The sequence below is a fragment of the Callospermophilus lateralis genome, chromosome 14, assembly GCF_048772815.1.
Source record: "Callospermophilus lateralis isolate mCalLat2 chromosome 14, mCalLat2.hap1, whole genome shotgun sequence".
NCBI lineage: Eukaryota > Metazoa > Chordata > Mammalia > Rodentia > Sciuridae > Callospermophilus > Callospermophilus lateralis.
The window spans coordinates 61769666-61891561 of NC_135318.1; the positions used below are offsets into that span (position 1 = coordinate 61769666).

Consider the following 121896-nt stretch of genomic DNA (forward strand, 5'->3'; position numbering starts at 1 on the left):
ACACCTACCCAGCCCAGCCAACAAAACCATTTATTCTGATTCCCAGTTCACCTAAATGACATTAGAAACCTTGGTGCTGTCTTTGCCCCTCCTACTCTTTTCTAATACCCATTCTCACCAAATTCTGACCATTCATCTCTGAAATCTTCTCTGCACATCAATTTCTTTCTCTCTTTGAAGGTGTACTGGACACGGTAATTGACCTCCCAACATTCATTCATTCCGCCTCTCTTTTTTTAGCAGTCATGTGAATTTTGCAGCTGTGACCATGCCTTGGAGCGGCTAGAAGCCCACTGTCCCCCTGCCTCCACATTCACTACTACCCCAAGCTAAACAGCATGCAAACTAAACAGCATGCAAAAAGAACTGTGGTTGCTATGCAGAAGCACAGGTTCAAGACTGTTCTTCTGCCCTTCAGCTCCACCTGTGTGGAAATGCTAGAGTCACCATGTATTTAGAACTTTATCTCCCACACAAACCCCACAAGAGGCCAAGAGCAGTGGTGCATACATATAATTTTAGCAACTTGGGAAGTTGAGGTAAGAGGCCAGCCTCAGCAACTTAGCAAGACCCTATCTCAAAAAATAAAAAGGTTGGGGGATGTAGCTCAGTGGTAAAGCACCTCTGGGCTCAATGCTCATGAAGAAGAAGAAGAGGAAGAAGAAGAGGAGGAGACACACTATTAAAATTCTGTCAAATCTATTGATTTGTTTGGAGCATCTCTTTGATGTCCTTGGCTTTGACCTTCTCAACATAGTTCATGTCTTGGTCATTTGGCACATTTATTTTTTTGATATTTAGTAAATGCCTTCTGTGTGCTAAGAACTGTAAGGATATGCAAAAAAAAAAATGTTCAACATCTTTAGCAATTAGAGAAATGCAAATCCAAGCTACTTTCATCTCACCCCAGTCAGAATAGCAATTATCAAGAATAGCAATTATCAACAACAATAAATGTTGGCGAGGATGTGGGGGAAAAGGTACACTCATACATTGCTGGTGGGGTTGAAAATTGGTGCAACCACTATGGAAAGCAGTATGGAGATTCCTTAAGAAACTTGGAATAGAATCACCATTTGACTCAGCTATCCCACTTCTTGGTTTTTGCCCAAAGGACTTAAAATCAGCATATTACAGTGATGCAGTCACATCAATGTTTATAACAGCTCAATTTACAATAGTTAAACTATGGATCCAATCTAGGTGCCCTTCAATAGATGAATGGATTTTAAAAATGTGATACACACACACACATACATACATACATATACATATAAATAAACAATGAAATATTATTTAGCCTTAAAGAAGAATGACATGGCATTTGTCAGTAAATGGATAGACCTGGAGAATAGCATGCTAAGTGAAATAAACCAATCCCAAAAAAACAAAAAACAAAGACTGAATGTTTTCTCTGATATGCAGATGCTAATTTACAATGGGGGGTGGGCTAGGGAAGAATAGAGTTACTTTAAATTAGGTAGAGGGGAATGAAGGGAGAGGAGGGGGTATGAGGGTAGGAAGGATAGTAGAATGAATCAGACATTATTACCCTATGTACAGATATAACTATATGACCAGTGGGATTCTACATCATATATAACCAGAAGAATAAGAAATTATACTCCATTATATATGATGTATCAAAGTGCATTCTACTGTCATGTAGAACTAATTTTTAAAACTTTAAAAAAATTAGTTGGGGATGTGGCTCAGTGGTTAAGTGTTCCAAAGTTCAATCCCTGGTGCCACCAAAGGGAAAAAAAAAAAAAAGGTTTGTATCCACATGCAAAGTGGCCTATTGGATTGAATTCCTGAACAGAAAAAGGACATTGTGGAAAAACTAGTGAATTCCAAATCAGGTCTGGAATTTAGTTAATAGTAACATATCAGGGTGGGCGTCTTAGTGTTTGGGTCTTGTCTTTTTTTTTTTTTTTTTTTTTTTGGTATCTGGGTTGAGCCCAGAGACACTTTACCACGGAGCCACATCCCCAGCCCTTTTTATTTTTTTTTATTTTGAGACAGGGTCTCCCTAAGTTGCTTAGAGTCTCACTAAGTTGCTGAGGCTGGCTTTGAACTCGCAGTCCTCTTGACTCAGCCTCCCAAGCTGCTGAGATTATAGACACACACCATTACACCCAAGTCTTGACATGTGTACCTTGTAACTTAAGATGTGAGCATTAAGAGAAACTGGGTGAGGGTATATAGATACTGTGCCATCTGTGCAACTTTCTATAAATCCAAAATTATTTCAAAATAAAAGTCCATTTAAAAATGGTATCCCAAAGCTGGGGATATAGCTCAGTGGTAGAGTGCTTGCTAACATGTTCAAGAATCTGGATTCAATCTCCAGTACTGAAGGAGGAGGAGGAGGAGGAGGAGGAGGAGGAGGAGCCTCTCAAGATGACTAGCTCCATTACCTGGGCTTTTGGAATCTCCAGTCCTATCTTCCTCTCTCTATGAAAGAAGCATCTGTTCTAGCTAAATGATTTTACTTGTCCTTTGAACAAAGTCCTCTGTCACCAAAGAATCAGTCATGGTCCTTTCTTGCAAATTGCAAATAGATGCAAGTTACTCTGACCCTAATAAGCTTAATTTTCAGAGCCTGTCACTTGCAAGGCCCCAGGAGGGCCCACCATGGCTGTTATGAGAATGTGATCTCTCTGCAACTATTGCTGCTGTCACAGGAAGTTCCTGATGGACCAAAACTCTAGTACATATATCTGGTTTGCAAAGCCTAGTCTTCGTGCCCTTGACATATCAAGGGAGTCCAGGAAAGACTATCTAACTCTCCATATTTCCTGTGGGAGGTGGGCTCCGCCTCCAACCAAGGTGAGTCAGTCCCCAAATATAGGAAGGAGATTTATTCACTGTTTCTCCCCAAAGAATGGCAGGTGTTGACTATGGATGAGTTTTCCAGAGCCAGGGTTTCCACTAGGCTCCATCAGGCTCAGGTGACATTTATGTACTCCAGTTGATTTCAACTGTGTTCCTTGATTCTCTAGACTAGGGTCAAGGGGACTTCATCTCCAGAGGGCATGTTACTTAAAACCCTTAACATGAAAAGAGCCCATGGCATCCTTTAGGACCAATCATGCAAAATTGAAGCAGAAGGAGGTTATATTCTGTGAAGCTGGGGGTATTTCCAAGGCAAGAAAGTACTGGGTGGTTGGGAGAAGACCCTGTATTCTCTATGTCAGTGGTCATCCCATCCAACCCCTCCAATCACCCCACCTAAAAAACAGAGCCTCTCACTTCTCTCTCTCATCCCCACATCCAGGTCATTTTCTGGTGCTACCAATTTCCCTTAGGATTTCTCAGACCTGCCAGCTCTCCCGCTCCTCTCCTGAGTCAGGTTCCCATGCATCGCTGTCTGACTTCTCCTAGATCCCTGCTCCACACAACAGCCACACCACTCTCAAGAACACCAACTTTGTGGGGCCATTGGCTGTCTCCAGAACGTGCCTTTGGGTCCCCTGAGTTGGTGAGTAGGCATATGTCCAACCCAACCCTCCTCTGCTCCAGTTTACATCAAATGGTTATTGTTCCCCTGTGCTCCATTCTACTCAAATTGTATTTGTCACTCATTCTGGAATGGCTTCATCCTCTAACCCTGCCTTCAGTGGCCATCTTCAGGCAGCCTCCATTGACTCCCTCCCCAGCTGGCTCAGGTACTCCATCTTTGAGCTCCAGTTGAGTGCATTTACCTCACTGTTGCACTGACCAAATAGCATTAAAATGATCTCTTTCTAGACTGGGAATGGGTTCAGTGGTAGAGCACTGGCTAGCATGTGTGAGGCCCTGGGTTCGAGCCCCGGGGTGGGGAAGATCTCTTGTCTCTCTCTTAGAGCATGGAATAATCTTATCTCTGTTTATATAGAACTGCAACATGGCCCTTAACTTCTTAAGACTCCCACCTCCCCCAGTATTGGGAACTGAACCCAGGGCTCTTTACCATTGAGGGACATCCCCAGATTTTTTTTTTCTTTCTTTTTTTTTTTTTGTACTGGGGATTGAAATCAGGGGCACTCGATCACTGAGCCATATCCCCAGCCCTATTTTGTATTTTAGTTAGAGATAGGGTCTCACTGGGTTGCTTATTGCCTCACTTTTGCTAAGGCTGGCTTTGAACGTGGGATCCTCCTGTCTCAGCCTCCAGAGCAGCTGGTTCCTTTTTTTTGTTTGTTTGTTTTGTTTTTTTGGTACTGGGGATTTAACTCAGGGGCACTTGACCACTGAGTCACACCCCCAGCCCTATTTTATATTTTATTTAGAGACAAAGTCCCAACGAGCTGCTTAGTGCCTCGCCTTGCTGTTGCTGAGGCTGGTTTTGAACTTGTGATTCTCCTGTCTCAACCTCCTGAGTCTCTAGGATTACAGGTGTGTGCCACCGTGCCTGGCCACTGGTTCTTTTTATTTTATTTATTTATTTATTTATTTATTTATTTAGAGAGAGAGAGAGAGAGAGAGAGAGTGTTAGAGTTTTTTTTTTAATATTTATTTTTTGGTTTTCGGTGGACACAACATCAGTATTTTATTTTTATGTGGTGTTGAAGATCGAACCCAGCTCCCCATGCATGCCAGGTGAGCACGTTACCACTTGAGCCACATCCCCAGCCCTCTTTTTATTTTTTATTTTGAGACAAGGTCTCCCTAAGTTGTTGAGACTGGCTTTGAAATTGCCATCCTCCTGCCTCAGCCTCTGGTGTGACTGAGATTACAAGCATGCACCATTGCACTCAGCTCCTCAGACTTCTTGGACAGGAGAAAGCTGTAACCGTTGTTTAGGGTTTCTTCACTGTCTACAGCTGAGCTAATATATCCTGTGGCTTTGAGCTGTGGCAATATTCTCTCTTGCCTAATTTGAGGCCCTACTTGAAATGTGCCAGATGGCTTACAACTAGAACCCAAGGCAAATGTCCCTGGTACTGGGAGTCTCTGCAAATGATAGGTGTGGCTGGGCCACTAGGGCTGGCATGTGGGAGAAACCAGGTAAAGGGACTGGGAGAAATTATATCACCTTGGGCAAATCAGTAGGCCTCCACTGTCCTTGCTTTGAAAACAAGAAAGTCAATCTTCAAAGTCCTCACTGTCTCATGCTCAAAATGTTTGCTTTATAAATGAGTAAGTAGCATGAATGGATGGAGAACTTGAGTTTGGGCATCAGAACAACCTAGATACAAATCCTGGCTGGGCCCCTAGCCAGTGGTGTAACTTGGACAAGTTCCTTCACTTCTTAGAGCTTTGGGTTTTGGTTTTTTGTTTGTTTGTTGTGGTACTGGTGATTGAACCCAGGGGCACTTTATCACTGAGCTATATCCCCAGCCCTTTTTATTTTTATTTTAAGATGGTCTCACTAAGTTGTTTAGGGTCTCGTTAATTTGCTGAGGCTGGCCTCAAACCTGTGATCCTCCTGCCTTAGCCTCCCAAGTTGATGAAAATACAGGCATTCCCCACTATGCCCAGCTAGCTTCTGTTTTCTTTAAGCTGAAACTAAAACTAGTTTTGTACTAATTTTCAGCATTGTTCCAAGGATTAGAAACACTGTAGACCAGAGATATGCTTCAGTGGTTGAGTGTGTTCTCTGCCAGCTTAGAGGCCTGAGTTCAGTCTCCAACACCAAAAGAGAAAACAAATGATATTGAAAATAAACTTTTGGACACAGAGTAGCACAGTAGTTCCATTCAGTAAATGGAATTGATAGGTATGGGTGAGTGGAAAGATGAGAGAGTTGGACAGTTCTTCACTGAGTCTCTTTGAGCTGAGCTTTGGAAGCTGAGGTGAGGAATGTTCTGGCAGTCAGTAGGAAGGACATTCCAGGTAGGTATGGAGCTTGGACAAAGGAGGGGCTACACATGATGTGATGGGGTCGTGGAGGGGCACCATGGTCACACTTGGGGAGACGGCACACCCCTGGGTTGAATGCACAGTCGACTGGAACACGTGCTGCTTCCAACTAAGGCATCTTCATGGATCACACAGCATTTGAACTGGGCATCAAGTGACGACAGCAGGATTTTTGGAGCAAGAGTTGAGGTGCAGATGGTTTGGAGTAAACACCATGAGAAAGGCAGGGAGCTAAGAAAGGGGTCTAGGTGTCTGGGGTCCGGGAGACAGAGAGGCTGGAGTGGGCAGCAGACATGAATGAGAAATATGCGAATATTTTAAATAAACTGACTTGGTCTTCATTGCTGTTCTATTACCTGTCTCTTTCAGTGACTCTGGGCAGGCTGTCTTTGAGACCAGTCAGAATGCCTGGGTCTAGAAAGAGCCTGTGAGGTCTCTTGGGTGACCCGGCAAAGGAGCGGGTGTGGGACTTCTTCTGCTCAGAAGGTGGAGGCCTGAGCAAGCAGGCAGGCATTCACTGCGGCTTCCTTCCCGCCTGGTGGCTGGCTGCAAGCCCTGAACTCGACCTTAGATGACCTGTGTGTTGGAAACCGTTCCATGGCCAGAAGCAGTTGGGCTTCATCTTCGACTTTTTTTGTCCTTCAAATAGGGACTCTGTCTCAGCTCCAACTAGCTTCTGCTGCTCTGAAAGTCTCCCTGTTCCCTGGCAGGACCTTGCTTTCTTTAGCACTTGCCAGTGGGGTGTCTACTGTTAGCAACCTGCTGTCTTTGACTCTTTTCAGTTTAGAATGTCTGACTATTCACGTGCTAAATCATTGCATAGATAAGGAAATCAAGACCCTAGGGGCTGTGTTCTGTTTTCTCCAAGGTCGCACAGCTAGTTAACAGCAGTGCCAAACAACCCAGGTGTTGCTGGGGTTGGTGACTCTCGCTCTCCTGCTGTGAGCTGCTTAACCTGTACACCTCAAATGCATCAAGGCCCATATACCTCAGCTCCTTTTGCATGTCTGGATTAATGTCAGTGTCTTGAAATCCTCATGTGAAAAAATGAGTTCTGCCAGGTGCTGTGGCGCACACCTGTAATCCCAGCAGCTCCAGAGGCTGAGGCAGCAGGATCGCATGTTCAAAGCCAGCCTCAGCATCTTAGCAAGGCCCTAAGCAACTCAGTAAGACTGTGCCTCAAAATTAAAAATAAATAAATAAATAAAAAAGGGCTGGGGGATGTTGCTCAGTGGTTAAGCATGGCTGGGTTCAATCCTGGTTACCACCTCCCTCCCAAAATGAGTTATGATCTGGTGTTGTTGTTATTAACAATACCATGTTCAGATGTTCTGTGGACTGAGTTGACCTAAAAAAAAATGTCAGCTAGGCAATCCCTAAATGCCTAGATTTGTCCAGTGTCACTGACTAGTGGTTACCTTAGGAAAGAAAATCCAGCTGTAGCTTCAGTAAGGTAGCGGGAACTATATTTTCTCCTGGGTCAAATGCTTAAGACAGAGATGTAGCATATTTTTTTAAAATTTTTTAGTTGTAGATAGACACAATATCTTTTTTTTAATTTTTATTGTTGGTTGTTCAAAACATTACATAGTTCTTGACATATCATATTTCACACTTTGATTCAAATGGGTTATGTACTCCCATTTTTACCCCGTATACAGATTGCAGAATCACATCGGTTACACATCCACTGATTTATATATTGCCATACTAGTGTCTGTTGTATTCTGCTGCCTTTCCTATCCTCTACTATCCCCCCTCCCCTCTCCTCCCCTCCCATCTTCTCTCTCTACCCCATCTACTGTAATTCATTTCTCCCCCTTGTTTTTTTTCCCTTTCCCCTCACTTCCTCTTGTATGTAATTTTGTATACCCCTGAGGGTCTCCTTCCATTTCCATGCAATTTCCCTTCTCTCTCCCTTTCCCTCCCACCTCTCATCCCTGATTAATGTTAATCTTTTCTTCATGCTCTTCCTCCCTACTCTGTTCTTAGTTACTCTCCTTATATCAAAGAAGACATTTGGCATTTGTTTTTTAGGGATTGGCTAGCTTCACTTAGCATAATCTGCTCTAATGCCATCCATTTCCCTGCAAATTCTATGATTTTGTCATTTTTTAATGCAGAGTAATACACCATTGTGTATAAATGCCACATTTTTTTTTATCCATTCGTCTATTGAAGGGCATCTAGGTTGGTTGGTTCCACAGTCTTGCTATTGTGAATTGTGCTGCTATGAACATCGATGTAGCAGTGTCCCTGTAGCATGCTCTTTTTAGGTCTTTAGGGAATAGACCGAGAAGGGGAATAGCTGGGTCAAATGGTGGTTCCATTCCCAGCTTTCCAAGAAATCTCCATACTGCTTTCCAAATTGGCCGCACCAATTTGCAGTCCCACCAGCAATGTACAAGTGTACCCTTTTCCCCACATCCTCGCCAGTACTTGTTGTTGTTTGACTTCCTAATGGCTGCCAATCTTACTGGAGTGAGATGGTATCTTAGGGTGGTTTTGATTTGCATTTCTCTGACTGCTAGAGATGGTGAGCATTTTTTCATGTACTTGTTTTTTTTTTTTTTTTTCTTAAAGAGAGAGTGAGAGAGGGAGGGAGAGAGAGAGAAAGAGAGAGAGAGAAGTTTAATATTTTTTTTTTTTTAGTTATTGGTGGACACAACATCTTTGTTTGTATGTGGTGCTGAGGATCGAACCCGGGCTGTAGGCATGCCAGGCGAGCGCGCTACCGCTTGAGCCACATCCCCAGCCCTCATGTACTTGTTGATTGATTGTATGTCCTCCTCTGAGAAGTGTCTGTTCAGGTCCTTGGCCCATTTGTTGATTGGGTTATTTGTTTTCTTATTGTTTAATACAATATCTTTATTTTATTTATTTTTATGTGGTGCCAAGGATCAAACCTGGTGCCTCATACTTGCGAGTTAAGCACTCTACTACTGAGCTACAACCCCAGCCCCAAGATGTAGCACATTAATCAAGGAAAGGGATTGACTAGAATTTATTAGTCCCAAACTGTTGCTCAGAGACCTTGTCAGGGTTACCTTTGGAGCCAGTTTGTGGGTCACAATAGAATGAGGTTCTGTTCACCGTTCAACAAGGACATGTTGAACATCTGTCTGCCCAGTGCCAGGAGTATGGGTAGCAAGACACACACATGTGTGCTTCCAAGTGACCTCTTCACTTTAGAAAATAAAATGTCTTACCTAATCGAACACTACCTTAATCATCAGGTTTGGTTCTGAAAGATATTTTTGGCTGCTTTCTAAAATTAAGCTCCTCTTTGAAAGATGGAGAATGAATTCACTGGTTGAAAATATTCAGAAAAAAAATTATGTAGCTTAGACAAAGGCAATCTCAAAAGAGGTATTCCCAAGACATTTTAAGCTATAGAAAGACAATCTCCCAAGGAAGCGATTTACATAAGAATTTTTATTTGGAAATAGACATTGTGAAGTGTTTGTTTCAAATGCAGAGGCAGATTTTCATGAGAACGAGGTTTTGGCTCCTGGACGAGAGCCACTTAAAAGCAGGAATGACCAACTGGTCTGAATCAACCCATATCTATTGGCTCTTGTCCACTATATGAGCCCTCTGGCTAGGGCTGCCCCAAGCACCCACATTTGACAGCACCTGCCTACTATAGGCATTCCAAATCAAATGAAATCACAAGGTGGATACAGTTTTCAAACAGACCTGCTTATTTGCATGTTACCAAGGATATTCCAATGAGCAAAGATAATTGTCATGTGAGTGGCAGACTCTAACAAGAATACTTTTTTTTTGGCAGGGGGGGTACCAGTGATTGAATTCAGAAGCACTCAACCACTGAGCCACATCCCTAGCCCTATTTTGTATTTTTATTTAGAGACAGGATCTCACTGAGTTATTTAGCACCTCACTATTGCTGAGGCTGGCTTTGAACTCATGATCCTCTTGCCTCAGCTTCCTGAGCTGCTGGAATTTCAGGCATGTGCCACTGTGCCTGGCTACCAGAATATATTTCTGTTTCACATAGTGCTTCCTCCTATCCTCACCTTGAGGCCACAACACAAGCAATAGGCATTAAATATTCCCATTCTATGGATAGACAAACTGAGGTTCAGTTAAGCAAGTTATCTAAATCACATAGCTATAGAGAACCACCTGTGTAGCCAGAAAACAGGTCTTGCAGTTGCTCCTCCAAGGCCCTCTCCATCAGACCACAGGGACCTAAATGCTGAACTCAACTTCTGGTCACTCCTGCAGGCAGTGGTTCCCAGCCTGGTTGCACTTTAGAGCATGTGTCACAAACCTAGAATATGACTGGATGTTGTCAAAGACACCCTGAGGTGGGACATCCCAGTCCTTTCAACCAGAGTCTCTGGGAGTGGGGTCAGGGCATCAGTATTCCTCAAGTTCTCCAGGTAATTTCCATGTGCAAAGTGTTCATCACTCCATTAGAGAGTAATCAGAGTTTGCTTTTTTCTCTCTCAAGGACCTATTTAAAGTTATTCATGGCCAGGCATGGGGGGGTCACACCTGTAATACCAGCTACTCTGGAGGCTGAGGCAGGAGGATTACAAGTTCAATGCCAGCTTCTACAGTTTAGTGAAAACTTGTCTTAAAATAAAACAAAAAGTCTGGGAATGTAGCTAAATGGTACAGCATTTGCCTAGCTTTTGTGAGGCTCTGGGTTGGATCTCTACTACCACAAAAATAAATAAGTAAAGAGCAGCTGGGTGTGGTGGTGCATGCCTGTAATCCCCGCCCCCCAGTGGCTTGGGAGACTGAAGCAGGAAGGTTTTTTTTTTTTTTTTTTTTTTTGGTGGTGGTGCTGGGGAACCCTAACCCTTTTGCATGGTAAGCAAGCACTCTACCAACTGAGCTATATCCCCAGCCCCAGGAAGATTGCAAGTTTGAGGCCAGCCTCAGCAATTTAGTGAGATCCTGTCTCAAAAAAAAAAAAAAAAACTACAGAAGATATGGCTCAGTACCAAAATAAAAAAGTGTTGATGCTTCATCTCTCTCTCTCTCTCTCTCTCTCTCTCTCTCTCTCTGTGTGTGTGTGTGTGTGTGTGTGTGTGTGTGTATGTTCTTTTTTATCTTTTAAATTTTGAGACAGGGTTTCCCTAAATTGCCATTTGGCCTTGAACTTGGAATCCTCCTGCCTTAGACTTCCAAATTGCGGAATTACAGGTGTATACCACCAAGCCTAGCTTCATTTCACAAATTTTTGTTAATACTTCAGTAATTTTTTTCATTTGATTTCATATGTTCAATATTTTCCAATGTTAGCAAATGTTTTAAACATTTTAAAATTAAAGCATTTAAAATGTTTTTAATAATGGTCTACTACAAACAGTGATTGTCATTGGACTACAGATTCTTTTTAGATTTTTCTTTTTGCTTATTTCTATAATTATCCAGTATTTGCTTAATTTTATTTTTTGTGGTTCTGGGGATCAAACCCAGGACCTTTGCACATGCTAGGCAAGGGTTCCTTCACTGAGCTACATCACCAGCCTTAATTTTTTAAAATATATTTTTAGTTGTCAAAGGGCCTTTATTTTACTTATTTACATGTGGTGCTGAGAATTGAACCTACTGCCTCATACATGCTAGGCAAGTGCTCTACCACTGAGTTATAATCCCAGCTTCTCCCATCCTTAATTTTTAAATTAATAAAATTATTATAATGATTATATCATATTTCAATGTGCTTATATTCTATGAAATTATTTAATTGTTCTTTAATGTTGAACATTGAGGTATTTTCTTTTTTTTATTATAAATAAGTCTTTCATGAGGATACTTGTACCAAGTTTTTTTTTATTTTTTATTTTTGGTACTGGGGATTAAACCCAAGGGTGCTCTACCACTGAGGGACATCCCCAGAATTTTTTTATTCTTTATTTTAAGTCAAGGTCTCCTTAAGTTTTTAAGGCTAGCCTTGAACTTGTGATCCTCCTGTTTCGTCTTTCCTGTGCCATTTATACCCAGATTTTTATGTACTACTTTTCTAGAAGGGCAATTATTTAATCAGAAGATATAAAATATTTTTAAGGTTATTGATAAGCATTGCTAATTTTCTTCCCAGAAAGAAATACAAATTTATGGTTCTATCAGTGGCATATCTTGGAAAAGAAAAATGGTCCAGTCTTTGTTAAACTTTGTATTTTCATTTTGTAATCTGTCAATTTACTATAATTAATGAGGCTGACCTTTATATATCTTTATTAGTCATTTGTGTTTTTTCTTTGGTGAATGTTCACCTATTGGGCCTTTTTTCTCTCCTGGTGGGTGTTAATTTTCTTTCTTATGTATTAAGTAGATAACATTTTTATGTTCATTTATTTTGTAAATATTTTACAATTTGGTTTGTTGACATACAGAAGAATTTTATTTTATGCTTGGAAATATTCTTGATCAGGTAAATAGTTACATCATTTTCTTTTGCAGGTCCCAATGAATAAATGCCTGCTTACCAAGCAGCAATTTATCTAATTAAGCAGGATCATGTTGTTTTGGACAGAGAAATAGTTCATCTCCGACTGGAACCCAACTTGGAATGATCAAAATTACATTACTGTATAGTGTACATTCCTTAAACTACCCCACCTGATGCAGAATAATATGAAAAACACGTTGGTAGTTCCCACCTTTGCAGGGCAAAACATTTTACAAAGCAAACAATATAGCATGGCCTCTCACAAAAGATTGTCCCACCCCTAAACTAACATTGCCCAACCGCATTTCCGTCCTAAGTTCAAAAATAGGGTGGGTGTTAGGTTAATACTGCTGGTTCTCTCCAGCCCATGTGGAGACTTGCATTCAACCCAAATTTCTCCTGGTCCACTGCCTTGGGGTCAGACTGATCCTGAGCAGAGGGACTCTGGCATGTAATATTTGGTGCATATGTATACTAATAAATTATTCGCGGTGTATCTCTCATTCAAATTCAACTGGAAGTCTTATATTTTTATTTGCTAAATATGGCAACCCTAATTCTGAGGTTTTTCTCTGTGTTGATGTTGGTGACCAAGTCCCAGGAGTGCCCACGTCCCAGAAGTACTCACAGGAGAGCAGACTTCTGGCATCCCACATCAAGGATTTTACCTGCCTGCTTCCAAAGAGGTCCCTGGGGCCAAGGAACAGCCTTGTCCTTGAATCCAAGAAACATTTCAAAAACCCCCACTGCATTACCTATTGCACAGATGAGCATGTACTTAAAGACTAAATTCTTCAGCCAGGCCTCATGGTTTTTTCCCAGATTCCTGCACCTCTTTCTTCCTTTTTCTAACAGACGAAACTCCTCCCAGGCCTGTGGGCTTGGGCAGGCCCTGTTGAGTGCCCACCAATGCCTGGCTCAATGCCCTGAGTCCACCACACATTCCTATTTGAATGGCTAATTTGTTTCCTCTTTCTGTCTTTGACACCAGTTTTCTGTCATACAAATTTTTGATTAGTTAATAATTAGATTAATTTTCTTGAAACTAATGTTCAAATTCAAGTCTGTGCTTTGAGATGACCAAATGTCACCTGGATGTGGGTCATAGCCTAGTTGTGTCACCATTAGGACAATCCTGTGGAATGACAAGAAGACAGAGATATTCCCTCCCTTGCTTAAGCTGATAGAGAATACAATGCTGGGAATACAATGTATCTCCCCAGGAACAATGTTAGAATGACCTCGTATGACTCTATGACTCTGAATCCAGGTATTCCCTGCCAGCTCCACGAGGGATGTCTATGTGCTTTTTATCTCTACCCTAACTAGCCCTGTTCCCAAAAGGCTTCTAAAGCAGAGCTTCTTCTTCACTAGGGGGCCAATGAATCACCTGGAGGTCTTGTTAAACCAGCTTCTGATCAGTAGTTCTGGGACCTGCTGAGATACTGCCGTTCTTCAGACTCTCAGTGTTCCCGCTGCTGGAAGCCCATGGCCAACACTCTGAGTAGCAAGAGTCTGAAACTGTAATTCCTGATTGGTTGCAGGAAGGCCTAGGTGTCCCATCAATTTGCTTCCAAGACATTGGTGGGACTGCTCATTCCCAGGAAGTCAGAATCAAAGGCAGTCTAATTCTTGTCAGTGAGAAAGGAGACCAGAGAAGAAGGGAGGTAGGCTGGAGTGGTGAGTGCTGGAACCCTAAGAGAGGAGTTGAGCAAGACAGATTAAAATGGAGCTCACAGAATGTAGCATTGATTGAATGTAAGGGAGGAAGGTGGTTAGTGAACTAGGGTCTACAACTGGGAAGGCTGAATGAGGCTCTTACTCAGTGCCACACCTCATGCTGGGCATGACACCATTATATCCCATTACCTTATGTAACCTATAGTGTCCTCATTGATTATTGTGTATATTTTAACTCTGGTTGTCATGGTTACATATGGTTAAAGTATTATAAGATCATTTCTTCTGTGAAGTGGGAAGAGGAATCAAAGGATTGGGTGGGAATGGAAGGATGGGACAGTTGGAGCACCTACTGTAAACCCAGGACTGAGAAAGGACTTTACCATAAAGTGACTCATTTGATCCTTCTGCAAAGGAAGTAGCATTAGTCCCATCTTTACGAAGGATGCAGAGTGGATGGGCCTTATGTCACCCACAGTCACAAACTAGTACACGGATGGGCTGAAATTGGAACTTAGGCATCCAGAGGAAGTATTTCGGTGTACAGGAGAAGGGGAGATGTCATGGGTGGGGGACATAATGTCCAAGTGGGAATCATATGGTTTGTTGTGAAGGCTCAGAGGATGGATACCTTTGCATTGGGAGGTTTCTACAAATGAGGCTCAAAAGGATATGGGGAGGCCTTTCGCGGTGGCACATGCCTGTTATCCCAGCAGTTTGGGAGGCTGCAGCAGGAGGATCATGAGTGCAAAGCCAGCCTCAGCAACTTAGCAAGGCCCTAAGCAACTCAGTGAGACCCTGTCTCTAAATAAAATACAAAAAAAAAAAAAAAAAAAGTGTGAGGGACAGAACTGGGGATATGACTCAGTGGTTGAGTGTCCCTGGGTTCAATCCCCAAAATTTAAAAAAAAGGATACGGGGAGGGGGAGCCTCAAAATATAAAAGAGGTTGATACATTCAAGTCTCAAATGGGGCAAGCAGATTTTTCTGCTCAGCAGGATATGGGACAGAAGCAATGTGGAAAGCAGATCATGGAATAAACCAGTGAAGCTGAACAATTTTTAGGGATGTGCATTCAGTTCATTCTATAAAGTCCATTCAATGTACTGAATGAATGGATTCTTGTGGGAGACCATCCTTGCACGTGACTGAGTTTCCTCCCTGGCTGGGTGTGAGGCGCTCAGTCACTTTTAATGTGGCAGAGCTTTCCCCACCCTTCTTGGGTTTGAGAGCTTGTCCGTGTGGAGGCTTGTCTCACCACTGCCCCAAAGATCCAATCATTGCACCTAACCTTGCCACATTGTCCCCCTTGACCTTCATTGGATGGGATTTTCCCCAGAATTCTTTGTTCCCCGATAAATGCCCTCTCCCTAGCATGCTCGCTCTCTCGCTTGCCTCTTCAGTAAAACCTCACTGTCCCCCTGGGGAGCTTGAGGCTGAGGGTTCGAGGAGCCTTCCAGGAGCTGGTTTAAAGGTATAATGGTGTCTGTGTCTTTAATTTAAACTCCCTGAGGATTTTCCCATGTGACTGAACTGTTCACACCGTCTGCGCTGGCCACGGACTAAAGATTCTTAGGAATTTATAGTTCAGAAATGTCACCATTTTTTTTTTTGTTACATATATTTTTCTCTGCCCTCCCACCCCCATCCTAAACCCCCCCCTTTTTTGGGGCAAGTCTCTTTGAAAATGGAGGATTCAATGTTGAAGTTTAACCAAGAGGCAAATCATAGGATCTGGTCCCAGTTCATTTCTCCCACCTGAACCTCAGGCCCCTCGGATGCTGCTTCCTGTCTCTTTGTGAGCATGTCCCATAGGCATCTTAAGGGGAATTGTGTCTTAGCTGACCTCATCAAATTGTCTCTGGGCCCCTGGGTGCCACTATTCACCCTGTTGCTCTTCCAGAAAACTCCTTCCCTTTTCCCTTGTCCAATCAGCTCTCATCCTGTTGATATTGACTCCCTAAATATTTACTCGTACTTCTCTCCATTCTCATCTCCACCACCCCAGTGGAGACTATGTCCTCCCCATCTTGTTTTCTGCAACAGCTTTCTGGTTGGTCTCTGCTTCTATTCCAACACTCTACTTTAGTATGGCCCCATGCAGAAGCCAGCACAAGGAGTCATCCCTGTCCACAGCCCAGTGGATGGGACAGAGCCAGGCACCACTACGATGAAAGTGGTGGGTCCCTTACCCAGTCTTGAGAATCATCAAAGGCTTCCTGAAATGTCATGAGTTAACCAGGGAGGATGAGTGGGAGTTAATGGCAGGAAATGCCTCTGCCAAGGCTTGCTGTTTTAGGAGATTTAGCAGGTAAGCCTCGGTATCACATATACCTTTCCTAGATATCTTTCTCTGTTTATAAATTACTTTCCACTGAGCTTGTCCCACATCCACTCACCTCCTCTTCCATGCTTCCCTCAACTTAGATTTCTTTCACCATCATTAAATCTCTGAGTCTGCCCTAGTGCAAAGAATGATAGTCCATTAGAGTGGGAATCTCTATTATGTGTCCCCAGGAGGGAGAAACACCCTGGAAATGGACAGAATCATTTGCACTTACACATAACTCAAATGTACATACACATGTTTCCTGTGTATTAGTTAATACTGTTAGCCAAGTAGTTTCACTTCTCTCTCTTCCAGGCACATGGCAAGATTGTACTTATTGTACTTTCCTGTCCCCTTGTGACTTTTTTTGGCCAGTGGGATGAGAGCAAAAGTGATGTGTGTCATTTCCAGGTAAAAGCTGTAATAATCAGCGCTTGATTTGCTCCATCCTGCCTTCCTGGCTTCCAGGTCGAGGAGATACATGTCCACCTGTAGCAGCCTGGGTCCTGAGCTGGTTGCCAGAACTCCTCTTATCCCCAGGCCCGGTGGTACGTTCCTGTAATACCAGTGGCTTGGAAGGCTGAGGCAGGAGGATTGAGAGTTCAAAGCCAGCCTCAGCAAAAGTGAGGTGCTAAGCAGCTCAATGAGACTCTGTCTCTAAATAAAATACAAAATAGGGCTGGGATGTTGCTCAGTGGTCCAGTAGCCCTGAATTCAATACCCAGTACCTGCCCCCTACAAAAAAAAAAAAAAAAAAAAAATCAAACAAATCTCTCTACAATGGCCATGTTTTGTAATTGAGAAACACAATTTTGTTATGTTAACCCATTGAGGACTGGGGATTGTTTACTATGGTGGCATGACATCACTGATCCTGATTGATTCATCCTGCCAACCAAAGTTTAGGGACACTCAGGTCTTTATCCCTGTTGGGCATTCAGCAATTTGGGTCTCTGAATCAAGCAAATCTTTTAACTTCCTGCCCAGTCTCACTACATTGGAAGATTTCCAATATTTTACCTCTTTGCTATTATGATGGGTTCCCTTGCATATCCTTTGCTAGTAATAGAGACTATTTGGTTCAATCTAAATCCAAAATGCATTTTCCATAAAAATAATTATAAAGCAGAAAGGCATTTGGGCTAGGGTTGTGGCTTAGCGGTAGAGCGCTTGTCTAGCATGTGCGAGGCCCTGGGTTTGATCCTCAGCACCATATAAAAATAAATAACATAAAGGTATATTTTTTAAAAAACTGTTTTAAAAACCCACAAAGGCATTTGCTGAGCTACTCAGAAACATACACATACCCCACACACTCATGCATTGTCCAAAAGCAAGTCACTAATGAATCTCCTTGTCCCGAAGAGCAAAATGCCAGCGTCTGCTCTGTATCAGTCCTAGCAAAATTAGTAGGCCAATTTCAGGGTCTTAGATTGTAGGTCTCATTCTGCCACTCAGTAGTGAGTGACCTGGGCATATTACCTCTCTGAGCCCCAATTCCTTTCTCTGCAAAATGGTGATGATGATAATAAGAACTATGTCACAGAAAAGGAAAGTAACATTTGCACAATTGCCATCTCTGTGTAGATAGAACTATGTGTATAGAAGTGCTTTGAAATGGGAAAGCTCCATGCAAATGTTTACTGAGTGTATTTTTAATATATATGTGACAAAAGAAATAATATATCCAAAAAAATCAAATAAATCTCCCAATGTCTTCAGTCTTTAAAATCAAACTCGGGTGCATGTTTACATTTCTGCAAAAAGACACTTACTACAAATCTCATTCTTCACACAGGGACACAGCGCTTATTAGCTGAAGTCAAGGAGTGGGGTCAAGTACCTCAGAGGAGGTTAGTCACATTCAATCATTTGCAGGTTCAGCAAACACCCAGCAGTGTTGGTTCCAGGCATCAATTCCCCAAGAAGAACATGTGACACACATCCAATAATGCTGCTTGTCCTTTTCCTTTGCCCACTGCTGAATCAACTTTAGTTCATCAATGGAGTTGTAAAACCTCCTTGTTGCTTAGCCCCATTTCTATCCTTAACCCTATCCAGGGAAATGCCCCCTCTTTCACCCCTGTCATAGGCGTAGTGCTTCGTCCTTCCTTCCCTCAAGAGGGCAGTTTCTTTTCTAATGTCCTTGGGGTAGCAGCGCAGCCAGGTTTGACCTCCCTGATGCGTAGTTGCCTGCCCAAGGCTCAGCCCCCAGCCGCTGGGGGTAGGCCCGCCAAGTCCGCTTACAAAAGGCACAGATGTAGCTGTCTGCACTAAGCGCCTCGGGGCCTGACCCTGGCCTCAGCGGAGGCGCTGAACTTGCTTCCTGCCGCTTCCTCTAGTCCAGTGCTTCTCAAACTTGACTTCGGCTAAAGGGCTTGTTAAAACAGACTGCTGGGCCCCACCCCCTAAGTTTCTGATTCAATAGGTTTAGGATGGACCGGGAGCGTGACATCTCACTAGTTCCCAGGTGACAGTGATGCTGTTGATCCGGGGACGCACTTAACGGGAACCGCTGCGGCTTTCTTCTAAAGCTGCTCGGAGATAAAGGATCATTCTCCCTCTGCACGTCCTTCCCAGCCGCTCTCCTGTCCTGAGCACCGTGTGACTACGGAATAACCCCTCAGCACTGGAAGCCGGAGACTAGAAGGCAGGAGGGTTTGTGCTGGTCGGACTGTCGGCAGAAAGAAACTTGGAAGCCTACGGGTCTTGGGTGTTACTGGGGTATTTAACTGATCAGACTCTGATGACCTGTTTTTTTTTTCATTCAACACACCATGATCCGGTGTTAGGTCTAGGGTTTCAATGATAAAAAGACCGAAACGTCCTAGCTGCCCAGGAGTTCGATACTGGGAGGGAACTATGCAAACGATTTCAAGGCCCTTAACTGTTCTCTGGAGGGAGCATCTAACTTTGGTGCAGGGTGGGTGGGACTCTGGAATTTGTGAGAGAAGCTGGAGGTATCATGAAAGAATTGGCATTTATGCACAGACCTGCAGTACTTGTGGGAATTTGGCAGGTGGATGTAGGAAGGATTTTCCCCAAGCAGAAAGAATAAGCAATAGGACTGCCCAAGGGTGAGGTTCCAGGGGCAGTGACTAGGAAGCTTGCATAATCAAGCTCTCCAGCGCAGCCTGGTTTCTCCCACCTCTCTAGTGGCTAGTCTGTGTCTCCTCTGCTGTTCCTTGTGACCTGATGCTCTCCAGGCCTGGTCCTGGAGACCTTTCCTTCTGTTCTCCATGTTCACTTCCCTATGAGCTCCTTCATACCTGAGGCCTCACTTACTCCTTGCTCATGAATAGAGTCCATGTCTGTCTCCAGTCGGGGCCTCATCTCACACAGATGTCCCCAGGCATATTTCCTCCTATACTGTCCCAGTGAATGGAACCAGCATCCACTTACCTAACTTATTCTGAGGGCTTTATGAAATGACCTTCTCATAAGTTACTGGTGGAGAGTAAACTGGTCCAATATTTTGCTGGTGCTATTTATAAGGCAGAAAATAGGAGGAAAGATGCTTGGCTCACATTTTTGAGTACACAAAATCCTGGCTGAGTGAGCTTGGACAAGTTACTTCTATTTTTAATCTGTAAAATGGGTCTGAGAATACCTACCTCACATCGTTGTTCTATGGATTAAACAATAATAATTGTCATTTATTGGGCCCTATGTTAAGTACTTCTCTCAGGTTGTGAGTACCTAGGTCAAGGAAACACTGTTAAAAAGTACTGAGCCCAGTCTAGAACCTAGAGTTCTCTGGTTCTTAAACCATCCTCACCTCATTGTCACACTATCTTTCCAGAGATTTTATACCAAATAGGAAAATATATATGATATAATGTTAAGTGAAAAGGGGACCATAAATTGCATAATCAGTATGAGTACAACTATGTTAGGGGAAAAAAAGACAGAGAAACTAAGCCACAACTAGAAAAGGCTAGCAGGAAATATAGCAGATCATTAAATACTGTTGTACTGGGGTGATTTAAAAAAAAAAACTTGTAACTTCCTATACTTTCCACATTTTCTTTAATATTTAAAACACTAACAATTTATTACATTGAAAGCTACAAGCCTACAACTTTCCATGTTTGAAAATAACACTCTAGTGGCATTTCCTCTCAATTCTAGTCTTACTTCCCTGAACAGAAACTCTTTGGTCTTTCCAAAGGCCATGCATGGTAGGAAATAGGTATTTCAACCATGTTCATAAACCACCTGACAGCTGACAACCTAGCCACTGGAGCCAGCTGTCAAAATCAGGCCTGTGAGAGGGAAGTTCCAGACAGAATGGGGGCCGCTTCTACCGCCTAGGGCTTTCTGGATAGCGCTACTTAAGATCTGTTACTTTTTTTTCCCTTCTAAATAGCCAGCCGAATGCTCTTTTTCCAGTTCTGACTGAGTAGTTCGCTTCAGCGGGCGGGGACCGCTGCAAGGTACCTGGCTTGGTGAGCACCGCCCAAACTGGTCAGGCTAGTCCGCTCCGTGGCTGTTTCTGCCAGGACTTGCCCGTGTGTGTGTGTGTGTGTGTGTGTGTGTGTGTGTGTGTGTGTGTTAGAGACCCACCCTTCTCCACAGCAACCCAGGTAGGTGGAAGGCAGCTGCGGGCACCAGTCTGGCAGTCAGGCCAGATGGGTGGAGCTGAATTAATCTAACCTGGAATTTCAACTTGGCCTGCACAACAGGTGAGGGGAAGAAAGCAGCAGACAGAATGGTTAGTTTGGCAACTTGGAAGTATTCTTGCCGCTTTGCCCCTTACCCCCTACGTGGAACATAGCCCAGGGTGACTTTTTAAAGTGTTTGCTCCAGGTTTTAGGGCTTGGTCGCTCCAAGGTCTCTCGGAGGCTAACCAAGCCCCTCCTGAACCCTGTCCTCCTCTGTTACCCTCCGCGACGCGCCCGTTCCCCCTCCTCTGGGAGGCAGGGCGGGGGTATCGGATTAGTCTTTGTTTTCGACGCGAAAGAGCCGAGCGCCGCTTGGGGGAGGCTTGCGATGGCAGGGCCCTGGGTCCGCCTCGGTTGTGACCCCCGCGAGGGTGCTCCGCAGCCGGTCCACGGCCTCTGCCTTCGGGCACCCTCTTCTTGCCGCCCGGGCTGACTCGGTACGCAAACGCGCGATGTCCCCTATTGTCCTGCCTCGGAATGAGAGAGGCAGCCGGGGAAAAGGGGGTCAGTCTGGTCCACAGCTCAGGGTTCACAGGGGCGCTGAGTCTGTCCCGGACCTCTCGAGCCAATAGGGAGTGGCAGGAAGTGGGGACACCAAGGCCCGTTCGGTTGAGGGCCTAGGTTGGGAGGTCCGCGTGCCCCACCCCGCCTCATCAGCCTCGGCAGTAGTACCGCCGGAGGGCAGGAGCGGTCAGTCCGAGGGGGACGGCCGAGTACCGGGAGGGCCGGCCAAGGCGCTGGGGAGGTGCTGCAGGTGCAAAGAAGCGGCGGCCGGGCCCGGCCCTGCCCCCACCCGCTCGCCGCCTGCCCTCTCCCATTCCTCTCCTCCGCGGGAACTCCCCTCTCGCGCGGCCCCGGGCCCGGCGGCGGGGGCGGCGGCGGGCCCGGCGGGGCTCGGCGGGGCCGCACGTGCGCGCCCTCCCGGGCGGGGGAGTCCCCGGGCGAGCACGTGCCGCGGCGCGCGGGGGGCGGGGAGTCCCGCGGACGCCTTCATTGCTGCTGCTGCTGCCGCCGCGGCCGCCGCTGCCTCTTCCTTCCTCCTGCGCCGTCTCCTCCTCGGCCCGGGCGGGGGGCTCCGCGCGTCGAGCGCTGCCGGGCCGGGCGCTTCGGGAGGCGGACGCCCCAGGCGGCGGCGGCGGCCGCGACGGTGGTGGCGGTGGCGCGGCCCGAGAAACTTTGCCCCTTTGTGCGCTCCGCCCCGGAGGCGGCGGGCAGGTCGGTGCAGTCGGTGCCTTTCCGGCTCCGGGGTGGGGGAGGGGAGGCGTGGGGGACCGACCCGGGGGGGAGGGGACGGCCCGGGACCAGCGGGAGGGCCGCTACTTTGTTGCGGGGGTGCTGCGGGTCACAGTGTAGCTGAGCCGGGTGGGGGCGGCGGGGCGGGGGCTGCGGAGCCGCCGGAGCCCAGCGGTCGAGGCCCCAGAACAAAGGAGCCCGAGCGGCGGCGCGCGCGCAGCCCGGCCCGCGCCCCGAGCGCGCCCCCCTCCCCGCGCCCCCTCGGCTGCGCGGGCCACCCTCCCCCTTGGGGCCAGGCTTTGGCCGCAGGCGCGGCGGCCGGCGCGGGCTACCCGCGGGCGCGCCCCCACCTCCAGGCCGCTTCCGTGCAGGGGGCGCTGGGCAGCTTGGAGGAACCAGGCTCTCAGCAAACTTTATTTTGAAAGCTTTGCTCCCTTGGGGAGGGCCCTGTGGCCTCCGGTGAGGGGGTGTGGGGGAATTTTGGTGAAACTCTCACAAGCCCGCGGGGGGAGGGGTTCAGAGGACAACTTTCTCAGAAATCCCACCTTGACCACCCCCTTTAAATTCGTCGTCCAGGCACCCCCAGTCCCCGGTCTGGCCAAAGGCCACATCCCTGGTGCGTCCTGCCTAAGGTTCTGGGCAGGACTTCATTTGAGCAAGCCCCTCTCTTCCCCCATTTTCTCTCTTCCCAGAAGCAGGAAGAGGTAACACGTGAAAGTTGTCCATGAGCCCTGAGTGATGCGCTTCCCCTTTCTGTCTCTTTCAGGCAGCGCAGCAATCTCCATCATCCTGATCCCGGAGGAGAAATACCCGAAGGAGACACCTCACACTGCTGTCCCACCACACACCCATCTGCTCACCTCATGCCCGGGTCCTGGGTGGGTGAGGGTGAAGGACCCACCCAGCCAAGATGATCCCTTCCCTGGGGACTGCTGCTGCTGTCCTCCCCCAGATCCTGGGCCCCAGCAGGTGGGAGAGTGGCCCCAGAAGGAACCCTGTCAGACTGCTGCAGAGGAGGTGAAGAGGGCTTGAGAAGAGGCACCCATCCCAGAGACGGAAGCTCCTTGTCTTCACTCTTGTAGACTTCTTCACTGTTTTAGGAGAGAAGAACCAGTTGGTGGCCTTTGCAGGAAGCAGAAAACTGGACTGTAGTTCTGCTCCGCACCTATGCCCCCACCTCTGGCAGCATCAGCACCAGCGTCATGAGCCAATTTCAGGTGCCCCTGGCGGTTCAGCCGGACCTGCCAGGCCTTTATGACTTTCCTCAGGGCCAGGTGATGGTAGGGGGTTTCCAGGGGCCTGGGCTGCCCTTGGCCGGGAGTGAGGCCCAGCTGCGATCTGGTGGAGATGGGCGAAAGAAAAGGAAACGGTGTGGTACTTGCGAGCCCTGCCGGAGACTGGAAAACTGTGGGGCTTGCACCAGCTGCACCAACCGCCGCACCCACCAGATCTGCAAACTCCGCAAGTGTGAGGTGCTAAAGAAAAAAGTGGGGCTTCTCAAGGAGGTAAGCTGGACCGTGCTAGGCTCCTCATCCCTTCTTTGGGAGTGTTATAATCATGAGGATCTTGTTAATGATTTGCCCAGTTAAGCCCATTCTCCCAGTTCCCGTCTCTTGGTCCAATTTTGAGTGGGGCCATGAATAGGAGCTTAACTGAGGTTGGAAGCCAGAGTGGCCTCCTTTGCAGGGCTGGGAGTTTGATATGGGAGTAACTGAATCGAAGAGGGTGCGTTGGAACCCTCATCTATGTTTGCATTTAATATAGGTCGGTGATGTCTAGCTTTATCTCCAGAAGTTTCTTGTCCTGCTTGAAGCTTCATGTGTTGTATTTCTAGGTCCCATTAAGTTCTGGGTGATGTGGGCAGTGATGGGTGCCAAGTGAGGGATAAAGACTTATGGATTTGGAAAGAAAGCTGTAGAGTGACAGAGTGGTTTTATGCTACCCTGATGGAGTGGAATGTTTCTTTCCCTAAATCTTTTCTTGGGTGCCATCATTTTTCTCAGACAGCAAGAGAGCCATTTGAAACTGTTTGGGAATTTAATGGAAAGCGCATGATTTGGGTTCCCCTGTGGTACTGAGTACTTTTTGAGATCAAAAACTATTTTTTAATCTGTGTTTTCAGGACCTGCCACAGTAGTACCTTGACAGGTAGTAGGCACCCAGATACTAATTCATGAATGAATGAAGTACTTTTGAACCACTCTCAACCCCAAGAAGTAGTACTCCCTTTTTGGGGGGTAGGGGGATAGAGGAGTGAGGTTGATATTGGGATGAGAGCAACCAGGGTGAGGGTTGGGGGAGAAATGGAGGGGCAGTGACCCTGCATTGCTGTCTTTCCCTTCCATTCTGGCAGTGGCCTGCCGGTTCAAGGTTGGTGGCAGTCTCAACAGCAGAGAGTTGGCAGAAGTAGAGAGTAGCGAAGTTGAGCAGCTTAGGCGGAGCGATGTAGCGGCTGAGGTCGCTCCAGGCAGCGGAACTGGCGCTGGACAGAGACACAGGCCTGCGCTGTCTGTGGGGCTCCCCCAGCTCTGCCACTGATCTGTCCAAGGGTCCAGACAACTTAGGTCTCTCAGGACATTTCTTCTCCTTGTGGAGGAGTTGTACCTCATGGCTTTTGAAGCTCCCCAGCTGTGTGCTCCTGAGGGTTGGGCACCTGTGGCTGTGATGGGCTGGCAGTTCACATAGGGATTTCCCTGACCGCTGAGAGCAGAGCTGAACTGCAAACTGGTAGGGCTGTGGTCCCGTGGATAGGAAGAAGGATCCAAGTGTTGGGGGCAGAAAAGTGGATGTTGCTGGGATGTTTCTATCACTTCTTACCTTCCCTCGTCCGTTCGCTGTGGATCCTGTATGTCAAGACCAGGGACCACAGACTCAGTGCCCTATTTACTCTGTCTCTAGTTAAAACAGACATCTGGATCACATCTGCAGTTCCCCCACCCTAGCCTGGGAGCCAATGTCCAGCCCCTTTATATTGCTGGGTTTTGGGGGATTAACATCCTGCTGGTCTGTTTCCTTGCAGGTAATTTTTGAAAGTGGGCAGGATCAGGTATAGGCTTCATTTCTGGGAATGAGATTTGGTGTTTTGGTGTGAGAAGAACTTGCCCACTGTACTTTGTAAAACTTGATTCCTTCACTTCCTTCTGATGTTCATTTCCTTCCCCACACCCCTGTATCTCATTCTGTTCCTCCTAGTAGCAAACCCAATGGTTTAGCTTAGCTTTGTGGGCTTGATGTTCTTGGAACCAGTGGCCCTTGTGAATGATGTTAAGTGCTGCTTTTGGCAACATGGGGGCATACCTGAGTGAAAGGGTCTGGGAATGAGGCCAGGGCCGTGTCTTCCTTATGTGTAAGCTGCTGGCCGAGGCTGCAGGGTGGTCATGGTAAAGATACTGTGGCTCTGGGTCAGTTGAGGCTCAGAGACGACCGTGTTGAGAGACATCTAGGCCCTGTGGACATTGCTGGTTGAGCCCCCAGGGTCTGGTAAACTGTGGCTTGATGGCCTGTGGAATTCCAGAACAGAGGGTCCACATGCTTGTTTGTGGATCAGTGCTGTCCCACAATGGCGTTCTCCTAGGTTCTGGAGAAACAGTGGGCACAATGGAGTGACTTTTTTTGTTAAAGCTAACTTTCTTTGACTTAAAGAGCAGTACTTTGTTCCAAGGATAGGTCCTTTCTGCTTTTGATATTCAAAAACATGCTTGCTTTTATGGAGGTTTAGATTTTTTTTTTTAAGCTGTCTTTGCTTAGTAAAACAAAGTGGTGTAACCAGGGTCTTTTTTTTTTTTTATATTTATATAGTTTTTATTGGTCTGTGAAGGCTGAAGGCCTGAGAACTACTATCCAGGCAACACTGTATTTAATGGGCATATCTCTGGCACAGACACAGAGCTGAGATGTGCCAGAGAGACTCTGCCTGAGCAAAGTGTTTAGCAGCCCCAAGGGACTGCTGGGACGTTAACCATTAGATTTTAGCAGGACAAAGCAGAAGGAACATGTTCCAGGACTGGGGTGGTTGTTTTGCCCGTGACTCTTCAGATGGGGCAGGACCCAGGAACCTCAGAAATTAGACCATCTACTCATATCTCTGCTTGCTGGTATTTCCTCCTGTTAGAGTTGTGTCACTCCCTTGGGCACCCTTTCCTTACTTCATCCTGATTCCATTTCTCCCAGCTGCTTTTCGGGCTTCCTTTGAGCTGTCTGCTGACAGCTGCTTTGTATCATCCTGTAAGGGAAGAAGATTATCTTGGGTTTTCTGTCTGTCTGCCCTACTCCTCATCCTTTGTCCTAGTTGGATTTGAGGAGGAAGCTAGGAATCCCTCAACTCAGAAAAGTAGTTCCTCATTTAAGACTAGAGGATGCAGGGCTGGGATTGTAGCTCAGTTGTAGAGCTCTTGCCTAGCATGTATGAGGCACTGGGTTTGATTCTCAGCACTGCATATAAATAAACAAATTAAATAAAGGTCCATCAAGACTACAGGATACTTCCCAGGGGCAGGTGGTTACTTCTCTGGGTCCTAACATGAGGTTGGGGCAGGTTGGCAGCAGCTGTAGGGTATCATACCTGAAGGGGTTCATTTTTGTACCTCTTGTTGCCTGGAGGATGACCCAACACATTTTTTCACTCTGTAAGCCAAAATCCTTCCTAGTTCTGGGAAGGATTAAGATCCTTGACAGAAGCTGTTTGACTCACGTTCTTCTTGACTGAGAGGTGACTTGGCACAACAAAAACGGCTGATTAAAAAAGTAGGATTTGGTGGGAGTAGAGGCACAGTAGGGCTCATAGTAGGGCAACAGGGTTAATCTCTTGAGCATCAGTTTTCTTAACTGTAAAATTGGGTTAACCCGTCTTTTCAGGGTTGTTGTGAGAATTAAATGAGATGCATAAACATGCATAGTGTCTGGCACATAGTAGGTAATCAGTGCCCCATGACAAAACATTCCTAGAATGTGTAGAAAAGACTCTTTTTGCGTAAACAACTGTGCATTAGTCTGACTTGTAAACATGCAATACAAATTAAATGTTTATTTCAAGACATTCTCTAGCTTGCCCAAAGAACTATGATGCAGAACCTTGGGGCCAGGCATCAGGGTGGGAGGCAGCATACCAGGAGCAAGAAGCCACCATGGTCCTGGGCCTGACTGAAAAATTGCCCATGGGTGAGGAAAGTAAAGACCTGATCGTGTAGGAGAATGACCCTTTATGGGGGAAAAAATCGGCATAGAATATATGCATCAGGTTGGAGACATGACTGAGTATTATGGTTGAAAATTAGATAAATGAAAAGGTGGATGGTTTGAAAACCCTTTCTAGCCCTCTGCCAAGTTGATTTCATGGCTGAAACACATCTTTCTGCTAGGGTCTTTCAATATCAGAACACCTGATGAATTCTTGCCCAGGTAACTCTTTCTTCCTGAAGATAGAGGATGTGAGGAAGGGGGCTCTCAGCAGTAAAGGGGGAATTGATCTATAAGGAGGAAGTGATGAGACCCTTTAGAAAAAGGGACCACATCTTGGCATTTGTGAGGCCTGAGAAAAGTTGACCTAAGACTTTGTCTTTCAACTGCAAGCAGAGGTGAGTGAAAGAAGACCAAAAGACTGGTGAAAAGCCCAGTTTTTCAGAGATTTTGGAAATTAAATGTGTTTAATGTTAATTTTTTATAGTTCTAGAAGAGGTTATTTGAAAGGTGGTTTGTGAGACTTCAGAAAGTGAAGTGGTGAACTATGGGAGTCCCCATGGTTCTTTAGGAAGCAGCCCAGACAAGCTAAGTTCTGGATTTTGACAAAGAAGACATGGTGTCTCTGGCCAGCTTTTTGACAAATCAAAGGTCCATTGTTTGACATGTCATGCTGAAGGGAGGTCACTGATATAATTGCCCTGCTCCACTATGTATATCAGGGTTTCCACACTGGGATCATGGGGAGGACAAAACAGTGCCTGGGACCCACCCCACAGGGATTCTGACTTAACTAGTCTGAGGTGGACTGATAGGTCTGGGGCTCTTTGGGTGTATCTGATGTGTGGTTAGCATGTAGACTCTGATGCAGATGAAAGACTGAGGTGACGGGCTGCTGCCTGGACTCTGCTAACTGCAGATTGAGTTCTAGGCCCTCCTGAGTGGTTGACACCTTCACTCTCATCTCGCTGCTCAATAGACCCATCAGCATCACCTGGGAGTTTGTTAGAAATGCAAAATCTCTGGCCCTGTCCCAGACTTTCTGAATCAGAATATGTACTTCGACCAGATTCCCAGGTAAGAATTTGAGGGGCTAGTCTGCAGTGCTTCTGTGATTAGAAGGAATGGGACATAGAGAAGGGGGCACAAATAAGTCATGAACAGGCAAAGAATTCCAGTGGCTAACCAGGATACGAAGGATGACCCAACACATTTCTTCACTCTGTAAGCCAAAAAATGTAAGAAGTCATGAGATTTACTCCTTGTTTATTCTTGTTCTTTTGGAGTTCTAGTGTTTCTGGTCTAGTAGATTATCGGTGCCTTTAAGAATGTGTGTTCTGAGAACATGTTTGCCACTCGGCAACCTGATTCAGGACATTGGTGCCCCCACAAGAGTAAAGATAGTGGTGCTTATGCAAAGGAGGAATGTGTCCATGGAATCTTGGACCTCTTAGAAGGATATGCAGGCTTATGAAGCAGAAGGGGGTGAGTGTGTGTCTGTTTCACAAGAAGTAGGTAATACGTGTGTTAGAGCCACAAGTGGGCCCTGGTAGTGAGGGTGCAGCTATTAAATTGATAGAACAAGAGGTTAGGGTGATTGGGGCAGCCTGAACAATGACATTTAATTAAGATAATGCAAAGTCCTGCATTCCTTTTTTAAAATGAAAAGAAACCTTGCTATCTAGCATGTAGAAAGAGCTGAAGTTTTGTAAGGAATGTTGAGCGGTCACATGCAGAACAATTGAAGGAAACAGAGCTGTGCAGCTTGCAGATGAGAAACGCCGACCAGGGCTCGTCTTGTGTGGAAGAGGGAATTGGTGTCTTCACATGGGAGAGTACGGACAACTTTGGTCAGTGGGCAAAAATTATAAGCAGGCCAACTGAACCCATGTTAGAAAAAAGAATGTCTAACATTTACAGCTATTCCTACACTGAAGAGCTGGCCCTGAGAGGCACTGTTTCATGTGTCTGGATAGGGGCTAGGTGCTGATTGGTGGGGATGTTATGAGGACATCCTCTGTCAGGTGGGGGCTTCCTGGTGGGTTCTTGATAGGACTATGTAAAGTATATTCCTTAGACATCTGTGTTGTAGCACTTTTGGTCAAGTTCTAGACTTACTTATTTTTGTAGTGCCAAAGATCAGATTCCAGTTTTAGACTTAATCTTAGAGCTAGAGCTAGCCTCAGACCTGGGTTGGGGTATCAGCCAACTGTTATGTGAATGTATAGGGGTATGTTTTCTTAGGGGAGAAGGTCCATGGTTTTTAGAAGATTCTCAAGAATATTCATGAGCTCTCCAGATTTAAAAAGCATGCTATACCTGAGCTGTCCAGTTTGATAGCCATAAGCTACAAGTGGCCATTTTAATTTAATTTAATTTAATTTAATAGCTCTATCACTTTGTCTTTAAAATACCTGATAGCCACATGTGGCTAGTGGTTCACTATTGGATAGTGCAGATAAAGAATGTTCCTATTGGGCTGAGGCTGTAGCTCAGTGGCAGAGCACTTGCCTAGCATGTGTGAGGCACTGGGTTTGATCCTCAGCACCAAAAAAATAAATAAATAAAAATAAATAAATAAATAAATAAAATAAAGGCATGCTGTACATCTACAATTGTAAAAAAAATTAAAAAAAAAGAATATTCCTATCATTGCAGGAAAGGTCTGTTGGACATATGATATCCTTTGTGGTCCCAAAGCATCTTTCTAGGTTGGGGGACTAGCTCTCTGGGTTGGCTGCTCTTTGATGGATTTTTTTTTTTTTTTTCCTGGTTTAGGATCATGGCCTCCATTCCAGGTAAGTGGTGAGGTCTGTGGTAACCCATGGGTAACCCACCACAAAGCTCATACTTCTTGAAGGTGTGGCCATGTTTTACTTACCTGTTATGGGGAGGGAAATAATAGTGGGAGTGTGGTGTGGCTCCCACACAACTCCCTAGTGGGGAAAATGAGTTCTTTCTACCCATAATTCTGATCAGCAGCTCCAGTGAACCTTGTTCTTATGGACTTCTAGTACCAAATGTATTTCTTCATGGGTCCTACCCAGAATTGTCCCTATGTCTTGTTTTTTCTCATTTAAGAGAAGGCAGTGTGGTGACTTGGTGGGCCAGAACATCATGTGCATGGTCTTAGGATTTGTTACCAATTCCACCCATTCCCCACAGCACTTCTTGACATCTGCCTTGTGGAATGCTGGTAGGAAGCTCAGAGATGAGGTTGGCAAAGAAAAGACACCCCATTCATCTTGCTCTTAAGCTCACTGTAGCCTAGTTGGCTGTTCTGGAAAAGTCCTTAGGGTTGCTGTGGTCCTCTGCCCATGTGCATCTATGCAGAACCAAGGCTGTTGCCGTGCCTGGAGTACAAAGATCCCTTGGTGGCCTTGTCTCTTGTCATTTGAATAAGAAATTTGATGACCTAAGTTTTTAGTAATCACTGAGGGAGGGGTAAAAAGACAGCCAGCAACCCAGTGTGGGATAACTGGCTCATCTTCAGGTGACCACAGGTCTTAGGGTTGCTTGATTGTTTCATGTTACCTTAGTTACCTCTGGGCCTCTGTAGTCCAGCAGGCTGGACACTCTTGATGACTGTTCCTGCAAGGTTGTCTCTGACTTGTACAATTTCTAACTCTATCTTCTCCCATCTGCCCTAAACCCATCTGGGAATTGGTGGACAAATAATAATTCTTTCCCTGCTATTAGAGTAGGAACTCTAAATTCTCAGAATAGGATGGGAATTTTCTTGGGATAGCATTGTTTTGGGGGACATTGGCCAGACTGCAGATGACTCTATAGCCTCCTGCTCCTCTTAATTACTGCTAGGGGCAGCCTCAGGAAGGGAGCATGTGGAAACTGGGTCAGAACTGGTGAGAGTTGGGTGTAGTGGTACATACCTGTACTTGGGAGGCTGAGGCAAGAGAGTCCCAAGTTTGAGGTCAGCCTGGGCAACTGCATGAGATTCCGTCTCAAATGAGAGTGGGGCTGGGGATGTAGATCAGTGGTAGAATACCCCTGGGTTCAACCTAGGTTTAATACGGGGGGAAAAAAGAGTGACAAAGTACTGGACTAGATAAAGTCTGTTCCACTTCTGAGCCATCCTTATGAGGAGGATATTTGAATTGTTCTTTCCTGTCTTTGTCTTATTTTTCATTCATCTGACCTTTCAGGGTAAGCTCTGGGTGTCCCAGTTCCCCCAGTGTTGCTGTGGATGATTCTGGATTCTGAAGCTGTAGAAGAGAGAGGGATGGCAGACTCTTACTGTGAAGGCCAGGGCCACTCTGTATTGTGTTCAGGCTGCAGGATTGGGTGGAAGGCGGTAAGGGTCTTGCGGGGCAAGGGGAAGAGAGCTGGTGCTAGGAGGAGATACACCTCCTTCAAATGTTTTTTGGATCCCCGGACCTTCAGTGTCCCTTGTACTGAAAGAGGGCATAATCTCCTTCTGATGTCTCTTCTGTTTCCAGAAGCAGGGTGTTATCTGCTTTGACCCGTAGACATTCAAGCTGCGTTCCCAGCCCCATTCAGCTAATGTTGCTGGGGACTTGGTGTGGGCAGGGTTGTGCGCTGAACCTGAGCTCTGAGTGAAACGGAGGCAGCGTTAACTATGTCCTTAATGAGCCTGTGGTCTGGGGAGGGAGAGGAGCATGAAAACAAATAATTATAGCACATTCTGGTAGGCCTATGAGGGAGAGATGCCTTGAAAGCAGAAACCAGCCTTAGTTACCTCTGGGCCTCTGTAGTCCAGCTGGCAAGGGAAGGAACATAGCCTGAGAGTTTCACTGTAGCCATGTGTGACATGTGAGGAGGGCAGAGTCTCCTCTCCCCAACCTTGCACATGTAGAAGTGCTGTTAAGAGTGCTCGTGGCTGGTGGCAGGGGTGTGGAAGATGCAGGCAGGCCACTGAGCACACCCAAGGGTGTTCATGGATCTTTGATGTGAGAGGTTAATGCTTTGTGTTAATTCCTCTTGGAAATCTTCCTCCGGGGCTGCCCCAGGTTTCTAAACTATTCAGCATTTGTGTCCTGTCTTCTCTATAGTGACATATATTCCCTTGTTACTTGATTGGGTTCTGGAACATTTGGTGGCCCAAAATTGTTAAATTTGGGGTGAGGAGACCCTGTTGAGATTCATAGGATATAAAACCTTCTCACAAGCACCCAGGAGGGCATGTGGGGTGCAGGCAGAGTGGTGAGTGCTGCCTGTCAGAGGCTCTGTGTGTGTTCTACTTGTTGGTGGAGAAGTGAGAGAGTGAGTTGTTGACTGCCTCTTGCTGGCTTCTGCTGGTCATCACTGGGTACCTTAGTTCAGTCTGGTTCTGCTGCATCTCCAGGAGGGGCATCTTTTTTCTTCTGTTGTTGCTCCTGCTCCTCAGCTTCCTCCTCTTTGCAATTGCCGTTGACACAGACTTCCGCTGCCAAAGCTAATTGTGAGGCCTGATCAGTGAATGAAGGCAAAGGCAGTTCCCATGACAACCACAAAGAGTTTCAAATATAGGGGATGATGTGTGTGTGATGGGCTGCAATTACTTGGGTGGAAATTGATGCGTGGACACCGGGGACTTCAAACATAGGCTCTGAAGGTGGAGGGGGTGTTAGGTTTCTTTGGCAGGATCCTTTGTGTGATGGAGAGGGAAGGAGGTCACAGACTTCCCTCACAGTCAATTCTAAGTGCCTTTAGCGTGTACAATGGTGGGCAAAGCCCCACAGGGGCTTTGGAGAGGCATGACTCCAGTCATTCTGTTTGGGGACACAGGACACATATACAGAAAGGCAAATTCCAAGTGCCAGATGAGAAATGTTAGAAGTGCTGTCAGCTGGCAGAGGCTGGGGTAATTAGAGAAAGCTTCCTGGAGGAAGTGGGGCTTGAACTGAGTTCTGAAGTGAAGCCCAAAGGAGAGTGACCTCATTTAGGATAGCCATGGCACAAGAGAAGCCTGTCATCCTGTATCCTCTAGTGGCTCTAGAAGAGGTAGGTGGACTTGAAAAGCTTAGAGCTACTTGTAGTAGCTTTGACTGTGCTTTTGCAAATGAAGAAATAGCAAAATCCCTGCTTAGATGTTTTCTAGCTGTGACCTTGGCAAGGTGCTTAGCCTTTCTGTATCCCAGTTTCTCCTTCTGTAAAATGGGCATGAATAATTACTGTTTCATTGATTTGTTTTGACGCTTAAATAAGATGCTGTCTGTTGTGCCCCAGGTGTGGGGCATTGCATGGGTTGGTGCTTGTTTGCTGTTCTTGCATATTCCCCAAGAATGTGTGTCTGGATCTTTCCACTTTCCTTGGTCTTAATCTGTGTGGGGTCTGCCTTGGGGTATCCATGTTTCAGAGGTTTTCATTGTGTGTCCTGAAAATTGTTGAACTATTACACTTCTCCCCAGTGGGGAGGATCGTGGCCCACTTCTCTTGCTGAGAGCCCAGTGGGTTGTGATGGAAGGTGGGGAAGGGACCCTCTGCCCTAGGCACAGGGGTTCCAAGTACCGCTAAGTTGGTCACTGTGAAGATCCAGATGTATTAAGAGGAGAACATAGAGATGGGAGGAGGATTATGTGGGGAGTGTCTCAGCTAGAGGCAGAGCTGCCCCAGCCTGTGCCTCTGTGACTCCCTCCACTGCTGGCATTCCAGATACCTCGGAAGGAGGAAGGAAACCAGGGTGGGATGAGGATGGAAGCAGGTAGACTGCCTTGGGGCTCCTTTGGGGTAATTGAGGGCAGGATAGAGAATTGCACTTGGTAGGGCTGACTTAGCAGGGGGAGAGGGGTTTGAACAGGAAGTGTGGAAACTTGGCTCCTGCAGGCTGGTGAGGAAGATGTATGCTGGCTGAACAAGTCAAACTCTGCTCTGGTTCAGTTATGGCAGGTCCTGCCCTCCCAGGAGAGCAAATGTGCCCCCCAGATCTTTGGAGACCTCAGAGAGAAGGCTGACCAGGAGAGGGGCCTCCCCATCTCAATGCCCAGCCCCTGCCTCTCTAACCTCCCATGCAGAAACTCGGCTCAGCACATTCCAGCTCTGTGCAGAGCCTAGTAAAGTGGGGAAGACAGGGCCCCCGCCCACGTGAGGAGGACTGCCATGTAAATAAATAACTGTACTTGGTTGTGGTTGGTGCCTACAAGAGGCAGTACACTGCTCTGTGAGGACCCGGCAGGAGCCAGTGATGCTCATAGAGGCTTGCTGATTGAGAAACTGGCAGAGGGGAGGCACTGTTTGGATTAAGCCCTGTATCACATTAGCTTTCCCGGATCCAGACGGGAGGGCAATCCAGGCAGAAGGAGAGTCATCAGGAAGTCTATGAAGCATGAAAAAATTACTATTCTCAGATCTGCAGCGTAAGGGGAAGTGGTCAGTTCAAGAGTTCTATTCCTCTTCCTCTCTGTAGGGTTGGTGGGGCTTTTGTTTTTGCATGTGTGTGTATGTGTGTATGTGTGTGTGTGTGAGAGAGAGAGAGAGCGAGAGCGAGCGAGCACGCGCGAGCGAGCATGCATGAGCGAATTGGAATAAGAAAGGGCTGAGTTTGAATTCCAACCTACCATTCACCAGCTGTTTTGACAGGCAAGTAACTAAGTATCTCTAAGTCCTTCCATTCCTGGGAAGAGACAAGGTTGTGTGTGGAGTAAGTCAAATGAGATGATCCTACAGTGTGGTTGGCACAGGTCCTGGTATGTAGCAAGGCCTTGATAAACTGTGGCAGCAACAATATTAATTGATACTGACCAAGCAGTGTTAGTTTCTCTCATCCAGTAGCAGACTGTATGTGTGGTAGGAGCATGGGCCAAGGGCTTTGGGGAGGGTAGAAGAGGGACTCCATTTAACCAGGTTAAAGTAAGAGTTGACAGGTATGCCTGTCAACAGGTAAAGCCCAGTTTTCCATTCAGTATCATAGCTTGGGACATGGTTTCTTACCTTGCTTTGTCACTGGCCTCCCTTCTTGCCCTGGGAGAAGCCCAATAGGACTGCCCTTTGTCCCCTAGGGAAAGCAATATGGGTCTTGGTGTTTCCTGGAGTCTCCTTACCAGGGGTCAGCTTTGCTCTTTCTCTTAAGATAGCTTTTCCTGTTCTGGGTATCCCCTTGGGGCCCCAGGGAGGGGCAGCAATTAGGCATCTGTGATGGAGTGGGTAATAGAACGAATCACTGATCAGGGGCCCTCACACATCCTAACTAGTCCTATGAGTCATATCTCTTCTCTGGCCTTGGCTTATTCATCTGTGAGAATAAGAAGTAGCATCCAGTGAGCTCTTCCAGAAATGAAGAGTGCTGGTAGCTAGCAGCCTCCACAGCCTGACAGGCAGTGTGCTGCGTGCGTTTCTCCACGGGAGCCCCTGCAACTGTGTGAAGGTAGCTGCTAATTCCATTTTACAGATGAGCAAAGTGAGGCCAAGAGAGGTAAGTTACCACCAGCTAGGTAGTGATGGAACAGGGTACCGGAATGTGTGAGAGTTGGAAGATCTGGAGTGTTCAGCTACAGGGAGGGGATGGGGTAGAGAAGGATATGCTCCGGGATGCAGGTAATTGAATCCAGGAGGGACTGCAGGGTCTTTCTCTCTCTTTTCTTTTCTTACCTTTCCTCCCTGCCCTTCAGTTTCCTGGCTGTCACCTTCTCTCGTCTGCCTCCTCCCGGAGCTGGGAGAACCTGACGTCAGGATGTTTGGGGGGCATCTCCTGCAGCTTTTTCAAAAGAAGAGAAACCATGGTGGGGTCGGGTATGTTCAGGCATCAGCAGGAGTGATCCCAGAATAAGGTGTTTGAATGTTCCTGGAGGGCACAGCTGACTTGGTAAGGCTTGAGGCACAGGCAATGGGGGCTCCCCAAAACAGCCTGTTTTCCGATGTAGGCGCTGGAGGGGGAAAGACTGGAACTGCAGAATGATTAAGGATATGGTCTTTAGAGTGCAACAGACCTGGCCTGGTGTCCCAGCTCTGCTGTGTCCTAGCTGTGTCATCTTGGCTAAGTTACTTCTCTGGTCTTGCCTTGTTTCCTCATTTGCAAAACGGGGTAAAGGTTCGTGCAGCCCCTGGCTTTTCCTTCTGGGCTATTTATTGTGCCTCATGCTCTAGTGTCCTGCTACCACCAGGATGAGGCCGCTAGAGGGGTGAGGATCGGAATCCCACTGGCGTCTGCTCTATCCCAGATGCAGTCTGTCATCTTTGACCCTGGAGGAGCAGAAATTCGCCTTCTGCGAATTACCTTAGGGGTGCCCTCAGGAATAAGCAGGGGGTGCCCCGGGATCCCCAGCCTGCCGAGGGAGCCGCGACAGGCCTGGGAAGCAGCCCTGGCGGCGCAGCAGCACCCTCGGTGGCGGCCCCCGCCTCCTGGCTGGGCAGGTCCACCGGCGGGGGCAGGGCCGACTGAGGGATTGGCTGGCGCGCGCGCCGCCCCCTCGCACACCAACCTCGCGGCGGGGAGGGGAGCGCAGCCGGCAGCTGGCCGCCGCCTCCTCTGCAGTGCCTCCCTCCGTGCGCTCCCTCCGGCGGGGATAATGGGAGGCCCGGCGGCGGCCAATGCACCAGAGGAGGCCCGCCGAGGTAGAGCGCGCAGGGCCAGGAGGGACAGGCAGGCCGAACACTGGCAGGGGGGGCAGTGTCCTCTTGGGTCTCAGGAAGGTTCAAAAAGGAGAAATGAAAACAAAAACACACTGGAAAGGCGAATGAGCCCATCCGCACGGGTCTGGGCGGCAGCTGGAGGCAGGAAGATGGTCCCTGTTAGCCTTTCTTCCCAGGCCCCTTCCTCTTCCCCTCCCTCCTTCCCCTTCAGTGTGGAGCGGGGGTTCTGTAAGAAGGACTTTGCTTCTTTTTCTGATACCCGCCTGGCTCATCAGTCTCTCTGGCTTCTTTTGCAGGTGGAAATAAAGGCTGGTGAAGGAGCCGGGCAGTGGGCACAAGGGACAGCTGTCAAGGTACCTTGTGTGTCTGTGTGTGTGTCTGTGTGTGTGTGTGGTGGGGGTGATGTGTTTGGATTGGATAAAAATAAAGGGTCTCCTCTGGTGATCCCTTAATCTCCCACTGTGTGTGTAGCAGCAGCTGAGGGGGAGGGGCGGCAGGAGTGTGGGCGGCCAATGAATTCTCAGGCCTGTGTGGGTTTTGTTTGGATTCTTTTGCTTTCTCAGCTGGATGGTTTGGGTGCAGTTGGGGTTTGGTTTGTTGAACTGTTTTTTTTTTTTTTTTTTTTTTTCTTTTTTTCTTTCTTTTTAAGACATGCAACCCACTCCCCACCCCTGTCTCTGAAAATCTCTCGAGAATGTCCCTGGCACTGTTGGTTAGCATCCAATCTGCAGAAATCCCTGGGGGTGGGGGGGTGAGGGTAAGGGGGAGGGGGAATTGCACTCCTGAATCTGAAGCTGATAGGGTGTCATTAGTCATGCTGCTGTCACCATGGAGATGGCTGTAGAGGAGAGGAGGTGGTGGGGGTGAGGATATTTTGGGTAGGGTGGGGGCTGATGCAACATTATGACTGGGAAGCCAGCAGGCATTGCTGCTACTCTGTGCAGCTTGGTGTCTGGGAGATTGGGAAGGGAACTGTTTTCAGGTGTGTGGGAAGCAGAGAAAGGGGACTGAGTTGCTCCAGGAGGTTGTCTGAGGGTGGGGGCTGGGGTATTTGGGACAAGCAAGTGGAGATTCTCATAAAGTATCTGTTATTACTAGGAAACCATGGATAAGCCTCCCAGGTTGGCAAGGACCAGATGAGTTAGGTTTCCTTGGGCTTTGCCCCTGTTTTCAGGGCTGGGGACCCTCCATGAGTTTGGGATTACTCAGCAGTATCCTCTGCTGGCTAAGGACAGAGAAAACGGGAGGAGGCAGCTTGAAGTGGCTGCCTTTCAAGACCTGAGAGACTGGGAAGGTGTGTGGGGACAGGTGGGCAGGGGCAGGCCAGTGGGACTTTTCCTAGCAGGGAGGAATCTGGGGGAGCCTGGCTGCTTAGATAGTAGGTGGGTGAGCTGCTAGTGTCCCTGTATGCTCTTAGTCTCTCCTCTCTGGAAATCCTCCTCCTGCTTCCTGTGAAAACTGTGGGAAGCTCTGCGGAGGTGCTGGAAGTGGCACCCTGCCACCTTGCTGCCTGGGTGGGGACATTGGCAGGGAGGGGCTCTGCTTCTCCACGTGGGATGGGGGCTTTGGAGCAAGGTTACAGGGTGGATCAGGAGGCCAGGGTGGTTCCTTGGCTTTGTCCCAAGGAACTTGATTCAAGGAAGTGCTTGTGGGAGGGCATGGATTTTTGCTTTTGGAGCAGCTTCTAGGAGAAGAAGAGCCAGGTGGCATTTGCTTCTCTGGGGAGCTGGCATGTCTTGGTGAGACTGGGAGTAGTGGGCGATTACCTGGATTGAGACTGTGGGAGGCCCCTAGGAAAGCAGAGGGTAGTGTGTACTGGAGATAGTGTGGGTGCAGAGGAGAGAGCTGTGAGCTCACCTCAGCTCACACTGGCTCTTACTCTGCCTCTTCTCTGGAGCAGAATCCCCAGGTTCCTCCTCTGCTTCCTTACTGGCTGCCCGCTGCTGACTAGAGGAGTTGTAGTCACGCATGTGCTATTGCAGGGCTGCGGGCACTGAGATCATGGAGTAGACCTGTTCTGCCCACCCCCAGCCTGGGGAAAACAGGGCAAGGAGATGGGGACAGATGGAATCAGAGGGAGAAGCTCCCTCCTCCCTCTGTATCTCCAGCTTTGTCAGCAGAGCTTCTCTTTCTACTGGGAGAAAGGACGGCTGACAGGTCTGTTTACTCCCCAAAGCATCCCTCCTGCCTGCTGTACTGATGGCTCTCTCTGGCAGACCTACTTCCCTTCCACTGTTTCCCAGTGTGCTCTCCAGTTCTCCTGCCCGCATTCTGCTGACCTGTGATGAGGTCAGTTTTCTGCAAACCTGCTGGAAGCTCTCAGCCTAATACTCCAACCCTTCATGTTGTGGTCATGTGGCAGGGGCAATTTGAAAATGCAGAGGAAACCCTCCAAACAAGTCTTCCCCCTTCCCTCCTCTCAGTAGAGGCTGAGCTGACTGTGTTCTGACAGCTTGGAGGTTATGTTTGTTCTTGTTTTTGTTGTTGAACTGTCTGTCTGAGAATCATAACTTCCTCTTAGGATGACACTGCCAAAGGCCCTCAGGTTTGAGCCCCCTGTTCTTGGTTCCATCTTAACTCCATATAGGGTTTTCTCAGGTGGCCAGTCGTGGTGTGGCTGGATGAGACAGTTTTGCCAAATCTTCTTTTATCATCAGGTCATGGCAGAAGAACTGGTGTGTGAACTTGTCTGAGAACAGGTCAAGATGCTGAGACATAGGATAGAGGGAGTGCCATAGTCTGCATTTCCATGGGATGGGTGCAGGAGGGTAAGCCCCATTGGTGAATGGTGTCCAACAGCCAGAGGAAATCTGAACATCTGTGTGTTGTCTTGTCAGGGTTTTAGAGAATATTGTGATGTATAAGTGTACATAGAGGCACAGAGCTGAGCTTCATGAACACAGTTGTCATTTTTCTGTTTAGTTTATTCCATGTCTCCCCACGATATCCCAAGAAACATACCATAGCGCACACTGTTGTTACCTCCTCCCGCTTGGCAGCTTGGACAGGAGCAAGTGCCCAGTGCTGAGAGCACTAGGCAGCCCTGCTTTTGGGCTCCCACGCGGCTCCCACGCTCTGCCCCATGGGAACACTCCACTGGCTAGGGATGTCTGGAAACTATTTTGGGACTGTGCCCAGGATCTCTGCCTTCTGTCTTTCCTTTTGACCACTGCAGAAATGCCCTCGTCAAGAATCTGATCCTTGGCTTTTTATGCACTGAGAGTCACTCTTGCTAGTTCTTTCTTGCTTGTTCTTCCAGCCTTTTGTGAGGGACCAGGAGCAGCCCCTCCTCTCCAAGCTGAACTTGGAGATATGGAAGCAGGTGAGCCTGACAGGCTAAAGCAGGAAAGGAACCAAGAGTTGAGTTAGAGGATGGAGGGAGAGAGGAGTTCCCTGTGTATGATAAGAACTGGAGTTAAACCCTAGAGTTGAGCTCCATCTTCTTGGTGACCCCAACTTTTGTTGAATGTCATCAAGGAAATGGGAGAGTGCTTGTCAAGATAGACAGGAGAGTGAGCTGAAGGGAGAGCCTTCCTGTCCACAGTGGTGCAGGGGTCCTGGGGCTGTATGCAGAGACCACCATAATGGCTACACAGCCCTCTTACTACATGAGGAGGGACCTGGGTGCTGGGCTCCCTCCAGCTGTAGTTGGACATTTCTGCTAGAAATGGGCTTTGTGGTCTTGCCAAGTCCCCTCCCATACCCTGGAGGCTGTAGCAAATGGTTTGGCTGGCTGGGGCTGGGGGCAGGGAGTGTGGGGAGGGGCTTTGGTTTGGCTCAGCTTTTGGGTCTCCCAATCCTCTTAAGTCCTCTTTTTCCCACTCCTGACCTCTTGGGCTTTTGGCCTCATTTCCTCTCACACCCAGACATCTGGCAGTCAGCTGAGGACTCCCCCTGTTCCCAGCATCTCTGCAGCTTCTAAGGAGGAGGTGGCTTCCTTGTCGATAAGTTTAGGGAGTCTTTAGGCAAATGGGGGATAGGGATGGCTTGGATGCTTAAAATGTATAGATTATTGTGCTAACTAGGGCTGTGACACCATCCCTTTCCACTTCATCACTTTCTGTCCTTTTATTTTTCAACATTTACTGAGCTTTTATCATGTTCTGGGTATAATTCTCAGTACGGAAAACTAGGAGAAATCATTATTTCAACCTCATAAAACAGTTGGAAGGTAAGCGATGTTGACTAAATTACCTAAAATCATAAGTGGAAAACCAGCCTTGCCAGTTTTTGTTTTCATGCAGTGAAAGCTTTTAATGGTAAATTTGTGTTTGAGGTGGTGAACTTTACACATGATGGACAAAACTTCTCATCCCATACATACCTAGCTCATTACCTTTCTCTCCAACTCAGTGAACTTCAAGGGACTTTGAAAGGATCAACATGCCAACCTCATTTTTAGTAAGTTAGCGTTCCAAGATCTAGTAGGTTAGGGGATCATGACCCCAAATGGACTAGCTAGATTTTGAAAGGAAGGTGTTGGCCTTAGGTGTGTTGGGCTTGAGATCCTGAGATCCTGAGATCTGTTTAGTTTGTCCCAAGTCTCCCCATGATATTCCAAGAAACATATCATAGTGCACACTATTCCCCCACCCAACTGCCCTTGGCAGCTTAGACAGGAGAAAGTGCCCAATGCTGAGAGCACCAGGCAGCCCTACTTTTAAGCTCCTACAGCCCTACTTTTGAACTTGCTTTGGGGAAGGCATAATGATCTCCATTTCGATGCTTTCCTACCTTTTCTGGACAGAGATCTTTCCATCCCAGACTTTCTCTTGGAGTGCCCCAGAAGATTTCCTTTCACCTCTGTTTCTGTAAAGATGACTTCTGCTTTCCCTTCAGCTCTCTAAGTCTGGAAGTCTGATGGCAGAGCATCAGAACCTGAGGAGGTCCCTGAGGAGCAGGACTGTGTGTGTGTGTGTGTGTGTGTGTGTGTGTGTGTGTGTACTACGTGACTTGGAGGAAGAATGCAGTTCAGGATAAAGCAGGTCTCCTGTAGGTGCTGCTGTAGAACTGGGCCCTGAAAGAAACTAAAACTGCGTTGCTACAGGCAAGACGCCTTGACTTATGAGCTTTCTCTGGTGACTCTTGATAATCTAGAGGTGTAGTCTTTTCCTCTTGGGAGCTAATCACAAACTGCTTTGATTTCTGTAAGGATGGATATCCTTATCGTTTTGACTGCTTGCCCCTACTTCTTCCCTCTGAGATCTTTGGCTCTATTGTTGTTTGTTTGAGATGCTAAAGATAAGACCCCAAAGTGAAAATACCAATTTCCTTCTATTCTAGCTGCCCTACCCTACAGGGAAGGAGGGGGCTGAAAGGTAGGTAACATCATCTTGCCAGGAAATATTCCTTAAGAGGCAAACATGCCAAGGAGCCAAGGATAGGAGGATTAGGGTCTAAGTAAATCCTGGTCATTCTGTGGCCTGGAACTCTGGTGCCCTTGGTGCTTAAGTAATTGGATTTCTCAACCCCGCCTCCAGGCATTTTCACATGTAATCCTAGCCTCCTGGGCTTTTTTTTTTTTTGCATGGAAACAAAAAGGTTTGAAAGGGTTTGCAACTTGTCCGTGACATTGAGCTCCTGAGCTCCATGCCCAGTTGACTGACTTTACGGCTTTGCCTCTACAGCATCTTCCTCCTCCCCGCAGATGCCCCATCCCCTGTCTTTCTAGCCTGCAGCCTTTGATTCCCAGCCCTGCTAAGCAGATGGAGTTTACAGAAGGAGCCATTTCCTGTAGGTCCACCTTCCTGTACCTCAGGGAGGTTCTGCCTCTGATGCTGCAGGCTACTCTACTGAAGGGGAAGAACCAGGGAGGCCAGTAATATCTGTCAGAGGCAGAGAGAGAGAGAGACCCTGGGAAGGGTTCTGGCCTGAGAACTCTGTTTGGATCCCCAGACCAATTTCATCTGCTACACAGAGGAGTCATTTCTCTGCTGGCTTGAACAAGGTCAGACGGAGGTGCAGAAGGCTCTCTGACCACAAGAGGACCCAGAGAGGGGAGAATAGGCCTTCACAGCATGGATCATTGTTGTCCCGCACCAAGAGTCCTAGGGAGATAGATTTTCAGTGGAGCTGGAGGTCATGCCCAAGAGATGCCCACCCTGTTTTTCCTGGGATCCTTCTCTCTCCTTCCTCTATCCTCTCTATTCTAGACACTCATCAGGGCCTCAATCCATTCCCACTCTCACCCCTTATGCTTTGAGCACAGCTCTGCATGCTAGACAGCAGAGAGGGCCTCTGAGGGCATGCTTTTTGTAAAGTATGGGCCAAGGATTTCTGGGTCAGAATCATCTAATGCCCCGGGGCTTGCCTAGCCAAGGTAGTCACACATTGGGTCAAACCCATAAGCTCCTGTTGCACCGTTAGGTCGAGTGGACATAGGATGGGGGTGGCATAGGTCCCAGATATTATTAGTACTGGCAGCTCTGGGCAGGTAGGCCATATGGCATCTCCTTCCTCTCTGGCCTTGCTGCTTGTCCCTGAGCTGGTCCTATCTGATGGTTGAGCTCTATGCTGACCTTTGCCCTGTGGCCTTTTTTCCTACTATTATTTCTCCTTGGTTTCCTGTTTTCCAGATGTGGGTTCCCAGAGGCATCATTTGGACCCTGAGTAGTAGTTAGGGCTTAGCTCTGGGCTTGTGTGGTTGGTGTGGCGTGTGTCTTGGGGCTGTCCTGGCAAGTGGTCTAGAGCAGCCTGAATACCCGGCGAGGAGCCAGGAGCCAGGATTCTGTGTCTAGCCCTGGTGAACTCCTCCTTCCCACTTTGTAGGTGCTGTACCCTTCATGTGGGGGGCATCCATCGTTCCTCACTGGGACTCTGCCTGGGGTCTGGGGGAAGGGCATTGTGGAGAGGATCTGGATGGGTGCCAGGACACTTCATCCCTAAACACTCCCACCTCATAGCTTCCACCGGGGCAGGCAGGGGCCATGCTTCAACTTGCCTAGAGAGTTAAGAGAGTTTCCAGTGACCAGTTCCTCTGGTTCAACTAGTCTAGTGGTTCACAGCCCCCATTGCATATTAGATCCATCCAAGGAGTTTTGTTTTTTTGTTGTTGTTGTTTAAAAAAAGAAATACCAGTGTGTAGGCCAGCCCCAGAGAACTGGGTATTATTGGTCTGAGTAGAGCTGGGCCCCAGGGTTATTTTTCCTTTTGTTACCAGGGATTGAACTAAGGGGCACTGAGCCACACCCCCAGCCCTATTTTGTATTTTATTTAGAGACAGGGTCTCACTGAGTTGCTTAGTGCCTTGTTGTTGCTCAGGTTGGTTTTGAACTCTAGCTCCTCCTATCTTAGCTTCCCGAGCTGCTGGGATTACATGCGTGTGCCACTGTGCCTGGGTTAGCACTTTTTTAAGCTCCCCAGGTGATTAGAACGAGCAGTCAGGGGTGAGAGCAGCTGCCTTGTCCAATTTGGCCCTCCCTGTGTCTCCTGTACCTGAGGGCTGCCCCAGAATTCATTTCTCATCATTGATAACTTTAGTGCTAATCAATACAAGAGTCTGAAAAAATACCGACAGACACGTCACACTGTGTTGGATATTCTGTTCCATGAAAATGATCCAGAATTTCTGAGGGAAACTGTAGCAGATAATAGAAATTGAGTTTTCTCTCCAGGCTTTTTATTTGTAAAAACTCAATTGAACCATATACATAGTAAAAACCACGTTGTATATACAGTGTGATGAATTTTCACAAACACCAGTATAACCAGCGCCTGGATCAAGCAATGTGTACTTATACTTTGTTCCCAGTGCCCAGAATTTTCTGTGGCATTTGGGTAAATTCAGTCTGTAGCTTAACAGTGTTCTGAGGCTTTAGACCTGGAGGGCTTCAGCTTGACTTGGTCAGGAATGCCTTTCAGTATTTTCTTTCTTGTGTAGGTGTACCTGGAGTAAGTAACAGGTGTCACTGACAGGACACAGGGCAGGGGACCCTGTGAGCCTCTTCCTTATGTTATCTTCTTCCTTATTATCCCCTTTAGTTGCTTTTCCATTTGGGCCTTGGTTGTTCCCATTTGTGGATAAATCCAAAAATCTATATTCTTATTTTGGCCTTTGGGTTTCTTTTTATTTATTTTTGTGGTACTGGGAATGGAACCCAGGGACACTGTACCACTGAGCTACTTCCCCAGCCCTTTTTGTTTTATTTTGAGGCAGGGTCTTGCTGAGTTAACCCAGGCTGGCTGCAAACATTCGCTCCTCCTGCCTCAGCCTCCAGAGTAGCTGCTGTTATTAGTGTATGCCACCATGCCCAGCTAAGTCTCTTTTCTGGTTATACAGGTAATATATTCTTTGGAAAATATGAGTAGACAGAAAAGGAGAGAAGGAGAGGCATTTGCCTATGATTTCACAGTTCAGTTAATCACTGTTAACTGGAGTGCTTGTCCAGATTTTGTGGTGAACAGACACTCCATATGCATGCTGTATACCATAGTGTTATTTATAATGGAGTCATGCTGCGTTATAGCTTGTATATTATTACATATTTACCCTAAACGATAGCTAGTAGTCAAATCATGTATTGAGAGCGTCCTATGAGCAGGGTGGGCACATGGGCAAAGTTTTCACATTTCTCTTCCTTAGTTCTCATGACAGCTCTGGGGCAGATGGTAGTAGTCCTACATTTAGATAAGGAAACTGAGACTCAGGCCAGGTGCTTGACCAAGAGTTGATGTTTCACTATAGGTTGAGCTGGAATGGAGATCAGGGATGTCTGTGCTTCCATGTTAAATCACTATTGGATAGGGAATATCTTTCTTCTTAGTGATTTCTTTCACTAGTATGGATGACTCTAGCGTTTTACCCTTAATTAAGCATGATGTTGCTTGTTGAGTTCTGATGTTGTTGGATTTCTTGCATATCAAAGAAATCTTATTCCATCTTATTGAGATTCTTTCAGTGGGTGTTTCATTTTGTCGTGTCTATTTAGCATGACTTGAAGCTCAAATGGTATTTCACTTTTGCCTGTTAATAAGGTGAATTGTGTTAATATTGAACTATCTTTGCATTCCTTGAGTATACTTGATAGTGAGGTGGGTTTTTTTTTTTAACATGCTATTTGATTTATTAACATCTGTATCTGTGGAATTGATCTGTAATTTTCATTTTGTGTTTTCATTGTCAGATGTTAGTAATTAGAATAATAGTAACTTCATACAGTAGATTAGAAAGCTTTTATTCTGTATGCTCTGGTAAAATTTAAATAATATAGCTTAAATAAAAAGTTTATTCCTTGAAGATTTGAGAAAATCTGATGAAACTATCTTAGTTTGGTATTTAATCTCTTTCTCCGTCTCTGAGTTTGGTATTTTTTTTTTTCTCTCTCTCTCTTGGTACTAGGGATTAAACCCAGTGCTTCACTGCATTTGGTTGAGGCAAGTGCTCTACCACTGAGCTATGTCTCCAGCCCTTTTAATTTTATTTTGAGACAGGATCTCGCCAGGTTACCCAGGCTGGCCTCAAATTTGGCAATCCTCCTGCCTCAGCCTCCCAAGGAGCTGAGATTACAGGTACATGCCACCATGCTTGGCTCTAAACTTGCTTCCTTTTTTGAGAGATGGGCCTTTGTAGTCTTCTGGGTTTTTGCCCCCATCCCTTGTAGCTATTGGTATAAAGTATTTGCTTTGTATTTTCCATGAAAGTGATCTACTTTCAAATTTACTAGCCTAATGTATATTCAGTTAATTGCTTTTCACTTCTCTCAGAACTTACTTTTTTCCTGCATGTCTACTGTATGAAATTTAAAAGCAAATAGATTTGTTAGTTGTCCCGTTTTTTAAAGCATTAATTTCTGCTTTAAATCATAAGTTGTCTTTGATAACTCAATATGTCCTTTCTCTAGATTCTCTGTTGGACCCTTATTTATGTTGGGTTTAATCCCTTGTACCAAGAGAGAAATACCAATATTTTCTTCTTTGATAACATATTTAAAAAATATTACTTTTTCTAAGTTTGACTGTGGGCTCCTTCTATAGGTTTTTGTTTTGTTTTGTTTTGTTTTAAAATATTTTTTAGTTGTCGATAGACACAGTACCTTTAATTTATTTATATGTGGTGCTGAGGATCGAACCCAGTGCCTCACATATGCTAGGCAGGTGGTCTGCCACTGAGCTACAGCCCCAGGTTCCCTTCTATAGGTTTTGGTAATTTGTCTGTTGGGGCTTCTGGAGAGAACCAGCATGTGAATACCAAGTCCCTGTTCGGCCTGACCACCTTCCTCCCAACAGGGCCTTGAGGACAATCCTTCCAGTGTAGCAAGAGCAACCCTAGCAGTACAGCTCTTGGTTATTCCCTGGGGCTTTGTCTCCAAACCCCCAGGTGGGCACCCTAATAATAGCTTACCAACTTGGCAACCAGGACCTGGAAAACATTTTTTAACCTAACCAGTCTGTTAGAGTTCATTGCCTAGGATATGTCCTAAATTCATATCCTAAACCCACATGGAAGTTTTTAGTAATGGTGTTTAGAAAAGCCTTATGCAAAGGGGAAGTAAAGCTAGAAGGTAGGGACAGTGAGAGAGGACATAAAAGTATTTGTCCCAGAGCTCATGGTCTGAGGTAGGCGAGGCTGGGGGTATAAGTCTTGCTCCTTTCATGCACCCCCTAGAAAATATGGTCCCATTAGTGTCTTTCAGGCTCTGACTAATGTCCTAGAGAGGAAAATGGAAGATGAAAGAGGGATACTAGGAAAAGTGGGGTGGGTGCCTCTTGGGCACAGCCATCTGTATATCCATCTCTGTATTCCTGTACTAGAGCTCAAGGTACAGGGCATCAATGATGGACACTGTCAAGGCCTAGTCTCTTCTTTCTGTACTCAGCAGGGCCTGTTGTTGTCCTGAACTTGTTCAGACCAGTGGAGAAATGACTTAGCCCAAGGGAGAAGGTTTTGAAGAAGAATCTTCTTGGGGAGGGGGAAGAATCTTGGGGAAAGATTTTTCTTGCCCTTAACCCAACTCAAGGGATGAACTTTGAGTACAACCTAGAAATCTCAATAGTAGTCTTCTTTTTTTTTTTCTCAAAATGAAAATTGTTTTGAACTTTAAGGTAATATGTGCCAATTTAAAGAACTAAAATAATATGAAAGCCTATAATTGGAAACTGAGAATTCTTATTTCTTCACTAATCCAGTGTAATCATTGCCAATTGTTACATCTTTCCAGGCTTTAAAACAAGGACATTATCTTTACTACTTTTTCCACAGTTATGTGTTTGTAGCACAATGGTTTGGAGTAATCTTTTATTTACTCACTACTATGTTGAAGACCTCTTTCCATGTCAGCACATCTGCCTTAGCTTTTTAAATGGCTATGAACTATTTTGTTTTATAGGCTTATTGTAATTTAACTTGTTTCCCATGAATAGACATTCACAGTTCCAACTTTTTTCACAGTTATAAATAATGAAATAATGAGCATATTTGTATATAGATTTTTTTTGGGTTGTTACTTGTTCAGGTGATTGTTATAGGACAAAATCATAACAAATGAAATTTTTAGTTGCTATTGCTAAGTTACCTTTTCTACAGGTAATTTGATAATACCTAACAAATTATCCTTCACTATCACCGAATAAGCAATTCAGTCTCTAATTTTTGCCAATGATAGGTTAAAATATCTCATTTTAATTTCTTTTATTAGTGAAGTTAAGAATGTTTCAAAATGTTGGTTACTTTGATTTCATTCTGTGTATTACCTGTTATATCCATTATCTACTTAATCTTAGATTATCTTTTTATTGATCAACAAAAGTTCTTCATATATTTTTTGTCAGTTTCTGTTGTATATTTGTTTTTGCAGCATTGGAGATAACCCAGAGCCTCTCACATACTAGGCAAGCACTTAACTACATATTAAGCCCTTTTTATATTTTAAGACAGGGTCATTTGCGGTGGGGGGGGGGGGCACTCAACCACTGAGCCACATCCCCAGCCCTGTTTTGTATTTTATTTAGAGACCGGGTCTCATTGAGTTTCTTAATGCCTCACTTTTGCTGAGGCTGACTTTGAACTCAGGATCCTCCTGCCTCAGCCTCTAGAGCTGCTGGGATTACAGGCATGTGCCACCGTGCCCAGCTAGACAGAGTCTTGATAAATTGCTGAGGCTGGCCTGGAACTTGTGATCCTCCTGCCTCAGCCACCTGGGAGCACACTGGGATGATTACAGTTGTGTGCTACCAAACCCAGTTTATTTTTGTTTTTGTTTTTGTTTTTTTTTTGGTGCTGGGATTGAATCCAAGGCCTTGCACATGCTAAATGTGTTCTCTACCACTGAGCTACACCCTCATCCAACGTCTGTTTTATTTTGAAAAACATTTTTGGCCTTCATAATATCTGTCTACGGAGATTTGATTTTTGTACAATTGGAATTTATCAATATTTTGGCTTCTGAGTTTTTACTATATAGTTTTATTTTAGACATTCAGATCTCTAAGGTGACAAATGTATTTTTTTATATATATATAAGATTGAACTTTTCCCAAATGGAAAGCCTGTTATTTCCATTCTCTTCATTGAGTATTTATAGTTTCCCCAGTGGTTTGCAATTCCAAGGGAAGTATTTCATAAATATTCTTATTCACTGGTGTTCTAGGACCTTGTTGCAGGTCTGTTGAATTCTTAGTCTGATTCTGTGTACTCCATTGGTTTAATAACCACTGTTTTTATTTAATAGTTCTGTTCTGAAAACTCTTTTTCCACAACATTGTTTGCTTTTTTTTTTTTTCTTCCTAGTTTCTTTCTCCAGATAAGCTTACTGAACAACTTGTCAAGTTTTGTGAGAATTGTTGGGAGTTTCCAGTTGGAATCACATAGAATTTAGAGATTTGGGGGAGAATAGACAGCTTTATATTGAGTTTTCCCTTCCAGAGGAAGGGAAGTATATCTTTCCATTTATTCTGCTCTTTTTTTGGATGTCCATCAAAGTTTGAAAGTTTTCTCCACTTGGCTGTTACACATCTCTTATTAAATTCATTCCTAGGCTTGCTATAGTTGTAAATGGCTGTTGTGAATGGGCTAATTTCTGTTGCAGTCCCCAGTCCCCATTCAGTGCTGGGTGCACACCAGGTAAGGGTGCTACCACTGAGCTATACCCCCCGCCCCAGCTCCTGTTGCACTCTTTAACCTGTCTCTGCAGGCACATGAGAAAAACTTTTTTTTTTTTTTTTTTTCCACTGCTCTGTGCTGTTGTTTCTGACACTTCCCTGTCCTCCTCTGTCCCTCAGTTCTGGTAGCTCACTGCACCTCCTTAGCAATACCGCAGTGTGTGGGTATGGGTTCTTCATGGTGGGGTGCTTCTCTTATCAATTTCATGTTTTCGGAAACTGGCACACAGCCTCGCATGCAGTAAATCCTTTTAATAAATGCTTGTGAAATCAAATTGGTGAGAGAGTCAGTGAGCATCACATCACATCCCTTCTTCAAAGTGTACCAGCCTGGGCCAAGGCGAGGAGAAGAGCCTAAGGCAGCCCTGGCTCCAGGCCTGGAGGCAGTGATCCAGATAACAGATGGGGCACCCACCCTGTCCCCACAGGAAGAAAAAAGTCCTGGGACATTTTCCCACATGTAGACATCAGGGAGGAGCCCATACCTCATAATTACCCTGGGATTGCAACTCACTTGTCATTAACCTCATTATTAATATACTAACTAGTAGGGAGAACTGCTTTCTGGGTTTCCAAACACTTGAAGGTAGTACAAAACAAACATGCAACTTCTGTTCAGGGAAGAGGACTCAGCAAGGCTGGAAGGAGGACTTATAAAGACCACTGGTGAAACTGGCTCCCCATTTCCATGCCCAGTCTCCTGTCTCATGATAGCATCTTTCTTTTCCCACTACTGTCCTCTTCAGAGTCTGTTCCCTGAAGCGTTTCCTAGGTCAAGTTAATTCCTGTGGTATTTGCCTTCTAAGCTTTTATTAGTAATTGGGAATCAAAGGTACTATTTATTGATGGGATTGTTGGGGTGTGCTTCTCCACTCCGCCTCTTTGGTGGTCTTTGCAGACCCTCAGGACCCTGGTCTCTGCCTCCCCACCAACAGGAGATGCCTGCCTAGGAGGGCTGGCTTCGCAGAGACCCAAGAGCCTAGGGGTATGGACTTGGAGTTTGGGAAACCCTTGCTGTTCTTAAGAAGGCGGGGGTGGAGGACAAGAGCAGGATGACAGTCCCTCTGCAAGAGCTATGCGTCAGTGTGTCACCCTTTTTGCTTTACTGCTACAGCAAACTGTTACTCATTTAGCTGGTGGTCTGGGCTCGCCCTCCTTTTCCACTTATCTCCCAAGCTCAAGTGATCAGAGGAGATCGAATGGCTTCTCTGGCTTCTTTGCTAGTTTAATTCCCCAGAAGCAGGGGAAGCAAGGGTGTACCCAAGAAATGCTGTGGGTCAGGGAGGGAGGTGGAAATATTGTTCTGGGCCCCCATTCCATTTCATGTTAGTGCATCTCCCAGCTCCCACCTGGAGTGGGTGAGGCACTGTGTGCCAGGTGGCCCTGGGGCTGAGAGAAGGGCCCCTCTTGGCAGCTACGTCTGTATCTCTGCCAGCTCTGGAGGAGCTGCCTTCTCGGGGGTGCTGAGCAGAAACTCTGACAGATGGACCTCTGTGAACCTGTGGAGTTGTTCCAAATGCCTCTCCCAGAGCAGAGCCCATTCCGGCAGTGAGGCTGCAATGCCAGGCTGCTCAGGACTTCAGCTCACCTGTTGGACAAAGCCTGTTCCAACCCCTGCCTTTCCTGTCCATGTGATCTTTTCAAAGAGCAAAGGCACTGACCACTGACTTCTCAAGTGTGTGTGTACACTTGGGAGGTAGAAAGAGGGCGCTGTCCCCTATCAGCCTGCAAGAGTTCCAATTCTCCCAGCTTCTGAATCAGGTGGGGCTCCCCCCCATGTTTGTGCTGACCCTCATCCCTGCAGGGTTATTGAAAAGGGGTTCTCAAAGGGTAGTTTGGGGACCACTTGTATTGGGATCCCCTTTGGGGGTGAGACCTGGCTTCAGCAGCAGTAGCCAGTTTTCTACAAGGTATTCCTAAGCACACTGGAGTTTGAGAACTGCTCCACTGGGGACTAATATACCAAAAAGAGCTCTGTTTATTTGGGCTCCCAATACTTGATCAGGGCTAGAAAGTCATGCCTTTAAGTGCTTGTGATGGTTTGTGAAAAGGCTGGGCATTATGCATACACTTGTGAAAACACAAGGGAGATTAAGTGTAAAAGCTATTAGTTCCGTTTCTGATATGACCAAACTCTGGAAATAGTTAAAACTTTTTGCTCTTGTTACAAAGAAGGCAAATTCATCACAGAAAAGATAGTTTAGGTTAGGGTTAAAACTCCTTAATTTTCCACTTAAACTCCTGTTAATATTTTGCCTTTCTAGACCAGTCATTTTTGAAAAATTTTTAAATGTCTGTTTTTTACCCTAATTATAAAAATAATACATGTTTATTAAGAAACTATTTTCTAAATGATATAAAAAATGATGTAAAAGGTCTTGACCTACAAATCCTTTATTGCTATGTTTAGTTATGGTCTGTATCTTTTTCTCTGTGAATATATACTGATTTTCTTTGCCTCCTTTAGAGTTTTCTTATTCATGAGAGCTTCTATATTAGTGGTATTAACTTTTTTTTATACTTTGGCAAATATTACATATTTCTTTTATTTTATTAGTGTTTTATTTTGTCTCATGCTCACTGTTCCTCAGTTGGAAAACCTGCGGCTGGTGGAGGGGACGGACCTAAGTTAAGTGAGAGAACCTGAGTTCTAGAGCCCCTCTGCTGACCACACACTTCATCCTGTTTCCTCTTCCTCACCTGTAAACTGTGGAGAATGTCACCTTTTCACAGAAACTGGAAGACCCTTTGAGATATCCAGCAGCAATCACTCTTTAAAAAAAGTTTTTTGGCATAATTTCAGAGTTTCAAAAGTTACAGGAATTTTTTTTTTTCACCCAGATTCCTAAATGTTAACATTTTACCACATTTTCTTTGTGTTTTCTCTCTCTTTCTCTCTCTCTCTCTCTCTCTCTCTCTCTCTCTCTCTCTTTATCTGTGTGTTTTGTGGGGGATAGCTGCTCTGACCCAATCTAAGGACATAGCTCAGTTGGGACATATCTCAGGCCACCACCTCTGGTTAGGGATAAAGAAGGCCCAGCTGAAACCCCCAAGTAGTGGCAGGGTGTATGCTAGGTATAGCTATACCATTGAGCTATACTTTCAACCTTTCTTTTTGATTTTTATTTGAGCCATTTGAAGTAGAAAACATGATGTCCTGTACTTCTAAATACTTGAATGTGAATTTTCTAAAATTCACATTGGTATCCACAGCTGTGATCAAAATCAGGAAATTCATTGTAGATGCAGTATCACTAGCTGATCTACAGACCTTAATCATATTTTTTTAAAGAGTCATCTTTTTTTTTTTAAATTTTTTTAGTTAGTTGTTGATGGACCTTTATTCTATTTATTTATATGCTGTGCTATTTATTTATATGCTAGGCAAGCGCTCTACCACTGAGCTACAATTCCAGCCCCACTTAATCATATTTGGCAGTGTCAACAACCTCTTTTGTGGGAGAAAAACCCCTGGATCACACATCACATTCAGTATTTGGTGGTCTTTTTTTTTTTTTTTTTTCTGTTTCTTTTTTAAAATTTTTTTATTGGTGCATTATAGTTGTACATATTGATGGGATATGTTGTTACATAGTCATGCTTGCATACAGTCTGGTTTTTGTGAATTTTTTTTTATTTTAAAGCTTTCTTTTTTTAAGTTGATGAGGAACTTAAGGCCCTGGTAGATTAGAGCAAGACAGGTTTAGCAAAGCTGGGCAGGAGTTTGGTCACCGAGTCCATAGGCAGAGAGGTGGAACAGGGCCAGCTCCCCAGGGAACTGCCTTCCTTCCTTTCTCCTTTTGCCCTTCTGTCTTTGCAATGCCAGGCCACAGCCCACACCCTACCCTGTCCCTGGCTGGTTTGGTGTTGGCCTGGGATTAGAGCCATAGCTGGAGAGAGAGGGACTTTAAAACTGGTCCAGCCACTGCCTGTCCCTGAGAACAGTGCTGGGGAAGGAGATCACCACCTTGGGTGGGGCACAGCTGCTGATTTCTGAGGAGGAACGCCCTCAGGCTGAGTGTGGTTTAGCACCCTGCCACTACTTAGGGGTTTCAGCTGGGCCTTCTTCATCCCTAACCAGAGGCGGTGGCCTGAGATGTGTCCCAACAGAGCTATGTCCTTAGATTGGGTCGGAGCAGCAACTAGTTTTCCAGTGCAGTACTTCTGGAGTGGTCATTTACATTACAAGGAGAATGCTTCACAGGTAATTGACTATTAGATTATTTTGCATATCAGGCTCCCTGTTGTGGGTATTAACATGATTTTTTTTTTTCAACTAATGATTTGCATTTAACTCTTTAAGGACATACTTACTACTTAATATATATTCTTGCCACTACCCCTGTTACACCAAGGGGTTATCTGTTTCAGAGACTGGGAATAAGGTGTGGGAGGTGCTCTTCTTGTCTGCCTTTAATAGAAAAGGAACTGCTGCCACCAAGGTCCCTGGGATAGGATCCTCCTGTTTTCACTTTCACCTATAACCTAATGGAAAAATGCAGAGAGAAATGCTTGTGAGGGACTTACAAGATACGCTTTCCTGCTTCAGTTTTTCCTCTGCTTGTGTCTCCACCTGTTTGAGGATGAGCTCACCAGCCCAGCCCTCCCCACCACTCCCCTCCTTGAGCAGGTATTTAGCTTCTGTGTTTCTTATAGCTTCTTGCAGAGTAAGGTTTTCTATATTTTTCAAATTATGGTTTTACTGAGATATACTTCATCTAACAAAGTTCACAGTTCAGTGGTTTTAGTATATTTAGAGTTACACAACCAACACCATTCTATTTCATAAAAATTTCATAAACCCCAAAAGAAACCATAGCAAATAGCATTAACCTCCCTTTGGTTTTCCCCAGCCCCCTCAGTCCCTGGCAACCACTAGTATACTTTGTTTCTGTGGATTTGCATAGTCTGCATATTTCACATAAATGGAATCATACAGTATGTGGCCTTTTGTGTCTGACTTACTTCACTTAATGCAATGTTTTCAAGGGCCATCCATGTTGGAGCATGTGTCAATACTTTATTCCTTTTAGTAGCTGCATAATAATCCTTGGTATGACTGTTTCGTTTATTCATTGATCAGTTGATGGACATTTTATTTCCCCTTTACAGCTACTGTGAATAATGCTGTCATGAATGTTCATGTACAAGTTTTTGTGTGAATGTGCCCATTTTTAAATTAATTTGTCATTTTATTATTGTTTTCTATGAAGATCGAAATCTCTTAGGAGTGTTAACAATTTGCAAATATTTTCCCCATACTTTGCCCCCACCTTTCTTGATGGTGTCATTTGGAGCTGAAGAGTTTTTAATTTTGGTAAAATCTGGTTGATCTTTGTTCTGTTGGTATCACATCACAGAAACCATTGTCTAATCCAAGATGAGGAAGATTTATGTCTATTAAGAGCTTTACAGTTTTAGACCTTTTTTATACTTTTTACACTTAGGTCTTGACTTCGTTGTGAGTGGATTTTTGTAGGTGGTGTGAGACAGGTGTACAGATTCATTCTGTTGCATGTGGCTATCCAGTTGTCCACTACTATTTATCAAAAAGACATTTCCCCCCAGTGAATTGTCTTGGTGTTCTCTAAAGGTTTTTGAGATGTTTAAACCAAGTGAGATAGCTAGATTTATCATTTCAACTTTTTTTTAACTAATTATTTATATGAATTGACTGGTGTTAGCATTTAAATGATGTATATCAATGCTGTTCAGATTTTCTGGTGAAGGGACTAGGTTTTATAATTGAATCATAATACATGTATTTTTAAAAAATCTTTATTTTTATGTGATGCTGAGGATTGACCCCACTAAGTACCTGACACATGTGAAGCAAGCACTCCACCACTGAGCCACAAACCCAGCCCCCATAATATACACGTTTATGGGAAATAGACATTTCAATACGTGGACACAGTGTGTAATGATCAGGATGAATGGATATCCATCACCTCATTCCTTTGTGTTGGGAACATTCACTCTGTTTTGAAATATACAATTAATTGTTGTCAACCATAGTTACTGTGCTATAGGACTTAAGAAATTACTCCTTTCCAACTGTACTACTGTACCCATTAACCATCCTCTCCTGATTTTAAAATTTCTAATCCATCATAGGCTGATCATTTTGTAAAATGTAAAAGTGGATTATGTGTTTAGTTGCCACAACATTATTAAATTGTGATGCAGGTTGGAAAGTTGAGTTGACTCTCAGCTTTGGTACTTACATTGTCCTGGACTGATGGAGCTTGCAGAGCAGCCCTGGTACTCAGCGGGGAATAGTACAGGCCAAGACCCTGTGGCCCGTGCTCAGTCTCCTTATTGCTTGATGGGCATGTCTTAAGGGGCCTTAGGGGACCTCATCAGTGTCACCTATGGCACTAGACCAATAGATACTGCTGTGCCAACTACTCCCTCTCTAGTCTTAGAAGGGGCGTTGTCCCTTAGGCTTGCTAGGGACATGTTTTTAAATAGTCACTCAAATAAAATAAAACCCTGTGCTAATCTGAGTAAAACCCCTTGTTGTTACCATGGTTGTTGCCTGTTGTGTTTGGGGTGAGCAGTCTGTCCATTCAGCCCTGTCTTATTGCCAGTTTTCATGCCTGTCCTTGGGAATGATAAGTCCAAATGGATGTAGGAGGAAGCAAGAAATGACCCCGACAGTCACTATATGCTATAGGATTGTAGTGAGCCTAGAGATTTGCTGCAAGCTCTGTGTATGTCATGCACATACCTGGGAGAACAGTATGTGTGTCTTCTACTGCAGTTGTCCTGTGAGAGATTCAGAGATTGAGCCAACTGAAAGAAGGCATATTTCAAAATTAGAGGTGAAGTTCTTAAATAGTTAACAATATGGAGAAATGTTCATGATATAGTTAGGGAAATTTAAAAAAAATTTTTTTTAGTTGTAGATGGACACAATGCCTTTATTTTTTATGTGGTACTGAAGATCGAACCCCGTGCCCTCCATATGCAAGGTGAGCACTGTACCACTGAGCTACAACCCCAGCCCCTAGTTAGGGAAAATTTTAACACATAAAAACCCATTCATGAGGCTGAGGTTGTGGCTTAGCGGTAGAGTACTTGCCTAGCACGTTCGAGGACCTGGGTTTGATCCTTAGCACCACATAAAAATAAATAAAATAAAGGTGTGGTGTCCAACTGCAACTAAAAATAAATACATATTTTTAAAAACCCCACTGAATATGCTGAATTTTGAATTTTGTAAATTAAGTGCATGTGGCATAATTATGTGTGTGTGTGTGCGTGTGTATGTGTGTGTGTTTATATACACACACACACACACAAACCATGGTCATTTCTTGCCAGTGGGAATCTCATTGTTTTTATCTGGTTATTTTTCACTTTCTCGTGAAAAGAGCCCCCTGTTCTGCTATCTCACTGAGTAATTTCTACTGAAACTATTCCTTTTCTTCCTTATCATTCTGTTTTTCTGACCTCTTTTTATTCTCTTGGGTCATCCACCAGGGTTTTCCCTGGCTCTTTAATGAATTTATGATGTGTCTTTGATATCCTATCAGTAACTACACAAAAGGCAGCTTCACTTGGAGATAAACTCATAGTTAGTATCAGTTTTCATTGCTTTCATTATATATTCAAAGCCTCAATATGTGATATAGGCTTATACTGCTACACACATTTTAGTGACACTGGTACAGTATAAATTCCTGAAGGAGCTTAATTTTGATCAGGATCTAAGACAGATTCAGACATCTAACAAGTCCCTGTTCATGAGGTCAGGACTCTGCTTCTTCACCACTATGTCCTCAGTGTCTAAAAGTAATGCTGAATACATATTTGTTAGAGAAATAAGCGAACGGATACTTAATTAGATTGTTACAATGTGCTGATAGCAATAGTAGATAGAATTTCATAGTTTTGTGAGGATTTTCATTAAAAACAAACAAACAAAAACTATCGCCCGGCACATAGTGGCACATGTCTATAACCCCAGTGGCTTGGAAGGCTGAGGCAGGAGGATCTAAGTACAAAGCCAGCCTCAGCAACTTAGCAAGGCCCTAAGCAACTTAAGAAGACTCTATCTCAAAATAAAAAATAAAGAAAAGGACTGGGGATGTGGCTCAGGAGTTAAGTGGCCCTGGGTTCGATCCCTGGTACCAAAAAAAAATCAAAACAAAACAAAAAAACTACCTTTTTATCATTTGCATATATAGATTTACATTGTTCCAATCAAAACTTTTATACAGTATGGTATTTTGCTTTTATTTATTTATTTTGCTTCCTGTTTCATCTATCTTTTCCCCTTAGTGTTTATAGTAAAGGGTTTTGACAAGTGCATAATATTCCATTGAGTTGTATCATAGTCTACCAGAACATTCCTCTCATAATGAGTTTTCAGTTTTCATTAAGTATAGAAAAGACTTTTTACAAATGTAAGTTTTAAGTTCTTAGGAGAATCACTACTTGATGGAAAGACCTTTATTACCTGTGATTCATTCATTCATTCACTTATCTACTGATTTTTTTTTTTTAACCAAAAGAGAAGATTAAAGTAATGAATTAGAGGGGACTGTGGTGGGATGGGGGATGCAATATAGAGGTTCTAGGCTCAGTAGATTGAATGTGAATCTAACAGTGGTCTGCTGGGATGAAAGCAGAGGTGGGCTGACCATTCAAGGAACCTTCTACTGTGATTGTCCTGTGAGAGATTCAGAGAATAAGTCAACTGAAAGAAGGCAGATTTGAAGTGCTCTCAAGAGGAGCATGTGGCAGGTTTCAGTTTTGTTTGCATATGGAAATGTAAAGATGAGGACACTGAAGGTGATGGAGGGTTTGAATAGGGTACTCAGGAGAATAGCTCTTTTTTTATTTTTTAATTTTTTTAGTTATAGATGGACACAATACTTTGTCTTATTTATTTATTTTTATGTGGTGTTAAGGATCGAACCCAGTGCCTCACACGTGCTAGGCAAGTGCTGTACACAACTAGCAACTCCTCTGAGCTATAACTCCACCTAGCCCTTAACATGATTTTTTTTTTTTCCTAAAGAAAAGTATTGTCCAAGCTCCATGGAGGTGTATATCTATAATCCAGGTACTCAGGAAGCAGAGTCAGGAAGATCACGAGTTCAAAATCAGCCTGGGCAACTTGGTGAGACTGTCTCTAAATGAAAGATAGATCAGTGATACTGGTTCTTGCCTAATGAGGCCCTAGGTTCATTCCCTTGTACTGTCCAAAAAAAAAGAAAAGAAAAAAAAAGGCAGTGGGAGGGATTGTTTAGAGGAGGAGTTGCTGGGTAAAGGAGGACAGGTGCAAAGTTAGGTTTTACTTATTTAGTTTCTTTATTTAGAGGTACTGGAAATTAAACCCAGGGCCTTGCACATACTACGCAAGCACTTTGCCCCAAAGGGTTACATCCCAGCCCCTGAGTTATGTTTTAAATGTATGAGCTTTAAATTGCATCCATGTGGAATCATGTCTGGCAGCTGGAGGGCAGTGGAGGGAGAAAGAAGCTTTTGGGTTATTGGTGTAAGCTGGGGTGATGGAGTCTTGAAAGGAAGTGAGGTTTCCAAGAGTCAGGGGAGAGGAGGAGGAGAGCAGCTCCTTGAGAGGATGAAGGAGGGAAAGGAGAATGGAGGAGGACCAGGATTGGGAGGTGTGAGGGTAGGCAGGAGGTTGGGTGGCTGCCATAGAGGCCAAAGGAGTGGGACTCCTAGAACCTTCCTCACCCCTCCTGAGCCTTAAGGAGCAGGGAATGGATGAGGCTGGGCTAAGGTGCTGTTCCCTCTCCCACACTGCAGACAGGACTTACAGGTGAGCATGGAGAAGACCGTAATTACTGGCATTGTTCAGTTACTGGAGGTGACAGACCAGCAGTGACGATGGAAAATGAGGCTTGTGGAATGCGTCTTGTGAGTTTTGTTTGTTTGGAGTTATGGTTTAGGGTAAAGAGAATCTATTTGAACTCCTTCATTTTCTACCCTTTTTTTTTGGGGGGGGGGTGTACTGGGGATTGAACTCAGGGGAACTTGGCCACTGAGCAACATCCCTAGCCCTATTTTTATTTTATTTAGAGACAGGTTCTCACTGAGTTGCCTATTGCCTCGCTTTTGCTGAAGCTGGCTTTGAACTTGTGCTCCTCCTGCCTCAGCCTCCAGAGCCACTGAGCCCAGCTATTTCCTTCCTTGTGAACAGCAGCGGGGTCTCTTAATAGGCATATCTGACACATAATGCCCCTTCCCAGCCCAGTGTGTAAAGTTGGCCTTAGGGCTTATAAGTGGATACCTCTCCACTTAATTTTCCTTCAAATTTTGGAAAATTTATTTTAATTTTAAATTTATTTAAAATAAATCAAATAAAGATTGATTTATTTTAATGAAAAAGTTGGGGGAGGACTTTTAGTCTTGAGTCCTTGGACAAGGAATGAGGAAGGGATAGACTTGTTTGACAGGGGTTTGAGGAAGAAGCTGAAATCCATTAGTAATTACTGAGCACTTCCCTCAAATTTAGGAGCTCATTTTCCAGATTCTGAATGATTAGAATCGTGGTAGCTGGGAGGTCAGGGGCATCCACATCAGTTGCATTGATATTGGATTCAACTTTTGCCCCGCTGTCAATTTTGAGGAGTAGGTCAGTTACCCTCTCTGTGCCTCATCTGCTCGCCTGCTGAAGTGGATGTGGAGTTGTGGGAACTGGAAGGTTACATTTAAATGTAAAAGTGCTTGCTTAGTGTAGGTGGCAACGGGCACTCAAAACTGATAGCAGCCATCTCAGCGCTACTCCCTAACAACACACCTGAGCTGGGTTTTGAAGGCTGTGGGGGCCCTTTAGGGAAAGTATATGGGGCTGTTAGCCAAGGGCTGGCTCTCTGTCAGGGAGTCCTGGTGCCAGCAGTTTGCTTTCTTGTTTGCTTGGGAGGTGGTGCTGGAACTCGGTGTGAATAACCGGGTGGGCGCGCTGTGGGTTGCCCCGCCTCCCGGGAGCTGCCAGGGGCTTTTCTGGCTGCAGACGTGCGCAGCGTGGCCCTCGGTGGCCCAGCGCTGCCGGGCTGAGTGTGCGCCCGCACGCGTGCTGGGAGCCGGCTCTGGCTGCGTCTGGCTGAGGAGCCGCCTGCACGTCATGACCTGGTTCTTGTGTGCTGGCGGCTGCGGAGGCAGCCACTGCAGCTTTATGCCAGGCCTCAGATGTGGTCGGGCTCGATTTCCTCCCTGCTGGCCTCTGGCCGGTCCGCCACCGGCTGCTTGAGACAGGGGCTTCCGTCAGGAGGGCTGGATCCTGCTTCCTGGCTGCAGATCAAGAGGCTGGCGGGGGACTCTGCAGAGTGGCTGCAGCTCTGTTCGCCCTCGCCTGCCAACCCTGCCACGGGGTGCTTTGGGGCGGTGAGCTGGGAGGGGACGGTCCGTCGCTGGTCACAGTGACAAGGCTTTAGTTTGGAATTCTCGTTCCACAGCAAGTTGCAGAAATCCTTAATGGGTGGGAAGTTCCAAGCTAAGCACCCCACCTCGGCCACACTGAATCTTCTCCTTCCAGAGTATTCTTCGTCTTTTTAGGCATTTTCTTTACTTTGGGTATGTGATCTCTGTGTGCTGTGAACAGCTCTCTAGCAACAGAAATAGCACAGAAAATACCTCTCCCACAAATTCCTGTCCCAGAGATTAACAGGCACGCAAGGTTTGCACAAACTTTCAGTTTGTGTTCTAAAACCTTTCCCCCTAAGTAAAATTGAAGTATAATAAAATTTGGAGACTATAAACAAGAAAATATACCCACTCGGTACCACCCAGAGGTAAGCAGTCTTCATGGTGCCATGTATTTCTTCTTGATGTTTCATGTGAGTTAATAGAATTAAATTGTTAAATTAGGCAATATTTTGAATCTTGGTTTTTGTTTTCCTACCTAAAATAGTATTCACTTCTCCAACAGAAAAACCTTCAAAGTATCCATGTAAGAAGTACATTCTTGGACTTTCTTCATTTAACACATTTCCTTATACATCATGTTCCTATTTTAAACAATTGTGAATCTACTGATGAAATGTGGTAATTTTTCTTATGTGTGTAAGCGTATTAAACTAGTGTTTTATATGTTCAATAGATAAAGCATAATGATAAAAGACACATGTGAATTCTCTACTTTAACTGGAACATGGACAGCATCACTGACCCCACTCTGGTGTGTTCTCCCAGCCCATCCCCCTTCTTCACTCCAGGAGGAGTGAATTTTGTGTTTTTTTTTCATTAGCCTTTTAAAGTTTTCGTTTTATATGTTTATATTTTTACACATTTTAATTTTGTTTATTTGTCTGTTAGAGGTTTTTAGGATCAACAGAGCATATGTAGTCTTTCAAAGCTTGCTTCTCCCCCCGCCCCAGTGCAGTTTCTGAGATTCATTCATGATCCTGTAGTTCATTTATTCTCACTGCTCTGTAATATTCTATTGTCCATTCTGCGGTTGATGGGCAATTAGAATATTTTCACACTTCAGTGTTTGAGTAATACTGCTGTGAATATTTGTATACTTAATTCCTGATGTGGAATATGCAAGGTCGACATTAAATGTAGTGCCATAAACCTTTCCAGAATGTTTGTCCTATTTTCCTTATTGCCAGTGGTGTATAAGGAAAAGTAAATGCTAAACTGTAGTCACTTGGTTTTGATCTAAAATCCTCTCTCATGGTGCTTACGATGTATCTGCTGCTGAGTGTTCTTTGTATAGTTATTAGTTTAATCATTGTAACAGCTTTGAGGTAGGTACTGTTATGAAGTCCCAATTTACAGATGAGGAAAGGGAGACAGATTAATTTTCTTAAGGTCACAGTTTGTAAGTGGCCGGGGAACTGGAGTCAACCAACTCAATGTTCCTCTTGAGTCCTATATGATAGGTATAAAATGGAATCTCACTACCGTCTTACTTTGTATTTCTTTGATACTGATGAAGCTAAGTATTTTTCATATGTTTATTCCCCCATTTTATTTTCATAAAGAAGAAATATACCTTTTAGACACCACTTCCCTCATGTTTGGACTCTCGGGTTATTTGTAGTTCCACACTGTTAATGCTTCAGGGGATATCTTTGGCATAGGTAACATTAATTTCTTCTATTTTATCTATTTTTTACATTTATTTTATATAAGTTTAAAATGGACAGCCTCTTTTGGATTGCTTTGTGATTTGAGAGTGTTACTTAACCTTGTGGGAGTTTGTGATGCTTAAATGAAATAATTGCGGAATGATTAGCAAGATGTTCAGCCTATCAGAAGGGTGTTCCATCAACATTATAGAGACTTTTCCTGGTGCTTCTTCTTTTCCTTTCTTCCTCGAAGCCGCATTAATTATTATTAGGTCAGAGGGCATGAACAGTCATAGCTCTGCTTTTGCCAGATATGATGACCTCAGGGAGTTAAGCCCATTTCAGCATTTTCCTGTGCATTATACCCCAGCCACTGAAAGATATGTATTCATCCATTTTGTAGTATAGAAAACATTAGATTTTAAAGTATTTTACTGATACGTACAGAGTAACCATGAGAAACACGTCTCCCCCACCACCTCTCACAAGAACACCCTCTGCCGACATGTGATGGCTTCAAGAAGTTGTAGATAACCCTCTTTGGTTTGCTGTCTGCAGAGGGCCAATTTTGATGTGGATGGTGCACACATTCAACTGGGCTAGCCCACGTACATGTATACACTCTCCTGCAAAAACAGGCAGATAAGCACATCTTCTGTAGGGGTCCCCTAAAAGTCTCTCCATTCAGATTGGTTTCATCAGTAAATCCCAAGAGGTCAGGATCCTCTTAATAGATGAATAATTGACCAACTCTAGACAACATGCCATAAATACAACCCATGTACTGTTCAAGGGAATGGGGCCATCTGTTTGGGAGGTGGATGCTGAGCTCAGGGACTGAGGGAAAGGGTGGGGCTGGGAAGGGTCAAGCCCTCAAACAGCCGCTGACAGAGCTGACAGAACAGAGGCGCAGAGCCGTGGTGTGTGTGGTCAGGAAAGCACTGGGTGGGACTTACTAGCCCTCTGGCAGGGAAGCGGCTACCACTGCCTTGGAGTCCCATGAGAGTCCACTCTTGGAGATTCCACTGTGGAAGAATCTTGTGGAGGCTGACTACAGACATGTTCATTCTGGCTGAAAACATCCTAGACACATTTTTCTAACGTGGCATGTCACTGCTGATGGTCAAGTCGGCCCTCTGTGCACATCTTGCAGCTTCCCCTTTCTTAGAGGCCTTAAGAAGATGTGGCCAATGAGGACTTTGCTCCTTCCAGATAATGTCCTTCATCTTCTTTTACTCTTCCATTTCCTTTTAGTAGAGAATTGCTGATGTGGTTTTGCAGTGTGTTGATACTCAGAGAGACAGGAAAGACTTGGGAAACCTATGTCTTGTCTGTACCTCTGTCTGTATTGGTGACTGAAAGTGGTGTTTGAGTGGAGTTCTACTCTTTTCCTGCCTCACCTGGCAGCTGGGGGTTCCAGAGCCCCGTGGGTGAGGAGGGCAGGCTGCTGCTGTTGAATACCTGCAGATATGGGAGTCCAAGAAGGGAGTTTGCTGTAGAAGAGGAGATGGGCAGGGCCTCTGCAGTCCTAATCAGGCCGGCTGCAGAGTCAGATCCTGGCACAGGTTCCTGGACCCCTGGGGAAGAGGCAAGTCTTCAGTGGGTGAGATCCGAGACTGCAGGTGGCAATGCAGTGCATGCACAGCAGCTATCAGGAAGGAGAATGGTAGGTTAGGTCTCTTCTTGGATCTGAAAAGGATGTTTTTTTTCTGCCTGAGTAATGTTTTTTATTGTAGTCCCCCTCCCCCCAGTACTGGGGATTGAACCCAGGGACACTTTGACTTTGTCTACAGTTCTTTTTGTTTTTGACACCGGATCTCACTGGGTTGCTCATAATCCTCCAGCCTCAGTCTCCTGAGTTGCTCAGATTACAGGTATGCACCACCATGCTCGACTCTGCCTGAGTAATGTTACTACCCCTGAATCATCTGGTAATAAATCCTTGCTGCCCCTGGAGGAGGGAGCAAGCCCCCAAGCTGGGGAAAGCCTTGCCTAGAGTGGACTGGAGCCATCTACATGATAGTGGGAGGCAAGGAACCTAATAGGGGGTGGGTGGAAAGGTCCCAGTAGGGCTGGGCAGGGTTCTGTACCTGGAAGGGGGCAGCGTTGGCGGGCCTCTCTGGAGGGCAGATGGGAGTTCCAAGCTGTTCTAGGGTCTGTTGCTGGATTCCTGGGTCCTTTGGGACCAAGGCATTCCCAGTGACATTCAGCAGCCTTTGCTGATTTCTGCCATCTATGCATGTGACAGTGCTGTCATAGAGGAGAGATCACTGACTGTGCTTGGAGTTTTCACCCATCTTCCTTTGAAAGCACAGGGGTGATGAGCTGTGTACCAGCCAGGTCCTTCAGGAAACAGAGGGGGCAGATCTTTTAGAACACATCCTAGAGGTTTTCTGCTAGATTCCAAAGGTGTGGTGGAAGTAAGGTGTAGTTGGTCATATGCTGTTTTTCCCCTTGTTCTAATTAGTTATATGTGACAGTAGAATGCATGTTGACACATCATACATAAATAGAGTATAATTTCTCATTCTTCTGGTTGTACATGATGAAGGGTTTTGTAATCATATATGCACATAGGGTAATAATGTCTGATTCATTCTACTATCATTCCTACCCCCATACCCCTTCCCCTCCCTTCACTCCCCTTTGTCTAGTCCAAATACCTCTGTTCCCCACTCCCGCCCCATTGTGAATTAGCATCCTCATATCAGAAAACATTTGGTCTTTGGGATTGGCTTATTTCACTTAGCATAATATTCTCCAGTTTCATCCATTTACCTGTAAATGCCATAATTGTGTGTATATACCATAATTTCTTTATCTATTCATTTGTTGAAGGGTACCTAGGTGGATTCCATAGTTTAGGTATTGAGAATTGAGCTGCTGTGGACATCGATATGACTGTGTCACTACAGTATGCTGATTTTAAGTTCTTTGGGTATAAACTGAGGAGTGGGATAACTGGGCCAATTGGTAGTTCCATTTGATCATACGCTTTTATAAAAGATCCCCAACAGAACAAGTTGTTCTTGGTGACTGTACCTGTAGTCTGGTGCAGACCCTGTGGCGGGTCAAGGAAGACCTCCTAGGAGGGAATTGATTCAGTTCTTGCCTCGCTCCCTGCAATTGATCATTTACCTCCATGACCACATTTCATCCCTATCTCAGCCAGTACTTTGGTTCTAGCCCTCACTATTGTGGATTTGAGCAGTAGCATTAGTGTAACTGGTGTTTGGATCACCAGCCTTGAATCCTGTAGTGCACGCTCTGTGGGGACACCTGAATGTCCCGAATTATGAATCTGCTGTCTGCTGTGTTCATGCTGTAGCCCATGCACCTTCTGCCTCCTACTTTAGGATAGATACACAAACAACTGCTGGATGAAGTGGCCTGTAATTCTAGTGACAGAGGAGGCTAAGGAAGAAGGATTGAAAGTTCTGGGCCAGCCTCAGCAAATTAGTGAGACCTGTCTCAAAATTTAAAAACAAGTGGGGCCAGGACCTTAGCTGGGAATGCCGGCTCCTACTTGTGGCCTCTCCCTCAGTGGTAGAGTGCTTGCCTAGCATACATAAGGCCCTGGGTTCAGTCACTAGTTAAACACACACACACAGAGCAGCTCACCCAACCTCAAGCCTTTGCATATGTTATTCCTTCATTGTTTCCGTCTAGAATTCCTCCTCCTGCCCCTCTTTCAAAATACCTGCCCATCTTTCCAGCCTCATCCCAAAGGTTATTTTGAGATGAACCCTTTCTGACTCCCACATACTCACATGCATTCCTGCGTAGGGAGAACTGATCTTCCCCCCACAGGCCTAGGTATGCCCTATTTTCACAGCACTGACAGGCTTCTTGGCATTATTTTTATAGACCTCACCTTTCTTCTGTATCTTCTTGAGGTTCTTGAAATCTACAGTCTGGTCTGTTGTTGAGTAACAAACCTCCCAAAACTTCGTGGTGTAGAACAGCAGTCATTTTTTTTTTGTACTCTTGGATTCTGGATTGGGAAATCAGAAATGATTCGGCAAGGGGTAGCTTGTCTCTATCCTTTGATGTTTAGGATCTAACTGGAAAGGCTTGAGAATCCCAGGTTAGTCAATCCTCAAAGAGTTCCTTCACCCTCATTTGGTGATTAACCATAGCTTGGCCAGGACCTTAGCTGGGAATGCTGACTCCTACTTGTGGGCTCCCACGGGCCCGAACTTCCTCATATCATGGTGGTTGGGAGTGAGTGTCCCAAGAAACCCAGGCTGGGTCAACTTTTTGATCTATCTTTGAAGGTCATTAAGGTGTCACTTTGAAAGTGTCACTTCTATCATATTCACAAGCCAATCCAGATTGAAGGGAAGGGAACAGACCCCACCCATCCATGGGAGAAACACCAAAATCACAAAAAAGAACTTATGGGATGAAGGGATTATTGTGGTCATCTTTGGGAAATATAGTCAACCACACACACACATACACACTCAGCCCTTGATATGCAACATGTCATCCTTAAAATCTGAAGCTTGAAGAAGAATAAAATATGAGATTTTTTGAAGTTTGACTGGGAGTCCCACAGAAGGGTGAACTATGTTCAGCAATAGATTTCAGGGTGGAGAAAAGAGTATGTCTCTCTCTCTCTCTCTCTCTCTCTCTCTGTGTATGGTGGGATGGGGGACTAAGAGTGCATAGAGTTGCTTAAAGAAGCCACTGTTGCTTAGGATCAGTAAAAAGTGCATGTGCACATAAAGACCTAGACTGGAGAGCAGGAGTGCAAAGTTAGACCGATAGAACAGAGAGACAGTACACATTCAAAGTTGTCTAGATCTGATACCCAGCCACGATGGAGGGACATGGGTAATGTTTGGCCTGGGAACATGAAGTGCAAAAATGGTAAAGTTGGGAAAGGAGTTACTGGAGATGGAGAAGGAGAGTTTAGTTCCATTTTAGACAAGCTGACTCTCAGTGTGGAACACATTCCAGGGTTTAGAGCTGGCTGGAGGGCACTTGAGAAGTCCAAGCAGGAAGCAGACATTTAGGAGCTTCCTCACATGGTGTTTGCTGGAACCCAGAGGACAGTAAGAATTGAGGGGGAAAGTATGGAGAGTTTAGAGTTGAGGAATGTCTGAGCTGGGACTTTGAAAGGGCTTAAATTGGAGTCTGTCCTCCAACATTGCCCTCCCTGCCAGTAATTGCCAGACAAGTCTTGGGTTTCCTTGTCTAGAGTCTCCATTGATAAGAACTCATTACCCCTCTGGCTGTTTGGGGGATTGGGTTCATTGCAGTATTAGGAAAATTCTCTCCTTAAAAGGAGCCTAGGTTCTGTTTATAGCTTTACCCTTAGGGCTACTCAAAACTCTTAAGGTCTTTAAACATGTCATTTGGGAAAAGAATTAAGTTTTTCAGGAACAAATGGGATGTATTTATTTTATGGACTGCTTGTTTTTATTGACAACATAGTTATACTTTATGTATTTATGGGGTACCTATCCTCTTATGGTTTTGAGCTGTCCTGCTCACTCTTCTCTGTGCTCTCGGAGGATGTGTCCCTAAAGGGAAGTTCTGTGTTCAGGTAGGGACTGTCTGGGCAGAGTGGCGCCATCTCCACCTGTGCTACAGGTTCTTTTTACGTAGCTGTGTATGGGACCCTTTAGTAGACTGTGAGATAGACTTAAAAGATATCAGTCAACATTAAGAAAGGAAGGAAGGAAGAAAGACTAGTAAAGGGAAGTAGTGTTTTGTAAAACATTGTTTATAAATTCATAAAGGATTATAGTGTAAAATGTGTTTCTTACTCTGGATTGTAATCACAAAGTTTGAAAAAACTGTGGGTCATGAGACCCTTTGATGCTGCCATATCATGTCATACTGAGTATACTTCCAGTTAGCCTTCAGTCTTTTCTCCCTCTCGATTCCTGAGACAGTTGGATGTGCTCTGCTGCCATTGCTTCCTCCATTTTTAATCTGTGTAGATGTGGTTTGGGGCGTGAGTACGGGACCCTACTTACCCTGTTAGATTTTTTTCTCTCTGGCCTGTTGACGTTTTGACTTCTGGCACTGTCATTCAGCGTAGCTTTATCCCTCCTATTTTCTTTTTTTTTGTGAACACAATACCTTTATTTTATTTATTTATCTTTATGTAGTACCGAGGATCGAACCTCACACATGCCTCACACATGCTAGGCAAGTGCTCTACCACTGAGTTGCAACCCCGGCCTGCCCTCCTGTTTTCAACATCTGCCTGTTTGATAAGTGTGCCCTCTCTATTGTTATTGATAAACATGTTGAACTGGACAGTTCTGAGAACAAAGCCCTGGGGTGGACTTCTAGAGATTCATCCCCCATCATTTGACATCCCACTTTGCTCTTGTCTCCAGTGGTGAGCCAGCCTTTACAGCTGTGATGCTCCATAGCCAGCCTCAAAAGGGCCACAGCAGACCTTGTGAAATTTGAACTTCTACAGACTGAGTTGCATATTCAAAAGCCTTCAGGGGCTTGGCAGGTAACACAAGTGAATGAAGTGATAATTAATTCAGGCAATTAGTAAGTAATCCCTGACCCCTGACCTTGGTTTCGAGGCAATACGGAGTGGTGGAACTGAGTATGAGCTGGAACACTTACATTTTGTGATTCAGCTGTCACCACTGCTGTAGAGGTGTGGACCACCAAGGAAATCCCAGGTTTCGTGTGCAGTTTGATTTTTAAATCTTGGCAAAATAAACAAAAATATGAATACTGTGTAGGCCTTCCAGCAGATCGGTGGCAGATTTGGCCCACAGCCTTCAGATTTGTGACTGGGCCGCCATGGGATCTCTCCATCTGCCGACCCACTGAGCACGTGACAAGAGGAATTAGACTGGTTGGGTATGGACAGGTTGAGGTCTTCTGTGGAACCTGGCTCCTGTGGTTCCTCTGTGAATGCATTCAGGGGTCTTACCCAGCATGGTTCTCAAACTGAGGCGACTGGAGGCAGGGAATGTTGTTGCCCTTGGTGCCTGTTGGTGTCCTCCCCTGCTCCAGGACCATTGGCAGGTGGTGAGAAGTATTTCAGTGGGCTCCCTTGGCTGGGAAACTAGAATTTAGGGTTTCTTAAGATCTCCCCACCCCTGCTGGCTTTGTTTCCTTCCCCTCATATCCTTATCTACTTTTCCCTTTCTTCTCTTTTTTGGGACAAAAGGCATTTTACTTCACAGGGAATTCTAAGGCACAAAACTAGCCTAGCCCTTCCTTGTTCTTATTCACACACCAAAAATAACTTTTTAAATCCCTTTTCGTTGTTGTGACCATTTTGGGGAAGCCTCAGCTCGTCCAGCATTAGTCTTCCTGACACTGTTTTTATAAATCCATGCTACACTCATGTTTTTGGTGTTTTTTGTTGTTGTTGTTGTTGTTTGGTACCAGGAATTGAACCCAGGGGTGCTTAACCACTGCGCCATATCCCCAGCCCTTTTTTTAATATTTTATTTTGTGACAGGGTCTCACTAACTTGCTGGGGCTGGCTTTGTTTTTGGAATCCTCCATCTCCCAAGTTACAGGGATTACAAGAGTTCTCCGCTGCGCCCACCTCATGTTTCTTTGTGGTTATGCGTGCTCCTACTGTCCTTTATATATAAGCATGTAAATTTTGATAGCTTCAGACTTTGTAGCCTTTGTCAGGTCACGCTCATGTAGGTCTACAAGAAGGAAGGGAGTGCGGGGTCATCTGCCATACTCCTGGGCCTTTCCTCTGAAAAGTGGTCTTCCTCCAGGGTTAGAGAGATGCTGGATTATTCCATGGCCAGTGGGGGATGTGATGCCTCTTAATCTCCTGGGATTATGCTGCTGTACCAGCTGTGGACAGGAGGCACAGAAGTTATTAAGATTTGGACATGGGCTGGTAGGGCAGGCAGCTGCTCGAACATGTGATAGTCATGGTGTTTGATAATGATAATAAAGGTTCCATGGGAACCTAGGGAAGAAGCCACAGTGTACAAAGTGTCATTAGATCCCAGGAGAAGGAACCACAGATAACTCTGCCAACTGGGTGGGAGAGGAGGTGATGCTAGCTGGTGCTTGAAAAATAAGCCAGAGTGACCCTCTCAGGGCCTGAAGACTGGTAACTCCATGTACAAAGCTTGTTGACCTCAGAGAAAGTGGCCCATTGGAGAAGCCTAAGGGTCCCTTGTGACCAGAACAGGATCAGTGATGAGGTTGAGGCAGGAACTGAAGGCTGGGGCTCACCTCTCACCTCAACTCATCTCTCTGATCTGAAGTCCTAGTTTCTGCCACCACTTTGGAGCCTGTGATGGCCCTTTCTGACAGTCTTGGAGCTAGCATCATTTTAGCAATCTGTTTAAAGTGCTTTTTGTTTTGTTTTCTTTCTTTTAAAAAAAAATCTTTATTTTTTAGTTGTAGTTGGACACAATACCTTTATTTTATTTATTTATTTTCATGTGGTGTTGAGGATTGAACCCAGGGTCTTGTACCTGCTAGGTGAGCGCTCTACCGCTGAGCCACAACCCCAGCCCCTGATTTCTTTTTTAGCTTTTTATTTTGATGCAAGTTTAAAACTTACAGAGAAGTTGTACGAGAATGGACATTTTGGTACATGCCTATGGTTGCAGCAACCGGGAGGCTAAGACAGGAGGATCACAAATTTGAGGCCAGTCTGGGCAACTTAATAAGATCCTGTCTGAAACAAAATAGAACAGGCTGGGGATGTAGCTCTGTGGTTATTGCAAACAAACAAACAAACATTTGTAAAAATAGTGCCTGGGTCTCCGTATACCCCAATTGTTTACATTTTGCCTCATGTTCTTTATAGTTTTCTCTGTATGTAGTATGTATGTATTTTTTATATACACATATAGCTTTTTTGAAATCATTTGTAGATAAGTTGGAATTATTGTGTCCCTTTACCCCATTACTTCAGCGTGTGTGTCGTAACAAGGACATTCTCTTATGTAACCATAGCCTAATGATCCACATCAAGAAGATTAAGTGCACTCAGTATTATCTTGTCCATGTCCACATTCAAATTTCATGAATTGTTCCAACAATATACTTTATTGATGGTTTTCCTCAGTCTGAGATCTAACCTGTGAGCGTGCATTTTGTCCTTACAAATTGGAAGAGATTGTTTCTTGACTGAAATATTTAAAGAGAACATTTCAGGTACTTTGTAGAACACCCTGCAATTTTGATTTCCTGACATTTCCTCAAGAATAGATTCAGGTTTTACATTTTGGCAAGAGTTCTGTGTGAAGGGTGTTAATCCTCAGTGTATCATAGGCAGAGGCAGGCCCATGATGTTGGTCTGTCTTAATATTGGTGATGATAACTTTGGTCATTTGGTTAAAGTGGTATACATCAGATTTCTTCACTACAGAGTTCCTGTTGTAATTAAGTGATCTGCAAGGAGGTGCCTTCAGATCTTCTATCTTTGTATACTACTTGTAGCATCCACTGTGACTTTGAAAATCTGTCATTCCTTGGGTGTTCTTTCTTGGCATTTGATAGTAAAGAAGAACTTTTCTTTCCTGAAGGATGAGTTCCGCAGACTCAATTTCATGTCTTATTAGTGTTGGCCTTGCTGGGTGTTCCTGGTCCCCTTCCTCTCGTGCTTTCCTTTTTGTGCTTCTATAGATATCAGGTGTATAATGGTGGTTCCTGGACTTGGGAAGTGGCCTGAGTCTTTTTTTTTTTTCCTAAGCAGCAATTTTCTTGTCATCAGCATGATTGACTTGGCACGGGCTAAACACACACCATGTGGGATCCAGTGTTTCCCTCCAGCCTGGGGCTATGTGGGGAATGTGGTCTGTCCCTTGCTGTTTGACAGCTCAGCCTGGGCTTAAGTGAGGACAGTAAAGGAGAGAGAAAGGAACTGTGGATTCCTTCCTGATAAGTAGCAGGGCTGAGTGCTGGTCCAGGCTGAGTTTATGAAAGGGCTTTTCTCCACTGACCCCTACATGTACATGCTTCCCACTTAGAGCACATAGTTATGTGCTGGGCTTGGCTAGCTTTCTTTACCTCTTGGGGAAAAAAAATAAATATGGTCCTGGTGTGACTTTGGTGATTGTGAGTTAAACTTTTTCTTGGTGCCCTTGGTTTTGGGAAGCTTGTCAGTATGATTAGTCTGAGACTCTCACAGAGCCTGAGCAATACTGAGGACTCTGTGTTAGGACCTCCTTGTTGCAGAGTGTGGTGGTATATGCCTGTAAACTCAGCCACTTAGGAGGCTGAGGCAGTTGGATTGTGAGTTTGAGCCAGCCTCATGCAACATCAAGACTATGTCTCAGAAATGAAAAAGCTGGGGATGTATCCCAGTGATAAGTCACCCCGAGTTTAATCCTCAGCATTAGGGGGAAAAAATCTTTCTTTTGCAGCTGGTGAGGCTAACTAAGGAATAGAGACATGGGAGGATGAACTAACGCTCAGGAAGTACCAGGAGAGGGTTTGTAAGAAAAGCAGGATTGGGAAGTACATCGGAGTTGTGTGAAGATAATAATGTGGTTCAAATAATGTGGTTCATCTTTTTCCTTTTTTTGCTTTCCCCTCTCTCTCCAGACAGGCCCAGAGCTCAGCCCAGTTGATGGACCTGTTCCAGGTCAGATGGACTCAGGGCCAGTGTACCATGGGGACTCACGGCAGCTAAGCACCTCAGGGGCGCCGGTCAATGGTGCTAGAGAGCCCGCCGGACCCAGTCTGCTGGGGACTGCAGGTCCTTGGCGGGTAGACCAGAAGCCCGATTGGGACGCTGCCCCAGGCCCAGCTCACACTGCTCGCCTGGAAGATGCCCACGATCTGGTGGCCTTTTCGGCTGTGGCCGAAGCTGTGTCCTCTTACGGGGCCCTTAGCACCCGGCTCTATGAAACCTTCAACCGTGAGATGAGTCGCGAGGCTGGGAATAATAGCAGGGGCTCCCGGCCAGGGTCTGAGGGCTGCTCTGCTGGCAGTGAAGACCTTGACACGCTACAGACAGCCCTGGCCCTTGCACGGCATGGCATGAAACCACCCAACTGCAACTGCGATGGCCCAGAGTGCCCTGACTACCTCGAGTGGCTGGAGGGGAAGATCAAGTCTGTGGTCATGGAAGGAGGGCAGGAAAGGCCCAGGCTCCCAGGGACTCTGCCTCCTGGTGAGGCTAGCCTCCCAGCCCCAAGCACCAGGCCACTCCTTAGCTCTGAGGTCCCTCAGATTCCTCCCCTGGAGGGCCTGCCCCTGTCCCAGAGTGCCCTGAGCATCGCCAAGGAAAAAAACATCAGCCTGCAGACCGCCATCGCCATCGAGGCCCTCACACAACTCTCCTCTGCCCTCCCTCAGCCTTCTCACTCCACCTCCCAGGCTTCTTGCCCCCTCCCTGAGGCCTTGTCCCCTCCAGCCCCTTTCAGGTCTCCCCAGTCCTACCTCCGGGCCCCCTCATGGCCTGTGGTTCCCCCCGAGGAGCATGCATCTTTTGCTCCTGATAGCCCTGCCTTTCCTCCAGCAACTCCTAGAACTGAGTTTCCTGAAGCCTGGGGCACCAACACCCCACCAGCCACATCCCGGAACTCCTGGCCTGTGCCCCGTCCAAGCCCTGACCCCATGGCTGAACTGGAGCAGTTGTTGGGCAGTGCCAGTGATTATATCCAGTCAGTATTCAAGCGACCTGAGGCCCTACCCACCAAGCCCAAGGTCAAGGTTGAGGCACCCTCTTCCTCTCCAGCCCCATCCCCATCACCAGTCCTCCAGAGGGAGGCTCCTCCACCATCCTCGGAGCCCAGTACCCACCAGAAGGCCCAGACCGCCCTACAGCAGCACCTCCACCATAAGCGCAGTCTCTTTCTAGAACAGGCCCACGATGCCTCCTTCCCCCCTCCCTCAGAGCCTCCTACTCCTGGCTGGTGGGCCCCACCAAGCTCACCTGCCCCACGGCCTCCTGACAAACCACCCAAGGAGAAGAAGAAGAAGCCCCCGACACCAGCTGGAGGTCTTGTGGGAGCAGAGAAAACCACCCCTGGAATTAAGCCCAGTGTCCGAAAGCCCATTCAGATCAAGAAGTCCAGGCCCCGGGAAGCCCAGCCCCTTTTCCTGCCGCTGCGGCAGATTGTCCTGGAAGGGCTGAGGTCCCCAGCCTCTGAGGAAGTGCAGGCACATCCACCTGCCCCTGTCTCTGTCTCTCTCCCTGCCCCTGTCTCTCTGTCTCTCCCTGCCCCAGTCTCTGTCTCCCTCCCTCCCCCTGTTTCTCTCCCTGCCCCTCTCCCAACCCCTCCCCCTGTCTCTCTCCCTGCCTCACAGGGCTCTACTGTCTCCTTGCCCCCAGAACCTTCTCTTGCGCTATTTGCACCTAGTCCCTCCGGGGACAGCCTGCTGCCCCCTACTCAGGAAATGAGGTCCCCCAGCCCTATGGCAACCCTGCAGCCAGGCTCCACTGGCCCCCTTCCCCCTGCCGATGACAAGCTGGAAGAGCTCATCCGGCAGTTTGAAGCTGAATTTGGGGATAGCTTTGGGCTTCCAGGCCCCCCTTCTGTGCCCATTCAGGACCCTGAGAACCAACCAGCATGTCTCCCAGCCCCTGAGAGCCCTTTTGCTACCCGCTCCCCCAAGCAAATCAAGATTGAGTCTTCAGGGGCTGTGACTGTGCTCTCAACCACCTGCTTTCATTCGGAGGAGGGAGGCCAGGAGGCCACACCAACCAAGGCTGAGAACCCACTCACACCCACCCTCAGTGGCTTCTTGGAGTCACCTCTTAAGTACCTGGACACACCCACCAAGAGTCTGCTGGACACACCTGCCAAGAGGGCTCAGGCCGAGTTCCCAACCTGCGATTGTGTCGGTAAGTCCACCCAGGTGTCAGGGAAGAGCAAAGGGCCAAGGCCTGGTGGCTTTGAATCTCCAGGCTCTGCCTTTTCATTTGGAAAACACTTATGAGTTTCCCAGCATGCTGAGTCCTGGGAACACAGAAGTGAGCTCAGAGGTGAATGAAAAAGATTGACGGGAACTGATTATGATGCCGTGAGGTATGTGCCATGTTAGTGCAGGTGGGACAGGTGCTGTGTAGTATAGCTTGAGCTAAAAGCACCTGGAGGTGGCTCTGGTGCTGAGCCCCTCAGGGCCATTAGGCAGAAAGGAGACATTCTAGGAAAAGGGAACAGCTTGAGCTATGGGAAGGTGGAACTTGTTTGGACTGTTCTTGGTCTGGCAAGAGAAGAGAGGAGAAAGAAAAGGTGGCTTGAGGGGTAGGCAGGGGCCAGATGGAGCAGAGCCCAGGGAGCCAAGGTCAGCAGTTGGACAAGGTGAGCTCCTAAGAGGTCAAAATTAACTAATGCCCTGCCAACTTATGCTTTGAAAGACTGTTCTGGCTGAGGAGGAAAGATTGGTGGAGGGTTCTATAAGAAAGGAGTTGTGGGTTAGGAAAGGACAAAGGGTCCTAGGACCTCTTAAGAGAAGGCAATGAGCCCAACTTGGGTCCCCACTGTGGTAGTGGAGTTTGCTAAGACCACAGGTTCGAAGGAGAATTTGTGAGTTCTGTTTGGATGAGTGGGTCTGAAGTGGCTGAGAAGCCAGGGGATGAGTTAGGGGTTTTAACAGAGGTACTTGTGGGGTAGTGCATGCAGCAGTGCTGTGGGGTCAGAACACTGAAGAGTTAGCTGGTATGGTAGGCCTTGATCTCCAGGGTGAAAATAAGACACGTGGATTCTGTTTAGAGGAGGTTGCTGGTGCAGTGGTAGGCTCCAGGCTCACCCTGGGCTCCGAGCTCTGCTGTTGATAGATTCTCTAAAAGACACTTGCATTTCAGGTGTTGACAGAACACTGAGGCTGGCGATAAGCGTGTTGAATTACTGTGACTTTATGGTACACAAATGGGTATTAGGAAAGGACAGTCCTGTCCTCTTGACTTGTCAAAATACAAAAAAGCAACAAAATTGTGTGATTTTTTTGGGACGCCGTGTCACAGCCTGTGAGAAGGAGCTGTCCTTCAACTCCAGCTACCCCAGAGTCCTGTGTAGACACCAAGGGATCAGGGACAAGGATTCTCTTGCAGTGTAAAAAATGTTGGCTTCTGTTGGAGCGAACAGACATGCAGGGTCCTGCTGAGTGTGCACAGACATGTCAGCATCACGTTCCGCTCACCTTGCTCCTTAGGCATGACTAGTGTTGACAAGGTCTCGAGGGCCACCTTATCTCCCAGTATTTGGGGGAAGCTAGTTCCAATCATAGGAATTGGGCCCCCTCCCCTTGCTCTTTTCTGTGTTTGTACACATCTGTCCCACCTGCCTGGATTTAGTGCTATGTTAGGTGTTTCCCTTCCTCCAAGGTCAGAAATGTCCTTACCAAATGCTTAGGGCATAGTAGATTCTTAATAAATGTTTTAATTGTTGCATTCAATTGCATGGGTATTAGGGTTGGTCAAATTAGTTTCTTTTCTTTCTTTCTTTCTTTCTTTTTTTTTTTTTTTAATTTAAATTTCAACTGCCATGCTTACTAGTGCGGAGAGCTTAGGTACTTTCCCAACCTCCAATATCTTGTTTCTTCAGTGTACAATGAAAACGGTAATAGCACCTACTCACCAGGCTGAGGGTTGGGTTAGTTCATCTGTGCGAACACTTAGAACCACATCTGGGTCATAGTGAGGCCTAGAGGAGCACCAGCTGGTCTCATGCCTGTCAAGTCCAATCAGCAAGAAAAAGAAATAAAAACACATGCATTGTAAAAGAAGGACAAGGTTGTTGTCCTGTATCTATCAGTCATTCATTGATCACCTAGCCCTGTATCCTTAATCACTATGAATAAAAATGAAGACAAGTGGCTCAGCAAGGAAGGACTTTGTGGCTTGCTTGAGGAGACAGAATAGATGATAAAACACCTAGTGGCCCATTCAGTGGGATCTGACCCTGCACTCCACCACAGCCATGTTTGCATGGAAGTAACTGTGCTGTAAAAGTATGTGGAGGACCAGGTTTGGTCCTCATTAAGGAGATACATGTTTTATTCAGGAAACTTGGCCAAGCTGAGTTTTTTTAAAAAAAATGTAGAGAATACAGATGGTGAGAGGTGAGAAGGTGGCCTCTCCAGACCACAGAAATACATGAGCACAGGGTTGGGGCAGCAGGGAGCACAGATCCAGGTGGAAGCCCACTAGTGCAGGGCTGGACCTGAAACCTTGGTGTTCTGCTGTGTTCCTGGGACTCGAGGAGCTCCCAGGGGGGATGTGTACCAGCTTCAAGCCAACGAGCAAAAACGTAGGCAATAGACACTCAGCATCCAAGAACCCCAGCAATGCAAAAGTGGCAGCTACTGCCTTAGCAGGCAGATGGAGGGCATCGGCAGTGGGCAAGAGGCAAGGGGAGCAGAGTCCCATCACTGGTGGTTGTATTTTATCTGTATCTAAACAAAGAATTAGAACCAAACCTACCTTATGTGGCTTATTGTTCAATCATAGGAAAATGCTTGGGTTAAAACAGAAAATATAACAGTATAGAGCTGGGCACAGTGGTACGTGCTTGTAATCTCAGTAGCTCAGGAGGCTGAGGCAAGAGAATAGTGAGCTCAAAGCTAGCCTCAACAATTTAGGCGAGGCCCTAAGCAACTTAGCAAGACCCCAACTTTGAGTAAAATATAAAAAGGGGCTGGGGATGTGGCTCAATGATTAAGTGGCCCTGGATTTAATTCATGGTGACTTTTCTCTTCCCAAAAGAAAAGTATATAAATGGGAATCTTGTTTGGTTGAAAAGAAAATAGAGAAAAAGACTAGCAGGCACTTTGTCAAGTGATTGTTTCTATGGTCAGACTACAGGTAACCTTTCTGAATTTTTTTCTATGACAAAAATATGTATTTTATAATTGATATTTTAATTTTTAAAAATATTTTTTAGTTGTAGTTGGATACAATACCTTTATTTTATTTATTAATTTTTTTAACGTGGTGCTGAGGATTGAACCCAGCGCCTTGCGTGTGCTAGGCGAGCGCACTACCACTGAGCCACAGCCCATTATCTTATATTAGACAAAGGTGCCAAAAACATGCACTGGGGAAAAGATAGCATCTTCAACAAATGGGGCTGGGAAAACTGGAAATCCAAATGCAACAAAATGAAATTAAACCCCAGTCCCTATAATCGATATTTTAAAAAGTACACCCTAGCAGTAGCATGGATGATGGGTTGGTGGAGGATGGTTACCCTGTGGCAGGAGACTGGTGGCTGTTGAGAATAACAATATTGGTATTTATGAAACACTTGCTCTGATCCAGGCATTGTGCCAGGTACTTTACAGTTACCACCTCCTTTAATCCTCGTAACATTTGTATAAGGTGAGGACTGTCAGTGGCTCCATTTTAACAGCAAAGAAACAAAAGTCAGATTAAATAATTTCCCAAGGTCATAGAAAGTTGGAAGTGAGATTTGAGCTCAGCAGCAGGACTCCTGACCACGTGTCATTGAAATTGGTTGAGAAACAAGCCCTAACTGCACCAATGGCGGCAGAGTGAAGAGAGCACAGAAGAAGGGATTTTCCCTGAAACAATTTTTGTGGGGACTGAGGGTTTGTGATAGGGAAGCTATCCTGGACTCCAGAGGTGTCTGGAGCCCTGCGTCTGCTCAGGTGCTTCATCAGCTGGGGGAGGTGGGGGCGGGGAGAACTCTGCCTTTGTGAATTCAGGCTCAGGACAAGGTTTAGAGAAAAAAGGTGCTCCCTTAAGGATTAATTATAGATAGGGACCATCCTGTATCCCCCAGACTCATCCCCTCACCCATGGGAGGCAGAGAGGTACACATGGCAGGTGCATATAAGGAAGAATTTGCCATGGATGTGACAGTGGCTGAAAAGTGAAGTCTCTATTAAGCATTCAGGATAAACAATTGATGATAGACGGTGAGAACAACTTTATAAAAGCATACTAGTCCCTATGGCATAGCAAAGAAACCTGTTAGGTGTATTGGTTAAGTCTTGCCAATACACAATTTTGGCCAATATGGGCATCATATTAAACCCTGAGCACCAAGAACATTGTTTTACCCTTATGTAAAACTTATGAGTTTCCAAGGGTTTGAAGGGGATTCATCAAAGTACTAGAATTCAAGGCACCCTTGAAGCTTCAAAAAAACTAAATTTAGATGATATGAGAAGGTAATGTCTTCCTCCAAAAAGCATGTGATTTTACAGTTTTGAGAAAACTTAAGTTGAAGCTCTGTATTGCATTATTGCAGGGGATGCATGGCTGTTGATATAGTTCTATTACGTTGAAGCATGCATTCAAATGCCCCTGATCCCCTAGTGATCCTGTAACACAGGGGCAGGATGTGTGCAGGCTTCTCTGCATTGTATTCATTCTCAATAATGTGGAAATTTCCCAGAGGAGCCACTAGGGTAGAGAATAAGTCCAAATGACTTTTTAGTGGGAAAAGCATCCTTTGAGATCTAGTCATCATTTTATAGACGAGGAAACAGTCTGTTAGCTTTTAAATGTTGTCCTGATATCTCTGAGGAGCAGCTGACAGGAAGCTGCAGAGACTAAACTCCTAGCCAAAGCAGGAAGCTAGGAGACGCAGATTTTAGGGGCTGCTATCCTAAGAAGTGCTTGAATTTTTAACCAGTTGATTATCCTGTCCTAAATAAGTGGTCATATGAAAAAAATCTTTTTTTCCTGGAGCATGGTGCAAGTCCAGGTAAGGGAGAGGTGTTGTCCAGTGGATGTGGCTGATTGCAGTATCTGCCAGTTAACCTTGGTAGGAACCATAGTCCCGAATGGGATGACACAAAGTTATTTCTGTTTACAGTCATGTAAAGTCTATTTTCTGTAGTATTTTTGAGAACTTATTCCCCGTCCCAGAGGTAAAGAGAAATGTTATATGAAGTATTTTTCAAAACGGTAGACTATTTGGATATCAATATAAAGGGAGTAGGCGGGTATCAGAGAGAATTTCCTGGAGGAGGTGAGATCTGAATTTTAAAGGATCAATAGAAATTTAATTGGTCAACAGGGAGAAGGTAACTATGTGTGCCAGGCAAAGATTATGGAGGAGAAATACATGTTTGGGGGTGGTGGTGAGGGGAGTGAAGATGTGGAGATCACAGAACAGGGGGAACCACAGGGGGTTCTGAGGTGGCTGGTGTGTTAGACAAAGGACCAGGAGTAGCTGGAGAGGAGAGTTCTGGGGAAGAAGGGATGATATTCAAAGGCAGAGAAACCAGTTTGCAGGTTCAGGTGTCATTCAGGCAAGAAATAATGGGTGTCTGAACGAAGAGAGTGATGCTGAGGAGGAAGAGGAATAGATAGGAGAAAGAATAAGAAAAAGAATTTCTGCTTCATTAACAGTTGGATGCAGAAAGAAGAGAGAAGGAGCAGGCACAGGCTCCTCCTAGGGTCCTGGGTTAGCTGATTGCATGATGGTGGTGTCACTTGCTGAAACTGCAAAACACTGGAGGAGAGTGAGTTTGGCCCTCCAGCCTTGGAGACTTCTGTGAGGGGTATCTGTAGAGTCTTGTTGGATCTGTGAAATGGAAGTTCTTCAGCAAACAGATGGGAGTTGAAGTTACAGTTCGGGTCCTTTCACTAGGCTAAATGTGTAGTCTGAGAATGGAGGAGACCACAGTTTAGAGGAGAAGGCTCAAACAGGAGGCTCTAAAGGACAAGTAGATGAGCCGTGGGAAGAAATGGAGGAGATGGTAGGTGGAAGATCCAACAGAGGTTGAATTTCAGGGCTGAGAACAGATAACAGCATCGGTGCTGGGGAAGAGTCAAGTTATAATGCTTTGTCCTTCTTTGTCTGACTTTGTACATTAGTCTTTGCAGTTAGTTTCCATGTTCCTTAGAACAGAAACTGTGTTGTATTTTTTAAAGCATTGTACTGCTGTTGAACATAGAACAAATACTCTACATATTTTTTGGTTACCTAGTCAACCGTACTCTATTTCTGTATTTCACTCTACAAGGACGTCAGGTTTAGGCATGATCTTATTTTTAATTTTTGTTGTTGGCAAATGGGCGTATTTTTATGAAGGTATTTATATCTATTACCAGTAAGCCCAGCATGCTGCCCATGGACTCATAAGTGACCTGAGATTTTAGTGTTAAAAAATTTGTCTAACATACCTGATCCAAGGTAGGTCCTGACCATCTACTCATCCATTGCTGTGTGCTTATGACTATCAGGAGGCATCATGCTAGTGGTCAGTTACTGACCGTCATTGAAGTGGAATCTAATTAGCTGTATATGCTTAAGATGTTCAGATTTAAGTCTGCTGATTACATTAGAAAACTGAGGCATTATAAAGGATTGCTTGGAAAGAGAAGATAGGTACAAATAAAACCCTTGTATGATTTTTTTTAAAAAATAATTATTTTTTAGTTGTAGGTGGACACAATATCTTTATTTCGTTTTAATGTGAGGATCAAACCCAGTGCCTCATGCACGCTAGGCGAGCGCTCTACCACTGAGCCCCAGCCCCAGCACCCCCTTGTGTGATTTTTGACGTCTGTACATTTATTACCTCTGTGGACCAGTGTCATAAAAAAGAAGTGCCTCAGATGTGCTTCCATGTACGTTTCTGCACTTGAGTTTTCCTACTGGCAAAGTGTGGATCCCCTGGTCTCTGAGTAGAGAGGGAGGGAAAGGTGGAAGTTTCATTTAGATCTGAGGATCCCTCTTTATGTTAGGTAGTTGTGAGTAATTTCTTATGTTTAGTAATCTCTTGCTGATGGCAGAAAAGATCCATTTCATTCTCACCCCAACCTAGTGCAGAAGAACAGAGCATATTTTTCTATTTTAATGAGTATAAAATGAAGTGCACAGGGTTCAGAAAAACACCTAGAGCCATATTATCAGCATTTTTTAAAAAATTGAATTTTGCTCTTCTGAGCTGTCCCCCAGAGCTTTCTATTGAATATTTTAGGAAAGAGAACTCAATTCTTGTCTCACTGCTCAAAGTAAGACATAAAGCAAGTTTTTTCTTTAAGAGAGTTGAGTCATTTCTCTGCTCTGTCACTTTACCTTTATGGAGAAGGAAGAAATATGGCGCTGGGGACTAAAAGGAAGAACAAGGACTTAACAGCAAAATAACAAAATACTCCTTTCTTAGAACCTGATGAAAAAGAACCAAAAGAAACAAAATTAGAAGAGAAAGTCTCATCAACTGAAATTTGGCCAAAGCTACCATCTTAAACCATGAATTTCAAGGGCTGTCTGCCAGTATAAGATCAAGTTAAAGGATACTAAGGTATACAGTTCCAGTGTTGAGAAGATCATGGAGGCTCAGAGGGAACCTACATCTTAGGGAATGGGTTGGAGACCACCTGTCTAGAAGGCATGCTCTGTGCAAAGTTGGGGTGCAAGCAGTTGACTGTGTCCCTCCAGCTTCTGGTGGAGTAAGGTGTGGGATAAGGACAGTTGGCAGGAGAGAGGAGAAACCATATAGTAGGAGCCAACTCTGTAGCTGAAGGCCAGCAACATCAAACAAAGGCCATTGTTCAGTATTTGCTGAACCACCAAACAAAAATCCTGCCAAATGTAAGGCTTTATTTTAACTTGATGTCTTATCAGAATGACCAGCTCATGCCCTTTTGAGGGAATAAGCCCAAGTCCCAAAGTGTTTGTCCCCATTAGGACAGAGTATATAATCCAACCCTCAACACACAAACACACATACAAATTCAGAGGCATTGGCTCCAGCAAACGGAATTCTCAGAGATGAAATTTCCCACTTGCAACTGTCCACAGCAAGCCACAGTTCCTCAGACTGCTGAGGAACTAATTATTTGAACTAAAATCAAAACCTCTACAACATACAGTTCTCTAACTTAATGTCTAAGGGAAGAATTTGAGCAGTGGTCAGGTAACCAGGAGTAGGATTCTACCCACTCTATTTTTGGATAAATGAGTCTAGATCAGTGACTTCCAATGAGGGGGAGACTATTTTTCCCCTCTTAATTGCCTCAAACAAAATGTTTGAGGATATTTTTGGTTGTCATAACAGGTGAAATACTGCTGGCATTAGAGGTTAGGTATGCTGCTGAGCCTCCTACCATACCCAAGACAGCCCTACAACAAATTATCCACTGCACAGTGTCGGTCATGCTGAGGGTGAGAAGCCCTTAGAGATAAACTTTCCTAATAAAAAGAATGATTAATGTACAAAAATCCAATATGGTACTCATTAAATTCTGTGGGAAAAGAGAGGAATTAATATAACACATAAGATGGAAATTTACCCTAGAAAATATAAGAATCATTCAACCAATTTATACTTTAAGGGAGGCTGAAGAAATGTTCACCATGAAATGAGAAATGAAAGGTGAGGTACTGAAGTTACAGAGTGACAAGAGTTATGGATTAAGTGCTAGGAGAGCACCATTGCAAACCACTTAAGACTACATTAGGAGCTGCAAAAAGTAGAACGAAGGCTACAGGAAAAGCGAATCAGTGAGGATGGGGGACAAGCATGAGGGAGGAAGACAGGGAAAAAAACAGGAGTGAACAAAATCAGTGCAGATGGGGGCCTCAGAAGAGAGACCACATTTTATGGGAAACATGGGGAACATTTGTTGGTGTTCCCAGTGAGGAGCCTGGAATAAATCAATGGAAGATAAGAGCCAAAGGCAGCGGAAGACTTCGAAAGCTTTGATAAGAAATGATCATAAGCGATCCCAGGAAAAACGAGTAAAAATAGGCAAATAATGATTCTGATGAATTTAATGAACTTAATGAAGAAATGTCTACAAATTAACCATCAGGTTGGTGACACATACTTGGTTTTTCAAAGTATTTTTTTTCCTAACTTTTAAAAAGTTTTTTTTAAAAGTTCTTTTTATTGAAATATAGGAAAGAATAAAAGAATATAAATCTTAAGTGTACAGCTTAATACAGTTTTATAGCAGTTATACCCTTACGTAACCAGAACAGAACATGACTAGCACTCCACAGTCCCCTCATCCCCTTCCCCTGTGACTTACCACCTGTCCCCAACAGCATGGGCTGGCAAATTGTATCCTGAAGAACAAATCTGGCCCACATCTGTGAGTAGAAATGTTTTTATATTGGGCTAGGGATGTGGCTCAAGCGGTAACATGCTCACCTGGCATGCGCGGGATCGGGTTCGATCCTCAGCACCACATAGAATAAAATAAAGATGTTGTGTCCACCGAAAACTGAAAAGTAAATATTTTTTTAAAAATTCTCTCTCTTCTCTCTTAAAAAAAAAGAAATGTTTTTATATTTTTAAATGTTTAAAAGAAAACCAAAAGAAGCATACTATTTCATGACTCATAAAAATTATATGAAATCCAAATTTCAGGGTTCGTAAATAAAGTTTCAATGAAACATAGCCATGCTCACTAGTTTATGTATCATATAAAGTTTTTTTTTTTTTGCACTATAATATCAAAGCTGAGTAATTGCCACTGAGGCTGCATGCCCTGCAAAGCCTAGAATGTTTACTATCTGGCCCTTCACAATGTGTGCTGATCCCTATCCCAAGGCTCTTTTCTAACTTCTGACCACACTGATCAATTTCATCTGTTCTTGAACTTCATATGTATGGAATCATGCATACACATGTATGTACTTTTCTGGTTTTCATTCAGTAGCGTGTTTGTGAGATTGAGCTATGTTGTATGTAGCAGTGTTGTTCATTCTTACTGTTGCACAGTATTTCAGTTTGTGAATATACCATTGCATAGCTACTGGATCACAGATGGTCTTTTGGGTTGTTCCCAGTTTGGGGTTATTATAAATCATGCTGATATGAAACATTCTTATACATGTCTCTGGGTGCATTTATGTACACATTTATGTATTTCTGCTAAGCTTGTCTCTAGGATTGAAATTGTGGGTGTTTAGCTTTAGTAGGTACCATCAGTTTTCCAAAGTGGTTGCAATGATCTAAATTCCCACCAGCATTGCTGCACATCCTCACCAGCAAATACTGTCATCAATTTCTTTGCCATTTTAGTAGGTATACCATAGTATCTCTTTGTGGCTTTGACATTTCCCCTGTTGACTAATGAGTCCCATTACTTTGTCATATGCTCTTTTCTGTAGAGTATCTGTGTGAGTCTACTTGCCTGTTTCTCTGCTGGTAAGGATTCTTTATTCTGGGTCTGAGTTATTTGTTGAACATATATATTACAGTCCTCAGAGTAGAATGTTGAGATAAAACATTTGATCCAAGAAGTCTATACCCAATTAAATCACCATTCATGTTTGTAAAGGCTTCATTAAAACATTAACAAATGCACAAAAACTCAGGTTTTCTGGAGATGCATTAAAATGAATAATAGATGTCAAAGTTGTGGTATGAATTGGTGCCAGCAGTGAACATTAAATCTGTTCAAAAAAAGAAAAGTCTATGATAATTATTTTTCTAAAACAAAAGGTATTTTCACTCATTTGAAATAAATTTATTTTTATGTTAAGTACCTTATAATAGAGAAGGGGAGACATTTATGAGCAAAAGGCAAAGTAAAGGAAAAGATGGGAGAAATTGCAAAGGTGCTTGCTTCTGTTCTTCTAAAAGTCCCATTAGCTTTACCAAAAACATACTCTAGATTTTCCAGATCGCCAAAGGAGGTGCTGGTGAGAGGAAAAAAGAAAATACAATACCTATGGCAAAAATAGGAAAGAAAGAAAACAAGGAAGCAAATAAACTTGGAAAACATAAAATAACAGAAGACTAAATATATAACACTAAACATAAATAAATTCACCTATTCAGTTGAGGATTGATAACATTAAACAGCACTAAGGTTAACTATTTCTCTATGGGAAAACATGCTAAGTGAAATAAGTCAGTCACAGAACAGCTATATATATAGTACCATATATTGATCTGTGATTCCGAGCACAAATATCACATAGAGCTTGCCCCAAACTGGTTGTAGTGGTTCACACATGTAATCCCAACAACTAGGGAGGCAGAGGCAGGAGAATTACAAGTTCAAGGCCTACCTCAACAATTTAGCAAAACCCTGTGTCAAAGAGGGATGAGAATGTAGCTCAGTTATAGAACTCCTCTGGACCCAATCCTCAGTACCAAACAAACGGAAACACAAAGCACCCCAACTTTGCAAAGTGTCCTCTCCTCTGGCACCATAACTGAGTTCAAGCCCATTGATGCCTTTTGTTAGCTGCATAGTAGATCCAATTGCACTTCTGTGCAAGGTACACATGGTGTTATGTAAGTTCATGGTGGTGGTTTGGCAGAAGGGAAGGCAAAGCCATACCCAGAGCACATTGTTGATGAGCACAGGCCTAGTTGGCTTCTATGTTGCCCTGTCACCTTTCTGGGTTTGTGATGTTGCCTAACTTATTCCTGTTTCTCTGTGTTTCCTGTGGGCTGACGGTTAGATCTGAGTACTTGATTGGGTTCTGGTGGAAAACGTTTTTTTAAGTGGATGATGCCATGCTCCTCATTACATCGAATCCAGAAGTATGCTTGTCCCGCTGTTAGTAATGACAGTTGATCAGGAAGTTCAGCTTTTCATTGCTGTGACCAAAACACCTGATCAGAAAAACTTAGGAGGAGGAAAAGTTCATTGGAGCTCATGGTTTCAGAGGTTCAGTCCATGGTCAGCCAACTCCATTGCTCTGGGCCCAAGGTGAAGCAGAATGTCAGGCCAGAAGGGCATGGTGGAGGAAAGCTGTTCAACTCATGGTAGCCAAGAAGCAGAAAGAGAAAGGGAGGGGCCAGGGCATACCTCCAGTAATCTTCCTCCTCCAGCCTTGCCCCTGCTGCCTACAGCAGCCACTCAGCACGGTAGTTCTTCTAAAGTATTTATCCAGGATTAATCCACTAATTAGGTTACAGTTCTCATAATCTAATCACTGCACCTCTGAAAATTCCTGCATTAATACAAGAACTTTGGGGGGCACTTCATAGCCAAATCACAGCAGTCACATGCTTATCCAGATCCCTATATTCCTTAAGTAAATTAATTTTTCATTAGAGATGACAAAGTGATAATTTTCTATCATTCCTTGTATATTTAAAAAGTGACAACTTTTCTAAACCTGGATGGATCTTGAAAACATGCTAAGTGAAATAAGTCAGTCACAGAACAACACATACTGCATGATTCCACTTATGTGAGGTATTTAAAATAGACTTGCAGAAGTAGAAAATAGAATGGTGGTTGCCAGGGGATGGGGGGAGAGAAACGGGAAGTTTGTTTAGTGGGTGTAACGTTACAGTCACACAAGATGAAAAAGTTCTGGAGATCCGCTGTACAACATAGGGCCTGTTGTTAACAGTGCCATGTTGTACACTTAAAAATTCAACAGGGTAGGCATTACATCAAGTGTTATTACCAAAAGGTGGCAGGACTTGTCTTCATCATTTAGTTAGCTTCTACCAGAAAGCCAGGATTATGCATAATTTTCCCTTTAGTTATCAATTATCAGAATATAAAAGGTGGCTTAATATCACGTTTCCTCATACTCGGTGTGAGTGTGCATGTGTGTATACCTTTTAAAAACATCTTCAACATTTCTGAAATCAGCCTGTGGCTTGTACTCAGTGATGTCTTGTGCAAGTTGTTGGCCGGGCAGCCATTTTGACCCCAGTGCACACACGATCTGTTCTTCTGCCTCAGACCTTGACTTGATTGTTTCTTTGAGGATGCCTATTCCTTTTGGTGGATAATGATATTTAGAAATCAAAACTGGACAGCTAGGGGTGCTTACAGTTACTAGAGTGTCATTGCTTTTATGCTCTTTGAGTAGAACCCAAGTTCATAGTGATTGCTACAGTTTAAAATAGAACTTGAATGTCCCCCCAAAACCCACGTATTGAAGGCTTGTGCTGAGCCAGAAACTTCTGGGAAGTGGTGGAACCTTTAGGATCTGGGGCTAGTGGAAGAAAGGTCATGGGGACCTGCCCTCGAAGGAGATGTTGGTACCTTGGCCCTCTTCTTCCTCTCTCTGCTTCCTGGTTGCCATGAGGTGACAGACCTCCTCTGCCATAAACCACCCATGATGCACTGTGCCATCTCAGGCTCAGAGCCACAGGGCCAAGCAACCATGGGCCAAAACTTCTGAAATCATAAGCTCGATGAAGCCTTTCTTCTTTCTAAGTAGATTATCTCAGGTATGTGTCACTGTGATATTTATACTTCAAATTTAACAGAACAGGATTTTTACTTAATTTTTAAATTGTTATACTTAACATCTCCTTTATCCTTAATATGTTAGTTCCTAACTCAGGAACCTTTAAGCACCCTATATAATATTGAATATACTAAAACAAAAACTACATGAATGTGAGATATTCGGAGTGTCAGAGTGTGCGTAGTATATACACACCAGTTTCATACTAGATGTCCCTCATTGTCAGATTTCTTCACAGATCTTCCCCCGACACAGACACATACTGGGGCAAGGGATGCAGTGAAAAGAAGCATGCTGTTGAGACACTCCTTGTTTTGCCTTGTAAACTGCTACAAGTGGCTTTGGTTTCGTTTGGCTCTTGGAGCGTGTCTGCCCTGTGTGTCTCACTGGCCCTCCCAGAGAAACCCGACCAGCCGGTTTCCAGGTTGGCTTGGTGTAGGATCCTCTTTTCATCTGTTCCAGTTGCTGGATTGGAGTTGCCAAGATTTAGTTTGCATCTTCTCCTTGAAAATTCCCTTTCTCTGCCCTTAACCCTGGGAGTTTTGAGTTTTTCTAATGTGGGGCAGAGGGTAGTCACCAAAAGCTATATTAGGTTCTAGTTCCAGTGTAAGACCCTGTAGTCAATTCATAACTTTGCATTTTCTCCAGACAATAGAAACTGGAACAGAGCCCAGAAGTTCTGGCATGTTCTTCTATTCTATTTTCTGTATACCATGTGGTCTCCTAGCACCTATAAAGAGCTTCAGACTACTACCCCAACACCCACGTCTTCACACTCTTTCCCTAAACCCCAGTCTCTCCCAGCCTCTCCCCTCCTCCACTCTTCACTAGCAAACATCTGTAAAATCTGTTTTATGGTTCAAAAAATGTAAATTTGGAGCAGGTAGTTTTTAACTCTTTAGTTAAAACCATTCATTCTTTTAGTGTTAAAGCCCTAGTACCTTATATCTCATCTAATCCTCTATAATTCTATCATGTGTAAATATTATTTCAACTGCTTTAAGGCTTACAAAGGTTGTGCAACTTGTCCATAGTCACACAGTTTGTTTGTCAGAGCCTAGACAATAGCAACCTATTGAGTTCATATTATGTGCCAAAAACTGTGCTAATAAGCCCTTTATGTATTTTACACATGAAGGCATGAGGATTAGAGAGGTTGGAACATAATGCATCACGGCTGCCCAGGTCTCTGTCTGCAAGATCTGTGTTTGTTCTTCTGTGCCCCATTAACAGTTACATAATGGATCGTGACCCATGCCCGATAGCGCTTTGTGTATAAAGTGCTCTGAGCGAGTCCAGTAGGGCATCACAGAAAGGACAGCACTTAAACTATGCCTTAAGAGATGAGTTTCTCCAAAGGGAGAAATAAAGGAAGGCACTGTTGTCAGTGAGAAAACATTTAAAGACACAGGGATACTGTGCAGGAGCCTGGGTGGCCAAGGCAGAATGCAAGGTCAGCAGGTTTGTAGAGATGCCTGAATGGCAGGGACCTGAGGACAGAGCTCTGGAGTTGGTGGTGGTGGTCTTTCTTTTATCTAGTGTGGAGTTGTCAGTGGTAAGCTGTGCGAGCAGATTTCTGTTTGGAGAGCATAACTGGTGATGTTGGATAGGATGACTTTAGGAGGGAGGGGACCAGTTAGGAGACCATGGTAATAATTCAGGTAAAGACTGTCCAAGGGCAGTGGGGAGGAACGAAGTGCCTTCATGAGCAGATCATCTGCTGGGTTGTACACATTGCTAACCATTAAAAAAAAAAAAAAAAAAAAAAAAAAAACCCTCAGGAATACAAGTGAAGTCAGTTTAAACTTGCTCTTACTCTGTTCTTAGTGTTGGTAATAATGTATACACCTTTATCTTGTGTATGTGTACGTAATTGTATATGCATATTACACAGGATATACTGAGAGTCTGAATCTCCTTCTACTTAAGATACCTTAGAAATCATTTTCTCAGTATATTTGGAGCCTTCTAATTTTAGCTACTTAATATTTTATTATATGGGTATGCCATAATATTTTTAACCAGTTCTTAGTAATGAAAATTTAGTTCTTTCTGATATTTTCCTGTTACAAATGATGATACAGTAAATATTCTCATACTCTTCTTTAATACATATGAAAGTATAACCAAACTCCTAGAAATAAATTTTTTGAATAAATTATTTGAAGTTGCTAAGTCAGATTTTGCATTTGTAGTTTTAATATATTGCTAAATTCCACACTACTTGTTTCCTATAACCTTGCCAACACAGTGAGTTATCTGAAAGAAAATGATCTTATTGTAGTTTCATGTGTGTTTGAACCATTTGCTTTCTCCAAGATTCTTTTTTTTTATTAATCCTTTTTTCCCCCAAGTTTTTCTTATACTATTGACCTTATTTAGCTGTAGTAACTCTTGATGTATTAAGGAAACCCAGTGCAGTGATGTTCACCTGTAATCTCAGGGATTCAGGAGGCTGAGGCAGGAGGGATTGCAAGTTCAAGACCAGCCTGGGTAACTTTGTGAGATCCTTTCCCAAAATGAAAAGGTCTGGGGATACAGCTCAGTGGTAGAACACCCCTGGGTTCAATCCCCAGAACCACATACAAAGAAAAAAAGCAGGGGGAGGATAATATTAAGGAAATCATCCTTTGAGGGTTTGGGGGAGTGGGGAAGGGAGAAGAGCTCTCTGGGGCCCTTCTTGTAAGGGCAGTAATCCTAATCATAAGGACTGCTTTCATTACCTCTCAAAAGCCCCACTCTAATACCATCATATTGGGTCAGGCTTCCACATACGACTTTGGAAGGGCACAGACATTCCACCCTAGTGGGTTGTTTCCAGTTTTGACTGTTGCAAATTCTTTTATATGTGTTTTGATATATCTGACCATAATTTTTTAAAAAAATATTTATTTATTTGTATGTGGTGCATATTTATTTGTGTGAGCATGCCTCATGCACGCTAGGCAAGCACTCTACCCCTGAGCCACAATCCCAGCCCCTGACCATGATTTTTCTAATAGATACAATCACAAATTAGAACTCACTGCCTGGTGTGTTTTATTTTTTTTAAAAAAGAAAAACAACTATTTTGAAATAATATTACATTTATAGGAGAGTTGCAAAATGGTACAGAAAGTTTCTGTATACTTTTTACATAGCTTCCCTTACATACTTATGGTACATTTATATATTTATTTTTTTTTATACTGGGGATTAACCCAGGAATGTTTAACCACTGAGGCACATCCCCAGCCCTTTTTATGTTTTAAAGACAGGGTCTTGCTAAGTTGCTTAGGACCTCGCTAAGTTGTTGAGGCTGGTTTTGAATCCTTCCCCAGCTGCTGGGATTATTATAGGCATGAGCCACTGCACCTAGCTAGAACTTCATTCATTTTTAAGGCTGACTAATATTTCATTATATGGTTATACTACATTTAATTTATCTGTTCATTTATTGATGGGCACATGTGGTGTTATCATTTTTTGGTTGTGAATGATGGCTACGAATGCTGGCATTTGAGTCTCTTTTGTAGTCCCTTTGGAGTAGCTTGCTGACCCCTGGTCTAGAGTGTATACATAGAAGGGTCACACAGTGTGCAAAACTCCAGCTTTACTGGGTGTTAGTGAGCTTAATTCCAAAGTGGTTAGTCCAGAGTCTTGATGACACTTAGTTTTACCAGATTTCTAAATGTTTGCCCATTTGGCGGGTGTGTAATGATGCTTTATTATGATTTTCTGGTTTCTGAAGGGATTGAATACATTTTCACATGCTTATAAGTCATTTGGGTTTCCTGTTTTGTAACATGCCTATTAATTTTCTTATTGGTGGCTTGCCTTTCTTAACTGGTGTTGACTAATTGTTATCTTCAAATAATGCTTATTCTTGGTGTTTCTGCAGAACAAATAGTGGAGAAAGATGAAGGTCCTTATTACACTCACCTGGGATCTGGCCCCACGGTAGCCTCCATCCGGGAACTCATGGAGGAGCGGTGAGTGATGCACAGATGTCCTAGAAGAAATGGACGTGTTGACAGAATACGCCTCCTACTAGTCAATGTGCAGAAAGGAAGCCCTCATACCCATGTTGTGGCAGGTCACATGTGGGGTGCTGGGTTTCTTTGAATCTGTCGACCCTTCATATACCCCCTCATTCCTGAAATATTTTTACTGAAGGAACATGGTTATGTGGGTGTATGTCCTGCAGAGTTTGTTTCCCACAGTCTGATGTCATTTAACATGCTCTTCCTCCGTAAGTCCTATGGTATGGTAATCAGAGCTAAAAGGCTGATTGGAATCAGGTTGATTTTTTTTTTTCCTGTCTTTATTCAAAACTACTTTATAGGTAATATCAATTGATTTCTGAATGAAAACATTCTGGACTAATGTCATGCAATTATTTAGAAGTCCTGATTCCTTTTTTGGAGGAAAAGTCATTGAGGAAACAGACTATCAGCGTACCAAGGGTGCTCATTGCTGATAGTAGGTTGTTAATTGTTTTTATTTTTACTTTAAAAAAAATTTTTTTTTTAAACTGTGAATTGAATGTAGGGGCGCTTTACCACTGAACTGCATCCCCAGCCTTTTTTATTTTTTATTTGAGATGGGGTCTTGATAAGATGCTGAGGCTGGTCTCAAGCTATGATCCTCCTGCTTCAACCTCCCAAAAGTCTGGGATTATGGGTGTACACCACTTCTTTGTTCATTGTTTTTAGGTCATTTCAGTAGAAAAGCCTAAGTTGTATCTGTGGGTTTTTAATTTTTGTTATTCGCTAGGGGTTAAACATCTTGAGTTTATATTGACACTCCCAATTCAAATTTAAGACTATAGAATATTTAATAGTTTTTTTTATTAACATGCAACTCATGTAGATAGAGTATTTAAATCTATGTACATTTCATAGCAGTTAGTAAATACCAAGTTCCAGTCTGTGGAGAGGTAATACTGCGGCATAATACATTGTGGTGGCTGAGAACATGGATGCTGGAGCTATTCTGGGTCCAGTCCTGGCCCTGCCACTTACTGCTGAGTCCTTGGTAAGTCGTTCTCCTGTATGACTCAGTTTTCTCAATGACAAAATAGGGATGATGACAGAAGCACATACAGAGTGGGGGTATTGTGAGGATAAACTGAGCTGACGTATGAAAAACAGTGTCTGCTGCAAGCACCACACGGTGGGCAGTCTTTGTCCACCTTGTGTACTTGTGTACTGATTGCAGTTTCAATAACAAGCATGAGCATTTTAAGTGAAAGCAGAGGTGACGTGAACCTGAGCATATGTTTGCTCACACATATACAGCAGTTTTTGTGGAAGACTTGAGCAGCTTAGAGTTTCCACAGGTTTGGGAACCAGATTTTATCTGAGCAGGGGAGCCAAATGAGTCCTGTTGGCATAGTAGGGAACATGATTTTGAGCTGAATTTCTGTAAGGTGAGATGGATGGAAGTCAGCGATCTGCTGTGGTTACTGTTAATTTCTTACATCATCTGGAAACATTTATATTCAAAGTAGATCAAAGATCCAATTGGTAAATTCCAGCCCAATGTGAAGGGCACTTCTGAGTCCGTGAGAGCACAACAGATTTAAAACCGTGTGTATTGTGCATGCTTGCTTCCTGTGCCCACAGGCACGCATGCTACAGTTTCTATATTGGAATAAACATCATTTGACCAGTGGGTTTTTTTTAATATTTATTTTTAAGTTGTAGCTGGACACAATACCTTTATTTATTTATTTTTATTATTTATTATTTATTTTTATGTGGTGCCGAGGATCGACCCCAGGGCCTCGCCTCGCATATGCTAGTGAGTGCTCCACCACTGATCCACGACTCCAGCCCTTGGCCAGTGGTTTTTTTGTAAGGAATCTCAACATTAACCTTTGCTGAAGGGTAGAGAAATGTACAATTTTGATCCAATATGGGTATTTGTTTTTTGCTTTGGCTTTTTGGGGGGCCTAGGGGGTACCACTTTTATGAGATTTCCAGGTAGTTCCCTAAATAACTTCTAATTATGGAAGAGTACATTTCAAAAATGGATTAAGAGAGAGAGAGAGAGATAAAAGTTGAGATTTGTATATTTATTTTTCTCTCTTTGTTTTAAAAGTAACAGCCAACTGTAGATTGTTCAGAATCGGATCCAAGGGAGGAATTCCTCTTAAGACCAGGAATACTTGTCTTTTTCTTCAGCAGTTGGTTTATTTTTATCTTAAGGACCTTGTCAATCATGTAACGGATTGCATTTCCATCTTTATGTTGGCTGCTTGTAAGTTTAGAGCCAGATTTTTGTACCCCCACCACTAGGAGGAATGTGATGTCCCTCCTTTGGCCATGGGACCTATTCAGGTTGCTCCTGAGTCCTTTTGATATAACCCTAAAGAGTCTCCAAATGTTTTGATTCTTCTTCATATGACAAGATGTTCCAGACTCATCTCAAAAGTACATGTAAAACCCCACTGATTGTATTTTCTGTACCAAGTAGCTGTTCTTTTCATCACCTATTATTTTTATCTTAGAGGAATGTTATTAAGATCCTTTCTGGAACAAGGGAGGGGAATGAATGAATGATTCCCTGACTGGGGGCCAAGTTTATGAATCATCTTTGCCTTCTCTCTAGAGTTCTTTTCCCTCCACCCTTTCTCTGCAGAACCTTTGTTGTCAGGCATTGGCCAAAGTCAGGGAGGGGAAATAAACTGAAATCATCAAAGAGATGATGCTGTTAGTTTCTCTGGTACAGATTTGGAGAAAAGAGAGGGCGGTTGAAAGCAAATCCTTAAAATATCTCTATTTATTTATGGTCTTTATACCTCCTGGGTACCCAGGTCTTCATTGTCATAGATAAGTGGAGTCAGTTGTCAAACTCAGATCTGAGAATGGTACATTGCCCAGAGCCTTGTGTGTTCTATCTGGGAAAGGAATTCCCTGCAGCCTAGTTCATTAAATGCTTGTTCTAGAAATGAAGAACCAACACGACGGTAGAGAGTCCTCTGAGCTTTGGAGGAACTGATCTCATTAGTGTGGTAGAGTTGATCCTGAAGAAATACAGCATTAGAGCAGTGGTTCTTCAACTTGTGCAGGCATCAGAAGCTCCTGAGGGCTTTTGAAAGCACATTTCACTGGGCCCCACTGAGTTTATGATCTAGCAGGTCTGGGATGTGATGTAAAAACCTAACTTCCCATTCCTACCAAGTTCCCAGGTGATGCCAATGTGGCTGGTCCTGGAACCTCCCTTGGAGAACCACTGGCTAAGATTATTAGTCTCTCTTTAGAATAAGGTTCAGCCTGTTCTTGTTGGCTTAGTTTATGGTCTGGGAGTTTACATAGTAGAAGGGATGTTCCATGCTAGGACAGAAAGTGAGATGTTTAAGAAGAAAGAGTGAAGTAAGAGTTGATTGGTTGTATTTAAACACAAAGAGACACTCAATTCTGTTTTTATTTTATGTATTTATTTTAAAGAAGTGTAACTGTTCAGGCAGTGCTTGGTCTTTTTATTTGATCTCTAATATGAAGTCTTGCTGCAGGATGCATTTTTCACAGGAGTGGTGGGGAGGATCTGGGTGGAAAGCCGTGTCCTTGGCTCACCCTCCTGTGAGGAACATGATAGTCCTACATTTTAGAGAGGTTAGTGTGGTCACCTCGAGCTGTTCTCCCAACAGAGATCCCCAGGACACACAGAGGCCCAGACCCTAAACTTGTGGGCGGCTTCCTGATAAATGCTAGTTCAACTGAAAGTTGTTCAGGAGCCAAACAAAAGCAGCACTGTGTGATTTCTAACTCATGATCCAGACCACACTATAGAAATTCTCAGTGTCCTGACTAACAGAGCCTTCAAATTCTAATGCTGTAATGACCAGAAGCACTCCTCACCCCTTCACTAAGACCTCAGTGGAAGAGACAACATGAAACTCAGAAACCTTCAGTTAGCATTAAAAAACAACAACAACAACACCTTTTTGAATTATGAAAATGAAAGAAGACCCTTAAAAAGTCTAAGTACAGAGTGAATAAAACCCTCCAGCAGTTATTCTTCCCAGAATAAATTTTAAAGGTTTGATGTTTACTTTTTCATCTTTCTAAGCATTTACAAAAATACACATACATATACAGAGAAATTTTGAGCCAAATGGGATCATTTCTACCCACTGTTGTACCACTGGGCCCCAACCCAGGCACTGCATTTATGTGGTGATTTTGAGGTTGTTGGTCCTAGAAGTGGAGGAGAGGAGATTTAAAAAGTGGTATTTTAATCACTATGATAACATTATGCTTTATTAAATAGTATATTAAAATGTTTGCTCAAACTGAATTCATTACAGAAATACAAGAAAAGTGTGATTTAGGTAATTATAAAGCAGGTTGGAGTTGTAGTTCTGTGGTAGAGCTTACCTAGCATATGTGAGGCAATGAGTTCGATCCTCAGCAACACATTAAAAAAAAAAAGAAAGAAAGAAAGAAAAAGAAGAGCATACCAGTCAGCTTCAGTAGCACACACCTGTAATCCCAGTGGCTCAGGAGGCTGAGGTAGGAGAATTGTGAGTTCAAAGCCATCCTTAGCAATTTAGCGAGGCCCGAAGCAACTCAGCGAGACCCTGTCTCTAAATAAAATATAAAAAGGGTTGGGGATGGAGCTCAGTGGTTAAGTGTCCCTGGACTCAATCCCTGGGACAAAAAAAAAAAAAGTTAATTGATCAAAGAAAAAAAACTAGCCATCTGTCTCCTTAGATGTTAAAACTCTGTTGGATAAGAGTTAAATGATTCTTAGAGTTAAAAATTCTTAAGAGATCTTTAATAGGACTCTTCAAAGCAAGGAGTCTTCCCCAGCACCAGCTGACTTCATGTTCAGTAATAAATTACAAGAAACATTTTTGTTGAAGTGGAGAAATATGCAAAGGTGTCGGGGCACATCTGTAATCCCAGCAACTTGGGAGGCTGAGGCTGGAGGACCACAAATTTGAGATCAGAAGCAACTTAGTGAGACACTGTCTCAAAATAAAAAGGAACTGGGAAAGTAGCTCAGAGGCAAAGTGTCCCTGGATTCACTCTCCAGTACCAAAAAAAAAAAAAAAAAAAAAAGATAGCTGTTGGCTTGTCAGAAATATGAGGTCAGAGAGACAGAGATTGGAATAGAGGCATCGAGAGTAGAAAGGAAGAGGTGGCAAGTGACCATTAACTGCAGATGATATATTTTTCCTGAAATTAAAATGAGATGGTTCAGTAAGATGAACCACCACCGCTCCCCTATGCGCTATGTTTACCAAGCCTAGGAGGTAGGAACAATTTTCATCTCCATCTTACAGATAAGAAAACTGAGATTTAGAGAAGTCAGTAATTGGTCATTATAGATGTAGAAAGTGGTGGGACAGGCATTCAAACCCAGTTTGTCTGACTTCCCAGGCTGTAGGTGAACCACCGATTCTCCCATATAGTTGTGTGAACTTGGATGAGTCACTTTAGCTCTGGGGCCAGCTATGATCTTGTCACCTCTGAACATGACATAGTTGATTAGATGGTCTCAGAGACCTGCAGCTCTGCAGAACTGTGTGTGTGGACCAGGGCAGTGGGTGTGTGCGAGAACCAGATATATTTACTGTCCAGGGGAACCTGAAAGCCAGTGTGTGTGTTTGGAAGGGTCACTTCCCCAGAGGTCAGTTGGGGTGGCTAAAAGAGAAAAGTAAGAGTTTCTACATTTATTTTCTTTTGTGCATTGGATTTATAAATCACTAACTCTGAGGTGGCCAAGCTAACAAGACAGAGTACAAGCGTTTGTGTTTAGCCTTTGGTTTCAGGACCCTTCTTGGAGGCTCACAGGTAATAATCAGGGATATTCTGCCCTGGGACAGAGATGGGCCACATGGACAAGAGCAAAGAAGAGGCAGGTGAACCAAAGCCTGGGAACCTGGAGGTAGCCACTGTGTCTCCAGAGCCTCGAAGCATTGAATAACGTTCAAACCTCTCTCCCCTCTCATGCCCCAACAGTAACCAGAAAGCCAAACTGAAGCTCCTGGGGGCCTGCCTTCTTACCATGAGGTGTTTGGCATTCCACTGAGCTAATGGGGCCTCTGTCTCCTTCTCTAGGTATGGAGAGAAGGGGAAAGCCATCCGGATCGAGAAGGTCATCTACACGGGAAAGGAGGGGAAGAGCTCTCGGGGCTGCCCCATTGCAAAGTGGGTGAGTGTTGAGTCCCTGAAGCCAAACTGTTCCTTGCTCTCCTCACCCTCTCAACTATTAAGAGCAGCTTCCCCGCTGGGCAGGGGATGTGGGAAACAGGTATGTTGACCATTGGGGGAACTCTGGAGTCAGCGGTTAGGGTCATTTTTGTCCAGCATCAGCTGTTTGTCTTCATGTTGTCTAAATGCCAGCTCCCGGCATCTGGGCTGAGAACTGTTGAACATTACCCTTGGTTCATATGGTCTTTGGTTCAGGGCTACAGGGTAGGAAAAAGGGAGCTGGAAATGCTGTATTACCCAATGCCGGGCCCCACTGGGGACTCTTCAATTCCTCTGCCCTCTCTGTGTACCCTGGAGTGGCCAGTACTCCTGTCTCTCGCTGAAAACTGAAGACTGGTCTGCTGTGACCCAACCTGAGGGACAAGGCTGGACCTCTGAGCAGGGTCATGACCAGCCTTGCAACTGCCCGACTTCTGAGCTGCTGTTTCCTCCCAGGAAGACTGGGTGTCTCAGCAGGGAGAATATCACCAACTGAGACCCCAGTTAACCAAAGCAAAATTCTCCTGGCCTTGCCATGGTTGTCCACAGGGAAATATGTCAATAGCAGAGCATCTGTTTCTGCGGAACAAGTCCCCAGGAGCTGCAGCAAGGCTCTTCTAGTCTTGTGAGCTCAGCTGGGGGCTTAGTAAGTGTGCATGTGAAAGATGCTCAGTATTGGGTGGAAGCTATTTATACTTTAGAGACAAGCAAAATAAAGCCATGGAGAAGTGAATAATAGAGGTTTAATATGAGAGGCAGATATGGTGCTATAGGAGTTCAGGGATGAGGACCTAGAGTGGCAGAAGGAGTGTTCAGGCTAGGTTTTCCCAAAAAGTGGACACTCATGGGGTCATGGGTATTGGCCCATGTTTGGACTGGGGAGCAGGTTAGAAGCATTCCCAGGCAAGAGGGTCAGGTAGACAAAGGCAGAAAGGCTGGGTGGACAACACATGACTGAGAGAGGGAGGTTGATAAAATGACCTTGGTCAGCTTTTGTTCATCTGCACACATGCCTGTTGTAACCATGTGCCCCAGGCCCCTGCATCTTTGCATTTAATGAAAATCAAAGGCATCCAAACTTCCAACTTCCACATACCTATTTTTAGTCACTATTGTAGAAGTGTATGCAACAAAATAATCTGGAACTGCTTAGCACATTCACAGGTATGAGAAACATGTTGTCCCCACCTTCATGAGAGTTGGTTGTTGCAGTGGGAGGTCTGATGTGGCTGATCCAAGGTGAAGGTTCTTTTTCAATAAAACCCATCCATGAAATTACATCAGCCATAGAGTGACAGTTGCACATTTCTCTTGCTAATTCAACTGATTGTTGAGGAATTCCAACATTTTGGGGAGGAAAGCCTTGGGGCACAGGTAGAGGGAGGGATTTTTCCAGCTCAAAAAAGTTGTCATGTTAAAGATGACAGCTGGCTATGTGGATATTCCTTGTTTGTGTATGTGGGGGGATGCCAGGGCTTAAACTCAGAGGCACTTGGCCATTGAGCCATATCCCCAGCCCTATTTTGTGTTTTATTTAGAGACAAGATCTCACTCGAGTTGCTTAGGGCCTCGCTTTTGCTGAGGCTGTCTTTGAACTCTCGATCCTCCTGCCTCAGTCTGCTGAGCCACTGGGATTACAGGCCTGCTATGTAGATATTCTTGAAGGAGAGAATGTGCACTTCTAGAACCTGGAATGGATGGTAGAGCATTAATTCCTGACCAAGCTTGTATGGCTCTGCCAAGGATTAGGAAGAGGGAGGCAGAAGGGTACAAAAAAAACCCCTCCATCCTCATTACTTTGGTCTTCGTGGAGATCTCCAAGCCCTGGTGGACAGCGTAGGGAATACATAGTGAGTATTCCCAGAGTTAGGGAAATTCCCATCTGTGGAGTGAAGATAAAAGGAAAGAAAATTATTTCTTATGGGTAGAGCATGTGGGTGTTAAGGCACATTGCGAGTGTGCAGAAAATGTGTTGAATGATCTGAGAACACAATGGGTCAATCCAGGGAGCCCTTGAGTAACCTCTGATCTTGTTCTTTTTGTTTCATTCTTTTTTTTTTTTTTTTTTTTGCAATACTGGGAACTGAAACCAGGGAACAACTCTACCACTGAGCTACATCCCAGTCCTTTTTATTGATTTTTTTCTTTTGGTTCCAGGGATTGAATTCAAGGCTTCTTAACCACTGAGCCACATCCCCAGCCCTTTTCATTTTTTTTTTTTTTTTAAACAGAGTGTTCTAGGTTGTTTATGGCTTTGAACCTGCGATCCTCTTGCCTCAGCCTCTGAAGTTGCTGGGATTACAGGCATGCACCACCACAACCGGCTTATTGTTTATTTTGGGACAGAATCTCACTAAATTGCATAGGCTGGCCTTGAACTTGTGATCCTTCTGCCTCAGCCCCTGAATTGCTGAGATTATAGGCATGTGCCACAGTGTTCAACTGTAATGTCTGATTTTAAGATATCCTATACCAAATATGGAAGATGCCAAACCTGAGAAGGAGGGAGTGCCCAGGGAGCATTCAGAGGCTCAGAATAAATACAAGCACACAGTGAGGACAGCAGACAGTTTTGATAGAAGAACCACAGAGATGCTGGTTGGGCAGGATAAAGCTAGTGGAGATCAGAAGGCAGGTATCTGAAGTCCCATCAGGCATAGTGGAGCAGACTTGACTCGGAAAACCCCAGGAAATGATATGAAGACCCTCTCTAGGAGGGGACACTTTTCTTTTTGCTGGGTGTTACACTGCTCTTGGTTCAGTTCTTAGGGATTGCCTGCCTAGAAACGAAGTAAGATATTCATGATGCTTTCACAGAATGTGAACCACCACTTTATAGTGCTCAGTGTTTGTGTGTTCATGTCTTCCATTCACCTTTGACTTTTACACTTTTGTGCATTTCATTTTGCTGGGTTTCTTCATGGGAGTGTGGGCAGGGAGCAGCTCCTCTTTTTTTGCTTTCCTAGTTTTTTGACCATATCCATAGACCTGTGAGGATGTGGCCAGGGAAAGCTGTCTACTTGTGCTAAGACATTTGTGTGTTTGCCATTGAGGAATCCAGAATGACACAGCTTCCATCACAGCTTTGGCTGCTTGGGTCTTGCTGTATGTTCTGAGTACATGACCCATGAGTGTGATTAGCCTATGTGGTGCCCAGGTAGTGAGCAGAGGTGGACCATGGTGCCTCACAAATCCTTGTCACAGGGACTACTGTCGTATTAGTTTCTACAGATGCATGTTGATGCCCATGATATTCCCCAGCTCATTCTGCAGAAAGCCAGGTAACTACACAGGAAGTTCGAACACAGTATGTGACTTAGTATCTTATTCATGTGTTACTGGTTTCCAAAATACAATTTAAAAAATAAACATAATTGATGCTTCAGTAGGGAGGAAAACCATTATTTCCTTGCCTCAAAACAAGAACTGGACAGAGATGTATTTTGTTCAGCATGCAAAGTATCTCCTAAAAGTTTGAAGGAAATTGTGGTACATGCTACAACATGGATGAACCTTGAGGACATTGCACTTAGTGAGACAAGTCAGTCACAAAAGGACAGATTTTGCTTGGCTTCACTTTTATGAGGTACCTAGAGGAATCAAATTCATAGAGTGGAACAAATGGAATAGTGCTTGGCAGGGTCTATCAGGTGGGGAAAACAGAGTTATTGTTTGAATAGTTTCAGTTTTGCAAGGTGAAAAGGTTCTGGAGATGGTGATGGTTTAGATATACCCAATTCCACTAAAGTGTACACTTAACGTGGTAAATTTTTTTGTATATATTACCATGACAAAAAAGTTGAATGTGGTATCCACATTTTAAAAAATCACGTAAAATTGTAAATTTTCATCTTTTTTCCTGCAATAAAGTATCAGAAGAATTGGCTATGCTAGGCCAGGATCCCCCAAATGTAGGCAATTGATGGAGCTGAAACCTTGCATCCCCCTTTTGATCGGCAGATGCCTTCACACTGCCGTGGTCCCGTCACTCCCTGGCCTTGCATCAGGCCCACTTTCCTTGTTAGTGTTATCTGCTTGGCTACCCCTTTCTTCATATCCTGCTGGGCATACTGGTGACCATGGCCATCTGCAACCCAGACATTGACCTCCAGACCTGCAGGCCTGGTGGAAATAACCCCTGAGATCTTCCCAAGTAGCTTGACCTCTGAGAACTCCCAGTTGACATGCCATTCAGCACCACCACTGCTGCCTCCTAAGCCACAAAACTTGGAAGTCACTTGAAGTATTTCCCTGTCAGCCCCCGTAGTCCCAAACTTTTCTCCCCACTAGATCCACTCTTTTGCTGGTTTCCTTCCCAGTTGCTATAGTTCAGGACTGTGTGCATTTTTGCTTTGTTACATTGGTGCCACTCAGCTCCCCTTCATTCCACCCCTGTTTACAGGCCCTCTACCTTGTATCTCTTCACAGAACTGCTTGGGACCCTTTGGGGAAATTCAGCCACCTTGTTCCCCAGCTCCCAGGACGCTTTGCCCTGATGTATCTTTTTGTGTGTAGAGGGAGGAGATGAAAAAAAACCTGGATGAGGAACAGCTGAATCCTGAGTTGCAGAGTAGTGTGATGCCCAGGGCCCTTGCTTTTAAATTTTTTAACAGCTTGTTTTGGGTATTTTGGGTATTCTCCCCAATTCCCTCCCTATTCCCCCTTCCCCAGCCCTTGATAACCTGTAATCTGTTTTCTGTCTCTGTGGATCTGACTATTCTAGGCACCTTATTTTAGCAGAACCCTGCCATGTTCATCCTCTGGTATCTGGCTTTTTTCTCTTAGCTGAGTGTTTTCAGGATTCATCCGTGTTTGTAGCAGGTGTCAGAATTTCATTACTTTTTATAGCTGAATAATATTCTATTGTACATATATGCCATACTTTGTTTATCCATTCATCTACTGATAGAGACTTGAGTTGTTTCCTCCTTTGACTGTTGTCAGTGTGCTGCGTTGAACATTTGTGTGCAAGTATCTGCCTGAGTTGCTGCCCCTGATTCCCCAGCATGTAGTCCAAGGCGTAGAATTGCTGGATCATATACTAATTCTGTTTTTAGCTTTTTGAGGGACAATGATCTGTTTTCCACCGTGCTAATCCTCTCGCTTTTAACTAAAAACACAAGTATGCTGTATTTTCACTAGAAATGTTTTAGGACAATGTAAAAATTTCTGTGTCTTAGAATTTTATGTATGTCTTTTTCTTCAAGGCCTATGTAAGTCATCAGTATCTTAAACTACAAGGTCTAAGATACTGTAGTGATCGTTCTTCATTCCACTCTTAAAAGACTTTTTGTGTGGTTTATGCCCTAATTTTAATAATCTCTTAGCCTGTGGGGTTGCTACTGCCACATTGTGACATTCATGGGTCTATACCTTAAAGACGCTATGTGACAAGGAGGGATTTGTGGCACCGTGTGGAGGGATTTCACTGTTAACCTCCCACAGTTTACAATGTGGCCTCACATCCCCACAGGTGATCCGCAGGCACACGCTGGAAGAGAAGCTGCTCTGTCTGGTGCGGCACCGGGCAGGCCACCACTGCCAGAACGCCGTGATTGTCATCCTCATCTTGGCCTGGGAGGGCATCCCCCGCAGCCTCGGAGACACCCTGTACCAGGAGCTCACTGACACTCTCCGGAAATATGGGAACCCCACCAGCCGAAGATGTGGCCTCAACGATGAGTACGTGGCAGTAGGGCAGGCTCAGGGCATCAGGTGCAGGGATTCTGGACAACCCTGGGCAAGCTTGCACCCTCCTTGGGTGCTATTGTCCTGCAGAGTTGGGACCAGGGTTGAGAAATGCTTCCCCACAGATTCTGACCTGGGTGCTAGCCCGGCTCTGGGGAGGCTGTTGAATTGACTCAGTTTCACTGTTAAACTCCAGATCGGCGCTGAGGCGCTAAGGATGTGAACAGTGTGAAAAAAGCATGTGCCCCACAAACATAAATATTTTACAAAACCTGCCTTTGTTTTGGATTTCCTCATTTTTGTTTTTGTTTTCTATTAAGTATATTTATTTTCAGTAAGATTCATCCTTTCAGGTATATAATTGGGAGACTTTTGATAAATATTTACAGTCCTGCAGCTGCCACCACCACAATCAAGATAGAGATCAGTTCCACCACTTCCCCAAACTCCCTGTGCTGATAAAACGCCCCTTTATCAGTATCCCTTTTCACATCCCTTGGCAACCACCAATCTTGTTTTCTGACCCTGCAGGCTTGCCTTTGTGGGAATGTCACCTACCAGGATCATATGGAGTGCAGCCTGCTGAGCCTGGCTATGCACTGAGCGGGGTGTTTTTGAGGGTTGTCCAGTTGACATGTGTCAGTGGTTTGTTCCTTTTTATTCCACTGAGGGGTCTTTCACTGTGTGGGTATATCACAGTTTATCCATTCCACAGTTGAGGGGCATTTGGGTGGTTTCCACATTTTATTAAGTGTTGAATTTTTATATCAACATTCTTCAGTTTCAAAGCCTTTCAGCTGGGTTATAGGAAATGGGCATGTTCCAACCCTGGGGTCCACATCATTCCCTGCTTGGGGGTCTGCATTGGAGCTGGTCAGGATGTTAGAGTTAAAGCCAAGTGTAAACCATACTGGGCCTTTATTAATTCATCCTCCTACCTTAACCCACATGCTTCTCCTAACAACAGACTCCAGGTTAGCTTTTCATGCTCAGGTGGGGGCAGAGCAGGCTGCTGAGAGCTGGTCATCTGCTTAAAGAAATCTGAGAAAGGACTTGAGGGGGGGGCAGGGAAGGATGAGTCCAAGTCACTGGGAGGCTAGTAGATGCCAGGCCTCAGCAGGGACTTCCCTCATGGGAGGAAAAAGATTCCAGAGCAAATTGGTATTGCATCTGTATGCCTATTTTGTGATATATGTTGCAGCCGGACCTGCGCTTGCCAAGGCAAAGACCCCAACACCTGTGGTGCCTCCTTCTCCTTTGGCTGTTCCTGGAGCATGTACTTCAATGGCTGCAAATACGCCCGAAGCAAGACACCTCGCAAGTTCCGCCTGGCAGGGGACAATCCCAAGGAGGTGAGCAGAGCTGTGCAGGGAGCACAGAACCCTTCCCCTTTCTCACCTGGGGGGTGGGGGGCGTGAGTAGGACTCACATACCACAACAAAGCAGGCTTAAGCCTTCTGAGCCATCACTTCACCTCTGCCTCCTTCCCCCTTGCCTGAGCTCCCCAGTGGGCAGGTACTGAGTCACTCTGCTGGAATCCAGGCACAGCGTCTTGATCCCAGTCTTAACCTTCCAGCTCTTCATGCTGAAGTATGGACATCCATTTGGGCACCTCTTCTCTGTACCACAGCTCATATGAACTTGTGTTTTCCAACTTCCAACGTAAGGAAGCAACTTTAAAGCATTAAAAGCAAAAGGAAGCATTTTCAAATTCAGAACTCCTCCCCACCAAAAAAAAAAAAAAAAAAAAAAAAACCTGTCTCTTAGACTATTTTGTTTGTTAGCTTACAATAGTTTAACTTGGTACTAGACTTTTAAGAGAGGATCCATCCTTTCCCTGAAGCAGCAAATGCAGTTGCTTTGGTGAATGGAGGTGCCTCAGGGCCACCAAGACCTAAGAATTCCCAGGAATGGAAAGACTGGTTCAGTCTCTTAAAATACTTCCCCCATGTTGTCAGTCATCATTTCCTGGTACTTTTCTTTTTTTGGTACTGGGGATTGAACCCAAGGGCAATCAACCACTGAGCCACATCCCCAGCCTTTTTTTGTATTTTTTATTTAGAGACAGGGTTTCACTGAGTTGTTTAGGGCCTTGCTAAGTTGCTGAGGCTGGGTTTGAATTCTCAATTCTCTTGCCTCAGCCTTCCCAGGCTCTGGAATTACAGGTGTGTGCCACCATGCCTGGCCAGATACTGCGCTGAGCTCCTCACAGGTATCTCAGTTAATTTCAGATACCACCCCCCTTAATAATGTGGGCACTGTTACCTCACTTTACAGAGAGGCAGAGACTTTGCTGAAGGTCTTCTGGCTTATGGTGAAGGCAAAATTCAGTCCTCGGCCTGTTTCCCCAGATCTCATGGGCCTTTTCTCTATGCTTCACTGGCTTCAGGCCCACTCTATAAGTAGCAGCCAGGGAGGCGACCAGGCCATCCTACTGGATGGAGAGATGAGCCATTGTCTTGATTTCCATTTCTAATCCTGTGTGTATACTTCTTTCTCTCTTCCCTCTTCCTCCTGCTTCTTCTTAGGTTCTTTGTGCCTGTGCTGAAGGCCTTGTAAAAGCCCCTGATAGTCTGACTTTCTTCTCTGTGAGGACCAGAGAGACATCTCTGAATATTACTAGGTGACCACTACTTTGTCTAGAGTGGTACCATCCAGTGGAACTTTCTCTGATGATGAGAGGGCAGGAGTTGCTGGGCATTTGAAATGTGGCTAGTGCCCCTGAGGGACTGAATTTGTACTCAGGTGGTATGGGTTTAGCAGTCAGAACTTGGGAGTGAATCTGAACACCTGGCTCATAACAGACTCTGGGCTAGGCTGGCCATGGATTTTCTAGCACAGAATCCTGTCTGCTCTGCCTTCCTGTCTCTCACATGATTAAGAAGTTCTCACAATTTTTCTATGCCTGTGTTATCACATCTTTGACTCGGGTTGTTCAGCACTGAAAACGAGAACGTGTATTGTGTGTCCTGGGCTGAACTGGGCAGTAGAGTAGTAGTCAAGATGACTGGACCTTCTTCTGGCAGTGGTTTTTCCTGGTGTAAGCCTCAGCGCCCCCAGCTTTAAAGTGGACATGGCAGAGGGAATACAATAAAATTTCACTCGCACCTGACTTTCCACCTTGCCAGATACACCTGGCTGTGGTTCTGGACGGTGGCTCATTCCTAGCACACAGTTTGCCATGCAGGGCCACTCTGGATGTGTATGACTGCTCTTCTTTCCACAGGAAGAAGTGCTACGGAAGAGTTTCCAGGACCTGGCCACTGAAGTCGCTCCCCTGTACAAACGGCTGGCACCTCAGGCCTATCAAAACCAGGTACTGGGGCCTGCCTTTCTCTGCCCACAAACTGTCCACATCTCTCCCCACCCTGGGCTCCCTAAAATTGGGAAGTAGGAGTGGGCTCCTTTGTGCTTGTAAAGAGCCCAGCCCAGAAGTAAAGAGGTGATACAGTTCTTTGATAAATCCTTTTTATATCAAGCTAATTGCATCACATACCATCTCTACAGAATCCCTAGTATTTGTCCCCTCTCCCAGTTGTCCTCTGTCACCTCTAGTCTGTTTTCCAATGCTGAGGCCTGAGCTCTTCCTAGAACCTGCACCTCCCAGATGAGGCGGGGGTGCTGGAGATAATCTGGGAGGGAACCATTTCTACAGGGATTGGAAAGTAACTTTTAGGAACTGGGGCCTCTCAGCCAGTCCAAGTTGAAGCCAGCTGTGATCCTTAACCTCCCTTCCTCTAAGACCTCGAGGTTCCTCAGGTGCAGAATCAGGATAACTCACCTCTGGGTCCCATGGGCAGCTCATTCTCCTTGACATTCATACAGGTTACCAATGAGGAAATAGCGATCGACTGCCGCCTGGGGCTGAAGGAAGGGCGGCCCTTCTCGGGGGTCACAGCCTGCATGGACTTCTGTGCCCACGCCCACAAGGACCAGCATAACCTCTACAATGGGTGTACTGTGGTAAGGACGCCTGTGTTCTGCGACAACCCCACCTGCCTAGCTGTGGACTCTGCAGAAAGTAGGCCCAGGGTCAGGAGGGACAAGGAGGCAGTATTTTGAGAATTCTGGGTGATGTTTGGCCAGACTGCCTGCTCCTGCTGCTTCTCTGAGAAAACCCATAATGATAGGCAGGCAGGGTGTGTGGGCTCTGTGTCTTAGGTGGATACTGTAGGATGCAGTGCCTTGGACACCTGGAGTCCCTCATCGTCTAAAATGGGGTTCCAGGTCTCTGTGGACCCTTGGATATAATTCCAGACAATCCCTTGATTCATTAATTAAGCAATTGTTTATTGAGTGTCGACTGTGTTCCTAAGTACTGTCTAAATGGTGGGGAATAAAATGGACAGAGTCCCCTCCCAAGTATGTGATACTCTGGTAGCAGTAAAAGCTGAGGGAGAAGTAAATAGTGTGAGGGACAAAGGGATGGGAGACACTTGAGCAACTGGGAGTATACTGGTGCCACTTAATGAGAAGTAGAATAAGAGGGGAAGACCAGGTTTGGGGTAGAAAATCAAAAATTTGTTTTGAGATATCTACTAGATGCACAGAAGAAGCAGTCAGAGGAGAGGGCCTGGTGCTGGCAGAGTTCTGAGGCTGAATGGCTCTCCAGGGGCATATTTGTGGATGAAGAAGGGAAGAGGCTCAGGTGGGGAATCCCCCTCAAAGAGATGGCACCGGTGCTGTGCTATGCTCTTTAGCTAGGTCCTGTGCAGGCAGGGCTCCTGGGCGGCTGTGGAAGAGGCAAGGGAGCTCCCAGATTCTGACTGTACTTCTTGGCCATGTGAGGTGGCCCCATCTCAGGATTTCATTCCTCCACTATGTCTCCTGTCTCTGTGCCTCAGACTGATAAGCAAGATGGGGCAGGCACCTGTCTCCACCCTAGTGTGAGAGTTTCTAGTTAATCTCTCCATCCTCTTCTGTGACTTGCTATTCCTAACTCAGGGATAACTCAGATTTTGTGTCAGTGTAGATGGCTTTACGTCCACGCTTGCTGAGGCTGTGGGTATGGCTCTGCTGTCACTTATTTCACCAGCCCCTATGGATGGACCGTAGGTACTTTCAGAGTTTCTCATCTATAAGCTGCAAGGAGGATCCAGCCTCACACAGCTTTGTGCAGCCATGTGGTAGCCTGTTTGAGGTCCCCAGGGAGGAACGTTTACTTCTAGAGGCTTGGAGAGCATCTGTTCTGCCTACTGGCAGCACTGGACTTTATCAGTCTTTTAGTCTTTGCCTCCCCCAGTGGCCAACATACAGTCTCACTTTGATTTTTGTCTTTAATATTGAAGAGGTTGAACATCTTTCTCTATTTTTCTTGCCCATTTCAGCTTTGTGAATATTCCACTTATGTCCTTTACTACTTATTTTTAAAATCAGGATTGCCATTCGTTTGTCATTTGTTAGGTGTCTTTTATGTTCTAGGACAGAAACTTTGCTTCTATCTCTGTCTCACCCTTTCATTTTACCTTCTTCCTGTTTATAACATTGGATCAAGCTAGAGTTTGAAGCCAAAGGAGAAAGTCAGAATGAAAGGATTTATAAAACTGACCCTGAAAAGTGTAATGCTTCTGTTCAATAAATAAAACTGAAATAAAATGAAATGAATCAAAAATGAAAAGGCAAATATAAAATGGATAACTAGAATTATCTCTGAGTTAAAAAAAAGTAGGACCTCCCAGGTACAGTCAAGCTTGATGGTTATCCCAGTATCTTGGGAGGCTGAGGTACAGGAGGATCTCAAGTTTGAGGCCAGCCTCAGCAGCTCTGTGAGATCCTTAGCAATTAGCAAGACCCTGTCTCAAAATTTAAAAATAGGGTATACCTCAGAGGTAGAGCTGTGTTCAAAAAATAAAAGTAGGTCCTAGAACAGCAGGGATATATAACATGAGCTCATTTGTGTCGAAGTGTCTAACTGCACATGTGCACAATCATTCAGCTGTCTGAACAATCATCAGAATGCCCACAATGACCAACAGTGCACAGAGCTCAACTGCATTAGCATTTGTGATAAAAGAATGATAACATGAACATACAGAGATGACTATATGGGGCTGCAGCTGTACTTCAGTGGTAGAGCACTTGCCTAACATATGTGAGGCACTGAGTTCAATCCTTAGCACCACATAAAAATAAATAAATCAAGGTATTATGTTCATCTACAACTAAAACATACATATTTTTTTAAGAAGAATACTGTATGAAACAATGAATAATGTAGAATAAAATTTGGCAAAAGGTATAAGATGCACAAAAGAAGGAAAACAATTCTACAGAGTTGTACAACTTTATTTTAATTGGGTATCATGAGACACATGAGGCCTGGGGTTGTAGCTCAGTGGCAGAGAACTTGCCTCCTGCACCTGTGATGCACTTGGTTTGATCATTAGCACAACATAAAAAATAAACAAAATATAGGCATGAAAAAAAAGACACATGAAGTGATTGTCATCAAAGAAGAAATTCATGCAGATCCCTAGAGTCAGAAGACATGGCATACCATGGGGTAGAGGTAGTACCAGGATAGTGGGGAGCTGGGGGAAATTTAGCCAGAGCCTTTATTGTGGTTTCCACAGGAAGGAATAGCAAGGCAGGGGTAGGTATGTGGAGTCTGTTTGGGTTTAGATAATTTCACCAGGCTTTGGACTATGCAGGTGGTCCATGGTTGCTTGGGACCTGGCCGTAGGGCGATTTAGAGTGGAGAATGTTGGCTTGCAATGTGAGCTTGATAAAGGAGGTGGTTGGGGGATGTGGGCTCTGAATTGTTTGGTTCTGTATCAGAGGCTTATTCTCAGGGAGTCATGTGCTATCTCCGGGAATTAGCTAGCTCTGGGAGGGGCCAGATCTCCAGGGTCAAGGCCTCAAATACCAGCATCAAGAATACAAAAAATAAGAATATACAAAAGGAGAGAGTAAACTGGGGGGGGGGGGGAGGGAAACAAGCCTCATTGGGAAATGTAAACCAACAATAAGATATATTTTAATGAACAAAATGTTTTTAAAGAGAGTAAAGGCAAAATTATCAGCAAAAATGTGAAAAAGAATTGAAACTCACATTCTGTTAGTGTGAGTAAAGCAATAATTTTGGAGGGAATTTTGGCTGCATGTGGTTGGTGTACTTCACAGCATTTATTCTAAAGAATTAATTTTTTTTGGAAAATACTAAAAGGAGATTTTGAAAAAATCTTGAAAAAATTTGTTATGGTAGGAAAAAATTAGAAACAAGTTGAAATGTTTGATAATGAGGGATTAGTTAAGTAACATTGGTACCATAGTCATATGTATCATGTATGATATAAATCATACAGGGATGAATATTTAATGCATAATATTCATACTATGTTAAGAAAGGGACTTATTAATATGTAGTGTATCCCTATTTAATTATCAAAAAGTAATTATGTGTATGTGTTTGCACAGATGACCCAAGTGTTTGCAATGATTGTTTCTGGGTAGTGAGATTATGGAGATAGTTTTTATTTCCTTGGGTTTTTCTTTTTTTTTTTTGCTCATCTACTTTTGTACAACCAGTACATAGTTTTTAACAAAAAGGAGAAGTGTCTCAAGAGCAAAAGGAACTTGAATGTTCAAGACAGGGGCTGGAAGGTCCAGGCTCAGCCAAGTGCAGTGGCAGCAATGCTGGGCACAGGGCAGAGCAGGTTTCCTGTTCTTGGCAGCCCCTTGCCAGCACTGACCCTGTGCCACATCAGGGGCATGTGAGGTAACATGAACAGATCCGCTTTGAAAGCTGTGGTGCAGGCTATAATGTTGGCAGTACTGGTACTGTATGGACCAAGATGCTTTTTAGAAACTCTGGGAAGCAGCAGAGAGTGGTAGGGCTGGGTGGGTGGGTGGCATTTGGATTGCATGGGGATGCTTACACATCCCCCTGGAGTCTGAGGAAAGGTCATCTGGGGATTTAGACCCTCCCTGGCACTTGGTTCCCAACCCCATGTCTTTCTCTCCCTGTGTGGGTCAGGTCTGTACCCTGACCAAGGAAGACAATCGCTGTGTGGGCCAGATTCCGGAGGACGAGCAGCTGCACGTGCTCCCCCTGTACAAGATGGCCAGCACAGATGAGTTTGGCAGTGAGGAGAACCAGAATGCCAAGGTGGGCAGCGGGGCCATCCAGGTGCTCACTGCCTTCCCCCGCGAGGTCCGGCGTCTCCCTGAGCCTGCCAAGTCTTGCCGCCAACGGCAGCTGGAAGCCAGGAGGGCAGCAGCTGAAAAGAAGAAGATTCAGAAGGAGAAGCTGAGCACCCCCGAGAAGATCAAGCAGGAGGCCCTGGAGCTGGCTGGGGTTCCCACTGACACAGGTGTGTGGAGAGGGCACTGTCAGGGCTGGCCTGGGCCCCTTCCTGGAGGACCTCACCCTCCACCCCCATTCCTGCATCATGCTAGCAACCAGACAGAGAGTCTTGGGGCCTCTGCTTAGTTGGGTCAGTAACAGAGTTACCTGAGAGGAGGCCCCTGGGGAGGGAAGTGCAGAGAGGGCTGGTTATCTCCAGGGAACAGCTTGGTGGATGGGAGCATTTGGCTTCTCTCGCATGCTCACACATCCCCCTGGAGTCTGAGGAAAGGTGCGTTGCCCTAGGGCTTGTGGGCATGCTACTGCAGGGGGTTGTGGGCACTTGGGTTCTTGTGTCTGGCGACACTGATCCAGCATTGGAAGTGGTGATTTGATGAAGACTCAGGGAGTTCACTGGGGTAGAATGAGAACTGCAAGCCACCTCCTGGAACCCACAGTGGGGCTGGGGCCTGTGCTCAGGGGCATCCAGGTCCTGAATTGGGTAAGTCTCAGAATCTCACCTGTCCTGTCTTTCCCACCTGAAACAGGACTCAGGGAAGGAGGGAGACCCCTTCCCTTGTCCTCCGCCCCGGCCTTGCCAGGCTGCGGTGTTCTTGGCTCCTTCCCACTTTGCCCTCTGTTCCCCCCAGGCCTGTCTCTGAAGGGTGGATTGTCCCAGCAAAGCCTAAAGCCCTCCCTCAAGGTGGAGCCACAGAACCACTTCAGCTCCTTCAAGTACAGCGGCAACTCTGTGGTGGAGAGCTACTCGGTGCTGGGCAACTGCCGGCCCTCTGACCCCTACAGCATGAACAGCGTGTACTCCTACCACTCCTACTATGCACAGCCCAGCCTGACCTCTGTCAACGGGTTCCACTCCAAGTACGCTCTTCCCTCATTCAGTTACTATGGCTTTCCACCCAGCAACCCCGTCTTCCCCTCCCAGTTCCTGGGTCCTGGCACCTGGGGGCACAGTGGCAGCAGCAGCAGTTTTGAGAAGAAGCCAGATCTCCATGCTCTGCACAACAGCCTGAGCCCAGCCTACGGTGGTGCTGAGTTTGCCGAGCTACCTGGCCAGGCTGTTCCCACAGACACCCACCACCCCACTCCTCACCACCAGCAGCCTACTTACCCAGGCCCCAAGGAGTATCTGCTTCCCAAGGCTCCCCAGCTCCACCCAGCATCCAGGGACGCTTCTCCCTTTGCTCAGAGCTCCAACTGCTATAACAGATCCATCAAGCAAGAGCCGGTAGACCCACTGGCTCAGGCCGAATCTGTAACCAGGGATCCTGGTAAGCTGGGCAAAACACCTTTGCCTGAGGCATCTCAGAATGGGGGACCCAATCACCTATGGGGACAATACTCAGGAGGCCCAACCATGTCTCCCAAGAGGACTAACAGTGTGGGTGGCAGCTGGGGCGTGTTCCCTCCAGGGGAGAGTCCTGCCGTCGTCCCCGACAAGCTTAGTTCTTTTGGGACCAGCTGCCTGACACCTTCGCACTTCCCAGATGGCCAGTGGGGGCTGTTTGCTAGCGATGGGCAGCAGTCGGCTCCGCATCCTGGAGGACGGCTGCGAGGCAAACCGTGGAGTCCTTGTAAGTTTGGGAATAACACCTCAGCCTTGACTGGACCTGGCCTGACTGAGAAGCCATGGGGGGTGGGGACAGGTGATTTCAACTCTGCCCTGAAAGGTGGTGCCGGGTTCCAAGACAAGTTGTGGAACCCCATGAAAGGGGAGGAGGGAAGGATCCCCACCCCCGGGGCGAGCCAGCTGGACAAAGCCTGGCAGGCCTTTGGCATGCCTCTGGGCTCCAGTGATAAGCTGTTTGGGGCCCTGAAGTCGGAGGAGAAGCTATGGGACCCCTTCAGCCTGGAGGAGGGAACAGCTGAGGAGCCTCCCAGCAAGGGAGCTGTGAAGGAGGAGAAGGGTGGTGCTGGCGTGGAGGAGGAAGAGGAGGAAGAGCTGTGGTCAGACAGCGAACACAACTTCCTAGACGAGAACATCGGCGGTGTGGCCGTGGCTCCCGCCCATGGCTCCATCCTCATCGAGTGTGCCCGGCGGGAGCTGCATGCCACCACACCACTCAAGAAGCCCAACCGCTGCCACCCCACCCGCATCTCGCTGGTCTTCTACCAGCACAAGAACCTCAACCAGCCCAACCACGGGCTGGCCCTCTGGGAAGCCAAGATGAAGCAGCTGGCGGAGCGGGCGCGGGCCCGGCAGGAGGAGGCCGCCCGACTGGGCCTGGGCCAGCAGGAGGCCAAGCTCTATGGCAAGAAGCGCAAGTGGGGGGGTGCCATGGTCCCTGAGCCCCAGCACAAGGAGAAGAAGGGGGCTGTCCCCACCCGGCAGGCACTGGCCGTGCCCACAGACTCAGCGGTCACCGTGTCCTCTTACGCCTACACGAAGGTCACTGGCCCCTACAGCCGCTGGATCTAGGTGCCAGGGAGCCAGCGTACCTCAGCGTCGGGCCCGGCCCGAGCTGCCTCTGGTGCTTTTGCCCTCACACCGGGGGCGGGTTGGGGGTGCAGAAGTCTTTCTATCTATACATACATATATGGATATGCCTATCATATATATGTATTTATGGTCCAAACCTCAGAACTGACCCGCCCCTCCCTCTCCCCACACGTCCCCAGCACTTTGAAGAAGAAACTACGGCTGTCGGGTGATTTTTTCCGTGATCTTAATATTTATATCTCCACGTTGTTTTATTTTTCCCCTCGTTTGGGGGGGCTTTTATTTTGTTTTTAAAACTCTATCCTTGTATATCACAATAATGGAAAGAAAGTTTATAGTGTCCTTTCACAAAGGAGTAGTTTTAAATTCCATTTAAAATGTGTATTTATTGGATTTTTTTAAAGCGACAATAGTAATGGTAATGGAGGGCAGGAAAGGCCCACAGAGCTCGCTCCTGCCCGGCGAGCCCGGCCTCTTGGGAGCTGACAGGTTCTCAGTCATCTGCCCCTTGTGAGCCAAGTGCAGCGTGTAGCCCCCCAGTTCATTCATCCCTCCCCACGGGCAGGGAGCCCTTGGGACAGCCTCGTCCACTCTGGCAGGATGGGGAAAGCTGTAGAAAACCATCTGGGGCCCCTTTCCAGTTGGCGGCAGGGTAGGGGCACCCCAGGCCCAGCCCCAGAGACCCTGGTGTCAATTTTCCCAGAAACCAGGATGGAAGTAGACAGCTTCAAGCTTGCTAGTCTCCACACTGAATCCTGTCTGTCCGTTATTTACCAAGTCATCATGTCATGGTTTGCTAGGCAGCACCTCATGCTGGAGCTGGAGTTGAGAGGCTCCCAGGTGTCCTCTCCACCATTTGATAAGCCAATGAATACTGGGCTGAAGGAATTTGTCTTAGTGGCAGTTTTTCAGAATCGCCCCAAAGTCTATGCTGATGCTGCAAAAGGGCTACTGTTCTAAAAACAAGTTGAATCCAAGCAGTGGAGAGCCAGCATGGCTCTGCGCATGGTGCTGGGCTGTGCGGAACCAGGTGCTCTAGTATTGTGCTGGAACTTTCTTGACTCTTGGGCAGGTTGTGTCCTATGGGAGCTCAGCAAACCAGTGTAACAGCAGTTACCACATCTGTCCTTACTCTTGGATCTCCACATTGGACAATGGTGCATGCCCCAGTCCACCCCCCTCCATGCTCTGCGGGGGTGAGGCCTCCACTTAATTTTAAAGTGCAAGAGTCAAACATTTTCAACAGGTTGCTATGATTTTCCTCCCTCATTGGTGCCAGTTCTTCATTTTCTCCATTTTCTTTTTTTCCTTCCTCCTCTCTCTACCCTTTGTAACACACCCGTTCTAAAATTCTGGTGCATTTGTTCAGTTCTTTGAAATGAGAATGTGGTGCTTAATTTTAGTGACATTGTTAAGAGAGGTTGGGCCTGACAGGTGGAAGTAGCCCTCGTCTATGGCAAGTCACACTTGTTGGAGTGTTTGTTTTTCCTGTGGTATTAGCAGAGGTGATCTCAAGCTACCCACATGGATGTATGTGGCGAGTGAAGGGTTTCGTCAGGACATGGTCAGGGGTAGGGGGATGTGGCCACATGGTGAATGACAGCCAAGCCCTGAAATAAACATCAGATATTTATTAAGCAGTTTTATTCAGATGTAGGTCTTCATAAGTCAAGTTTAACAATCAGATGACAATGCGAAAGGCAAGCTCCTGAGCTTCCAGGTGCCTTGTGGAAGAGCTGAGAACCGACCCGCCAGGTGTTCACTGTAGCCCTTGGGAAGCACCGGTGGAGAGTCGCTGTGAGACGTCCTGAGCATTTGTGTGGTCTGGTTTTAATTGTAAATAGTGAAAGATTTTTTTAAGCACTTTTGCCTAGATTTAAACAGCAACTTGAAAAAAAAAAAGTACGTTTTAACATGTAATTGTGGGAGAAATTGTAAATAGTAGCTGAATATTTAACGTGCTTTGTCTATCCTCCACTTTTACCATATTCTGTAAAGTTGCATTTATTTTACAGGACAAAAATGAAATATTATTGCTTTTGAAATAAATACCCAAGAGCTTATCAGGATTTAGAATTATTCAGAACTCAGATTTATAGGAAAACCTCTGACCTTCAGTTTGACAAGCTAAAGGAAGCAGAGTCTTTAATGAGCATGCTAATTTTCTAGTTTTGAGGAAAAGTTGGGTCCTTTAAATGCTATTTTGCTTATCGCATCAGTACTTTTATGCAGGTCTCATTTGACTCCGTGCTTAGGTAGATGCGGGGGTGCCTTGAAAACTTCATTTTAAATGATCTTAAGCAAGAAATATGATATTTTACGAAACATTTGGAGAATGTGACCGTCTGTATGACCCGTGGAAGCCCCAGGTTGGCTGTTGGTTTGGAAGGTCCCGAGTGTAACCCAGGTGATTTCTGATACTTGGCATGTGTGGATCTCTCTGATGTATGTTAAATATACTCTTCCCCTCTGTCACCCTTTGGTAGCAAAGCCATTAGATGAAAGGAGAAAACAATACAAGCTAAAAGCATGTGACATCTGTCCCCAGCCCACACAGCCTTGGGTCATAAGCCTCCTGGCTAGGAGCTGAGAGGCTGGCAAGAGGCAGTCTCCGTGGGACGCTCCCATTTCCCTCCAAGCGTGTTCTGAGAGTTAGGTGGTGCTGTTGCCGCGCTCAAGCCCATTGCTGATCTTTACACACTACATGTATAACCTACCTCAAATCTCAGTCATTGAAATTAGCATGCTTTAGACATATATTTTAAAAGTAACTATGCACAGCTCTTTATCCCCCCTTGCTGCTGAAGGCTTCTTAAAGAGAAAAATCAAATTTTTATTTTTTACTGGCACTATCATTTTTTTAAGTCCTAAAGATGATTGACATTTTTATCATGAGAAGAAAAAATAAAGCCATTGCAACTAAAGAACCTAACAGCATGACCAAGTTTTAAGAATGATAATATAGCAACAGAAAATGATGGAGTCTTACTGTCATCTCCCCAGTGTGCCCCGTCCATGGACACCATCCACATGCAGCGCAAATGTTCGGTTCCTTTTTTTTGCTTTGATGCGTTTTTCCCTTCCCGTTGCATGCAAGGGAAGTACTTGCAAAGTTCTATGCTAAGAGATTTTTTTTTTTTTAAAGAAAAATCACTTTGCAGCAGGTTCCTATAAAATAACTGGTGCTAGCTCAAGAAATCATCGTCTTGCCATTGGCAAGCTTGATTAAAGGTGTTGCATGGATTTGGGGGGTTTTGTTTTGGGTCTGGCTTTTAGCAGGTCCTAAGTTCCCCATACCCCCAGCTTCCTGGGTGCTGCTTTGCCTTCTTGCTGAGTTGACGATGGTGTGCATGGAAAGGGATGCTACCTGTCCCCTCTGGCCCTTCCACCTGCCTCTTGAAAACAGTAGTTTGCAGAGCAAGGGATTTTTAAAGTGCTAATGCAAGGAAAGAAGTAGCAGAGCTTAATTGCTTTGTATCAGACAGCAGCAGATGTGTGAGGATGGTTGATGATGAGTAGACGTGACCTGGCTTCACTGAGAGATACCCAGCCAGACTTTCCTCTTGAAGTTTAACCACCATGAGATCGCAAACCAAGGCAAAGCTGGTGGAAAACTCTGATATATCCCTGACGTGCCTCAACCAATATCTCTTTTCCTTTTGTTACTGAAGTGTGTTTTATGGACTAGGAAGCATTTTTATGAATTGAAATAGACTAAATAAAATGGTGCTATGGTGTTTTAATGTGACTGTCCCTGATCCTGTCTTGCTGAGGTGCTATCAACGTTCTGAAACCACAACCAACCAAAAACAAGGTGGGCTCCAGTCTCTCTCGGCTTTTTTCCCTCCCCCTCCTCGTTTGGTGCTGTCTTCTTAGACCTCTGTTTACCATGCTGTAATCTGCTCTGAGCAGATTTTGTGTTTTGTTTTATGGTTCTTCCCTTGGTGGTCAAACTAATGCAAGGTGAGAAAGCAGCTCGCTCCCTTGCTGAGGGTGGTGATGGGCCTGTCTGGCTCAGCTGGTGCTTTGGTTTCATGCCTGTCTTCTCAGCCTGATGAGGAAGAACATGGGGAGGGCTTGGGAGTGAGGAAAGGGAGTCAGATACTCCTGCCTCTCCCAGCATGGCAGGCGTCCTCAGAGCCAGGGCCGCACGTTTTCCTCCTGTGGCCCAGGGTGCTAAGCAGATTTCCTGGGAGTCTCGAAGGGGCACACTGAGGGGTCCAGAGAGAGCTCCTTCCTCTTCTGACACCAGCTGGGGCCACAGTAGACAAGGAGTTCTTTCCTTTGCTCTTCTCAGTATGCCCCAGTGTGGCTTCTGTTGGTGGCTTCTGTTGCCGTCATGTTCAGACTGCAGGCAGGAGCTTTCTTTGTCCCTCAATGCCACTGAGGCTGCTTTTTAGTTGGTGCTAAATTTCTCCTTGGGTCCACAGAAGTTGATATTTTAGAACTCAACAGGAAGCTCCATTTTGCATCATCCACTGTCACAATTTTTTTTTAAATACCTCAAAAACAGGACATCATGACAACTTCAGTAGATTCCATGAGGGTCTGAGACCTGCAGGTTGTCCATTTGATGATATGCTTGACCTTGAAGAATCTGGGGTCATTTTGTTTTTTCATTCTTTGGCAGTTAAGATGGCAGAATGCCTAAAGGAAGGAGCGTGGTCAGCTTTTTTTTTGTTTGTTTCCTTTAAGTTTTGCTTTAGAATAAAATGTGAATCTCCTATGCCCATCTCATCATGCTTTCTCAGTCATCGTTGCTGTCATTTGAAATGACTCCTTCAAAACCTAGCTTCATTAGCCAGCTGCCTCTGCTGTAGTACATGGCCAGCTTCATCATACCCTGGACCAAAATGACATCGAGGTGCATACCCCAGCATAGGTTATACAGTCCCGCGCGCACACGTGCGTCGTTTTTTCCTGGAACATGGGGCCCTTCTGGTGTGCCCAGCCCTTCTGCAGAGCTGCCGGCAAGAGCAAAGCAATAGGCTTCTCCCCTGAGCAGAGATCTCAGCGCAGAAATGCCAGGTCTAAAGTTGAGTTTTGCCTAAGAATCAGTGAGCTATTTGGCCTACTTCCTCCTACGCTTCTATTCTGATATCAGGGATGCTTTTTGTAGTGGTATTGTTTGTGCTCTCCTCGTTTTGACTACCCGTCGTTCAGGGGAACTCATCACTCTTCACATGGGGACTTAAAATACCAATTAGCTCATTTGAACATTACAAATTTCCTCCCTTCCAGTACCTTTCCTTTTTTCTTTTGAGGGGAAAAGGGGAGAAAAACAGGAGTGATGTCATTTCTTTTTCATGTATTAAAGAAACAAGGACAGGTCGTCTTGTGGCATATTAACACGTTAGACTTAATCTAGAGCCCTTGTAGCTTTCTGATGTGTTTTATTTCTATCTCTTTGAATTCCTGTTTGGTTACTTGGCTTCCAATGGAGGTGAACTTAACAACCATACTTGAATATTCCGTCTTGACTTTGTAAACTGTGGCTACTTGAAATGAAGTTTATCTGGGGTTGATGGATGAATGGTAGATTTTTGCTATGTCTCAAGGCAATAGGATGTGTATTAAACTGTAGATATTCTTAGTACAGTAAATTTATGCTGATAATTTTATTTTGTATAATTTTTACCTTTTTGTTAATATTTTTTTCCTTCCACTTTATTGGTTTGCCTCCTGAGCTACCCCTCCTTACTCTCCCTTCTCCCCCAGTGTTTCAGTAAATTTAATTTAGGGTGCCTAGAAATTGCAAGTATGTATCCTTTTTTGATTTGTATTTTATTATAATTTACACAAACAACTGGGTTTGTGAACTGTATTACTCCTGGTATCTTTAAAATATTGTGGGTGTTTTAATAAATTTTATATTTATTTTTTGCACTCAAATTCATTGTGGATCCTTTCTTTCCTCCTCGAACCAGGATTTAATTTTGACCCTTATGGTACCCTGTAACCTCACCCTTTCAGCCTGTGTTGTAGATGCACAAATGAAGTCCTTGTTGCTCACAGGGACAAAGACTGTCCTTGTCCACTGTGCACCCAGATAAATAAAGCCATGTTCAAAGACTACTGTTAAATCTGGATATGAGATGGCCTTTCCCACATCTATTTCTCCTATTTTCTTTCCCTTTGTCCCCCTTTCCCATCCAACTTGGCAATCTGCCCCCCCCCACCCTCCATTAAAATTATTACTGTCCAGAGTTA

At 45.0% G+C, this 121896-nt stretch overlaps 1 protein-coding gene across 1 annotated transcript; it reads left to right on the top strand.

Moving 5' to 3' along the window:
* Positions 1-22091: 22091 nt before the first annotated feature.
* On the top strand, positions 22092-121531 carry Tet3 (tet methylcytosine dioxygenase 3). The gene is made up of 12 exons (XM_076832663.2): positions 22092-22168; positions 22953-23691; positions 37183-37239; positions 73561-75808; positions 92953-93043; positions 99125-99218; positions 104730-104938; positions 106146-106296; positions 108171-108260; positions 108770-108907; positions 112920-113256; positions 113879-121531. The coding sequence occupies exons 2-12, from the start codon at positions 23389-23391 to the stop codon at positions 115663-115665; spliced, it is 5505 nt and encodes a 1834-aa protein (XP_076688778.1). The 5' UTR covers positions 22092-22168; positions 22953-23388; the 3' UTR covers positions 115666-121531.
* Positions 121532-121896: the final 365 nt, after the last annotated feature.

Coding starts and splice junctions, on each gene's coding strand:
- Tet3 (XM_076832663.2), top strand. CDS start 23,389: ATGAGCCAATTTCAGGTGCCCCTGGCGGTTCAGCCGGACCTGCCAGGC. Junction 75,809..92,952: donor CCCAACCTGCGATTGTGTCG/GTAAGTCCACCC, acceptor GTGTTTCTGCAG/AACAAATAGTGGAGAAAGAT. Junction 108,908..112,919: donor TCTACAATGGGTGTACTGTG/GTAAGGACGCCT, acceptor TGTGTGGGTCAG/GTCTGTACCCTGACCAAGGA.